General features: G+C 42.1%; 1 protein-coding gene across 1 annotated transcript; it reads right to left on the reverse strand.

The window, feature by feature from the left end:
- Positions 1–7,301: 7,301 nt before the first annotated feature.
- Positions 7,302–121,525, reverse strand: LOC140693521 (uncharacterized). Its single transcript, XM_072957341.1, has 15 exons — positions 121,252–121,525; positions 116,579–116,797; positions 92,736–92,796; positions 92,480–92,573; positions 92,082–92,202; positions 55,847–56,418; positions 40,290–40,377; positions 33,870–34,056; positions 33,174–33,317; positions 31,825–31,982; positions 31,271–31,391; positions 24,935–25,134; positions 24,505–24,631; positions 20,716–20,786; positions 7,302–7,547 (listed from the first exon to the last, which is right to left on the reverse strand). Exons 2-6 carry the CDS (start codon positions 116,599–116,601, stop codon positions 56,094–56,096), a joined length of 624 nt encoding a protein of 207 aa, XP_072813442.1. The 5' UTR covers positions 116,602–116,797; positions 121,252–121,525; the 3' UTR covers positions 7,302–7,547; positions 20,716–20,786; positions 24,505–24,631; positions 24,935–25,134; positions 31,271–31,391; positions 31,825–31,982; positions 33,174–33,317; positions 33,870–34,056; positions 40,290–40,377; positions 55,847–56,093.
- Between the last annotated feature and the right edge of the window lie 22,393 nt (positions 121,526–143,918).

Raw genomic sequence — 143,918 nt, forward strand, 5'->3', positions numbered from 1 at the left:
CACATGCTCAGTTCTGAGAGAAAAGTGTGTGTGAAAGCCGTCCTTCACCTAGCTTGAAGGGAACACAAAGTTTCTTTTCAGTTGCCAACTCCACTCCATACATATATATGGGGAGGTACAAGCTACAACTGGGTTTTACAGTGAAAACGGCAGGCACTTCAAACCGGCACTAGGAAACAGACTGAGAAACCAGAGTAAGGGTTTCTCCTGCAACCCGTTCCCTTTGTGCTGGATGAACGAACGTCTCTCCACATGCTCAGTTCTGAGAGATAAGTGTGTGTGAAAGCCGTCCTTCACCTAGCTTGAAGGGAACACAAAGTTTCTTTTCAGTTGCCAACTCCACTCCATACATATATATGGGGAGGTACAAGCTCCAACTCGGTTTTACAGTGAAAACGGCAGGCACTTCAAACCGGCACTAGGAAACAGACTGAGAAACCAGAGTAAGGGTTTCTCCTGCAACCCGTTCCCTTTGTGCTGGATGAACGAACGTCTCTCCACATGCTCAGTTCTGAGAGATAAGTGTGTGTGAAAGCCGTCCTTCACCTAGCTTGAAGGGAACACAAAGTTTCTTTTCAGTTGCCAACTCCACTCCATACATATATATGGGGAGGTACAAGCTCCAACTCGGTTTTACAGTGAAAACGGCAGGTACTTCAAACCGGCACTAAGAAACCGACTGAGAAACCAGAGTAAGGGTTTCTCCTGCAACCCGTTCCCTTTGTGCTGGATGAACGAACGTCTCTCCACATGCTCAGTTCTGAGAGATAAGTGTGTGTGAAAGCCGTCCTTCACCTAGCTTGAAGGGAACACAAAGTTTCTTTTCAGTTGCCAACTCCACTCCATACATATATATGGGGAGGTACAAGCTCCAACTCGGTTTTACAGTGAAAACGGCAGGCACTTCAAACCGGCACTAGGAAACAGACTGAGAAACCAGAGTAAGGGTTTCTCCTGCAACCCGTTCCCTTTGTGCTGGATGAACGAAAGTCTCTCCACATGCTCAGTTCTGAGAGATAAGTGTGTGTGAAAGCCGTCCTTCACCTAGCTTGAAGGGAACACAAAGTTTCTTTTCAGTTGCCAACTCCACTCCATACATATATATGGGGAGGTACAAGCTCCAACTCGGTTTTACAGTGAAAACGGCAGGCACTTCAAACCGGCACTAGGAAACAGACTGAGAAACCAGAGTAAGGGTTTCTCCTGCAACCCGTTCCCTTTGTGCTGGATGAACGAACGTCTCTCCACATGCTCAGTTCTGAGAGATAAGTGTGTGTGAAAGCCGTCCTTCACCTAGCTTGAAGGGAACACAAAGTTTCTTTTCAGTTGCCAACTCCACTCCATACATATATATGGGGAGGTACAAGCTCCAACTCGGTTTTACAGTGAAAACGGCAGGCACTTCAAACCGGCACTAGGAAACAGACTGAGAAACCAGAGTAAGGGTTTCTCCTGCAACCCGTTCCCTCTGTGCTGGATGAACGAACGTCTCTCCACATGCTCAGTTCTGAGAGATAAGTGTGTATGAAAGCCGTCCTTCACCTAGCTTGAAGGGAACACAAAGTTTCTTTTCAGTAGCAAACTCAACTCCATACATACTTATGGGGAAGTACAAGCTCCAACTCGGTTTTATAGTGAAAACGGCAGGCACTTCAAACAGGCACTAGGAAACAGACTGAGAATCCCGAGTAAAGGTTTCTCCTGCAACCCGTTCCCTTTGTGCTGGATGAACGAACGTCTCTCCACATGCTCAGTTCTGAGAGAAAAGTGTGTGTGAAAGCCGTCCTTCACCTAGCTTGAAGGGAACACAAAGTTTCTTTTCAGTTGCCAACTCCACTCCATACATATATATGGGGAGGTACAAGCTACAACTGGGTTTTACAGTGAAAACGGCAGGCACTTCAAACCGGCACTAGGAAACAGACTGAGAAACCAGAGTAAGGGTTTCTCCTGCAACCCGTTCCCTTTGTGCTGGATGAACGAACGTCTCTCCACATGCTCAGTTCTGAGAGATAAGTGTGTGTGAAAGCCGTCCTTCACCTAGCTTGAAGGGAACACAAAGTTTCTTTTCAGTTGCCAACTCCACTCCATACATATATATGGGGAGGTACAAGCTCCAACTCGGTTTTACAGTGAAAACGGCAGGCACTTCAAACCGGCACTAGGAAACAGACTGAGAAACCAGAGTAAGGGTTTCTCCTGCAACCCGTTCCCTTTGTGCTGGATGAACGAACGTCTCTCCACATGCTCAGTTCTGAGAGATAAGTGTGTGTGAAAGCCGTCCTTCACCTAGCTTGAAGGGAACACAAAGTTTCTTTTCAGTTGCCAACTCCACTCCATACATATATATGGGGAGGTACAAGCTCCAACTCGGTTTTACAGTGAAAACGGCAGGTACTTCAAACCGGCACTAAGAAACCGACTGAGAAACCAGAGTAAGGGTTTCTCCTGCAACCCGTTCCCTTTGTGCTGGATGAACGAACGTCTCTCCACATGCTCAGTTCTGAGAGATAAGTGTGTGTGAAAGCCGTCCTTCACCTAGCTTGAAGGGAACACAAAGTTTCTTTTCAGTTGCCAACTCCACTCCATACATATATATGGGGAGGTACAAGCTCCAACTCGGTTTTACAGTGAAAACGGCAGGCACTTCAAACCGGCACTAGGAAACAGACTGAGAAACCAGAGTAAGGGTTTCTCCTGCAACCCGTTCCCTTTGTGCTGGATGAACGAAAGTCTCTCCACATGCTCAGTTCTGAGAGATAAGTGTGTGTGAAAGCCGTCCTTCACCTAGCTTGAAGGGAACACAAAGTTTCTTTTCAGTTGCCAACTCCACTCCATACATATATATGGGGAGGTACAAGCTCCAACTCGGTTTTACAGTGAAAACGGCAGGCACTTCAAACCGGCACTAGGAAACAGACTGAGAAACCAGAGTAAGGGTTTCTCCTGCAACCCGTTCCCTTTGTGCTGGATGAACGAACGTCTCTCCACATGCTCAGTTCTGAGAGATAAGTGTGTGTGAAAGCCGTCCTTCACCTAGCTTGAAGGGAACACAAAGTTTCTTTTCAGTTGCCAACTCCACTCCATACATATATATGGGGAGGTACAAGCTCCAACTCGGTTTTACAGTGAAAACGGCAGGCACTTCAAACCGGCACTAGGAAACAGACTGTGAAACCAGAGTAAGGGTTTCTCCTGCAACCCGTTCCCTTTGTGCTGGATGAACGAACGTCTCTCCACATGCTCAGTTCTGAGAGATAAGTGTGTGTGAAAGCCGTCCTTCACCTAGCTTGAAGGGAACACAAAGTTTCTTTTCAGTTGCCAACTCCACTCCATACATATATATGGGGAGGTACAAGCTCCAACTCGGTTTTACAGTGAAAAAGGCAGGCACTTCAAACCGGCACTAGGAAACAGACTGAGAAACCAGAGTAAGGGTTTCTCCTGCAACCCGTTCCCTCTGTGCTGGATAAACGAACATCTCTCCACATGCTCAGTTCTGAGAGATAAGTGTGTGTGAAAGCCGTCCTTCACCTAGCTTGAAGGGAACACAAAGTTTCTTTTCAGTTGCCAACTCCTCTCCATACATATATATGGGGAGGTACAAGCTCCAACTCGGTTTTACAGTGAAAACGGCAGGCACATCAAACCGGCACTAGGAAACAGACTGAGAAACCAGAGTAAGGGTTTCTCCTGCAACCCGTTCCCTTTGTGCTGGATGAACGAACGTCTCTCCACATGCTCTGTTCTGAGAGATAAGTGTGTGTGAAAGCCGTCCTTCACCTAGCTTGAAGGGAACACAAAGTTTCTTTTCAGTTGCCAACTCCACTCCATACATATATATGGGGAGGTACAAGCTCCAACTCGGTCTGTTTCCTAGTGCCGGTTTGAAGTGCCTGCCGTTTTCACTGTAAAACCGAGTTGGAGCTTGTACCTCCCCATATATATGTATGGAGTGGAGTTGGCAACTGAAAAGAAACTTTGTGTTCCCTTCAAGCTAGGTGAAGGACGGCTTTCACACACACTTATCTCTCAGAACTGAGCATGTGGAGAGACGTTCGTTCATCCAGCACAAAGGGAACGGGTTGCAGGAGAAACCCTTACTCTGGTTTCTCAGTCTGTTTCCTAGTGCCGGTTTGAAGTGCCTGCCGTTTTCACTGTAAAACCGAGTTGGAGCTTGTACCTCCCCATATATATGTATGGAGTGGAGTTGGCAACTGAAAAGAAACTTTGTGTTCCCTTCAAGCTAGGTGAAGTACGGCTTTCACACACACTTATCTCTCAGAACTGAGCATGTGGAGAGACGTTCGTTCATCCAGCACAAAGGGAACGGGTTGCAGGAGAAACCCTTACTCTGGTTTCTCAGTCTGTTTCCTAGTGCCGGTTTGAAGTGCCTGCCGTTTTCACTGTAAATCCGAGTTGGAGCTTGTACCTCCCCATATATACGTATGGAGTGGAGATTGCATCTGAAAAGAAACTTTGTGTTCCCTTCAAGCTAGGTGAAGGACGGCTTTCACACACACTTATCTCTCAGAACTGAGCATGTGGAGAGACGTTCGTTCATCCAGCACAAATGGAACGGGTTGCAGGAGAAACCCTTACTCTGGATTCTCAGTCTGTTTCCTAGTGCCGGTTTGAAGTGCCTGCCGTTTTCACTGTAAAACCGAGTTGGAGCTTGTACCTCCCCATATGTATGTATGGACCATATGCCGACACAAAAGAAGAGATTGTAGTTAATATAAAGTGGCTGAAATCAATGTCCGGAAGACCTAGCTAATTTTCCTAAATGTCCCAACTTAACTAACCACAGAACTGCCGCATCAAGAATGGGGCAAATAGCACCTTGTGAATTTTTTTTAATAAATAAATAATGATCCACTTCCTACCACCGTCAATTATGATAAGACTGAGTATAAGTTCTTACAACAAATAGTGTAGAAATCATAATTTCTACTTGATTCAAACCACTTCTTCTATAAAATTTGAATCTTTTTTCTTCAGACGGATTTGTGCCATTTGACCTAGTGATAAAATTTTCAACTTGCTTTTATTAAAAATATTCACCATAGTGAGAGTTTATTATATCAACTATTCCTTTATGGGAAACCCTTGTGCCTTGTCACTCTGTTTCATAATATTTCCTGTGGAAAATTCAATCCTTCATTCAGGAAAAGTCTGAGCAATATTTCTCATGGAAATCCATCCTAAACTGCAACCCAAGAAATGAAATTGACACTGAGCAGCCCGTGAAGCCGGCAGACACATGCAGTGCACTGTTGTGTTCCCGCCTCGTATTTCTGTAACCAGCAGGGAAATTTTTATCTCAAGAAATAGACATAAACAATTTTCAGGACCTGAGCACACAGTTTCCCTTTCAGGGTTTAGTGGGCTTCCATTTAATTCTATGAGAAATGTTTAAAACAACAGGACAACAGCTGAGATAGGGTTTAAAATAACTTTTATTTCAGTGAAAATAAAGCCAACTGACTGTTATCATTTTTACTTTATTTGATCTCACTCTCTTACTTTACCTTCCCAACCTCTTCCACAAAATGATGGTGAACATCCCCTCCTGGGTCAGAAATCTAAGTAGAAATTACCAATTACATTGAGGTGTGCTTTGTTGTTTTATTTTTCAAAACAACCAAGTTTCATTCATATGATTTAATAATTAAGATCAGAAACAAAGTCTACTCAATAAATGGTAGACAACACATGTCGTCATAGCTGCTCATCAGGTTTGGCCCCACGTTACACACTTTTACATGGACATGTGCCATGTGCTGTCATGGGAAACGGTGAGTGGGGACAGGGCCTCTGCTCTCACAGGGCACACAGCCTGGTTGGGCAGGCGGTGTTCAATCATTGCCCTTTTGTCTTTAATATACTTACAAATTATGGGAAATGCTATTTAAAAAGAACAAAATGAGTCACTGAAAGTGAAAAATACAAGGACAGTATTTAGGCTGAGGGAAGACAGGGAATCTCTTTGAAGATCTGACACTCCACTGAGACCCAAAGGACAACTCTGGCACTGAAGGTGAAGGGCAGGGACACACTGATAAAGGGCTGAAATCCAGAATATACCAAAATTTCTTTACACTCAACAAGAAGGATGAATAACCTGATTAAAAAATGAGCAAAATGCCTGAACACACACCTCATCAAAGAAGAAATCTGGATGCCAAAGAAGCCTTTGGAAAGATGCTCCACAGCACCTGTCATCAAGGGGATGCAGACTGAAACAGCGAGATACCACTGCACACCTGTCAGAACTGCCAAAATGCAGAACACTGACAGCACCTAATGCTGGTGAGGATGTGGAGCACCAGAAATTATAATGCATTGTTGGTGGGAATGAAAAATGGCCCAGGTACTTTGGAAGACGGTCTGGCAATTTTTTACAGAGCTAGACGTAATTCTAACATATGATCCGGCAACTGTGCTCCTTGGTGTTTACTCGATGAAATGGAAACTTATGTTCACACACAAATCTGCATACAGATGTTAATAGCAGCTTTATTCATACTCAACAGGATTCAGAAGCAACTAAGCTCTTCTTCAGTAGGTGAATGGATAAATAAACTGTGGTCCCGCCAGAAAATGGACTATTATTTGGTGCTAAAATGAAATGAGTTATCAAGGAATGAAAAGACATGGAGGAACCTTAAATGCATATTACCAAGTGAAAGAAGCCAATCTGGGAAGTTTCAGCAACTGTCTGATTCCAACTGTATGGTGTTCTGGGAAAGGGAAAAACACAGAGACTGAAAGATCAGTGGCTGCCAGAGGCTAGAGGGGAAAGAGCAATGAATGAGGTGCAGCACGGAGCATTTTAAGGTCACTAAGACACACGACTCTGTATGATGCTGTGATGGTGGATACATGTCATTGTACATCTGTCCAAACCCACAGAGTGCACAACACAATGTGTAAATCCTAGTGTCAACTATGGGCTATGGGTGATGATGACATGTCAGTGTAGGTTCACCCATTGTCACAAATGTACACTCTGGTGCAGGTGTCAATATTGAGGAGGCTGTGGGGGCAAACTGCAGTTCATACACCCAATCCAGCCCCAGCCACCGCTGTTAATAAAGCTCTATGGGTGTGTGGACTATCTGGTTGTTCTGGCATCTAAACAGTAGAGCTGAGCAGCTGCACCAGAGATCAGGAGGTTTTCAGACCCTGAAATATTTACCCCCAAGCCCTTGAAAGGAAAAGTCTGCTGAGCCCTGTTCTAAATGAATCAAGATTCACCCTGATGAGGCAGGACAGCAGGGCCCAAACCAGGCATGGTTAATGGGGCTGAAGCAATGTTTTAGTTCCAACACATTTGCTGAAGTCCTGCAAGTCCAGTGACAGACTGTAGCCAGGAAGCGTCTGCAGGAGGAGTCGGGAGCAGGCCTTCCCGCCAGGCTCCGGGATGCCGGGGGCCGCGTGCCGCACGGGGGCCACCCGCTTGAAGAAGGTGGACTTGCAGTGGAAGCCGATCAACTGTAGAGCTCGGAGAGGATGCTGCACGGCTGAATTTTCTCCTCGGAACGCTGAAGCACAGGGAGAAAAGCAACAAGCATCTGAATGAAACACGTAAGTGAAAAAAGACCCATAAAAATGGTTTTCCCTTAAAACAGAGACCCGATGACACAGGAAGGAAGAGGAAGGCTGACTTAGTGCACTGATGGGACCGGATGCAGAAACGCAGGGAAGCAGCACTGTGCAGACACTCCAGACCCCCTCTGGGCCCCACCTCTCCGCATTCCACCTGTCCCTTTACTAGAAAAGCCCGTATTCCCTGAAATAGAGGAATCTGCTACCTAAACATGGGACACAGAGAAGGGAAAGAGGAAAAGGAAGGGAAAGTAAAGGAACAACAGTTCATCTAGACCCTAGGGTCTGGGCGGGACTTTCACCAAACACACAACTTCTCAAAGCACAGAGCGCACAGGGAGAAGCTGACAGAGTGATTGCGACTTCTGCTCCTAAAGCACCCAGCTACCTGTCAGCACACGCTGCGCCCATTACTGAATCATTACAATCATCTCAGAAACAACTACTACCCCGGCTCACAGGCAAGGAAATCTGAAACTCGGGGAGGAATTATTATCATCCTGGACAAAGTCCCACAGCCCAGTAGTCTCAGAGCCTCCGGCAGACCCTGGGCTAAAATGCTCCTCATCACCACGGGCCCTGAGACTCAGGCTGAGGCCACGTCAGGTCTGCACGGGCCCAGAGCACAGTCTGTGGGACAGGGAATGCTCCCACTCGAAGTGCCAGGTCAAGGCCCTCAGGAACTTGTGTAATGAAACCAAATCCCCAAACTCATTTCCAACCCACTGCCCTGTCCGGGAGGACTGCTCGGCACAACTGCGCTGTCACCTGTGCACAGGCTGAGCAAGGGGCCCAGACAGTGATGTGACATCCCAGTGGAAGTGGCTCGGAGACCACTTCATCACAGGACAGATTCTCCCGGCTTCCAACGTTAACTCTCCATTCCATTTCCAACTGGAAAGTAAGTTTAGACTTGTTTTCCTCTCTTAGAAACAAAGAGAGCGGTAACATCAGAGGGAAACTCAAGACAGAGGAAGAGTCTCCTGGTCATTTGCAAGGATAGGCCGGGGAGGGAACAGAGACAGGGATCAGAAAGACCCGTGTTCCAGTCCAAAGTCTGCACGTCACTCGCTTTGACAGTTTCCTTTTTAATACAGGTGATAAAATCTAAATATGATTTTTGGGAAAACTAAATGAAATAACGTATTCCACTAGCATAGGTGTAAAATCCTCCATGAGTGTTCCAGAAATGGACGTGATCGTGGTTAGTTACTGTCTGCCAATTCTTGTGTTCTCAGCTCACATCACCCAACCAGAGATGTGCGAGAGATTGCCTCACCAGCCAGCAGCCTTCTCCAACTTGGAAACTTACAGTGTCCGAAGAGCAGGCAGTGTTGGATGCTTTGCGGCACTCTGGAGGTAGCACTCCAGTGATGACTTTAAAAAGCTGGGGAGAATTTAGGGGACCATACAGTTCAAATACAGAGTACTCATTCCATGTCTACAAATATTCATCTCTAGCCATGATGAGTAAGAGAGGAAATACATATTCAAACATACATCATTTTCCCACATAAGTGCATCAAAACAATTTGGAAAGAGTGTAACTTTCTTCTCTAGATCACACAGCGGGGATTACAAGGTTTGTACTGACAGCCCTACTTGTAAATCATCTGCAAACGTAACTGGGTCCACTATCAGTCATCATAATTTGAAGGGAATGTTAGAAAAGAAAAAAGCCAAGCTAATACTCTCCAATCTTTTGTTTGGTTACGATGTCACAGAGGAGATGGACAGCTCAATAAGGAACCACTCTGCCGTGATCACGGAGCCGGGGAGCGGGATGTGCGGCAAGATGTATGACGCAGCCGCAACTGTGCCCATGATTCTAGGCAGGTACCCAAAGTCACCTTGACAAGGTGTGAAACGTTTATGCCCACGTCCTCATAACCTGACATGTATTAAGGAGAAATGGAAACTTATAAACGGCCAATACCCTTGGTGGATACACCGTCCAAAGAGCAAAGTCACAGTTTGACAACTGGCCATCCCGGTACCTTGGGATTCATTCTTGAAGAACCTTAAAAACCACTCCTCTGCCCTCAAGAAGTGCTGCCTACTAGTCCTATCTTTGGCTCATGGATACCACATGTTGAAGTGAACTTCAATGTCTGCACAGATTTGACTGTCTTTCTCCAGGTTCACTTGTCCATTCTGAAGAGGCCTGAGCTAAGTCCAAATTCCTTAAGATTAATTCCCTCCAGTGACAACTCAACGAGCCTGTAATTACAAGCCAACTGAACAGGACTGTCCTCAGCGAAAAATGTCACCAACCCTTCACTGCTTTCTTAAACTCCTCTCCTGGTTAATTGCAACATACTAACACCACCCTCCACCAAGTTCCCCAACTATGTCAAATAGAAAGTAAGTTCCATAAAAGAGGAGACAACTCCATAGTCACCTTTGAATTCCTAGCATAAAGTAATGTCAATAAATAGAACTATGATTATGGCTTCTTTCCTTTAAAACCTTTCTGGTTATTTAAATGAGACCATGGAAGGGAGGTGTTTGAGTCCAGTATCTTGATCCAGAAGACTCTGGAGGCCTTTTTCAGAATGGCTGTCCACTGATTCATTCAAAACACACCTTCTCTTTCCGGGAGGAGCTGTGATTTTCTGCCATGGGTTTGTGGTCACTCTCATGCCAGAACAGCTTTAAACTAAATCCTTACTTTGGATATGTTATTTTTCCCGCTTCCAAAAAATTTTACTTTCCTTACTTCCTTGCCTTGAGGAATGCTTTTATTCTTTTCTTTCTAATTCAACCTTTTATAAAGCAGGATTCTCAGGATGTGTTTGGCCTTATATAAGAACAGCCATCCAACTCCCAGTGTGAGAGGACACAGGCTCACCTCCTGCCCTCCTGCCAGGGCAACTGAAACTCAGTTCAGGAGCCAACCGGCACCCCAGGGCTTCTAAGGCTCACGTATCTCCCAGAATCCCTGCTTTCTGGTTTGTCTTGGCTTCTGAGAATTTCCCCTCACTTTCTTGACAATTAGCTGTGCAGCTTGAAAGATGAGGAAGGAAGGTTTTATTTCTTAATCAGAATTTAAAGGAACTTATGTAATGAAGCTTTTCACGAGTTTCTAGAACCCTCCATTGCTGAGACAGAAAACACACAAGATATTTTCTAAATTTAGCTATCATGTGCATTTTTTCTTTGCTTTTGTTTTGTTAACTGCTAATAGACATTTTTTAATTAAAAAATAAAATAAGGTCCCAAATAAGATAGAAAATTGAAGGGGCAAACAAAATTAAAGAGCAAAGACAGAAAAATGATAAGTACTCTACAAAGTTAATAGAATAAATACACTATGGATCAGACCAGCAATTCTCAGTAACAGCTAATTGAAACCTGACCATGAGGTAAAACGTCTCTCCTGTCAGGAGATGACCAACAGAAAATAGAATTAAATCAACAACCTAAAATTCTAAGTCTGGCGAGGTATAGAAGTCTACCAGCTAAGTGTGTCTTCTTCTGGAAAAGAGGGAGACTCACCAGCTCTTTTCTGTGGAGCCTGAGCCCAGGGGAGGACAGTGAAGTGTGTTCTGTAAGTACCCAATTAGCAAAGTGAGTGATGAATAAAGAGATGTGAGCTTTGATGAGAGATGATACTACTATTCACTTGTCCTGTAAAGTATGTCTTCGCGTTCAGAGATCAATATCTCAGCAGGAAAATGCACAGCCCGGGACCAGACCACTTCTGTGATTGTGACACTGCACTTAGATGTCTCAAGGGCACCTCCAACTCCACCTGCAAAGAGCTAACTTCACGGTGTTCCTCCCATAGCCATCCTGCCCAGGGCCCTTGGTCGGGGGCAAGGTCTCCCTGCCTCTCCCAGCTCAGGCCAATCACTCACAGATGTGACAAGACCCCTCCTTCAGGGGCAAATTTCCTCAGTCAACGAGATCCACCACCCACACCTGTCCTACCAGGTACTCACTGGCACTCCCTCAGCACTGACTCTGTGCTGGGGACCATGCTGCACACTGTGCACACGTTATCTCACTGGATCTACACAGCAGTCCTGGGAGTTCGGTACATCACTGCTTCTATTGATTAGATAAATTGTTTCACTTCCTTGGGTGTGTCATCCAAAGTGACACGGCTACTGAGCCACAAACCTGGGACTGAAAATCACTTGAAAATTGAACACTGCTACACCTCGCAGCCACCCTACTCTGACTCATCACATCACCTCCTGCCGAGCCTTCTAAATGTTTCTAAGCATTCTACAAGACAAAAGTGATCTACGAGAGCATCGCACTAGCCTACTTAAAATCTGTCAATGACGGTCCACTGCTCTTAGGAGAAAGCCCCACCGGGCCTGAGCACAGCCCAACGGCCCGGCACCCGCTTTCCCTGCGCGGCCGCGCCGCCTCACCCACCACGCAGCTCTACACGTGCAGCGTCCAGGACAGGGATGCTGACTCCGTACAACCCGGGGCTCGTCTCACTCAAACAATGATCACCCTCTTCAGTGGTTACCTTCTTCAATACTGAATCTCAGAAAAATATTTTCTCTGGATGAATCAATATCTTTTTCCTTACAACTTCCCATCATTGATAATGAGCTCCCCCCAAAAGAGAGAAGACCTAATCCTCAGTCTCCTTATCTGTAAAGTGCAAATAACAGGGAAATATGAGAGGTTTTATTAGAAGTAATATTCATGTGAGGCTGAGGGACAATTCCCAACATACAGTAAGTACTCAATATGTGCTTACTTAATATTAATAAGAATAGATTACATTCCAGCAACCTTAAATCAATGCTTTATGGCTTTGTCTAAAAGACTACCGACAAACTGTTGGACGAACTGTTTTGAGCAGATCAGCACAAGTGTACTGGGCGAGGTAAGCGCTGACTCCAGTTACAGCTGCAACCAACCAGCACTACAGGGCGGGAGCAGTTTGCTCAAACTCTTACATGTTGCTTGAGCATTTAGTTGTAGTTATTGAATAAAGACAGGTATTATTTACTCAAAGCTCCTGAAACATAAATCTTCAAAGATTGATGCAAATTATGTTTCAAGTACAACACTCTCACTAGAAATTACTTGAAAATTATAGTCTTAGCTCCTCCGCACATCAAAACAGCATTTTCCTAATGTATCTGACTATGTACTCTGAAAGGATTGTTTAAAAGGAATTAAGATGAAGCCATCCTGAATAAGATCTCAGTATCATCTACACAAACCCCACCCAAAGGTCTCATTTCTCACTTCCACATAGGTGTTCAGATGGCTTAAGCTGGGTCTTGGTTTCTTATGACACGGGGGTGGGAAGAATTGTGGATAGATCAATGTAGCAAATATAAACCTAGTGTATTTGCTATGTAGGAATCCTAGAAATAAATAAATTGATATATATAGTCCCACCCTTATGAAGCTAAGCCGTTCCATTTACAACTGCATAAAAAATAAAATGAGAGATACATTTAACAAAAGTTTACAAGATTTGTACATTGAATATTTTGAAGTATCACCAAAAAAATTTTAAAATATCTTCATATATGGAAGGCATCCCATGATCATGCAATGGTAGAAAATATTGTTAAAAATGTTAAGACTTCCCAAAGTAATCTACATATTTAATGGAATCCCTATCAAAATTCCAGCTGACTTCTTTGCAAAAATTGAAAAACTGATCCCAAAATTCATATTGAAAGCAAGGGACCCAGGTCAGCCAAAACAATCTTGAAAAAGAAGAGCAAATTTGGAGGACTCACTCAAAGGTTACAGCAAATCTATAGCACTCAAGTCATTATGCTTCTGTCATAAGTTTGGATGCAGAAATCTATGAGACACAATAAAAAATCCTGGGGGGAAACTTACATTTACAGTCAGTTTTCCAGAAATGTGCCAACAACACTCCATTGAAAGTATAGTCTATCCAACAAATGGAGCAGAGACACCTGGGTATCTGAAGGCAAAAGAATGAATCTGGAATCTGGACCCCGTATTTTATATAACAAATATTAATTCAAAATGGATCACAGACAGAAACGTAAAAACTAAATATATGAACTTTCTAAAAGAAGACATAGTATGAATCTTTGTGGTCATAGGATAGGCTATGGCTTCCTAGATACAATACCAAGAGCACAAGTGATAAAACAAAATAGATAAAATGGACTTCATCAAATTAAAATCATTTGTTACAAAGGACAACATCAAGAGTGTGAAATGAAAGGGGAAAGGGGTAGCTCAAATGATAGAGTGCGTACTAAGGAAGAAAAACAAAATGAATAAATCTAATTACCTCCCCTATAAAGAAATTGTTTTAATGTTTAAAAAAATTAAAGTGAAATGACAATCTGCAGAATAGGAGAAAAATCTTGCAAAGCATATATCTAATAAGAGACTAGTATCCAGGATATAAAACAAATGCTTACAACTGAACAATACAAAGAAAATCGACCCAATTTTTTAATTTGCCAAGGATTTAAATAGATACACAATTGGCCAATAAGCATCTGAAAAGATGGTCAGCATCACTAGCGAAATCAAAATCAAAATGAGATCTCATTTTAAACTCACTAGGATGGTTATAATCAAAACATGGACAATAACAAGTGTCAATCAGGAGGCAGAGAAATGGATACCCTCAATATGCAGCCGTTGGAAAGGGGCAATGGTGCAGCTTCTTTGGAAGAGCCCGATGTTTCCTCAAAAGGTTAGAGTTATGTGGCTGAGCAATTCCACTCCTACATGTAGAGTCATCCTTCAGTGTCCTCGGGGGGTTGGTTTCAGGAACCCCCACCCTGGATACCATAATCCAAGGATGATCAAGTCCCTTTGCAATCAGCCATCTTGGTCCATGAAGTGGAAACTACAGATATGGTGGGCCAACTGTACAGCCAACAGAATGGAAATGTATTCTCACAAAAACTTGCACATCAATATTCATAGCAGTATCATTCAGAGTAGCTAAAAGTCACTAAAAATATCCATCCATCAATGAATGGATAAACAAAATTACCAAGAATAGTCCCACAAACTTTTGGTAATTGAATCTTTGACAAAGGAGGTGAGAACATACAATTGAGCAAAGACAGCCTCTTCAGCAAATGGTGCAGGGAAAACTGCACAGCTGCATGTAAATCAATGAAGTTAGACTACCCCCTCACAACATACAAAAAAATGAATTCAAAATGGCTTAAAGACTAAAAATTGTAGACAAGACACTATAAACCTCTTAGAAGAAGACATAGGCAAAACATCTGACATATATCTCAACAATATTTTCCAAGAGCAGTCTACTATAGCAATAGAAATACAAGCAAAAATATACAAGTGGGTTCTAATTAAACTTACAAGCTTTTGCACAGAAAAGAAAACAAAAATTAAAGCAAAAAGACAACCTATGGAGTGGGAGAAAATAGTTGCATTAAATGAAAGTGACAAGGGCTTAATTCCCAGAATATGTAAACAGCTTTTACACTTGATAAAAAAGAAAAACAAACAATTCAATCCAAAAATGGGCAGAAGACCTAAAGAAACATTTCTCCAATGAAGACATACAAATGGCCAATAGGCACATGAAAAAATGCTCAATATCATTATCAGAGAAATGCAAATCAAAACTGCAAACAAGTATCACCTTTCACCAGTCAGAATAGCCATCATTCAGAAGTTCATAGACACTAAATGCTGGAGAGGCTGTGGAGAATTGGGAACACTCCTACACTGTGGTGGGAATGCAGTTTGGTGGAGCCATTGTGGAAAACTGTATAGAGGTTCCTCAAAAGACAAAACCTTGGGGGCCCAGATGACACAGCAATCCCACTCCAGGGCATATATCCGAAAGGAAACGTAATTCAAAAAGACACTTTCACCCCAATGTTCACAGCAGCATTATTTACAATATCAAGACATGGAAACAACCTAAATGTCCACTGACAGACGACTGGATAAAGAGGTTGTAGTATATATGTCCAATAGACTACTATTCAGCAATAAAATAATAATAAAATAATGCCATTTGCAGCAATATGAATGGACCAGGAGAATGACATTCTAAGTGAAATAAGCCAGAAAGAGAAAGAAAAATACCATATGAGATCGCTCACATGTGGAATCTAAAACAAAAAAAAAAAACAAAAACAAAGGAACAAAAAGATAAACTTATCTACAGAACAGAAACAGACACAGAGACATAGAAACCAAACTATGGTTACCAGAGGGGAGAGGGTGTGGAATGAATAAATTGGGAGTTCAAGATTTGCAGATGCTGAGTATGTATACAATAAACAGCAAGTATATACTGTATAGCACAGGAGAATATATTTAATAACTTATAGTAACTTATGTTTAAAAAGGATATGAAAATGAATGCAGGTATGTTCCTATTTAACTGAAGTTTTGTGCTGTACACAAGAAACTGATGCAACACTATAAACTGACTAGACTTCAATGAAAATATTTTTAAATAGACCAAAAACGAAAAAAAAGGAAAAGGATATTATCAAACAAAAAGAATAATGTACTGATTCAGGCTACAATATGAATGAACTTTGAAAATTTATGCTAAAATAAGCCCGTCACAAAAGGGCAAATAGTGCCCTTTAAGGTGAACTGTATCTAAGCATTTATTGTACTACTCCTGTAAATTTTCCGGAGTTTTGAAGTCTATCAATACCAAAATAAAATGTATTATTCATTAAAAACTTAAAACCCTTCCTCACAGGAGGGCTTTAATTATTAAATGCAGAAAAGCATGTAAAACTCTTGGAACAACAATTTTCACGTCCACACACAGTCACTGCTGTCACTGCCACTCAGAGTGTGGTGCCAGCGCTGGTGAGATCTGCCTCCACTCGCTCCCCTGCAGAAAGGAGTGAAGGCCTGAGCTCTGACAGGCAGGGTGAGCGTGAACCTGAGTCATACACAGCCACGTTCCAGACTCTGCGTTACCCAACTTTCTTATACAAACTGCAACATGTAATGTAAACACTCTAGAGGGATGTATCTTACAACACAGGGAATACAGACAATGTTTTACAGTAACTATAAATGGAGCATCTATTGTACACCTGAAACATATATTTTAAATCAGCTATGTCTTTATAAAAAATTAAAAAATAATTTAAAAATGTTATCCCTTTAATATTCAATTTGGTTTTTAATTAACTACTAAACAGCTTAGAATATATAAAAGCATTTAAGTGTGATGTTTGTTTACATATTTATTTACTTCAGCCTCCTGCTAAAAGAGAAATTAAACAATTTTTTAAACACAGCTTAACAACCATAACAACAAAAAGGCAAAACAGAGAGTGAAGAGAAAATGGAGATTCAATACTTAAATGAAACCAGGGGGAGGTAAACTCATAAAAATGGATTCGATGAAGTCAGGGCAAGTGTTAAAGGCCGACTAGAAATTCAGCTGTAAGATTCTTGGCAGCTAAAGCAAAAAGAAAAAGATGATGGGGCAGGTGGTAGAGCGTGTGCTTAGTGTGAACAGGGTCCTGGGTTCAAGCCCCAGGGCCTCCACTAACAGATAAATATACCTAATTACCTACCCCCCAAAAGAGCCCCAAAGAAAAGAAAAAGAGAAATTTCTTTCCAAAAAAATCCTGATATTAAATTTGGATTAAATACTTTAAAAATAAAAGGAAAATAGAAAAGATGAGTGACACTGTGAACAAAAACCCCAGCTGGGCTAACAAGCTAAGTCACAAATCTAAGTGTGATAAGTGTCGGTTTACTGATCTAAGTTTTGCTGGGCTAACTCGTAAATCTGAAGTTCAGTGTCAGTTTACTGGGCTAACAAGCTAACTCGTAAATCCAAGGTCAACAATTGTCAGTAACGTGATCTGTTCCAAATTGATAAGCTTCAGTGTACTGATTCCTTGCTTTTTGTTGTTCGAGCCTTATTGGCTAAAAGCCCCATACTTGTAATTAACCCTATAAAACCTCATGTGCACGTCTTGGATGTGCTCAGGGCTTGGGAACAGAAGCCCCTCTGAGCCCGCTGGCATAATAAATCTCAGTACTCCCACCCTCTGAGTGCTGCTTATTTCTTGGCTGGCCTGTTGTTTCCGTAACAACACAAGCGATAATGCCCGTGAGATAAATCTGCAATGGCTGCTGGCAGGTCCCCATGTCTCATGTGGGAAAATCTGAAACATATTTCTCACCACTCAGAGTCATCCTCAGCCCACCCCACATCTCCCGCTGTTAAATGCAGGAACACACGCAGGGCCCGGCCTTTGCTCTCTCTGTGTCATCACAGTGAGACAGGATGGAAGGGGGCAGAGCAAGCCATTCAAGAAAGACCACAGCAATTAACATCAAAATGGTGGAGAATTCAACCCCCAATAGGTCTTGAGGCTCAGGATGAAGAGATTTAACTTCTAGTAGATCCTGAGCTTCATTATACACCCATTGTAATAGTAACATGGTGAATAACACGGCCCCAGGCACCATGGCCGTCACAAGGCTAGCCACAAAAGGTCAAAGGGTGGAAAATGGCCAACTCCCTGGAATCCCAGCCCCTTGCCCTAAGGCTGGTCCTTCTACTTATTAGCATATGAAACCACGAAGCCCAAGAAAAGGAGCAACACAGAGCCACATCCCAGGAACCCCTCTCTCTACCTCTTCGGAGAAGGCCCACACTATTTCTGTGGAGTGTGTGCCTACTTTTAATCTGAGCATCAAACCCCCATACTTCGTGACGTTTCTCATGCCTGTCAATGTATCTCTCTGAATAAATCTACCTTTACTCAACACTGGCTTGTTCTTGAATTCTTTACTGCATGAAGCCAAGGAACAAAATCTGGTGGGGCACATCCCAGGGGCTCAACGGAAGCCTGGGACACAGCCCTTCTCATGCCCCACATATTTTTTCTTGTATCAACAGGACTGGGATGTGAAGTGAGGTCTGAGACCCCAGCTAAGGGACAGAAGCAGCCTCCAGGTCTCCAATTGGTGGGCAGCCTCTCCCCCATCAGGGGCCATGGGGTCTGCCTGGTTCTCTGTGTTTTTTTGTTGTGCTGACTCCCCAGTCAGAGAGATTTCTCCTTAGGCCTGGCTCCACAAAACCCTTCTCTCCAAAATACAAGCACATCATGTCACAATCCTCTTGTTCAACCATGAATTGTTCAGCCAACTTTTTCCTTCCCCAGTTAAGTACCTAAATGTCCTCCCTGCCATCCCACCACTTCTTTCTTTTTGAGAACTCTGCACTCCCCACACACCATCCTGAACGCAGGTGCCTTGCTGGCTGGGACCGAGATGTTTCAGTCTCAAACATCCTGAGTCCTTTCTCTTTCCACTTTCTAACTTAAAAAGGCCTTCCTGTGTCTCCCACCGCTCTGATTCTGAACGTCAAAAAATGCTCAGGTTACATTCACTCTGTGAATACCTCCCAGGTTTTGGCTAGGTTTCCTTCCCAAGATCTTCATTAAGGAGCTGCATCAAGAAGTTTAAAGGGGCTATTCTTACATTTGAGTGGAGGAGCCTGCAAGAAATTTAAATGGCTTTGAAGAGAGAGTTAACCAGGGACAGAGAGGTCGCAGGTCCTAGTCAACAGTGTCATGAGGCAAAATGTTCTTCAAAGGCTCAGAGTGGCTTCTGAACACGGAGTCGGCAGGGAGGAGGTGACAGGCAGTGAGTGGGGTGAGAGACACAGGGTACGGTCCCCCAGCAGGGGAAGAATTGGTTATTTTCTAGTTTTCCAATTTCTTACTACCTTTTTCTCTTATTGCCACATACCATTTCCTACGAATTAAGCATATCAATGTCAGTCATTTGGGCCACTTGGGAGAAGCTGCACGATGCCATTCACAGGGCTGGGACATGACAGCCACACCAGTCTAGGTTGAAAGACCAGTGGGGGTATTTCCATGGTAATCACGGGCATGCAGCAAACTCCCCAGCTTCAATGACCTCCTCTCAAAGTTGGCGCCAATAAAACTACCAAGCAAAATGCGTGATGATTCTGGCCAATGTCTGTTTATTAGTTAAGTGCCTGTGACACCTGCCACTTAATAGGGAATGAGTACGATCAACGAGGCCCTGTCTACCTGGCCACACGCGCCCTGCCTTCCTGCCTTGGTGCAGCAGCACAGCTTGTTTAGCTGAGATGAGCGCCCCCAGAGCAGCCCCGACGGGAAAGCTCCCAGCTCTGCACGGCCAGACGTGTTCCTTTCCTTCTCAGAGCTGATCACAATTTGCTGTCGTCTGTTTTTATGTTTATCCCTTTTGTAACTGCCTCTCCTCCGGAGATTTTGCTCAAGCAGCACAGGACCAGGTGTGTCTTGTGGCCTGCCGGATATTCTGGGCTGGGAAACAGCCGAGCCCACATCTGGCTCTGGTGCTGAACGGAGAGAGCAGAAGGCCCAGGAGCCCATGCTGAACCGAGGCCCCTGCACACAAAATTATGGTCTGACTTTGGGCAAATTACACAGTCTTTTTTACCCTGAGATTCCTCATCTGTCCATAAAAATAACTGCCCATGGCACACAGAGTTACAAGTATTAAAGGAAATCACCAAATTCACAAAGTAGCCAAGGGGCTACCAGTGCATCCTAAACAGACACATGCTGCCTTTAAGGCTCTGACACACACCAAGCGTGGTGGTCGAACAAAGTGTACACTGCTAAGTGTCAGTGTGTTAAGTGCTTCATGTGTGCTATAATAATCTTCAGAACTTACAACAAGCCCAGGAAGTAACGAATATTATCATGCCCATTTCACAGACTCACCATCAGTTTAAGAGAGGTTACATTCAAGTCCAAGGCGCTATGGTGAGTAAATGGCGATTTCAACCTGAATATGGGCCCAGGCCTGGGCTCCATCTCTGTCCCATCCACCTGACCACTGCCTATGAATTCCACCTGTCCAATACCCAAGTTGAAGCCAGCCAGCTCTTAAATGCAATGTGTGTCACCGTTTGTCAATGTTGGTTCATTACCATAAACAGTTCTCAGAAAGCACTTCAGAAAGGAAAGTTGGACTCACATACCTGCCCACAAAGAAGAAGAATTCTGCCTTGCCTTCTCCTGTAACGTGCAGAAACCCTTCCCATTCACCACCGAATCCTTTTGTATGCTTCCTCCGTGTTCATGTTTACACATGGCTTATTAAAGTAGAAGTTACCTGCAGTAATTCCATCTCGGTTCCATTCCAAGCTTCCAGATTATCCATAATCAGGGTAATACCATAATTTTCTGTGAATGAAAACACTACAAATTGAATGAAAATATTGCAACCATGTCACTAAACAAAGAATGCTGAAAACAAGTCATCAGCGGCTAACGCCACCCCCCAGTGAAGACAGGCCTGCAGCCATTCACAACGGTGCCCTCTGAGCAGACTCAGAATAAGAAAGGACAGATTACTGGCCCTAGATAGCTAGGTGCTTGTCTAAAGTATATATTCAGTCAGCCCAAATGTTGGCTTCCTCCCATATATTGAAAAGCATTAAATTCATGAACTTGAGATACCTGGCTTTCTTTAGATAACAAGCAATGTTTTATTGTTCTGACTACCTGGTCTTTGTTGTAAAGCTCCTATATAATCCTAGCTTCTCCCCTACTCTTGCGAGCAGTCCCTCAGAGTGTTCTGAGAGGCGGTCATCCTGGCTCGAGTCCTTCTGACAAATAAAACATAACTCTTAATATTCAGGCTGCACGTTTATTTCAATCAAGTCCCAGAATAGACACAACTCATCAATTGTGTAATGGGACACACTGGATCAGGAACCAAAAGAGTGTAGTAGTCCCTAAGAACTACGGCTCCCTCTTTCTTCCTGTCATTATACAATCCCACCAGAACTCATTACTTTGCTGTCTGCTCCTCTGGCAACCAAACTCAGAGAAGAGTCAACTCAGCAGAGCGTCCTGCTGGGGAGAACCCCTGCAGCAGCACTGCAGGCTGCCTGCCCTCCCGCACGCTCTGACGACTGCTAGTGTCCTCCGTGGAAACCAGGCCAACAGAGCTGTTCCCTACAGCTACAAAGTCCCAAATATTAAATAAAACCTTTCATTTTATACTATATGTTACATATATACCCATCTCTGAAAACAGCTTTGCCAGAAGCCCAAATCTTCAACATTAATCTGCAAAGGCAAATCAGGTCCCCAAGGGAAAACAAGTCTTAAGACGATGCTAAGACCTCCAAAGTCCTCTCCACGACCATAAACCAAACTGCCTGCAGGTCTGCAGCTGCAGGAGGCTACATGTCTGCTTTTAAAGCAACCCCTTCCTGCCCTCGGGTGCTACAATGCCCTTCTACGCCCTCCCATCTCAGGGTAAGAGCACCCACTGCAGAACCTTGCAGGGCAGCACTGACAGGACTGGACAATGAGGATCAGAGCTAAACTAAGCCTTCTGATGACACGAGTTGTCACTCGGTCACTTTACAGATGAAGATATATATAGAGAGAGGTGGGGTGTTATTGTTCAAAGTCACACAGATAAAAAGTGACAAAGTCTATAACTCTGCTCCTCCCTCTGGTGTGACGCCCCAACTGGGACAACCACAGGGTTCTTTCGTGCCTGCCTGACCAGTTCTTTCCTATCACTCATGACCCACCACAGGGTCTGAAATTAGCCTGCATTTGCAGCATCTTTTCCCTCCAGTTTCTCAGGAACAAGGCTGTTCGGGCCACTTTATGACTTCCAGGTCCCCGAAATCTCCGTGCTCAGGCTGCTCTTGCCTGTGCATCCGGCCCGCTGCTCAGAGGCTCTTCCTCCCCTGCAGGAGGACGTTTCTACTCTTCAAAGGGACACCCCCTTAGGGGATCCCTCCTCTCGCCCTCAGCTTGGCAGGTGTCCCAGGCCACATCGCGAGATGCCCCAATAGGACTGCATCTGCCCAGGTCTGCTAGTCAGACCAGCAGCCTCAGAGCCAGGGATTATGCCCAGGTCACACTGCAAACCTACTGCCCGCCTCACAGACCCCAGCCAGCAGGTCACCTGGAAGTCACAGCAAGTGCCCCACCCAATCCAGAAGCCTCTTCATTTCCCAGCACCACTGATGACTGGTTTCCAAACTTTGGTCAGTTTCGCACAAAACAACACCTTCTACTGTGTAGCGGGTGGTTTTTGCTTCTGCACCCCATTCTTACTGAAAACGTTAAGGGAAACCAAAAAGCCTCTTCTCAACCCTTTTCTGATGATACCCTCCCACCCACAATATACATATGCTCAAGAGATTTGGATCCACGTGATTTTGTTTCCCTTACGATAAGTGGCTCAAAACACTGCGGGATTATTTTTCCTTTGAGGGTATTAGGACTCAGTTTCTCGGCTTTAATCTGTTTTTGTCTTTGTCTTCTTTGTTCCTAGCAGTTGCCACCTCTTACTCCATTCAGCAGCCTCCCTCCCAACTTCTAGTCTAGGAAATCAGCTGTGATGAGGGGCACGGGGGCATTCACAGAAGATGCAACAAAGGCAAAAAGAGGCTATATAATTTGCCAAAGATATCACCTTCAACCCCCAACAGAGTGTGTCATGTCCCTGTGTTTAACTCTTATTCTAAGCAAGTTAACTTTTTGTAGATTATGTTTATAAAGATGAGAAATCAAAATACATACAAGGACACACATCAACTCTAAGATATTCATTAACTCCACTATTTTGTTTCTATTTATTTTATTTGTATTAAAAAATTAAGAACCCCTGCAACCAATATAGCAAAATGTTACTGGGTTTTAAATACAGAATATAGAGGGGTTAAGTGTGTCATTACTCATCCTTATATGTATGTTCACAAGATAAAATTATTTGAAAGTCTCTCTCCCCTCTCCCTACTCACTACTGGCTCTCACCTGAGATCCCAGACCACACATCTAACAACCTTTCACTTTACCCACAGCTGAACTCATCAGTTTTCCCCCAGAAATCCCTCTGCAGCTTTCCCTCCTCAGAACACAGCAGGACCATCATTTAACTCATTAATCCACCCAGAAACCTGGGCCTTACTCCATCCTACCTTCACAGACAGCTTTAAATCTTTCTTTTTACCATCTAAACATGCCTTCAATCTGTTCGCTTTTACCCACTATCCTACCGCTCAAGTGGAAGCCACCAACACTGCCCACCTGGACTCACGAGTCTCCCAAGTGGCCCCACAGCCACTCTCCCCTACTTGAGACAAATGGGATTGTGTCACTCCCATGCTTTTTGGGCTCTTTTCAGACCCACTGTTCATAGAAGAAACCCCAATTTCTTCACCTTGTGAAGGTGTTTGCCATGAAACTGTCAGCTCATGGAGGGCAGGGCACGCCCTCTCCCCTCAACCCCACTCTCTGGCAGAGCATCAGCTTGGGAGGACCCGCTGAGCTACATCAGCCTGTATCCTAAACCTGGTCTTGGGTTCTTAGCAAACTGCTTCACTTATCCATACATATCCAAGGTAGATAAGAAAGATTTTAGATGTTGAGCTAGACTATTCATTTGGGGATTTTGCACTGGCAACCTGCAAGTATATGTTCTAATGTTTGTGTCTTGTTAAAACCACACACAGATTAAAGGAGTATTTGTGGAATGTCTTCGGAGTAAAAGGGTTCTGTACTTTTACAGATTTTATGTTTTATAACATGAATAACCCGGACAGGGTCACAAATGGAACCGCCTCACAAGTGACAGAAGACAGGTGAGATGCATATAGCAACAGGTCACAAAGATGGTAAGAGCAAAGTTGTTTCTCCAAACCCCAAAAAAATTCCTCCAAGAACAGAAAACTCAGAATTTTGAAAGTAAAATACTATCATATAAGGAAAGAAAATAAATAATCCTCTTCATCAGGGTTTCAAGATCTGACTGCAGAGTTATTAGCAGGCTATACTGAATCCTAGCACAGAAAATTCAGATGGACTAGTGGTGAGTAAGTTCCAGGAAAACGGCAGTAATTCCTCCACTTGAAAGAGGACACACACTCACTTGTTCAAGGTGATTGCAAACAACATTCTGCAGAAATTCAGAATATTCAGGCACCGCTTCTAGATGGTGATGACACGGAAGGATGGCTTGGATGCATGCTTCTAACTGAGTCACCGGCATTCTTACACTGCAGGGGGAAACGGAGGCCCTCAGCCAAGAGCAGAGATGTTCCTGTCATGTATCCCAGGTCGTGCCTCGGGGACTCAGTGTCCTGTAGCAGTCCGGCCCCAGGCGAGGACCAGCAGCGTGGCCCACCCAAGCAGGAAGGGCACTGTGCTTGAGAAAGCCCACACCAGATGGGAGCAAGAGTGGCTGGTGGGGTTTTGTGAACCTATGAATGCTCATAGAAAAACACCTGCATACATTCAAGTGATACAATTAACAGTAGCATTCTTTTTAACAAAATTTCAAATGTCAGTGGTAATTTTACCATTCCTTTTCTCTTGTCCCCTGCACTCTGAGACAGGCTTAGGTTCTCTCACACTTGCAGCTCTGATGCAATAGTTGTGAAGTTATTTTACTTTACTGCAAGTGTCTTCGCTCCACGTGTCACTGTGACTGTCGTCTCTTAACACAGTCAGATATCTTCCTGGATCTCTCCATGAGTTCCTTGCTCCTGCTTCTCAGATCCTGAGATAAAGAACAGGTGAAGGCACATGACTGGAAAAGTCAATGTGGACTTGACCAAAGTCCTCAGTGACCCCCTAGGTGAGTGTTGACCACCCCTTAGCTTCGATTCTCAAAGTTCTGCCCAGGGTGACATCCAGACAGGAGGGAGTCCTGGGCCCAATTAAAAGCTGTGTGGCTTGGGTGCGGGGAAAGTTGCAGGAGCTAGTTCCATAGCCGGGACCCTCCACACCTCTGCTCCTCTCTCTCCCGAGGCCCCGCTGCCAAGTCCCCACGCTCCCTGATATTCTGTCCTTCTCTTCTACTCTACTTCAAGCGCTTTTCCTCTTCCTTTATTCCCTGATTATCTGCAGCTGGAGAGATTTTTCCATCACAAAATCTGAAAAAATTTCCTGCAGCTGAAAAAGAGGTGCCAGAGGTCAACGCGCATATGGTGGTTCCTGAATAGAGCCCCTGGTTAGGGGGACCCTCACCAACACTCACGGGACATCAGGTATGTTACAGGGTCGACCACCCCCAACAAGAGTTTGCTGTGACCCCAAGGCACGCACAGCATCCCTGCTCACTAAAGTGTAGTTGTAATCCGTTATTAAGAAGCAAAAATAAAAAAAATTTCTCATGTTTCTTACTAAAATTATTTATGAGTTAGAAAAAGAAATTGTAAAAGAAAAGAACAAATTTGACTCCATGTTAGATGTGTTCGTTTGGCTTTAAACCTGTACCTTGTTTTCTAGGCTCCGACTTGCTATCTCTGCACCTTTTGTGAAAAAAAGTTGCCTTTAGCCTGAAATATCCAGGACAGCCTATTCTCCGGGCTCTGATCTTTAAGGATATTAGCTCTTCTACACTTATGTACAGATGGCAAGTGGCAAAATAGATAATAACCTTTCTTTTATTTGGAGGTTTTACGGGGGCACCTTAATTTGACCCACCATGGACACCTGCAGGAACAAAGGATTCCAAGGACAAACAATTCGTACAGCGAGAAGTTTGCAACAACCAACCACATCCCCGCCGCTTTTTAGTATAAAAGGAGACTGAATTCTGCTTTGGGGAAGAGAGTTCTACTGGATATCAATATGCCATTTTCTGGGTCTGCCAGATTTTCAAATGAAGTCACTATTCCTTACTCCAACATCTCATCTCCCCATTTATTGGCCTGTCATGCAGCAAGCAGAACGAGTTTGGACTTGGTAACAAAATGACTGCATTAGAGGTAGTATGTCTCCACTGTTTCCTCATTTCCAGTATGTCACAACCTATCAATTTTATATGCTGTTTAACAACATGACAAAGACCTATTACAAGGAATTGATTCCACAGAAATAAAATTATTTCTACTCCCTCAAGACTTTTTTCTTTTCTATTTTATTTTGTTTTGCTTATTGAAAAGAAAATAAAAGTCAAATCATTTTATTTCATGTATTTTTATAGCTACATAATGTAAATACTACAAAAATATTTAAATTGCAATAAAACTTGTTAATATATTTGTATAATGATATATAAACAATCAATGCAGATTAGGAAAGGAGTAGATATTTACTAAAAATCTACTGCACATCCAGTCTTTTACAAGCATATCCTGGAATATAAGCTCTATTATCCAGGGGTCCCCCACCCCCATTCTCACTGCCGATTCCCTTAGTAATCAACTACCAAGGCACCAGCATAGAACCATGCGATCGCTATTTTAGGTATAAATGAATGAATTAGCTCATTCAATTCTAAAACAGAAACCTTAAAATAAATACTGAACTTATTTACAGATAAACAAATTTGGACACAAAAAAGTACAGTTTCTCCCCCAAGACACAAAGATAATAATTGGTAAAGGCAAGATTTGAACTAATCTGCCTGATTATAAAGCTAAGGTGGAAATCCCCTTCGACTGTGTAGGTCCAGCAGCACAGCCCATCACCCTATCTTTGTTCAGATCTGGCTTTAGACAGCCTGAGACAGCACCCCATTCCTATGGAACTCGAGGGGAAACGATAACAATAAGGATTTTATATTCAGTAGTTTCTTAGGTCTCAATTATATAAAGTGTCAGCAGGTCAGCAGAAAACTCTGGGAAATATGAGTGGGTCCAGAGCTTTTCGCTGATAAGAAACTCAATCTATCAGGACAGAGTGACCTTCCCATGAGTGGCCTCATGAACATAAACTAAAGGCAGCTGAAATGAAAACTAGCAAGAACATGGAAGTGAAGCAGGAAGGATCCCTACTATCCCCTGCCCAGTTGCCTCTTCACCCACGTGGACAAGATGGCAGAAGACCCAGGTTCTTGTCTAAGTTACAACATCATGGATTCTCACCCATTAAATGTTGCAACTCTATGCTGTCTTAAGTCCTTTACAACTAAAATATGATGACACCAATATCTCAGCGGAATGTCTATGTCTCCACTTTCTCTCTTCTATTAGGAGACTATATCTATGGCCACAAACAGAAATTCAATTAAAAACACCATGCACGAAGCCTGGTGAAAGTCTGTGTAAGAGACATTGTTCTCACTCTCTGTGAATGAAAACTCAGAAAAAGTGGACCTTCTCCCTCTGTAAGTGGGAGGTAGACTGATTTTGTGTGTGTGTGTGTTTGCACGCACATGTGTGTGTGTAAATCATATAAAATATATTCTGGGATTTGCACAGTTTTTTTTATGATACTATCATTTCATGAGGATGAGCCAACCTTTAAAGTAATTTGAATCTATTTTTCTGAGAGGCTCTTTTGGTGGAGGATGGGAAAGGGGAAAGGAAAGGAGGAAAGAAGTAAATGAAGCAAAGCTGTAAGAATACTGCTAGGGAAAGGCAAGACATTAATTTTGTTCCTACTTGCATCACACACAAATTAGGGACTGGCTTTCCCCCATGTCTTGTCAAGCACTGAGCTGCAGAAGAACAGGCGACAGCCCATTTCTCACTGAGCTTGTGACTGTATGTGACATCTTATAGACACAAATTATTTAACCTGATCAAACACTCTAGCAGCAGGATGTAATTCTCCTAATTTGAGAGACAAGAAAACAGGAAGTGAAAGACGGTATATAGCTTGACAAAAGTCAGAGGACAAGTAAACTAAAGAGGATGAATTCAAACTCAGATCTGAATGCAGAGTCTGATATTCCCACTCCCAGGGCTGGAAAATCCTTAACACAAGGTTCCCCAGCTCCTCTGCATTGTTCCTGGCACCAAGCATTTCCCATGGCGATGGTCTCCAATTCTCAGACACAGTGCTCTGTGCAGCCAATAACCTCCATTCGACCTTGATCATCTACCTGCCACGCCTACCAGGCTTCACCATACAGGCAGGAAAGCTGGATTTCAACTGCATACAAAGCCACCCTGGTTTAAGCTGGACTGTTTATCAGCTTTTCCAGCATAAAGGCAGCCATGAAAGTGCTCACAGTTTGTACATGAGCCACACTACCTCTCTCCATCTGTCTCCCCACCTATACTACTTAGCTATGACCATTTTGAGAATCTTGGAAACAAATTTTTAAAAACAGAAAAGAAAGGATTCTGTAACAAGTACTTAATACTTACAATTTTAAATGAGAAGTTACAAAGTGAGTATTTACAAACCGAATCTGCCTTCCTAGGTGTCAGTTTTAACAGTTAAAAAATATAATAGCAAAAATTTCTCACTTAAAAAATTAACAAAAACATCAACAATAATCTGGAAGAAACTCAAAAACAATGCCCATGTTGTACATGGAGAAAGTACAGGACTGTACTGAGGGGTAAAGTAAAAGTGTGAAAGTAGAGACATCAACCTTTTGTATGGAGGAAAGCAGTTTTAAAGATGTACGTTCTCGTAAAGATAATTCAAAATTACTAAAAAATCCCATGACAACACTTATCTTTTTTTTTTAACTTGAAAAAATTATATTAGAATTCTTCAGGAAAAATAAAGTCATAATACAAGCCAAGAAATTTAGGGATCGAAAAAAGAATCAAAAAATTCACACTGTAATATATTAAATAAATTTTTACAATATGTAAGATATAGTGCTAGAGTAAGAAAGTAAGATTGACAGAAATAAATCATGAGCTCAAAAAGAGACTCTAGTATACATAAGTATTTTTTACAGGTGGGATTTCAAATTAAAAAGCAAAGTATGAATTTAATAATTGTCTTGTTACAATCAGAGAATACCTGGAAAAAACAAATTCTATTCCCGTCAAAATGACCACAAGAAAAATTACAGAAAATGATGTAAATATTAGAAAGTACTAATAAGAGCAAATACAACTCTTTGCTCATATCAATTCAGCTTCTCCTCACTGTAACAAGTACCATTATCATCTCCATCTTAGAGATTGAAAAAACCTACAGAAGAAATTTATACCATTATAAGAAAGCATTTCTAAGAATAAAACCCAAAAAGAAGACATTTACTATCTTAAGATTATTTTGGGCCACAACAATAATGAACCTACTGAACAAAATGAAAGGCAAGAAATGACAAGTAAAAGCTCTCTGATACATGTTGATGAAGACAAGTGGTTAATGTTCATAATACACATTGAGCTGTCACAAAGCAGCAAGAAGCTCCCCCACTTAAATGTTTGCAAAGGACAAAAGGGATCATTCACTTTTTAAAAGTCAGATGGCTAATGAGTGAAAAATGCTCAAAACCTCACTGGTCATCAAGTGCAAACTAAAATAATGAAAATCATTTTGCTCGTCATATTGGCAAATATGTTTAAAAGATATTATAGCTAGTGTCCATCTTTGAGACAACAAACTGTGAGCGATCTTTTGGAGGATGACATGTCAATGGATATGTAAACTCTGAAAAACGTGTGTGCACACAGGCTGAACTCCACTTTTAGGAATCGTTACATTTAGAAAAAATCAGTTCAAAAAGATGTACTCATCAGAACATTTGCACAGCACTGTTTACAATGGTGGGAAGAAATGCTGAAGTGAAATCATATCCAGCGATAGAGAATTGGTTACATAAGTTATTCTACATCTTTTCATGCCCCACAGGAGAAGGAATTTCAAGATTCACTTGAAAGCATCCTGTGATGTATGAAGTTGTCACATCCAAGGACTAAATTTCCAGAAACCTTAGCTAAAGGAATACTCATACAAGATCACAGGAATGTTTGTACAAGAAGGATGCCAGTCAAACACCCTTTCTGACAGTGGAAAATGGAGAAAACTTAAGTGTTCACCATCAAGACAATGATGCGGTAAATCACGGAGAGCTGTGGGCACTAAAGTTGCAGCGTTTCAGCGTGGTCCAAGGCCTTGTCCACAGTACTCTCCCACGAAAGGTGTCGTTACACAAGAGACCAAACCTGCACATCAGGAGACCCCTTTACTCTATCTGAAAGGACCGGTTGAGTCTGGAGTGGGAGGAGGTCTATGATATATACGTTAGTGAATAAACCGAGCTACAGAAAACATATAGTATGGCCTTATTTTTCAATAAAGCATATATACACACACATATACATAGATTTCTCATATACGTGTATGTATGTGTGTATATATATATGACAAAGGCATAAAGGTCATGAAATATATACTCCACATTGTCAGCAGCTTTTACTCTCAGGAAAAAAGGGGAAGGGAAGTAGGGGACTTTCGGTACCACCACAGTTCTCTTTTCAGAATTTCAGTTAAGTATACTTGGAATTTAAAAGTTTACTTAAATACAAAGTAAAATGGACGATGCCTCCACAAAACAGAATGCTATACTGGTCATTAAAAATCATGTCAGGGGAGATAGAATATTGTAGAAAAATGTGTAATAAGCCGAATGGAAAATGGAGGTCTCCACACAGTAAACAGGCACACAGTGCTCACTGGTTTTTATGACAGAGCTGATACACACTGATGAAAAGAACAGAAAATAGATGTTAAAGTGTTAATTATTATCTTTGAGTACTGGGACCAGGATAGACCCTTTTGACTCTTTTTTCAGACTTTTATATTAAATACACATTATTTTTCATCTGAAAAATGCATTTTTAGATGTCTAGTACCACACATTGGAAAAAATACATGAGTAGTTACAGAAACAAATAACTAGGAGACACCGCAGCACCGTCACACAGTGTAGAAAGGGCGATCCTGAATAACACCACGCAGTTACATAAGGACCCACAAAGTGAGAGCACCTGCTGTAACAGGACGCGGCTCCCTTCCATTTGTCAGTTGTGTCTTCAGGGCTGAGGCATTTCTGAGCACGGCCAGTGTCAGTGCTGGTGTCTGGATGGATGCCACTGGAGGTGAGGGCACCTGCAAGCCGAGAGGAAGAACAGAAGTAATCCTCTGCTTTTTCTGTCTTGTTTCTTTGTTACTTTTAAAGAGAGGCGTAAATAAGATAAACTGAACCTTCCTTACTGAAATTTCACTAATGAAGCCATTTTTAAAGTGTTCACAACTTATATTCTGCCTATAACTGTCTTTTCAAAAAAGCCTCATATTTATTAAATGTTAATTAACTCAGTTAATTAACTACATGTTGAAACCTTTTAAAAAACATGAAATGCACTACGTGAAAGCACCACACATGCAGTGACTAGCTCAGCTGTCTTTACGGCAGTGCAGTCAGCCCCCACCATCCCGAGACCCTGAACTCCTGATGCTGGGAAGAGAGCACGCTGCTTCCTCAGATGGAGAGAAACGGTAAAAGCATTTTCTGAAATCTACAGCACTGACAAAACATAACTGCTTAATCCCAGGCTCCTTGGAGGCTGTCATTTTCCGTTTCTGGCCAACACCCGTCAATGAGCAGAACCACCCCATTCCCGAGTCATGGGACTCACGTGGGCAGCAGTTTTGGAGAAATTTCCAGTTATAGAATGTTAACCAACTATACATAAAACTCTGAAAAAGAAAAGATACAATACTCAGATTTTGGAAGACACTCAAAATATTCTCCTAAGTCTTAGTATTTGGAAAGGCTGGGCTTCTCCTAAGCCACTTATTTATTTCACAGCCAGTGAGCATCTCCCACAAACCCTGCTTCCCTGTGTGTGCTGGGAGCCTCAGGAACATTGATGCTGTCTATCTTATAAGTCACAAGGCAGAGGCGTGTGTCTCACGCCTGCAACTCTCACACAGGCTCAACTCCGAGCCTCAATTTGTGAACTTGGCCCCATTTTCTCACCTGTTTATTTGGTATCTGTTCTTCTGTAAGCTGCCTGAAGTGCTTCTTGGAACAAGTCAGAAGAATGAGTGGGTAGAGAAATGGACAGATGGACAGGTGAGAGATGGGCAGACAAACAGGGAGACTCCAAGAGAAGGGGAGCAAACAAAATTTCCTATGCAAAACCCTCTTCTAGTCAAGGAAGAAAACCATCACGAAGAAGTGTGAAGAGGCAGGTGGCTTAGGACTGTTTCCTGGATTCCATCAAAAGTCACACCACGTGATGAGAGGGTAGAAGTATAAATAATAAAAGAAAAAAAGCATGCATGTTTGAAAAATATATCTACATTATGTACTTTCTAAAGAATAGATTTATATCAGCAAGGCTCAATAACACAATCTTTGGGTATTTACAGAAGTGAGAATCCCATCTCCAATCCGCAAGACATCCCTTCGGAACACTGAGGGTCTACACGGTGCGATCATAAAGCCGTAACCGCAAAAGCTGTGCTATCCTGCACTTACGAGGAACGAGCAGCTGTGCTTGGCCTGCCCACGCGCGTCGTTTACAACCCACAGCACCTCTACGGGGGAGGGATGACTAGCGAGCCCTGTCTCTGCAGGAAAGAAAAAAGTCCGGGAGAGGCTAAGCCGACCTACAAGTTCTCCATTTCACAGGACTTGTCACTCCAGAGCAGGACTCGAACTCGGCCCACGTTTGTAACCACAGTACTACCGTAATTTATGTGCTTTTTGTGTGTATAATACATTTGTTTCTGGCATGAAAGTGTATTTAATAAATGATCGGTTGTCTTGTATATTTCATTAGCTCACAATCTTTATATTTTTGAATTGTACTCTTCCCCTGGAGAAATGAACGGAAAGAGCAGTGGTCAGAATGAGGTGGGGCTTCATTCTTTATCTGTTACCTCATCTCATCCAAGTCCCCAAGCAGGGAGAAGGAGCAAATGTTCTCTTCATCTTTTAAAGAGAGGGCTCCAGTGATGGTGATTTACTCAACTCCAAAACTAAGTCTGGGGGAAGGGCACATGCAGCAACGAGAGCAGTATCACCTGTAGGAAGGCAAAAAGAGCTCAGGGGATGGCTCAATGGGTCAGCCTGATTTAATTTCAATTGATAATTCAATAACACACTCTAAAAATACTAGCATGCAATGGATTTGCTCTTTCTTGACATCTAGCAAGTTTCCACAGCCGACATGTAACATTATCATGAACTAGTGAAAAGAAGAGTCCACAGACAAGGAAAATCAATGCCACAGGCAGGCTGAAACCCAGGCTGGAGGAAAGGAAGAGAAAGGGCATATTTAAGAAGAGGGGAAAGTCTGGGAAAAAGACATCATCACAAGGACTCTCAAGCGTCATCCAGCAATCATATAATCATTCTTTCAAGAGAGAGTTACTTAGGTCCTATTTTGTGCGAGATTTTACAAAGGGCAAAGAGAGACCACAGCGTCCATGGTGGCAGCAAGTTGCGGGGCTATAATACAATTCTAATCTTGGTACCTTGCACAATTGTCCTCAGTATAAAGGCAAAAATTAAAGTAAAATAATACTATGTAAACCATACACATTGCTGAAATAAATTAAAGAAGACCTAAATACCTGGAAAGACAAACCACGCAAATTCCTGGATCACATGACAATATTCTTGGGATGGCAGTGCTCCCCAGAGTGAAGCACACATACAACGTGGTCTTGATCACATTCCCAGCGGGCTCCTCAGCAATAACTGACTAGCTTCTGCTACAATTCATATGGGAATTCGAGGGTCTCAGTAACCAAAACGTACCTGAAAGAGTAGAACAAAGTGAGAGGACTTGTAATTCTCAATTTCAAACATTACAACTGTATCTACAAGTGAGATTAGAGGCCATTTTTAAGGTATTATTGTGTTTATCCTTATTTTCTAAATTCTGTACAACGAATATACCTGTTAGAATAAGAAAAATAAAAACTAAAGTATCTTTTAAAACATGCACACCGATTCATTCATTGGGGAAAATTATTTTAACTATAAAGAGGTAAACAAATATCTAGTGAAAAAGGACCACTTAAAAACAAGTCTGCATTTACAATTTTCATAAATTGAAAACTGAAAAGCACAAACACATCAAATTTCTAGGAAGACTGGTGAAACATATTAATAATTATTTTCAAAAATTCTAATTGCACAATGAAAACACAAGAAAGAGAAAATCGTGATTGACAGGAAACTGCGAACACGTGGAGAGCAAAGGCCTTGAAATCACTGTTCCTTTAACTCTGCTACTAGCTCAATAGGAGAGGAAATTCCTCACTGAGGGGACAGTGGAATCCCATGCATAAGATAGGATACACAGTACAAACTGCAGTAGTATCGGGAGTGAATATGTTAGAAGAATTCTGAAGTTACAACATTGCTGAAAAACTATAAAAACACTGACAGACAGATTAAAACACACAGTCATACATATTATATAGAAACATGAACTCTGCTCCCATGTTGCATAGAAATACAAACATATTTGTTCATTTATGGGCACTGATTACTTTATCCCAGGTAGAATATTTCAACTAAAACAAATAATCAATATTACACTCCTATTGTCAAATGTACTTGATAACTTACTCTGCTATGTAACCATATGTGTCTAAGATAGATCTAAAATTATTGAAAAAGAGCTTTGTATGGTTTCTTGAATTCTTCTCAAAATTCCAAGCTTAATTTTAAAATAGATCTGAGCAGTATTTCTATATGATCTTTTCCCTTGTGAAATGAACAACACAGTCTGTTGTCAAAATTCTGTCCTTACAATGATTCACGAGCACCATATCCTCACAAAACTGCTGGACAGCAAGTCACTATCCAGACACTGTGACCAAATAAATGAAACAGAAGGAAGACAGTGATCCTATTCTGGAGGGCTTATAGTCTGTGTCAACACTGGGGTTTTTACTTGATTGGTTTGATTGGGTAGCAAAATAAAATCAATCAAGTACTTTCTTTGAGCATTCTATAAGTCATGACTGTTTTTAGTGTCATTAGCAGGAAAGACTTAAGCATGACTTGGTTAGGTCAACTAGCAACAATCATCACTGGAGAGTGAGTAATAAAGAAGTTAACTGATAGCAATGCTTCTGCCTACATGAGACCTAAAATAAATCTACACTGATATCCGAAAGGAAAATAAGGAGATGAGGTCCCCAATGAGAAAACAAACTAACAAGAAATCAAAAAATGAAAGTCATTTTCATTAACGATTCCAGGCAGTAGTGGAGCATGGTGGTGAAGATCACAAATGCTGGGGACAAACATGAGGGTCTGAAATCCCACAGCACTAGGTAGATGTGACACTGATATTTCAGTGAAATTTTCTGCATCTCAGTCTCCTATCCATAGACTGGGGACAACAACTGCACCCATCTCCTATAACGGTCCTAAGAATTAAGTTATTTTATATATAAAAGCTTAAATAAAATACCTCAGAGTTTAAATAATACCCCAAAAGCACAAGAAACAAAGAAAACAGAGACAAATTGCAGTTCATCAAAATTTAAAACTTTGCTTCAAAGGGCACCATCCAGAAAGTGAAACAACAACACAGAGGAGAAAATTTTTTCAAATCACTTATCTGGCAAGGAATTTGTATCTCAAAATGAAGAAAAAAAAACCCTACAACTCAACAATAAAAAGGCAACTCAATTAAAAGGTTAATAAAGTATCTGAAAAGGTATTTTTCAAGGAAAATATACAAATGTCCATAAAACACAATGTAATGATGTTCAATAGCATTAGCTGTAAGGGAAATCAAGTCAAAACCACTAGGAGAAACCGCTTCACACTCACTACAATAGGGTATAATAAAAAAAAAAGCGTAACAAGCACTAAAGAGGACACAGAGGAAGCGGAGCACGCAGCCCTTGCTGGTGAGGATGTAACACAGCGTGGCCACTTTGGAAAACAGCCTGGCAGGGCCTCAGAGAGTTGAACATTTCGTTTCTGACTTACCCAGCAATTCTGCTCTCTGGGCACACACGTAAGAGAACTGAAAACAAATATCCACATAAATAATACCACATGAGTGTTCACGGCGACATTACTCATCACAGCCAAAAACAGAAACAACCCAAATGCGTATCACCTGATGAATGGGTAAACAGTGGGGCCCAGCCATAGAGTGGAATGTTATTCAGCAATAGCATAGCATAGAATAGTGACTAAGGCCACAACATGAGCAAATATTGAAAACGTTACTCAGTGTGAAAGAAGTCAGTCACAATAGACGTTTCCACTTATATGAAGTGACTCGATTTACATGAAATGTCCAGCACAGGCAAATCCACAGAGAGAAAAGTGGCTCCTTGGGGCTGGGGGAGGATGGGGAAGATGGGAATGTCTGTTTATGCATACAGGGCTTCCTGTTGGGGGGATGAAAATATTCTAAGATTGAATGGGATGCACAATTCTGGGCATAGAGTAAAAACCGATGTACATTTTAATGGGTGAATTGTATTAAAACTCTTAAGAACAAAAGGACCTTGGGCCAGTATCTTCCATAGTAAATGCAAATTGCTAACTTTTATTAGAGGAAAAAGAAACTGCTCTCAGCATGAAAGCAGGAGATCAGCAAATGTGAGTTAACCGAAATTGGACAAGAGCATTTCACTTGAAACAGTTGCTGAGTGTACACGAAATATTCAGAAATAGGAAAATCACCTTGACATCACGAGGAAGCATTCTGTTTCAAATACAGATCAAGGATTCGGCAAGCCCAGCTGCCAGAAATGACCAGAGAAGAAACCTGGTTTATAAAACTAGCACCAGAGACAACAAGGAATGGTGATGAGGAAAGCAGGCGGCAAATATCTGGAACAGTTCACTACAAATAATTTCTCCACCAAAAATTGAAAAATAAAATGAAAGTGATGAAATGCTCTGTTGACATCTCGAGAATGGGCTTCCTTCTGTGCTCGACTGTTCTGTAACCCCGATTGAGAGACTAAGGAGAATCAGCATGGCTCCTGGGGGTCCCCAAAGGACTGCCCACCAGCACGCTGACCACCATCACATCTGCCAGGTTTGAATTGCAGAGAAGAGACCAAGTTCTGAAAGGCACAGGAAATATTGACAAGGGAAGAAAACGCTGAGGTCTGTCCTGGGACAGAGGCCCTCTGAGCAGAGGCCAGAAGGCTGCAGGTGAACTGCAGTAGACCTGGGGCAGGAAGGGATCACGGGGGAGCATATCTCAATTCTCTTCTGTCTCTGCCTCCGGTAGGAGAGATAAAGCCTGCATCCTTCTCACCTGGAACTGTGGGTTCTGGCTGGAAGAAGTCTTACTGACAAGGAATGATTATTCAAGACTCTGTGGAAAAAGTCAAGAAATCGAGAGGGATTAGGGAGCCATCTCCATAAGCCTCTCAAATGCTCCCATATTTATAGGGTATAATCAAAGGAAAACTTCGTTAACAGTTGTGAGATAGTAAGGAGGAAATTCGGGAAAGACAGGATGAGGCAGAGATTGTAGAATACACAATGAGTACAAAGGATTAGTGTATCTTTAGGGAAGTCATGGGGTGAGGGGAACAAGATACATTTTTAGATATGTTCATTAAAAAGCAGACCACCAGACCAGCCAGGTCCTTGTTTTGGGGATAATACATTATCTAACAACACACAAGCCCAGCGTTTATAGCTGAGGGTCTCGGTCCTTGCTTTACAACCAGCAGAGTGCTATCTAAAACCTCAACTACACAAGCAAAGCATTGTCTCTGCTTTTTAAGGCAAGGCGTCTGGAGTGAGGATGCACAGGAACTTGCTTGTAAAGCAGTATCAAAGCATATTTTTTCTTCTTAAAATTCAGAGGCGACTGGGGTGTGTTACAATTTGTTAACCCAATCATCTGCTTCCACATGGAACCATTATGGAGGACACCCTAGGATGAAAATCCTGGATGTGGGTCTCTTCCTGCCATCTTCAGCCACTCTATCAGGGTCTAGGCACATCCGTGAATAACGATCCTACAGTACCACTCACTCTCTTAACTCCTGGTGATTGAAACTTAATTTTAGCTCTACACAACTTAACGTAGAAAAGTTTCAGCAATAAAAGATACAATATTCCATTTATATCTCATCATATTACTGATTTTCTGATTGCTCTAAGCTGCTTCTACTTGGTAAAGCACCTCATTCTGAAGCTGAATTCAGTAATTTCCATTGTGCATTTCTAGCCAGTTTGGGCTCGCTAACTTCTTTTGGTCAAATATCGATATACTTAATTGATTTCTTTGTTTATCAATTTCAACCAGGAGGAGAGGGAGTGTCACTCTTTTCCTCAGCCCACCCTCAACTCTTTTCCCATCAACTCAGGCCTCCTGAAAACAAAACAAAGTATTTTTTTCCCTTCTACTCTTTCCACAAACACAACAGGAAACATCAGCCTGGAGAAAGAATTCAACACAAATGTTAAAACAAAAATCTATAAACCTGAAACAATACCATCTCCGAATCATGATACACAATGACATGAGATTAAGTGTGTCAGGCACAAAGCATGAGGGAGCCTGACTACCTGATTTCTATTCTTCAAAGGAAGGAAGGTTTTCGTATTTTTTATTATCATTCTTGGTCATTGTTTCTGATTATGCCAAAAAATAATTTATGAAATATTTATGCACTGCAATAACTGATTTTTATTGTATCAATTTTAGAAGGCATTCAGAGGGGATAGGAAAACCCACCTCTGTAAAAAATGCAAAATTTCTTCCCCTGTAAAGAACACGTATACAAAATGCAACAGAGAATTCAAATTCTTGTGGAGAGGAGCAAAAGACACAGAATCAAATCAAAGTCATTACAATGAGTCAATTTAAAATTCACTGGACAAACATGCTCAATGCATACAAATAATTTTAAAGGCACACTGCAAACCATTCACTTAATGATCTGCAGGCTAGAGGAAGAATTTCACTCTTTAACAGACAACAGAAATCAATAGGGTGCCCCACCAAACAAAGAGCAGTGAACAATCAGGTTTTTAACAGTTCTGAGAAATCAGCATGTTCTAAAGATCAAAATCCAGAAATTTTAAACATTCATTCAAACCACAATGAAAAAAGCACTTAAAGAAAAAAAAAAAAAAGAAAGTAAGCACATAGATCATTGCAACAGAACAATGAGAATTTCTTGTACCGCTAGAAGAAAGAACAGGCTATAGCCTTTTACTTGAAAAGAGACTACTTTTAAAAATAACTGCTAAAACACATTTCATCATTCATGTTGCATTTAAAAATCTGAGGTACATGTATCTGATCAGAAAAGCAATTCTGAGTAATAGTATGTTACAATTCAGTGCCAGTTTGCTTTAGAAGAAAAGAGAAAAGTTACTGTTTCTAATTCTGCACAAAGTTTAAAGAACCTCCCTGCCTCTATCTCCTCCCATTTCCTAAGCTCATGCTCCCTAATCCTTCTGAAACAAGTATGAGAAAGTCTTATTCCCAATATGCCAAATGACAACTGAATATCAATTTATTAGTGTAAATATATGCCAACACCTTGAAATGGAGGAGAAAGGTATCAGAAGTCTATATGGAATTTCTTTCTACCTTCCTGAAATCACACACACCAACGTTCACACAGACACAGACACAGACACAGACACATACCCCCTGGATTACTGGGCACTTCACAAGCTTAGTACTTACAACTTGTAGAAGGTAACTTTGTAGTTACTTTAAAATACAAAACTGTCAGCTTTTGAAAGCCTTCATCATCTGCTAAACCATCTAAATATCAAAGAGACCCAATTAGCCTTCTCTGTAGAATGTAATTTCCCTTGATGGCAAAACAGTCTCTAAGAAGTACTGGATCAAAGATTCGTGTTTATCACAACCTATGATCGTTTTTAAGCACATTAACAGATTCAGAAATGTATGTCTCAAAAACATTTATTCCTATTGAAATAGAATCCGTGTTCAATTGTCTATACAGTGACTAGGTCCCATGATGGTGTTTAAGAGCTATTTTGTGTATAGCAATATTTACCTTCAAGTGCAGAAAAGGAGGGTGTGTATTACTCAGTTGTAGAGCACCTGCTTAGCATGCACAATGTCCTGGCTTCAGTCCCCAGTACCTCCAAAAAAAATAAATAAAAATAAGTGCATATTTAAAAATAAGAATAAAGTTATAAAAAATGCAGTCTAAAAACCACTGCAATCTAGGTGCTACAATTATACTAAAAAAACAAGTGTTTCTATCAAATATTAACTATATGCCAATCACAGAGACAACCAAAAGTCACACCTGAAGCATCACGTGTGATTCTCAGCAACCCTACTAAGTAGACACGGATGAGAAACCCGGCTCTGCGGATGAGGAGACGGAGCTCGGAGGAGCCGGGGACGCTGACTGTCCTGCTCCCCGTGACACCGCGTCAGCCCAGGGCAAGCGCTGACAGAGCTGCACTGAGGGGACACCCAGCTGCATGGAACCTTGGGGCACTGGGGAGTCCCAGAAAACACTAAAAACTTTTCAGTGAAAAACCAGCTAAAATATATTACACTGTGCTGCATCCTTTAAACAGGGAAAGTGACTGAGACCTTTTTGATGCCTCCGTGTCCTTTCTGCCATTATCAGTTACTTGCCCTCACAGTGCGACCAGTGATGATCTGGACCCCATATGAAGTGCACTCAGATGGAAGAGCTTTTAAAGCTGGTTTATGAAGTTTGTAAGACTGTCTATGACTCACAAAGGCGGTCATTCATCACTTCTCACCGGTGTGGACGTACCACCTGAAATCACTCCTTTCTGCTTTTTAAAATCCCTTCATCTACTCCAGACTTTTCAACAGCAAAGAAGTAGCTCAACCACAGACAGTGGACAGCTTTTCACCAAATGGACTCGAACAGCCCATCTGACAACCTGGAAGCCCTTGTCTTCTATTAAACCCACTTCCAGGTACTTCATCATTTTCTGATTGGTGGACTCGGCCTCTGACTGGCCTACTCAGAGAGCTCCCAACCTCACATCCAGGGGTGGGAGAGGACCATGCTGTTGGGGGAAATCAGTGAGGAAGCTGGACATCCTCCAGCCACGTCTGCACGGGTAGAAGTGCCTCAAAGTGCTCAGAAATTATACCGTCATCATCCCTGGGCTCCCATGGACTGGTTTCACATTAACCAAGCTCATGAGACACTGATGCAAGGAAACCAGAAACTTAAATTTTTAATGTAACAGAAGACGTGAATCTATGAACCAGACTGAAATATCAGAGTTCAACCATGAGTACATTTTCTCCTCCACGGCCCAATCACGGGCAGGCAGTCACATGGCAAGCATGGACAGAAACGGAGCAGGAAGGGTTTCTAGATTAATTCAATGGACTATATTTCTATTATACGAACAGATCTACTGCCCAGAAGTCAATTAACGCCAATCACGGTGCACTCTCCGTGGACAGCGGCCAAGAAATGACTATGAGCTCCTGTGTAACACTCCTTTCCCTGTCCTTTCTAGGCTAACTGATGCACAGAGGTATAAAGATTCAGGGATGTCGATAATGCTAAACACCCAAAGCCCATCTCTGGGAACCTCAAAACCAGACAGCCAGGGTTTAAATACCAGCTCTGCCAATTACTAGTTCTGTGATTTTGCCAACTTAATTACCCTCTGTGTGCCTCAATTTCCACACTGTAAAACTGGGATAACAATCAAACCTTCCTTACTCGCTTGTTGAGAAGATTGAAGGATTCATTTCTGGAAAATGCTCAGAAAAGAATGTAGCACATTTTGGGTGTTCAACAAATGTCAACTTAATATCAAATTGTTTTACAAGCGTCCCCTCTAATCATCTTATCTGTTTCCTGGCTAGCCTAAGTCCCAAATAAAATCCTTATTTCTCCTTTTACACACTCTTGGGGAGCACCCTTATGTTCCATCCAACCACCTGTTTAAACTGAGGGAGTGGATGTCTCCTAACCACTCCTCTGGGCCATGGAGGGTGCTTCTCCCTTCACACCCCTGGCCCCTGGCCCACAGCTAGCACTCATTACACTAACAGAGTGAGGTGTGAGTCCGGGGAGACAAGCAGGGCATGTGAAACCCTTCCTTTCACTCCAGTGTTGGTCACCATTGGGAAGCACGCGGGATGCTCAGCTCCATGTCAGGAAAGCCCTGTGCATGAAAGGGCAGGTCTTCTCAAGGGAAGGCTCGCTGTGGCCCAGAGCTACATGGGACAGGGTGAGTCTGTATTTCTGGGACACAGTATCATGCCACGCATTTTCCCACAGCCTTGAAGTTCATGGAGAACGTGGCTTCATCAGTAACAAAGAAGACATTTATTGCCTGTCTACTCTTTTGTGTCATCTCTCAGTAGGCTGCTGGAGACAACATATGTATAAGTATTGGATCTCCTTAAACCCCAAAATATATGAAGTAACAAATAATTCTGTGGCTTAACGTTGGTTTAGGGCGACTGTGTAACAGTTCTGACTCTGCTGATGCTAAATTATGGGTATAGGAACTATGGAACCTCCTCAAATATCTTTCATCATAAAACCATCTCTTCTTATTTTCCTGTTTCTTAGTAATTGCCAAAGACTCTCAAATGATGGCTTCACACAAAACAGCAGCTAAAGTTTAAGAGCCCTCTTGACATACACACTGTGGTAAACACTGAACATAATTTCTAATTCTCACAATTCTACAAATCAGATACGAATGTCCCCATCTCACAGACGAGGGAAAAACTCAAAACGAACTGACTCAGGCTCAAGTGGCTCAGTGGCAGCGCGTGCAGGCAAACCATATCAAAAACTACACCCCTTCGTATATGTACCAAATCTCCTACCACCAATTAACACACAGCGGCGGGGTCAAAACTCAGGGAACTCAATACACTTTTCACCTTTAAGGTCCTCCAGATGCCGCTTCTAGCTGTTTTATAAAATCCCGGCTCACTGGTTTCTAACACTAGAAGAAAAGCCCGATTTTGCTATTGTTTGCACAGCAAGTCTGAAATGTTCACAGTGAGATGACAGAATAAATCTAAGATATAAGCAGAATAACTTTTCCAGTTAGACAGACATAATGGACATTGGGCTATTCTGAAGCATTAAGTAAAGTAATCAAAATAAAATAACGTTGTTTAAGCCTCCTTTTACAAACAGGAAAGTTAAGACTGTAAATAGGTGCAACAGTGCCACCTATGGGTAAAATGACCTTCCAGGTTACCAGGAAAGATGCAACACAAAAATTGCCTGTAGGATCAGTAACGAGAATCAGATAAATAAAACTTATATAGCACATGCTGCACTTTGATTCGGGGGAAAGGAGGGATATTCAGTATTTAATCTGATATTGCTAATACTCCTGAATATAAACAGAAGATATAGGCTCATGGAAACTCATCTTAGAAGAGGAAAGAATCCAGTTCAGCCACTTCATTTTACAGGAGGGGAAACTGAGACATGGGATCTGTCCTCCTGGCAATCAGCAGCAAAGTTCTCCTATGCCTCATGTCTTGCACTGTAGCAAAAACCAACAGATCTGTACTAGGCCTATATTCATAAAATTCACGTTTGTATTTTTCCAACAGTAGGTTATCTAAGTATCTTGCAAAATACTAAAAGAGCCAGGATATCATACAATTTTGTTGCCATACAAAAACATTTATTTACATAATAAAACAGCATGAGCTTTATTCTCTCTATTAAAAAAGTGACATGTCAAATCAATGTTTTGATATTTTAAACCTGTTAAGAATGTAGAAAAAAATCAAAATTTTCTTTAATCACAAAATAGAGGAGTTTATTCCCTGAAAATGATCAATATGGATTTTACTAAACTTAACGGATCTGGTCAGAATCCCACGAATTTAAATGTCTGAGTGGATGGTTACACGGCAACATAAATTCTGATTTGTAACAATACATATTCTGTGTAAATAATCTTCAAGGTCATCTGATTAAGGCAATTTAACTAGTCCCTGTCTCACTAGAATGATACAGATTTCATTAAAACTTCATACTACACCAAAAAAAAAAATGAATCCTTGTTACTTTAAACCATATTCAAATATATCATACAAATACATATTGAATATGTATCAGAAATAAGCGACACTCTTTAGTATTCAGAGTTGATCCTTCTAAAATATCTGTCATTGTGACAGCACACTTTTATTAAGCACCTCTTGGGTTCTTTGTATACAAGGCATCTACCTCTCACAGTCAGACAAATTAAACGATATTACTCAAATTTCACAAATGAGGAAATGTACTTAAGCCATGAAAATAAAGTACATATTCATCAACAGGAAAGAAAAGAGTAAAGACTTTTCTTACAATATTCACTGACAATCTTTTCTTCCATATTAAAACTAGATAAAACCAATTCAGTCTTTGTAAGTATTTCTGTCAAAAAGGGCCACAAGAGAAAAACAAGCAACATCATTAGCAGTGGTTGGACTTTAAGAGCTCACTTCTCTTTTGCACTATAATTATTTTTAATGTTTTGTTTTTAGTGCTTACAGAGCACTAAAATAAAAAAAATAACTTTTTATGTAATTACCTGAGAATTAAAAATTTGTGAAAATGAACAATTTTAATTTCTGCCACTCTGTCTCAACTTCTCAATGGTGTCTCTCCTTTCAAGGCCTCATCAGTCTGAGGTCACTAAACTCGGCCGTTTATGGAGTCACAGGTGTTCGGGTAACCACTTAACGGGAGGCTGATAAGAGGAGCAATTAAGAATGCATTCTGTGCAGCCTGGGTTCCAGCACCGAGCTAGCCACAGCCTGCTGCGTGTAATTGGGACAAGCTGCTCCATCTCTCAATCCCTCAGCTGCAAAAAAGGAGACACTGATACCTACAATCAAACACCTGCTATGAATTAAAACATGAGGAAAACATTTTAGCCTTAGGTAGGTGTCCACTCACAGTGAGTTTGGTCATTATGATGATGAGGATGGCTGTTAACAAATTAAGCTAGACCAAACAGGAGAAATCCCCTTAAAGGAGAAACATTTTAAGTCAATGAGCATTTCTTTTTGGATGAATTGCAGAATATTCTAATGATTTTTTAATAAACCAAATTTTGTCCATTAATTATAGATTTACAGGTTCATGGACAAGTCTCCAGAAAAAGAATTAGAGGCCTCTTACCTCTGTAAACTAAGAAAGTAAATTTTAACAAAAATCACGGAGGAGATTATACCTCATTTGGGAGAGTAAGTGCTTAACATGCATGAGGCACTCAGTTCAGTCCCCATTAACTCCATTTAAAAACATGGTTTTTTAGGAAATGGAAAATTAAAGCAAAAAGATGGAGGAATACAGAATTTTTTAGAGACTCATCTCAGATTTAAGATGGGGAAGAAACCATCCATTTCTCAGAAGAAATCTTGAGGACTATGTAAACTGGATCTGAGATGTCTAGTCCTTTAACATTATTCAAGAATTCATATTACCAAGTCTTAAAATTACCTGATAACGCACAGTGGTGATACTGATCATAACAGCTTCCATCACGGATCGAGCTCCGGCTAGGACTGCTCTGTTCTGACATCTCTGCCCCTCAGGCCTCACCAGGCTGAGAGCACTAAATTCGGTCATTCAAGAGCATCTTTTGTAAGTCCTCCATTTGTGCTTCTGACTCTCCCCTCACCAGCTCCTCTGAGGGAAGCACTGTTATCATCTTTCCCACTCACAGATAAGGCCACTGAGGCACAGAGACTAAACTCGTTCCAGGTCACATTGGCATTAAAGGAATTCTGTATTTCTGCTGTTTGCTTTTGACAAAGGAATCTGAGATATCAATTCAAGGCAGAATGTTAAATAATCAAGTCTGTCAGGTCTTCACCTCAAAGAGCAGATAGTATAAATTCCTGATGTAGGATGAGGCTGCCGCCACAAACTGACTCAGCTTGAAATTAATATCCAAGATGAAGCAGCGGATACACGTAAATATTCACGATTGTCAAGTCTGCTCACGGGTCTGGGCCCTTCACTGCCTGAACGGGGGTGAAATCCCCACACGTGTCTGGGAGAGATGCACGGTGCTTCCCAGGCTCAAACAGGCTTCACGGGCTATTTCCTCCCACACACTGGCCTCAACGATTAAAAGCTCTCAAGGTTTTTACACCATGCAAAACAAAAAGACATTTCTGCAGATGGAGCACTTTCTTAGGCTTAAATCTTTTTTTGCCTACACTCACCCAGGGGGAAAAAAGAAACATGACTCTGCAAAGTCTCTGACCCTCACCACTCACAGGAGTAGAACAGCCACAGCAGAAGATGGCTCTTCACATTGCAGGATGAGAACAAAATAAAGATGCCCCAACAACAGGCACTCCCAGACACAGCGCTCAGCAGTCTTCTGCACAATCACGGTTGTGTAGCACCCATCACCTTCTATTTCCAGAACACTTCATCACCCCTAAAGAATCCGCCTATCACTAGCAGTCACTCCCTAATCCCCCTCCAACCAGCCCCTTCCAGCCATCACCTGCTCTCTGCCTCTGCATGTGCCTTTTCTGGGCATTTCAGATCACTGAAATCAACAATATTTGACCGTTTGTGTCTGCTTCCTTTCAATTAACAAGCTGTTATCAAGGCTTGTATATTTTGAAGTGGTATCAGCACCTCTTTCTTTTTTTTTTTTTTGAAAACGTTAAAGATTATTAGAAGGTGGTAAGCACTATCAAAAAGAGTAGAGTGGAGCATAAGTGATTGGGTTTCAAAGGGAAAAGTGTGGGTTGAACAGTCAGGGTGGACTTCCAAAAACAGGTGGCCTTTTTCATTTTCCTCTTTTTTTTTTCTTTTTTATTCACTCTTACGTGTGAATAATCTTCCACTACATGGAGATACTACATTCTGTTCATCCATTCAGCAGCTATGTATGGACGAGTTCCAGAAAACTGAGTGTAAGAGTTGACTAGCATGGATGGCATTTAAGCAAAGGGCAAAATGTGCTTTCAAAAAAAAGCCAACAAACAGAGGCACAAGGAAATTCAGTGCGTTTCTGAGCAAAGTGCTTGCTTGCTTCGGCAGGACTACCGTGCAGGACTGTGGCGGATATTGGCAGGAGTCACGGTGTGGGAGAAACATGAGAAGACTCCCCACTGCAAGTAGCTCAGACAATTCTCCTCCCTCATCCTGTATTGTTAGAGCAATGTTTCTAGGTTACTCTTATTTCAAGTAATAGCACTTTAACTGCACATCTGATCATCTCCATCAGACCACCTTTCCTCCAAGCAACAGAAAAGCATTCAATGACCTGAGCAGCTCCAGGACATAATGGTGATGGATTAGGGAGTCCTGCAGCATTCCAGCCTGCAGGCACAAACCCCACATGTGCCCTGGTGATGTCCAGAAAATAAAATGCATGGAAATATCTCACTGTTTTTACACGACATCTGCCCTCAATTTGCCCCAAAATCATGCTCGCAAAGCACTAATCAACCCTCTCAATACAAAAATAAAAAAGCTAAGAAGGCAAATTTAGGCTCTTTCATTGAAAACCAGCAACCATCACTGCCAGTATCTGAGCTGGAATGCTCCTGACTTTGAAAACCACTGCGCAGTTACTTTTCAAGCGTAAAACTCATATATGTATTCCATGTAGATGATATTGCAGTAGGATTTTTCTTTTCAAAATTTCCACTTGCAACATTAGCACAAGAAAGTTTATGTATAGGCTTTAAAAAATCAATTATCCTCCACTTTCTTAATTTTGAACTAATTATTATTTTATAAATGTGGCTATGCTGCGTATTATAAACCGTTTGATTTCTGAAAACAAGACCTTTATGACCTCACTATTTCAGAGAAAACTTTAACGATTCTTTGAGAGGTGGGGCCTGGGGCGCCCACTATCAGCTCTTTAAATACTGACAAGGATGTGCTATGAAGTAATGCAAAGGCTCTAACTCCACATTAGCTCAGAAAGCAAAGAAACTACACCAAAGACTTCCTTAAATATTTTATATATTTCTATTCTTTTGAATATTAAAGTAATTAAATGATATGATTTTTTTGAAAAAGACAACAGCTGTATTAAATTTCCTCTCACCAAGAAAGCAATCTTTATGAAGTAAAAAACCCCTATGGAAATCGAAATGACAGGACGTTTCTAGCTAAGTGAACATCCAGATCTGAACACAAACCTAAATCCGATCAGATCTCACTCGAAGGAGCTCTACAAAGTCCTGGGCAACCCTGGAAATTAGCTCTTTTTTTCCAAATGTTGGCTGAGCTAAGATCATCACACTAGGCAGGGAAGGAGAGAAGAGGAAAATCCACCTGGCGGCCTCCATCAGTTTTCTTCCAGCCACAAAATGCCTCTAGGTCGGCCCGCTAACAAGTCCCCCAATAAGGAAAGCCGGCATCCACACTGCCCCTGCCATCCCCAAGTAGCCCCGATGCCCATATCCCAGCCTGTGAATGGTCTTCTAATGATCCCCCAGTTGGTGGCACCCACCCCCTCTTCCCCGCTATACAAACACAGAGAGCCACGGCAGCCTTCCCAAATCACAAATTTGATTACATCAACCCCCACTTCAAACCCTTTAGAGGCTCCCTGTTAGAGTTCTAGCCCCACCCCAGACCCTGCTCGCCCATCCTCACCTAAGTACACAGGTCCCCAGTGACCACAGGGGCCCCTGACCTGCTCCTACTTCCCACTTGCTCCAGTCTCATTTTGACTGTTTCCCAAGGAAGCCTTCCCTCCCTCCAACCTCCACAATTTGTTCCTCTCTTCCTAGAACATTCTAGGCTAAGTCAACTTCTGACAATGCTAAGCTCTCAAGAATCAAATACATTTTGCTTACTAAAGTGGCTACACGCTCTCTCCCCTAGACTCACAGAAGTGCATGTGTAATGTATAAATGAATGACCGGTTGGGTCTCAAAGGGACAGACATACCTGCTCTCGCCCGTCCCGATCCTTCGGTCTGTAGAATATCAGAAGCAAAACCAGAAGTACCTTTCCTGAGGGTCACTTCTGTTGACACCCTTCACTGCCTACTGTGTCAGTTCTAGTAAAACTCAACTTCTTCCAAAGCCCTACATCCCGGACTCTCTCCAGTGTCCTCCCCAGCAGGGGCTCCCTCCACCCTGGACTGCACAGGGCACTCTCCCCGGGTGCCCACGCCAAAAGCCTCCAGGCCTCTGCCCGGGCTGCACCTGCGATCTGAGACACATTCTTGACTCCTTCTCCTGGCTGACTCTTACTCTGTCCTCACAACTGAATGTAGAGCCCATTTCTTCCAGGAATTCCTCTCCGATAATGTCCTTTAGGTCTTGTCTGGTCTCTATCTATAGCAGCAGTACATGGTGACCAACTGGGTGTTTGCCCGCTCCTTTGAGACCACGAACACTTGGGAACCACGTGGGAAGGAGTGAGAGATTACAAGACGGTTGAGGGAAGCAAAAAGCAGAAATCACAGTCCAAGTCCCAAATTCAAGGATACTTTCTCAGAAAAAAGTATAAACTATTTCACACGTGTGCAATTTGGCTACTATTTTTGTGGCTTGGGGACAGCAAGAACTTGGTGTTCTAGTCCAAAACCTAGGTTACATGCAAAGAAATGTATACATTCATATCCAAAGGAAACCAGAGCTGCTCAACAACAGTTTGCAGTTAGAACTGAAAGGAACTTTGATAAAGGCAATCTCTCTCTCTCTCTCTTCTTTCTTTTCTGGCATCATATAATTTTAGAAGTATTTGCGTGACTAACAGACGTCTACAGCCCGTGATTCTGCACTGAAGTGTTTGGGGCTGAGGAAGCCCAGATTAGATTCACTCTGTAAATGCAATCACACCAACACACTGATAGGTGCCGTGTGGTGAAACTGATGTTCCAAAGCAGGCAACCTTATTCGGTAAGAGAACTCTGAATAGAAAGGAAGAAATGCAATGTCCTATACTGAATTTCATTTGCTATATGGGCCATTAACTGATAGTATATCTTGACTAATGAAACCCAAAAATAAATTGTCAATGTCGGTTTTCTTCATCTGACCATTTTATGCTAACTTCGGATATTAAATCCTCACTCCATACGGAAGCTCAGGCCTATGCTGCAGCACAGTTACACCCCGTGGAAGAAAGCCGACCAAGGGAGAATTGGAGAGTTTCCCTTTAGAAGCTGCGAAGTGTGGTTTTACACCTGTATATCATTTGCAACCACATCATCGACAATGGAGTTAGACGTTACCTCTGTGGGGCGAAAAGCACTGCATGCTTCAGAACCATCAAAGAACGCTGAGCTTTGTGAAACAGTCCTGAGGCACTTAAATCATACTTTTTCTGAAAGTCTCCAAATCTGACCCACTTCACCATTCCAGGTATAACAGGGAAGTACTGGAAACAGTAGAGAGAACATGCCCTTGAAGTCTGACAAGGCTCTGCTTGAATCCTGCTACAGTATTTATCAACCGCTAAAAAAACCAATTCCTTAACCCCTCTGAGAAGGCTTCCCAATCCCCAAAAGGGGGCTGTCAGCGCCCACCTGGGAGTCATGGATGTGAATGAAACACGCAAGTAGGGCGGCCGACTGCTACCTGACACGGGGCCTGGCTAGTTTCGATCCGCTACCCTTCTGCCCCTTTAAACTTGCACTGATCCCCCTGGTAAGGATCAAGTCCCCGGAACAGACTGCCCGTATCTTCTGTGTATCCCTGGATACATGACTTACCCTTAGGAGGCCAGAAAAACAACTGCCTCCTCCCAAGTCACTAACAATATTCTTAAGAGTCTGGGTATTTTTAACTCTATTTTTCAGGGAGACTATTCCAGAACTTTCCAAGCACCATTCTCCAGGTTGGCTCCCCTCCCAGTGCCCATCCTTCTTACCTCAGATCCTCTGTCTGACTGCCTCCTGTTCATGGGAAAGCGAGTCCAGTAGGGTGGGGACTCCCTAGGCCTCCCTCCCTCCCTCACAGGTGACTGTGAATACCTTCTCCCCACTCCAACTCCAGCTTCTGAGGATTCTAACCTTCCGTATCCTGCAGCCTCTGCACCTTCCTAAGACGCACACGTGGCCAAGACTCTCCCTTTGGATTTCTTTCTGGCTGGCCCTGCTGACCCCCAGGCCCCTTAAGGATAAATGGGATTGCTCTGAAAATGATAAACGCCGCTGGCTGACACACCAAAGCTGCATGGTCTGGGCTTACCTCCAACCGAGGCACAGCCCTCCCCTCCCTCAGCCTCAGTCTGCAGCTCTCGAGATGATCTAATTCACATGCAAGGCTGTGAACACCAGCTAAGAATGACGACTCCCAACTTGTATCTCTAGTCCAGCTCCTTCACCTGAGCCCCAGTCTCATAGAGCCGAGTGCCTCTTTGAAGTCCTAACTTGGATGAAAAATGGCATCTTAAAAATGCCTCATGTCCACCATTTACTCTGGAATTCGATTCCTGGCAGGTACCTCCCAGACTCCCCATTTTAGTAACAGCCTCAGCACCCACCTAGTTGTCTCAGCTCACATTCAATTTCCACTGTTCCCTCCCCCCGGCCCTGTCCTGGAATCAGTCCTGTTATTTTCGCCAATAAGCTGATCTCAAGTGTGGTTTTGCAGGGACCATGGCCGGAAACACACAAGCTCACAGCATGGTTCACTAACAGTCCGCCGTAGGGTGCTCCCTGGAGGGGGAGGCATCTCCTGCCGCTGGTCACCTCAGAAGGCACTGGATTCTCACACAGGAGGCCCAGGAGAAGGGACTCAAGATTTTCCCGTGGTCTGAGCTTTGAAGGGCCCGAGGTCTGGGGGAGCTCCTAATTAGCAGACACACTTGCCAGTGAGCAGATGAGGATGGGGGAACCCACGCAAGGCTGTTATCACTCCAACTCCTGGGCTCTCGGGAGCCACGGGAAAGACCTGTGTCCAGTGTACAGCCCAGCCATCACAGATCCCAGCCTGCATTTGCCAACCCGCACAGCCTAGACTCCATCTACTTGCGACATTTACTTCTGTTCTGTTCCCCACCCAGAATGTGATGGACTCATTCAGATATTCTGGCCTGTCTCAAGCGAGACAGATTCAGTGAAAAATGAAGTGTCCACATTTGGACCAGAGCATGAAAGGAGAAACAAGGCCTCATGGTCAGCATGATGGTGGTGGCCAAACCCTTCCACCGGGTGAGATGAACCATGGTGAGGGTGAGAATCCAGGGTCCTAGGTCGGCCAAATCATCTTCCTTCACGGTTGTCTGGGGTGTTGGAGACTGACTACCACAAACTAACGACACGGCTGTCAGTGGTGGATGTCAGCTGCAACAGAAACGGATTCAACTCTTTACTGCCAACATGGGTTAAAAGTAAAGGCCGGGGCAGGGAGGTCTGCACGGCTGCTGAGGCAAACCACAGACCCAGCTCTGAATGCCCACTGGCTGGAGCAGAGAGGAAGCTACGGCCCTTTTAGCTGTCCCTGTGTCCAACAGATCCAGGTGAGCCAGCTACTTAGGAGAAGGTCATGTTGTCCTGATACCCAGAAAAACCAGCCTCGTAAAGGGAACAAATAGTGTCATGGATTTTAGACCCAATTCTGCCCCTTTATGAAGGCAAAGTAAAGTAAATGGCACGGGGAAGTTGAATGCAAAAAAAAAAAATTAAAGAACCAAACGGTGACCGCTTCCTCCAACAGCGTCCCCTGCAGCTGTCACCCCCGAGCCGGCCACTTCCTCACCAGTGACCGCCGGCCAGGAAGCGCCGTCACGCACGTCACACAGCGACAGCCAGGAACCGCGTGCTGAGCACGTTTGTGTAAAAGCAGGAATCGAGCAAAATGCTGCAGAGTTTGACCTTACAAGTTTAAATACTCCATGAAAAGAATCCCTGAGCAGCCGACTAAATCAATTCGCATCTTACTTCTTCAAAACAATCAAACAAATTTAATAAGGGCGCATTTGTCACCAAATAAAAGGAGGACCAAACAGGTTCCTCAAAGCAAGGATTTTAACAGGTATCTAACACCAGTGGGTAATGTGCTAACAAAGCAAATATTCCAAAACATTAGAAAATACAAAATGACTAGGATAATACATGGATCAAGACAGATATTAAGATTTTGCTTTTTAAAGCGATGGAGACAGTATGGAGGGCAATCTGGCTATTTCCAATGCAGGGTGTGCACAGCCCACATTTTCAGATGCAACAACATGCTCACTGGGCAGTACAAATGAAAAAGGAATAAAGAAAAAGGAAAAGAGGAACAAGAGAAAATTAGAAACACACAAGAACAAAAATGATTTTGACAGCATGTACAAGAATTTACGTGAGTGTGTGAGGCCAGGGACGAGGGAATGGTGAGACCCACCATCACCCCCTGCTCCAGGGAAAGCAGGGACCTAAGGGGAGCGGCGCTGCCAGGGGACCCCAACGTGGTCAGCGCCCCTAACCAAAATTCCACCTACAAGCTTCAAGGCAGCTTTTGAGCTACAAATTGTGGTCGCATTTCAGTCTGGACCGTTTTACTCACTTCCACCAAGAGTAGCAGGAGAGAATTAGGCTCTGCTCCTGTACCAAAGAATTGTTTAAATAATTAATGACTGTGGAATACTAAAAGCAACAATGGGGTAAAAGTGACTGGAGGAGAATGTGCTTGACCCGAGCTCACTGGCCGCGTTATCTCACTGACGTTCAGAAGCTGGCTGAGCCCTTATGGTACCAGAACAGACAGACCCAAAAGGAGGGAGGTTTAATGCGCTGCTGTATTTCGATACTGGGAGCCATGCCTGGTACACGAGGTTCTGGGTAAACAATGGGGACAGTGTCAACCACTGTGGGCTAATTACACATCCGGATACTCCGCCAAGTCCCAAGGGCAGACTTCAAAAGACAAAAACAATCTGGCATTCTCTGGTGGGGCTGCAGACTCAGAGACAAGCATTTGTTGAGCAAAAATATCACCAGTGCCTCCTATGACAAACGAGGAGGCACTGGCGTGGGGGCTGGGGCAGGGCTCCAGGCTTCCACTGCTCACTCACCAGTCTGTCCAGGGGGAGAAGTGGTCCCTGATTATGTTGCACTGATGCACCTACCTTGACTAATGCCTGGGGCCTCAGCAGGTGTTGACAGGAGAGGTGAACGGAGCCAGACTTGGTGTAGCACGGTGCTGGCAGCTATGCCCTCAGCAGTGCCCAGGCTCCTATACATGCCAGCTCATCTTAAGAAGCAGATGGGGAGTGCGGGCATGTAGATCACAGGGCCCTGAGAGGACAAGTACAGATCATGGCTACAGCATGCCTCTCCCCTTCCTTAAGTCATAGAGGTATGTCTGGGAGGAACAGAAAATTCATCCAGAGCCCGCTACATTATCTCTCGCAGGTGGGACTCGTGTCCCCTGTGCTTCTCACTCACAGGGCTGGTCTAGACATTCTTTTTATCAATTCTCTAGCATCTTCTCCTCCAACTTACCAACAACCAGAGAGTAGGATCTGATCTTAGCTAAGTTCAAGAGTCACAGAGCACTTCCTTCACAGCGGGCCCAGAAACATGTGCCAGGTTCTCCGACCGTCACCTGTGGGACCACCATGAGCCCTCTCCAGACTCAAGGACAGAGGCCGTAGGCCGGGGGAACACAGCTTCCCTCACTCTCCCCAGCAAAGGTTTCCACGTCTCGGAAAAGGCATCTCACCCTCTTCTGCCTGAGGGACAGCACAACAGATACACCGGGAAACAGAGCTGAAGTTGGGGGGGTAGGCAGCCCAGAAGAGCTCGTCTGTACTTCCGAGGCAATGTGGGGCCGTTGACTTAATCACAGGGAAAAAGTGAGAATGAACATTTCCCTGCTCTGTCCCATACACCGTGATACGCCTTTCCCTGCATAAGGAGTTCATTCGGAAGTCCCCGGCGGTGTTTCTGATGTCCTAACTTGGCATGGAGGCTGTCGGGCAAGAAGAGAGGGCCTGAGCAGAATAGGTGCTGGGCCTGGGAGGCAGGAGACACCGGCTCCAGCCCCAGCTCAACCAGCTCCTCGTTCCGCCTCTCGGGGTTCAGCATCTCATCTATAAGCAAAGGGATGAGACTGTCCCAGGACAGGCTGCCCAACAGAAATGAAATGAGAGCCATGTAAATAACGTTTTCCATTTGCCACGTTTAAAATGGTAAACAAAGAAACAAACCAACAAACAAAAAACAAATACTAGAAACTGATTTTAAGAACAGATCTTACTTAATCTACTGTATGTAAAATACTATCATTTTGACATGTAATCAATATAGGAAGTAAAGAGATAGTTTATATACTTTTACTAGACAAGCCTCAGTGTCTGATGTGCATTTGACCTAGAGCACATCTCAGCTCAGTCCAGCCTCCTCCCCAGTGCTCCTAGCATCAGTGGCTTTGGCTACTTTATTGGACAGCAACCCCAGGGGTCCCACCATGGTCATGGCTGTAAAGCGGGAGTAAGTGTCCACACTAACCCTAAAAGGATCTCTCTGAAACAAAGGCGGATTCACTTTGAAATGTCTGTAAACCGGCGGGCTGCATCTCCATCCCCCCTTGGCTACAAGACAGACTTCTTCCTTGCTGATCCCTTTCTGGATGTAGGGAAACAATCCTGCACAAAGCCAGGGTGGACTGGCCTCCAGGTAAACTTACCTGCTGTCTGTGTCCAGTCCCATGAAGTCCTCCTTCTCAAACGGGATGCAGGGGAGGGGGATCTTGTCCCCAGAATTCTTGGGGCCACCATCCAGCCACTTGGAATTGAGCAAGATGAAGAGTGACTCAGTGAAGTCCTCGATCCTCTTCTCCACCACCCTGCAGTCCTCTAAATTTGAAGGCAACGTCGGTGCGCGGCTGCTCGACTTCCTCCACATGCAGTACAAAGACAAAGAGCTGAGAGTCATTATCGAGGTGCCATACAGCTCCTCTGCACGTGGAGCTTCTCCAAGGCCTTGGCAGAGAGACAGTCGGTAATGGTGACAAGGCCCACGACCTTGCAGTGTTTCTGGAAGACGCTCCACCCATTCTCGGGCACATAGCGGTGCCTGTAGTGGATACAGAGTGTCCACTGGGAGCCACATGGGCTGATATGGCTCACCGAGGTGAGTAGCTGATAGATGCAAAAGAAATTCTCCTCTGAGATGATCTCCATGGTTTGGACTACAACGGGAAGAGTCTGGTGGTCCTCAGCACACTGCACGTAGTCAGGGATGCTCATGTTGCAGGCCCTGCCGAGACAGGAGAGGAGATCGAGGTACATACTCTGCTGTGTGCTATGGGCCCATCTGGGTTGCGGTGACCTGGTGTGTACCAGACAGAAGGCAAGGGAAGCCAAAGCAAATCCGGGGGTACAGTTTGTCCTCATAGTCTGCACATGGCTACTGTAGCTCGGATCACATTACCCAGCTTTTGGTCTAGGCTTCCTGCCTCTGCAGAGAAAGGTCATTTCTTATTTTCTATTTCCAAGCACCTAGCAAGGCCCTGATGCAAAGTCACTGCTCAAAAATGCTGAATAAAGAAATGAACAAAGGAAATGCTTCCCCAACCCCCTTCAGCAGAATATAAAGAGAAGGACCACAGTAGGATCAAAAGATCTGGATTCCTATTCAATTTATTTGAACCCCTTAGCTTCATAGTAATGGATAAGAAAACTTGCCTTGGGGTAGAGGGTACTGTTCATTGGTGGAGCACATGCTTAGCATGTACGAGGTCCTGGGTTCAAACCCCAGTACCTCATTTTAAAAAATCAAACAAATAAATACACCTAATTTCCCTCCTGAAAAAGTATTTTTTAATTCAAAAGTCAAAAAACACCTTGCAATTGACACAACATTGTAAACTTGACTATACATCAATTAAAAAAAATCCATGCCTTGCAAGAATATATCTGGATTACGGATGTTTGCAAATGTAAAATGCCTAGGGTACCACCTGCATAAAAAGTGGTGACTGTACAATTGTACTATCCCCCCTTTATGAGCTATTCTTCCTTTGGGGGAGTTATAACCTCTCAGAGCTAATTTTCTCAGTTTAAAAAATATAAATATTTCCTGGTTCTCAGTACTGCTGAAGAATCAGATAACCCTAAGAAAGCATCTGACCCACAGAATTTACTCAATAAATGTTTCTTGAATGAATGAATAAACAAGCAAAGTGAATGCTGCTCCCTGCCAAAGACCATCATAATGATACTTCCTGGGAATCCCAAGCCCACGTTCACCAGACTCTGCACTAACAATGTGGGTGACCTGGGCAGGCCTGTGTGCTTCTCTAAGCCCCAATTTAATCGTGGATAGAAATGAGGGCAATAACACAAACCTCAAATTGTTAGTGAGTCAGTAATGAATTGTACCCCAATATTGCAAGATGGAACCATTAAGGAAAACTGGGAAAAGAGTCCATAGGCTCTCTCCATATTATCTCTTACTACCACATGGGAATCTACATTACATCTCAAAATAAAAAGTCTAATTTTTTAAAGAGGTTTTCGAGGTTAGGTGAGCTCACTGTCTCAAATAAGGAACACACAGTACAAATAGGACAATGCCCAGCCCATGAGATACACTCAGTTAACATTCCCACTGAGCCCACTAGTCCCTCCAACTTCTAATGGTGTCCACTTCCAAGAGCCCATGTGACCATCCTTGTTCTAATTTTCTATTTGTAATTTTTTTCTTTTCATTAAATAGAAACACCCAATTCCATAGAATTCTTACCAGATATCATGATGGCAGCCCTTCAAAACCTGACCACAGAGATCATGATGGCAGCCCTTCTTGGTGAAACAATAAAATGAATAGCCATTTTCACAAGACCTCTGAGTAAATCTACTAGGGAACTTCATCCTGGACTGAGGAAGAGGACTGGGGAGGAGGGGGCATTCAGGGGCACAGAGAATCATGGGCCACCTGTCCCACGATGGACTTTAGACTCACCCTCACCCTTCAGGAACTACTAAATACACACAGACAGAGTGCTATGGACAAGATTTTTTTTTTTTAAACAAATCCCCGAATCCCTAGCAGGTCTTGTTTCTACCCATACACAAATGGCTTATTTGCATAATGTTTCACAAAAGCCTTAAAATATTATCACCCCAACTTGACACATCAAGAAACTGAGGTAGAGTAGTTTATCACATTCTACAAGATTAGAGAGAGGCCACGTCAGACACCGTATTTAAATCCAAGCCCCTGCTCCAGTGCTCACACTAGAAAGTGTGACATACTGCCCCTTTCCTGCCCTCTCCCTGCAATCAATCTCTGAAGAGTCTTTCCTGTGTCACCTGGAATCACAATCACATTCATTTTCCACAAAGAGCTATGTCACTCCTTGGAGGACTTTTCAAAATCTAAAGGGTTGGTTTGAGAGGAGAGATTTGCATTTTCTGTTTCTCAAAGGAAACATGGCTTTAAAAGAAACTGAAAAGTAGTTATCTAGTCTAAGCCCTCATTGTGCAGAGAAAGAACCGGAGGCTCAGAAGAGAAGAGGAAAGGGCCTTATTAACAAATATTGCCTCAGCGCAGCACCAAGCCAGACCTGGCACTTCTAGGGGAGGATCTGGAAGGCCCAGGAGAATGAGTGTTAGAAAACAGAAAGAGAAGAAGCATACAAGGCCCCGTCTCTTCACCACCATACCATGAATTTCCACCAAATTACCCAGAATGGGTGCAGCCAATATTAAATTTGTCAAAAGAGGTTATAGAATTCTCAACCATAGTGGAAATTCCAACATTTACTGTGCTTTTTTCCCAGTTCAAGCATCAATTCAGTGGGCACTCTGTACCAGGGACTACACGAGGCCTGGGGTTCTCCCAAATACAGATCTCTATTACCACGTGTGCAAACCACATTAAGGCCACCAGAAGAAAAGCGCCCACAGATAAGATGGAATTACTGAAACTGAAAGCAGCAAAAGAGCATATATTACTAGGAAAAACGGTGCTCCTAGTAATGGACTCATGGACATAGAAAGCAAACTGTGTTTAGCAGGCAGGAAAGGGGGGATTAACAGATACAAATTAGTAAATATAAAATAAATGACAAGGACCTGCTACATAACACAGGGAACTATATTCAATTTCTTGTAGTGATTTATACTAAAAACAATCTAAAACATATATATATACATATGCATATGTTTATAACTGAATCTCTGCTGTACACTTGAAACTAACATTGTAAATGAATACACTTAAATAAAAAATAATTTTAAAAAATAAGTAAAAATAAATGCAACGCCATTAAGAAAAAATAAAAGAACTCTCTAATCCCCTTAACTGTAGGTGGTCGAGAAATCTAGCTGCAAACACCAAGTCCACTGGATCACTCCAGCACTGGCTGTCACTCTTTCTGACCATCAGAGAGTCACTTGCTTCACTGAGGTTACTTTTCTCTTCTGTGAAAGGCTACAGTTGCAACTAACGATGTATAGAATCTCATCATTCACAAGCCCAAAAAGTAGTGAGGACTTCACATGGGCCAGGCTCTGGTCAGATGAAAAGATAGGGTCCCAGATATATTCATGGGTAGAAGAAGTTTATGCCATAAAGGTATAAATTCTTCCTGTTTTGATAGACAGATTCATTTCAATTCTGGTTAGAATTCCTACCCGATTTTTCTTGGAATATAACAAGTTAATTTATGGTCAGGAATAGCCAAGAAATTTCTTTAGAACCACCACTTGGGAGGGGTGGATAGGTCATTCATTTCCACTGCTCTTTCTGAAGTGATGAAAACGTTCTGGAATAATAATGCATGCACCACTGTGAATATGCAAAAAGCTGCTGAATTGTACCATTTAAATGGATGGAATTCATGGTGTGTGAACTATATCACAATAAAACTGTCCTATGAAAATTATTTCTTGACAATTATTTTTCAGTTTATACACTAGTCTGTCCCACAATTTAAGAAAAAAAAAAACCTAAACAAGCCAAACTATGCCAGGAGCACTTTAGGGCTGCAAAATGCCTGGGTCTCCATGGCCTCTGGTGGTGCTGTTCCTGTTAACACACACTAGCTGGGCTGGGCTAGTTAGGGACTGTAACTATCTTTTGAAAATCGAGGATCACTCCTTTCACCCTGGGAGAGGGAAGGAAGGAGGATGTCACAGCCTCATGCCTTCAGCACATTTTTAACAGAACCAAGCCCTGCTTTCACCACTGCAATCCCTCTCACTATAAAAACACGTGACATCAACAAGCACCGCCATCATAACACCTGAAAGTGTTCAAGGTACTTACCTGAGGCAGAAACATGGAGGGGGGAGACAGAACCTCGCTTAGCAGTGACGCTCCCTTATCCCGACTCCACCAGGAGAAGCTGGGCGTTAGAGCCGGAGGCTTTCAGCCCAGGTAGCAGCGCCCACGCCACAGAGCTGGTCCTCAGGGAGCGGGAAAGGGAGAGCAGGGCAGCCCCGGGGTCGCGGGGCAGGGAAAGCGGGGAGGGGGACGCGGGCTGCAGCCTCGCTCGGAGGACAGCCCCAGCCACAGTCCCAGGCGCCCGCCCCCGTCCGGGTCCGCAGACCCCGCCCGCCCGGGACACAGCCCGCCCAGGGGCGGGGACGGGCCGCCGGACGAGAAGAGCAAGCCCGGGAGGAGAGGACTAGCGGGAGGGAAAGGGGAAGGGGACGCCAGCCGCGGACTGAGGGGATCCCGGCTGGGTGAGAGATGGCAGGTGCACACCAGGCCCTGGACACTGTGGCCGGGACGCCGGGGCAGGTGGCGCTGGCAGAGGGGTCTGGCCTGAGCAATTCATCTGAACACGGGCTGACTAGCGCCCTTGGGGTCTGTGACAGGCGGACCGCCCTCCCGCAGCCGCCTGACCCCTTTCCCAGGAGCCCCCCACCTTGCACTTCCACAGTCAGAGGCCCCGACCCCAGGCAGGAACCAAAGGCCTACCGGGCGACGTAGTTGAGAAGCCTTTGGGCCCGATCCCCGGCTCGGATATGGAGCTCCCAACCAGCGGACCACTTGGCACTGACTGCGCATGCGCAGGAGGGCCAGCGATCCTCTCTGGGTTCTGTGAGAGAAGGTGGGACAGCGAGGGAGGGAGAAGATGGGAGCGGGTGGAGAGGACGGGAAAATTGGAGGGATACAGATGGACAGGATGAGCAGAGAGAAGGAAGGGATCTGGAGAAGGGAGGGTCTTAGAGGAGTTGGAGAAAAAAAGCTTTACCTCTGGGGCACCCCTAGGCGGCAGACCTGCCTCTGTACCCTTCTGTTACCCTTCAAGCCCCGCAGCTCAATTTTACCACCGTGATCCAACCCTCCGTCCGATGCTTCTGCAGAAACCCTAGGGAGATCACACCCGTTGCCCCCACGCGGAGCTGGGTTTTCTGTTGCTCTGAGAACCAAGCACCCGCAGGTGTTGTCGCTCAGAACTACCTTGGGAAGAGCACATATTCCCCTTTTACGCGCTGGGAAACAGGCAGGCAGGATCTCTGCCTTAGCTCCACTGTCCCAGGTGTTGGGCTGGCGGGGAGGGGGATGGTACAAGATCAGAGCCCCAGACAGAGCAGACTGCCTGAGTGTTGGTGCATAGTCCCCATCCCTCCTGGGTAAACCATACCCCACCCTAGTGGAAACAACAAGGGCTCACAGTAGTTCCCTGGGTGTGGGAGAGCTGTCCTCATGTGAAGGAAAAGTCCAGCTGGGCTAACAAGCTAAGTCACAAATCTAAGTGTGATAAGTGTCAGTTTACTGATCTAAGTTCTGCTGGGCTATCTCGTAAATCTGAAGTTTAGTGTCAGTTTATTGGCCTAACAACCTAACTCGTAATTCCAAGCTCAACAAGTGTCAGTAATGTGATCTGTTACAAATTGATAAGCTCCAGTGTACTTATTCCTTGCTTTTTGTTCTTTGAGCCTTATTGGCTAAGCCCCCTTACTTGTAACTAAGCCTTTAAAACCTCATGTGCACGTCTTGGAGGTACTCAAAACTTCGGAGCCGAAGCCCCTCTGAGCCCACCGGCATAATAATTCTGAGTACTCCAACACTCCGATTGGTTCTTTTGTCTTGGCTGGCCTGTTTCCATAACACTCAGCTCCAGTGCCCAGCTTTCTAGGTAGATAGGAGTGTTACCAAGTCGAAATTAATTCTCCTCAGTGCAGGACAGGCCAATAAGTTGGGAGACCAGATGTTGGGGCATGGAATAGCAAGTTTCTGTAGACCTAGATAGCAAACTAATGTCCTGGAAAACCATCTCCCCAAGTCACAATTCAGGCTCCTTTCCTATGTGCTTGGTTAGTGCAAACTTCTTAGTGTAGGAATTCCTTCTTGTTAGAATCCTTTCTTCTTGCAGCTATCTGCGTGGGTCAGATCCCTGTAATCCTCCAACAAAAGAAACGTTATTTTCTATTCTGCAATTTGCTATCTTTTAATGAATGAAAAAGTGTTAAATATCCTTAAAGGTCAGAGCCTTCAGAATAGGGTCTCCTGTTTATTTCAGGCTCTAGACAACATTGTTTTACAAGCAAGATGAAGCCTAGGTGACAGAGCATAGGGTTAAATTCAAAGGAACAAATCTAATATGGAGTCAGATTTGTTCTGTTATATTACCCGGCCAGATGCCACTTGAGGATTTAAACCCCTTTAAGTTAAAAATAACTAAAATTTTAAAGGAATTTACATACATAGGTGGGAATGTGCAAAGCATATCTGGAAAAGCACCCAAAGGATAGTAAACAGAGGCATCTCCAGAGAGGGCTGAAAGAACAGAGGATGAGGGAAAACATCTTTCACTTGTGTATTTTTGTTCTCTGAGTTTTTTTTAAACCATTTCCTTGTATTTCTTTTTCAGATAAAAGAAATGTGTAATGGAGCAAAGGAGTAATTAGCTTAGCAAATACAGCAGCCATGGAATCACTAGTCATCACTTTTGATTTAAGCCAGAAAGCATTTTTTGACTCTCTCCAATGTGCTCTGTCCTGTTTTAAGACTTCTAATAATATTATTATTATTATTATTATTATTATTATTATTATTATTATTACTATTACTACAACTACTACTACTATGACTATTACTATTATTACTATTATTTTATGAAATAATAACACGGTTTACCTCACCCCTGCCCATGGCTGGTGGAAAACCAACCGAGTTTTTCTTGAGTTGTTTTCCAAGGAGTAGAGATGAGTTTATAAACAGAACACATCTTCAGGGTAATACAGGCAGAGTGCTTTTCCAGCAGGCCAGAGAGCTATGAAGTGTTTTCAACAGAGGCGCCCAGAAGCTGAGAGAGAAAGCCTCCAGGACACTACAAAAAGCTGCCCAAACTGCCGTCTCCATGGTACTACTGAAATAGGAAAGAACAAATCTGACTTCATATTTGATCTGTTTCTTTGAATTTAACAAAGCCAAGTTAATATCCTCCGGTCTTTTCATGGGTTATGATGTCACAGAGGAAACGGACTGGTCAACAAGGAATCACTCTGCCGTGATCCCGGAGCCGGGGAAAGGGATGGGCTGCAAGATGTATGAAGCAGCCGCAACTGTGCCCGTGCTTCTAGGCAGGTATCCAAAATCGCCTCGACAAGGTGTCAAACATTTGTGCCCATGCCCTCATCAACAGACATGTATTAAAGACAAATGGAAACATATAAAAGGCCAATACCCTTGCTGGGTACACCGTCCAAAGAACAAAGTCTCAGTTTGACAAGTGGCCATCTCGGTTCCATGGGATTCATTCTTGGAGAACCTTAAAAACCACTCTTCTGTCCTCAAGAATTGCTGCATATTTGTCCTATCTTTGGCTCAGGGATGGAGCACGTTCAAGTGAACTTTAATGTCTGCACAGATTTGACTGTCTTTTTCCAGGTTCACTTGTCCATTCCAAAGAGGCTTGAGCTATGTCCATCTTCCGTAAGATCTATTCCCTCCAGTGACAGCTCATTGAGCCTGCAATTAAAAGCCAAGTGAACAAGACTGTCCTCAGCTAAAAAGTTCACCCACCCTTCACTGTTTTCTTAATCTCCTCTCCTGGCTAATTGCAACAGACTAACACCTCCCTTCACCAAGATACCCAACTATGTCATTTTTCTCCCCAAAGGGAAAATAAGGTCCATAAAAGAGGAGACAACTCCATAGTCACCTCTGAATTCTTAGCATATAGTAATGTCAATAAATACAACTCAGATTATTGTTAGTTTCCTTTAAAACCTTTCTGGTTATTTGAATGAGACCTTGGAAGAGAGGTGTTTGCTGTCCAGTATCTTGATCCACAAGACTCTGGAGGCCTTTTTCGGAATAGCTGTTCACTGATTCATTCAAAACACAACTTATCAATCAAGGAGTAGCTGTGGTTTTCTGCAAGGAGTTTGTGGTCACTCTCATGCCAGAACAGCTTTAAACTATATCCTTAATTTGGATTTGTTATTTTTCCCCTCTTCCACCAAAATTGACTTTTCTTACTTTCTTGTCTTGAGGAATTTTTTTTTCCTATTTCACCCTTTAGTAAAGCAAGATTCTCAGGATGGGCTTGGCCCATTTTAGATCACCCATCCAACTCCTAGTGTGAGAGGTCTGGGGCTCACCTGCTTCCCTCTTGTCAAGGCAACTGAAAATCAGTTCAGGAGCCAACCAGCACACCACGGCTTCTAACGCTCACGTATCTCTCAGAAACCCTGCTTTCTCGTTTGTCTTGGCTTCTGAGAATTTTCCCTCACTTTCTTGACAATGAGTTGTGCAGCTTGAAAGATGAGGAAGGAAGGTTTTATTTCTCAATCAGCGTTTTAAGGAACTTGTGTAATGAAGGTTTTCAGGAGTTTCTAGAACCCTCCATTGCCGAGACAGAAAACACACTAGACATTTTCTAAATTTAGTTCTCATGTGCATTTTTTCTTTGCTTTTTTTTTTTTAACTGCTAACAGACATTTTTTAATTAAAAAAAAAATAAGGCCCCAAAAAGAATAGAACACTGAAGGGGCAAACAAATTAACGGGCAAAGACAGAAAAATGATAACTACTCTACAAAGTTAATATAATACATACACTATGTATCAGATCAGCAATTCTCAGTAACAGCTAATTGAAACATGACCATGAGGTAAAATTTCTCTCCTGTCAGGACATGGCCAACAGAAAATACAATTAAACCAACAAACTAATATCCTAAGTCTGGCGAGGTACAGAAGGCTACAAGCTAAATGTGTCTTATTCTAGAAAAGAGGGAGTCTCACCAGCTCTTTTCTGTGGAGCCTGAGCCCACGGGAGGACGGTGAAGTGAGCTCTGTAAGTACACAATTAGCAAAGTGAGTGATGAATAAATAGACGTGAGCTTTGATGACAGGGATAATACTACTATTCGTTTGTCCTTTAAAGTATGACTTCACGTTCAGTGATCAATACTTCAGCGTCCTTAGGAGTTGAGATTTTAGGAAAATGCACAACCTGGGCCCAGATCTCCTCTTTAAGCTCGTGACACTGCAGTTAGTTGTCTCAAAGGCAGCTCCAACTCCACATGCAAAGAGTTGACTTCACGGTGTTCCTCCCATAGCCGTCCTTACCAGGGCCCCTGGTCGGGGGGTAAGGTCTCCCTGCGTCTCCCAACTCAGGCCCATCACTCACAGATGTGAATGGACCCCTCCTTCAGGGACCAGATATCCTCAGACTCCGAGTCCCACTACCCTCAACTGACCTACCAGATACTCACTGGCACTCACTCAGCACTGACTCTCTGCTGGAGACCACACTGCACACTGCACAGTGTATCTCACTGGATCTCCACAATAGTCCTGGGAATTGGGTACATCACTGCTTCAATTGATTAGATAAATTGTTTCACTTCCTTGCGTGCGTCATTCAAACTGACACGGCTACTAAGCCACAAGCCTGGGCCTGAAAACCACTTGAAAATTGGACACTGCTACACCTCGCAGCCACCCTACTCTGACTCATCACATCATCTCCTGCCAAGCCTTCTAAATGTTTCCAAACATTCTAGAAGACAAATATGAACTATGAGAGCACCCCACTCTCCTACTTAAAATCTGTCAATGATGGTTCACTCCCCTTAGGAGAAAGCCCAACCAGGCCTGAGCACAGCCTAAGGCCCCAGCATCCGCTTTCCCTGCACGGCCGCGCCGCCTCACCCACCACGCAGCTCTACACGTGCCGTGTCTAGGACAGGGATGCTGACTCCGCACAACCCAGGGCTTGTCTCACTCGAACAATGATCACCTTCTTCAGTGTTCATCTTCTTCATTGCTGACTCTCACAAAAATGTTTTCTCATAATGAATCAATATCTTTTTCCTTACAACTGCCCATCATTAATAATGAGCTCCTCCCAAAAGAGAGAAGACCTAATTCTCAGTCTCCTTATCTGTAAAGTGAGAATAACAAGGAAATATGTGAGGTTTCAAGAGAAATAATATTCATGTGAGGCTGAGGGACAATTCCATCATACAGTAAGCATTCAATATGTGCTTACTTAATATTAATAAGAATATATTGCATTCTAGCAACCTTCAATCAATGTTTTATGACTTTGTCCAACAGACTACTGACAAACTGTTGGACGAACCACTTTGAGCAGATCAGCACAAGCATACTGGGAGAGGTAAGTGCTGACTCCAGTTACAGCTGCAGCCACCCAGCACTACGGGGCGGGGGCAGTTTGCTCAAACTCTTACATGTTGCTTGAGCATTTAGTTCTCATTATAGAATAAAGACAGTTGTTCTTTAGTCAAAGCTCCTGAAACATAAATCTTCAAAGATTGATGCAAATTAGGTTTCAAGTACAACACTCTCACTAGAATTTATTTGAAAATTATAGTCTTAGCTACTCCGCACATCAAAAGGGCATAATCTTAATGTATCTGACTAAATACACTGAAAGGGTTGTTTAAAAGTAATTAAGAAGAAGCCATTCAGAATAAGCTCTCAGTATCATCTGCACAAAGACCCACCCAAGGGTCTCATTTCTCACTTCCACATAGGTGTTTTCAAGTAGCTTACCTTGGGTCTTGGTTTCTTATAACACGGGGCGGGGAATAGTTGTGGATAGATTTATGTAGCAAATATATACCAAGGGTATTTGTTGTGAAGGAATTCTACAAATAAGAAGATTGATACATAGTCCCACCCATAAGAAATTCAGCCTTTCCATTTACAACAGCATTAAAAATAAAGTGAGAGATACATTTAACAAAAATTTACAAGATTTGTACATTGAACTTTTTGAAGTATCACCAGAATAAATTTTAAAAGATCTACATATATGGAAGACATCCCATTTTCATGGAATGATTGACAATATTATTAAAAATGTTAAGAATCCTCAAAGTGAACTATATATTCAGTGGAATCCCTATCAAAATTCCAGCTGACTTCTTTGCAAAATTGAAAAACTGATCCCAAAATTCACATGGACGTGCAAGGGGCCCAGGACAGCAAAAACAACCTTGAAAAAGAAGAGTAAAGTTGGAGGACTCACTTTAAAGTGTACTAAAATGCTATAGTACTAAGTCAGTATGATACTGGCATAAGTTTGGATAAATAAGTCTAAGAGACACAATAAAAACCCACGGGGAAAAACTTACATTTACAGACACTTTTCCACTAGGGGGCCAAAAACACTCCATTGAAAGAATAGTCTATTCAACTAATGGTTCAGGGACAGCTGGGTATCTGCAGGCAAAAGAATCAATCTGGAATCTGAACACCCATATTTTATATAACAAATAAAATTAATTGAAAATAGATCACAGACAGAAATGTAAAAATTAAACCTATAAACTTTCTAAAAGAAGACACAGTATAAATCTTTGTGGGCCTAGGATAGGCTTTGGTTTCCTAGATACAAAACCAAGAGCACAAGTGATAGAAGGAAAAAGCAGATAAACTGGACTTCATCAAAACTAAAACCTTTTTCTTACAAAGGACAACATCAAGAAAGTGAAATGACAGGGGAAAAGGGTATCTCAAGTCAGAGAGTGCGTGCTTTGCAAAAAAATAAAATAAATCTTACATCAAACTACCTCCCTTGTAAAGAAATTGTTTTAATGTTTAAAAAAATATAGTTAAAGGACAATGTGCAGAATAGAAGAAAAATTTGGCAAAGCATGTATCTAATAAGAGAGTAGTATCCAGGATATATAACAAATGCTTACAACTGAACAATACAAAAAAATACACCCAATTTTTAAATTTACCACGAATTTAAATAGATATACAAATGGCCAATAATCATATGAAAAGATGCTCAGCATCACTAGGGAAGTCAAAAACAAAATGAGATCTCATTTTACACCCACTAGGATGGTTATAACCAAAACATGGACAATAACAAATGTCGTTCAGGAGGCAGAGAAACCTCATATGCGGCCAGGGGAAAGGAACAATGTTGCAGCTTCTTTGGAGAAGTCTGGTATTTCCTCAAAAGCTTAGAGTTATATGTCTCAGCAATTCCACTCCTACATATAGAGTCATCTCTCAATATCCTTGGGGGGTTGGTTTCAGGAACCCCACACCCTGGATACCATAATCCAAGGATGTTCGAGTCCCTTTACAATCAACCATCTGGATTCATGTAGTGGAAACTACAGATATGGCAGGGCAAATGTACAGCCAACAGAATGAAAACATATTCTCATAAAAAATTTCACATCAATATTCATAGCAGTATCATTCAGAGTAGCCAAAAGTTACTAACAATATCCATCCATCAATGAACGGATAAACAAAATTACCAAGAATAGGCCCACAAACTTTTGGTCATTGAAACTTTGACAAAGGAGGTGAGAACATACAATGGAGTAAAGACAGCCTCTTCAGCAAATGGTGTAGGGAAAACTTAACAGCTGCATGTAAATCATTGAAGTTAGACTACTCCCTCACAGAATATACAAAAATGAATACAAAATGTGTTAAAGACTTAAACATGTAGACAAGACACTATAAACCTCTTAGAAGCAACCATAGGCAAAACATCTGACATACATCTCAGCAATGTTTTCCTAGAGCAGTCTACTCAAGCAATAGAAAAACAACCAAAAATATACAAGAGGGATCTAATTAAACTTACAAGCTTTTGCACAGCTATGGAAACAGTAAGCAAAACAAAAAGACAACCAACCTATGGAATGGGAGAAAATATTTACAATAAATGAAACTGCTAGGGGCTTAATTCCCAGAATATGTAAACAGCTTTTACACTTAATAAGAAAGAAAAACAAACAATTCAATTCAAAAATTGGCAGAAGTCCTAAAGAAACATTTCTCCAATGAAGACGTACAAATGGCCAGTAGCCACATAAAAAAATATTCATTATCATTATCAGAGAAATGCAAATCAAAACTGCAATCAAGTATCACCTCTCACCAGTCAGAATAGCCATCATTCAGAAGTTCACTGACAATAAATACTGGAAAGTCTGCAGAGAATTGGGAACACACCTACACTGTGGTGGGGATACAGTTTGGTGGAGCCATTGTGGAAAAGTGTATAGATGTTCCTCTAAAGACATAAAATTGACCTCCCAGATGACCCAGCAATCCCACTCCTGGGCATATATCCAGAAGGAACCCTAATTGAAAAAGACACCTACACCCCAATGTACACAGCAGCACTATTTACAATATCAAGACATGGAAGCAACCGAAATGTCCACTGAGAGATGACTGGATAAAGAGGTTGTAGCATATTTGTCCAATAGACTACTATTCAGCCATAAAATAATAATAAAATAATGACATTGGCAGCAACATCAATGGACCTGGAGAATGTCATTCTAAGTGAAGTAAGCCAGAAAGAGAAAGGAAAATACCATATGAGATTGCTCACATGTGGACTCTAAAAAAAAAAAATAGAAAGAAACAAAAAAATAAACTTATCTACAGAACAGAAACAGACACAGAGACATAGAAACCAAACTATGGTTACCAGTGGGGAGAGGGTGTGGGAAGGAATAAACTGGGAGTTCAAGATTTGCAGATACTGAGTATGTAAAGAATAAACAGCAAGTTTATACTGTATAGCACAGGAGAATATATTTAATATCTTATAGTATCTTATGTTTAAAAAGAGGATGAAAATGAATACAGGTAGGTTCCTATTTAGCTGAAGTGTTGTGCTGTACACAAGAAACTAACACAAAATTATAAACTAACAAGACTTCAATGAAAATATTTTTAAATAGACCAAAAACGAAAACAAAGGAAAAGGATATTATCAAGCAAAAAGAATAAAGTACTGATTCAGGCTACAATTATGGATGAACCTTGAAACTTTATGCTAAAATAAGCCAGACACAGAAAGCCAAATAGTGCCCTTTAAAGTGAACTGTATCTAAGCGTTTATTGTACTACTCCTGTAAATTTTCCAGAGGTTTGAAATCTATCAATATCAAAATAAAATGTATTATGCATTAAAAACTTAAAACGCTTCCTCACAGGAGGGCTTTAATTATTAAATGCAGAAACGCATATAAAGCTCTTGGAAAAACAATTTGCACGTCCACACACAGTCACTGCTGTCACTGCCACTCAGAGGGTGGTGACAGCGCTGATGAGAGCTGCCTCCACTCGCTCCCCTGCAGAAAGGAGTGAAGGCCTGAGCTCTGACAGGCAGGGTGAGCGTGAACCTGAGTCATACACAGCCACGTTCCAGACTCTGCGTTACCCAACTTTCTTATACAAACTGCAACATGTAATGTAAACACGCTAGAGGGATGTATCTTACAACACAGGGAATACAGACAATGTTTTACAGTAACTATAAATGGAGCATCTATTGTACACCTGAAACTAATATCATATTTTAAATCAGCTATATTTTTATGAAAAATTAAAAAATATTTTTAAAATGCTATCACTTTAATATTCAATTCGGTTTTTAAGTTACTACTAAACAGCTCAGAATGTATAAAAGCATTTAATTGTGCTGTTTGCTTACATATTTATTTACATTCAGCCTCTTGCTAAAAGAGAATTTAAACAATTCTGTTAAACACAGCTTAACAACCATAACAACAAAAGGCAAAACGGAGAGTGAAGAGAAAATGGAGATTCAATACTTAAATGAAACCAGGGGGAAGTAAACTCATAAAAATGGATTCCATGAAGTCAGGGAAGGGGTTAAGGCTGACTAGAAATTCAGCTGTAGGATTCTTGGCAGCGAAACCAAAAAGAAAAGATGATGGGGCGGGTGGTAGAGCGTGTGCTTAGCGTGCACGGGGTCCTGGGATGAAGCCCCAGGGCTTCCACTAACAGGTAAATACATCTAATTAACTGCCCCCCTAAAAGATCACCAAAGAAAAGAAAAAGAGAAATTTCTTTCCCAAAGAACCCTGATATTAAATTTGGATTAAATATTAAAAAAAAGAAAAAAAGAAAAATTCAAAAGATAAGTGACACTGAAGGAAAACCACAGCTGGCCTAACAAGCTAAGTCACAAATCAAAGTGTGATAAGTGTCGGTTTCCTGATCTAAGTTTTGCTGGGCTACCTGGTAAATCTGAAGTTTAGTGTCAGTTTACTGGGCTAATAAGCTAACCCGAAAATCCAAGGTCAACAGTTGTCAGTAACGTGATCTCTTCCAAATTGATAAGCTTCAGTGTACTGATTCCTTGCTTTTTGTTGTTTGAGCCTTATTGGGTATTAGCCCCATACTTGTAATTAACCCTATAAAACCTCATGTGCACGTCTTGGAGGTGCTCAGAGCTTTGGAAAAGAAACCCCTCTGAGCCCGCCAGCGTAATATATCTCAGTACTCCAACCCTCTGTGTGATTCTTATTTCTTGGCTGGCCTTTTGTTTCCATAACAACACAAGCGATAATGCCCGTGAGATAAATCTGGGGAGGCTGCTGGTAAGTCGCCATGTCTCACGTGGGAAAATCTGAAACATCCTTCTCACCACTCAGAGTCATCATAAGCCCACACCACACCTCCTGCCGTTAAATGCAGGAGCACGGTTAGGGCCCGGCCTTTGCTGTCTTTGTGTCATCACAGTGAGACAGGATGGAAGGGGGAAGAGCACAGCCATTCAAGGAAGGCCGCAGCAATTGACATCAAAATGGTGAAGGATTCAACCCCCAATAGGCCTTGAGGCTCAGGATGAAGAGATTTAACTTCTAGCAGATCTTGAGCTTCAGTAAACATCCATTGTAATAGTAACCTGGTGAATAACATGCCCCAGGCACCATGGCAGTCCCAATGATAGCCACAAAAGGTCAAAGGGTGGGAAATGGCCAACTCCCTGGGAATCCTAGCCCCTTGCCCTAAGGCTGGTCCTTCTACTTATTAGCATATGAAACCACCAAGCCCAAGAAAACAAGCAACACAGCGCCACCTCGCGGTCACCACTCTCTGTCCCTCTTTGGAGAAGACAGACCTTCTGTCTGTGGGGTGTGTACCTACTTCTAATCTGTGCATGAAACCCCCACACCTCGTGACGTTTCTCTTGCATTTCAATGTATCTGTCTGAATATATATACCTTTACTCAACACTGGCTTGCTCTTGAATTCTTTACTGCATGAAGTCAAAGAACAAAATCTGGTGGGGCACATCCCAGGGGCTCAGCGAAAGCCTGGGACACAGCCCTTCTCATGCCCAACGTTTTTTATTCTTGTATCAACAGGACTGGGCTGTGAAGTGACGTCTGAGGCCCCAGCTAAGGGACAGAACCAGCTTCCAGGGTTCCAATTTGCGGGCAGCCTCTCCCCCAGCTTGGGCCTTGGGGTCTGCCCGGTTCTCTGTGTTTCTCTGTTGTGCTGACTCCCCAGCCATACAGCGTACTCCTAGGCCTGTCCCCACAAAACCCTTCTCTCCAAAATACAAGCACGTCATGTCACAATCCTCTTGTTCAACCAGGAAATGTTCAGCCCACTTTTTTCCTCCCCAATAAATTACCCAACTGTCCTCCCTCCCATCACATCACTTCTTTCTTTGTGAGAACTCTGCACTCGCCACACCCCATCATGAACACAGGTGTCTTGCTGGCTGTGACCGAGATGTTTCTTTCTCACACAGCAAGCGTCCTTTCACTTTCCCCTTGTTACCTTAAAAAAGCCTTTCCTGAGTCACCCACCCCTCTGATTATGAACTCACAATGTGCTGAAGTTGCAGTCACTATGTGCATACATCCCAGTTTTGGCTAGGTTTCCATCACAAGATCTTCATTAAGGAGCTGCATCAAGAAGTTATACAGGGTATTCTTACATCAGAGTGGAGGAACCTGCAAAAAATTTAAACGGCTTTGAAGAGAGTGTTAACCAGGGACAGAGATGTCGCGGGTCCTAGTCAAAAGTGTCATGAGGAAAAATGTTCTCCCAAGGCTCAGAGTGGCTTCTGAACACAGAATCCTCAGGGAGGAGGTGACAGGCAGTGATTAGGGTGGGTGATACAGGTTACGCTCCCCCAGCTGGGGAAGAATAGGTTTTTTTCTTGTTTTCCAAACAATTTCTTACTATCTTTTTCTCTTATTGCCACATACCATTTCCTACGAATTAAGCATATCAATGTCAGTCATTTGGGCCACTTGGGAGAAGCTACACGATGCCATTCACAGGGATGGGGCATGACAGCCACACCAGTCTAGGTTGAAAGACCAGTGGGGGTATTTGCAAGGTAATCACGGGCATGCAACAAACTCCCCAGCTTCAATGACCTCATCTCAAAGCTGGGGTCAATAAAACTACCAAGCAAATTGCGTGAAGATTATGGCCAATGTTTACTAGGTAAGTGCCCGTGAAAGCTGCCGCTTAATGGGGAATGAGTACGATCAATGAGGCCCTGTCTACCTGCCCACATGCGCCCTGCCTTCCTGCCTTGCTGCAACAGCAGAACTTGTTTAGCTGAGATGAACACCCCCAGAGCAGCCCAGACGGGAAAGCTCCCAGCTCTGCACGGCGAGACGTGTTCCTTTCCTTCTCAGAGCTGATCACAGTTTGCTGTCGTCTGTTTTTATGTTTATCCCTTTTGTAACTCCCTCTCCTCCGGAGTTTTTGCTCAAGCAGCACAGGGCCAGGTGTGTCTTGGGTCCTGCCGGATATTCTGGGCAGGGAAACAGCCAACTCCATATCTGGCTCTGGTGCTGAACGGAGAGAGCAGAAGGCCCAGGGGCCCATGCTGAACTGAGGCCCCTGCACCCAAAATTATGGTCTGACCTTGGGCAAATTACACAGTCTTCTTTACCCTGAGATTCCTCATCTGTCCATGAAAATAACTGCCCATGTCACACAGAGTTACAAGTATTAAAGGAAATCAACAAATTCACAACCTAGCCAAGGGGCTACAAGTGCATCCTCAACAGACAAATGCTGCCTTTACGGCTCTGACGCACGCTAAGCGGGGCGGCCCCACACAGTGAACACTGCTAAGTGCCAGGGTGTTAAATGCTTCATGTGTGCTATAATACTCTTTAGATCTTACAACAATCCCAGGAAGAAATGAATATTATCATGCCCATTTCACAGATTCACCAACAGGTTGAGAGTATGCATTCTATTCCAAGGCCCTATGGTGAAGAAATGGCAATTTAAACCGGAATCTGGGCCCAGGCCTTGGCTCCATCTCTCTCCCATCCACCTGACCACTTGCCTATGAATTCCACCTGTCCAATATAAAAGTTTGCAGCCGGCCATCTCTTAAAAGCAATGTGTGCCACCGTTTGTCAATGTTGTTTAATTACCATAAACTGTTCTCAGAAACCACTACAGTAAAGAAAGTTGGACTTAAGGAATTCTGCATTGCGTTCTCCTGCAATGTGCAGGATCCCTTTCCTACACCTCCAAATCCAAGTGTATGCTTCCTCCGTGTTTATGTTTGCACACGGCTTATTAAAGCAGAAGGTATCTGCAGTAATTCCATCTCGGTTGCTTTCCAAGTTTGCAGATTATCCATATTCGGTCTGTGAACGAAAATACTACAATGTGAATGAGAATACTGCAACCATGTCAGTAAACAAAGAATACTGATACCAAGTCATTAAAGGCTTCCGCCACTCCCCGGCGAGGACAGGCCTGCAGCCCAGCCACTGCAGCAACTCACAATGGTGCCCTCTGAGCAGACTCAGAATAAGAAAGGATGGGCTACTGGCCCGAGATAGCTAGGTGCTTGTCTAAAAAATGAATTCAGTGAGTCCTAATATTTGCTTCCTCCCATTCATACAAAATCACTAAATTCTTGAACTTGAGATACCTGGCTTTCTTTAGATAACAAGTAATCTTTTATTGTTCCAACAACCTGGTCTTTGTTGTAAAGCTCCTATATATCCTAGCTCTTCCTCAACCTCTTGGGAGCAGTCCCTCAGAGAGTTCTGAGAGACGGTCATCCTGGCTCGAGTCCTCCCGCCAAATGAAACATAACTCTTAACTTTTAGGCTGCACGTTTATTTCAGTCAACAGTTTTGGACACCATGAAGCACCACAGCAGATTTCTCTCCACCTGAACTCTCCAAGTAACCAGAGCCTTGGTACCAGCAGTGGCCCTTTGTGCTCATCCGCCTCCTCGGGGGGTCCAGATGAATTTGGCTGAGTCTCTCCTGGTTCTCAGATCTCACATATTGGTTGATGATCCTAAGTTTTATCTGGCGGTGTATCCAGGTACGTGGCCCTCCAGTTGAAAGAACCTGAGGTGAATTACCCACCCAGTGGAGACATCCCGAGTGGGTCCAAGTTGAAAGACACTGGGTTCAGGACTGAGTGGTTAGGTAAGAGGCTGGTCTAATGTTTTCCTCAATTTGGTTACCTCCATTGAATTTTTCAGGATAAAAGTAAAACTCTTATGAGGAAACTTTCAACTCCAAATTTTGGACCATCCTCCTGACTGGTAACAGCATTCTCGGGTGACAGGGAATCTTCCAGGAGTGGTAGACACAAAGACTTCATGCCACAGAATTGTCCCTGTGGGAAATCTTACTAGCAAATTTATTCTGAGAACCCGACCTTACAATGGGGAATAGAACTTTCAAAAAAAAAATAAAGAACAGAAAAGAAAAGAAAAAGAAATGACAGATTGCCAGTCTCCAAGTAAAACCCCAGCCAGATTTATGTACATACAAAACTTACAACATTAATCGGGAATAAGAAAAAAAAAACTCACTCTGGAAATAACCAGGCCTGATAAAAACATTTTTTGGCATTCTGAACTTATAAAAACAAAATCCCCTTTAGTGGGAACTTGGATTTCTCTTCCTGTGTCCTTGAAATGTAAACGTTTTATCTTTCTCTGGATGTTTTAAGTGTGTGCATGTAAGTATATATATGTTTAGTTTAGTTTTTAAAGGAAACCTTGGACTCTGCCATACAAAAGTTCAAGTATTGTGTACATACGGTGGCCACGCAAATAAATTGGGATTCTAAGCAATTCTTTGATTGTACCAATTTTCAGATATTTTGCCATCTTAAACTTTGTTGCATCAGCCTGGACCACGAAGGCTTTAAGCTTTTGGAGAGTAAACCTTTGAATTTTATTTAGGCAACACCCCGACTCTCATGTGGAAGGGCCTCTTCATCTTATTGGTTTAAAATCACTATATATATATATATATATATATATATATTTATTTATATATATATAAATTGATGGCCATATGATGGATTTTTTAATTTGGAAAAACTTTTTAATTGGTGAAAGTTTAAAGAGATCTCATTATAAACGGCTGTTTTATTGGTACCTATTAAAATAAAGTTTAAATGCAGAAAAATATATCTAATGGTTAACCTAAGAACTCAGATATAAAAATATAACTGGTTTGAAAAGCTACATTTTTGTTTTTCCTTTCTGATAAATGTTTCTAGAGATGCTAATAAAAACTTAGTATAATTAATGTTAATTAGGTTGAATAACTGGAAAAAGGATTGTAAAAATGTCAAAAAAACAGATAAGTGGCTTATCCCAAAAGGATAAATATTTTTATATGGTTATTTTGAATGAGATAAATAAAATGGACATTTTTGGATTTACATACAGGGTTTTGATACTACACTACGTAAAGTTAAAAAAAAAGGGCCAAAGAGTTCACCTACTCCCCCCCAACATTAAAGTTCAAACAAGTCCGTTTTATTTACCACAGTTTAAAATATATTTATATGTAGACTGAAATACTTGATCAAGGATTGGGACAACAGACCAATTAATGAAATTAAAAATCGAGAAGGGCCTAAGCTCTTTGGCTGAAACTTGGGCATCCTAGAGACTTCTATAAAATTATATACAATGTACACCCACAAAAAAAAGGTTTCTGTCACTCCTTCTAGAAATAAGAATTATTGATTAAACTTAATAAATATAAAAATTAAAGGTATAAGATTTAATAAAATTGAGATAAAAGTTTGTGAAATTGGTATATTTAGATGGTCTTTATATAAACCTTTTGCTTATGTTGTGGGATAGATATGTTTCAGTGGAAAAACGCTTCCCCTTCTTGGTATTATAAGGCTGGGCACATGTCTATCCCTCTGAAAATATTAATTGAACAAATTAAAGGAAACCAATATAGTTACTTGAGACGTCCAATATAACGTAAATCTAAAAAGTAATTTGAGTAGCTAAAAAAAAAAATATAGGTTTACCCTGGGTTTAACTTATAACTCAAGGAAAAGAGACCTTAATAAATGTCTTATGCAAGATTTGGAAGACAAAATAAAGAAAACCTTAGTTTTAAAACATGGAATTCTTTGTTTACAGCTCTTCTCACTGATACAAAAATGCCAATTAAGGAGATAAAATTGGGTCTGGGTGACAGAGCATTTATCTGGGGACCTGGAAGAGAGTGTCTTTGTCTTGCAGATCAGAAATATAAATACAACAAACAGTGACCTAGGACTGAGCCTAATTAGCTCAACGAAATAAAACTTGAGGCCATGAAATTTTTGGCATTTTAGAACTCAGAACTCTGACGGGTCCTTCAGACTTTGTGAGGAAATCTTAATTATCTGTTTCATAAATAGTAAGCCTTAGTGATTTGAGCAAGCAAATTCAGCTTACTCCAACTATTATTATAAATATAAGTAAGTTTTAAAGTGAAGCTATGAGATCTCTAGCTTTTGTCTGTTTATAAGCCTGCATACAGATTATAGAAGTGAGATATTTCTACTGCTAAAAAAAAAAATTTCGAAGTCAAAGAGCTCTGCTTAATTGATGTAAAAATATAAGAGCTTAAAAATTAAGTATTTTTAAAATAAAAACTTAACAAATTGACTTTCAGTGTCATGTGAATTGGAAAATATTCAATATTAAGGTAATATTTGATATTGTTTAGTTTAAGTATGTTCTAATAAATGTAGACATCTTTAAAATCATCCATCTTAACTATAATACCTTTACTGTACCTAGGTTTAATGAAAGTCAAATAAGATCCTGTTATATCTGTTGCAGATTTGTCAAAAAAAAAATAACAGTAATGTGCTGTGGTAAAATTTTAAGTAAATTAAATGCAAATGAGATGAGAGCTTTGGGTAAATATTTAAAATATATTTTTAAAATGTATGCTTAAAATAATCTCTAAATGTTTGATATCTTTAAATTCTAGAGTTGTGCTAAATTAAGTTAAATGACAAGATTTTATTAAATATCTATGCCATTTTCAGATAAAATAAGATTGAAATATGAATTACTTAACATTTAACTTCCTCTTACAGTGAAACTAAAGGTGTTTAGAAATATTAATAAATGGTTGGTGTCACACAGAAATAGTCTCTATTAGTAAGGGAATGATCTCAGTATCCTAGGAAAGTAATATAAATGCGTAAAGGAAGATGTAAGAATGGAATAATACTTTGTTAATGAAAAATAGTGACTTTCTCCTGAAGCTGGTTACCTCTGAATGGAAGACAAAATAAGGGACACACTAATATAAGTATAGAAAGCTGTGGAAGGCTTGTGGAAAAGGAACCCTGAGGAAAGTTTTGTACGTGGTCAGAATTGGCTAAGTTTAGAATCAAATTGGGCAACGTAAATGAATCTTAGAAGTTAGCTGGAACAAGATTAGATTTGGTTTTCTCTCTGTTAAGAGGAAAAAATTTTCTTAAAATATTAATCCACCTTCAGTAACAGATTGTAAAACTTCTTATACCACTTAGCTGATCTGTTCTGCCTTTACATTTGACATATTTTCTTGTTAATGAATTAGTACTACATTACAGTGATCTATATGTTTATCTGATCAAGTGTTCTGAAATCTTTCAAAAAGCTCCCCAAATATAAAATTCTAATTAATTAAATAAAAATTAATTTAATTAATTAAAATTCTTTTAATCTCCAGTTAAGTTTGGGATGCTACAGAAGGCCCCTGAAACATCCCAAAGAGAGATTTTTAACTATAAAGTTTCATTTGGCATTTTAAATAACATGGAATTGTCAAATGAATCATAAAACTTCTAAGGTTATATTGAATGAGAAATATTATTAATATAGGTATTGTAGAAATTATATGGACTCCCTAAAATTCTGGTTTATCTGAAATGTTACCAGTGATAATTATGGGTATAGTGAACAGGTTTCTTTATTGATTATAGTGTAACGGTGTTTAACCATGCTTTTAAATCTTTTGTCATTTATAGACAGTTAATTGTTTTCTTCTGATGGTTTTGCAAAATGCTTTCTCTTCAAGGAGATTTACTGATTTCTAATAAATTTCAAACTACAGCACTGAACTAAACTGGGTAAGACATTTTAAAGTTCTAATGAAAACTCTCATTAAAAGAATTAGTTACATGGGACTGATTAACCAGCTGAATATGGTTATAATTTTTGATATTGTTTGAAATACTACTGCCTTTTAACCTGTTTCCCAGACATAAAGAATCTCTTCTCCTTAAGCTAGTTATGGTTCACAGCAATTTGATAAATTATAACTATGTATACAGATTTGGAACAGTTATCTTTTCTCTCTATCTGATCCCTCAAAAGACTAAAAATACTTAGGTCCCCAGTGGCTCTATCAGACAAATTAGGGAGATCATCTCCTAAGAGATATAGGAGTATAAAGGTATTTTAAGGATTTTAAAGAGAAAAGAATTTACCTAAATCTGTAAGGCAAAAATCCATGAAAAGCCTTGACGTGGCTTTCTTGGCCTTAGAAAACCTTATTAACATTCTACCCTGAGACTCCGTATTAAAACTTCCAACACAGTCAATTTAAAAAGCCTATATGATCAAATAATCAGATTTAATTTGTAAAGAAATTAATCTTGATTTGGCTATATTTGAGAAAACTGAGGGTAACTTTAGAGAGAAAAAAATTATATTTTAGTCGATATTAAATTCTAGTTTTGTTAATTGAGGTCCATATTTACTAAGACACTTCCCAGATCATTCCTTGCTGTTATGTCACACTGCTGTACAGTTTAATTGAATTATGAAAAGAATACTCTAGGTTTGATTCTGAAGCTCAGTAATCTATCCTTGGGTAAAATTCCAATGCCCCATGACCTGCAGCCAGGGGATTATACATACTGCAACAGGCATGACTTAAAGAACTGTCTCCAACCTGAATGGAAAGACCCTTTTTCAGATACTCTTAACTAGACCATACACACCAAAGCTGAAGGAAACGGAGTCTCGGATTCATTTCCTATCTGAAACAGCCCCTGCAGTGCACTGGCCTATAGAGTGCTGCTCACCTTAAAACAATGCCCAAATGGAGAAAAAGCTTCCATACCAGGATGAGAAGAAGACGACATCTGAGCTAGACTGCTGACCCAAGACACCGGACCAGGACTGTATACCAATTACTTTGATAATTTCTCCAACCTTTGATTATGAACTACTCCAATTGTTAAGTTTATGATAAATTACCTATGTCTAGTACTTCTGTGTTACCTTGGTGGGTTTCCCTACTCCAAGGCTCTTACTAGATAGCCCTCAGAAACGTTATTCAAAAAAGAATTTATAGTTCTGTTTAGGCCACTGTTGATCTTACAAGGTGGGAGATTTCAACAGGCCAATTAATACCTGCTCTGACCCTGACCATAAATATGAACTTTCTCATAGGATCAAACTCAGAAACACAAGCAAAATTTTAACCCAAAAATACAACTTCTCGACTATTAAATTCTTACTCGTGACTTTATTAACGTTACTAGCTGTATTACTTATATCCTGTCTATTTTATAAAATTGTTGTCTGTTACATTTCCCAATGTGTAACTAGGCCCACAAGATGGATGATGGCTAAACATCTTGAAGAAACAGATAAAATTTATAACCCTGAATAAAATAAATATAATAGTGTGATTCTAGGTATGGGAATGAGCAAAGATGGGTAAACACTTCCTGGATCATAATAGAGTAGTAAGACAGGTGATCCAGAGAACTTTTAGTATCAACAGGGCCTGATAAAAAAAACTAACACCTTGAATGGCAACTCAGAAGATTCTTCACCTGAACTAGGAATGAGCCATCCTAGCACCGTGGGACAAAATTGGTCATGCAATGTCTCTCAAAATATTGGTCGAATTTAGGACCAAGGGGGAACACTGTGAATGAAAATACTACAATGTGCATGAAAATACTGCAACCATGTCAGTAAATAAAGAATGCTGAATCCAAATCATCAGCGGCTGCTGCCAACCCCCAGTGAGTTCATGCCTACAGCCCGGCCTCTCAGCCACTCACAGTGGTGCCCTCTGAGCAGACTCAGTGCAAGAAAGGACAGGATACTGGCCCTAGATAGCCAGGTGCTTGCCAAAGGAATGAATTCAATGACCCAAATGTTTGCTTCCCACCATACATAGAAAACCACTAAATACTTGAACTTGAGATATCTGGTTTTCTTTAGATAACAAGCAATATTTTATTGTTCCAATTACCTGATCTTTGTTGTAAAGATTCTATTTATCCTAGCTCCTCCACTACCTCTTGGGAGCAGTCCCTCAGAGTGATCTGAGAGGCTGTCATCCTGGCTCGAGTCCTCCAGCCAAATAAATCAAAGCCCTTAACATTTAGGCTGAACGTTTATTTCAATGACGTTCCAGAATAGACACAACTCATCAATTCTGTAATGGAACACACTGAATCAGGAACCAAAAGCGTGTTTTAGTCCAGAAAATCTCCAGGTTCCTATTTCTTCCTGTCATTATACAATCCCTCCAGAACTCATTACTTTGCTGTCTGCTCCTCTGGCAACCAAACTCAGAGAAGAGACAACTCAGCAGAGCGCCCTGCTGGGGAGAACACCCCGCAGAAGCACTGCAGGCTGCCTTCCCTCCCGCACGCTCTGCTGACCCTTGGTGTCCCCCGTGGAGACCAGGCCAACACAGCTCTTCCCAACAGCTGCAAAGTCGCACACGTTAAATAAATCATTTTATTTTATATGATATTTTACGTATATACCCACCTCTGAAAACAGCTTTGCCAGAAGCCCAAATCTTCAACATTAATCTGCAAAGGCAAATCAGGTCCCCAAGGGAAAACAAGTCTTAAGACGACGCTAAGGCCTCCAAAGTCCTCTCCACGACCATGAACCAAACTGCCTGCAGGTCTGCAGCTGCAGGAGGCTACATGTCTGCTTTTAAAGCAACCCCTTTCTGCCCTCGGGTGCTACAATGCCCTTTTATGCCCTCCCATCACAGGGCAAGAGCAGCCGCTGCAGAACCTTGCAGGGCAGCACTGACAGGACTGGACAAAGGGGATCAGAGCTAAACAAAGCATTCTGATGACACGAGCTTGTCACTGTGTCTCTTTACAGATGTAGATATATATAGAGAGAAGTGGGGTGATATTGCTCAAAGTCACACAGCTAATAAGTGGCAAAGTATATAACTCTGCTCCTCCCTCCTGTGTGACGCCCAACTGGGACAACCACAGGGTTCTCTCGTGGCTGCCTGAACAGTCTTTTCCTATCACTCATGACACACAATAGTGTCTGAACTTAGCCTGCATTTGCAGCATCTTTTCCCTCCAGTTTCTCAGGAACAAGGCTGTTCGGGCCTGTATGAATTCCGGCTTCCTGAAATCCCCGTGCTCAGGCTGGTCTTGCCTGTGCATCCGGCCCGCTGCTCAGAGGCTCTTCCTCCCCTGCAGGAGGACGTTTCTAATCTTCACAGGGACACAACCTCAGGGGAGCTCTCCTCTCGCCCTCAGCATGGCAGGTGTCCCAGGCCTCATCCCGAGCAGCCCCATTAGGACGGTGTCTGCCCAGCTCTGCTAGTCAGATCAGCAGCCTCAATGCCAGGGATTATACCCAGGTCACACTGCAAACCTACTGCCCGCCTCACAGCCCCCAGCCAGCAGGTCACCTGGAAGTCACAGCAAGTGCCCCACCCAATCCAGAAGTCTCTTCTTTTGCCAGCACCACTGATGAATGGTTTCCAACCTTCGGACAGTTTCGCACAAAACAGCACCTTCTACTGTGAAACGGGTGGTTTTTCTTCTGCGCCTCATCCTTACTGGAAACGTAAAAGGAAACCAAAAGGCCTTTTCTCAACCCTTTTCTGATGAAACCCTCCCACCCACAATACTCATATGCTCAAGAGCTTTGGATCCACATGATTTTCGTTCTCTTAGGCTAAGTGGCTCAAAAAACTAAGGGATTCTTTCTCCTTTGAGGGTATTAGCACTCAGTTTCTCGGCTTTAATCTGTTTTTGTCTCTCTCTTCAGTGACCCTAGCAGTTGCCACCTCTTACTCCCTTCAGCAGCCTCCCTCCCAACTTCAAGTCTAGGAAATCAGCTGTGATGAGGGGCATGGGGGCAGTCACAGAAGATGCAACTAAGGCACAGAGAGGCTACATAATTTGCCCAAGAAATCACCTTGAACCACCAACAGAGTGTGTCACGTCCCTCTGTTTAACTCTAATGCTAAGCAAGTTAACTTTTTGTAGATTATGTTTATAAACAGATGAGGTATGAAAATACATACAAGGACACACATCAACTCTAAGATATTCATTAACTCCACTATTTTGTTTCTATTTATTTTATTTCTATTAAAAAATTAAGAACCCCTGCAGTCCATATAGCAAAATGTTACTGGGTTTTAAATCCAGAATATACAGGGGTTGTGTCATTACTCATTCTTGTATGTATTTTCACAAGACAAAATGATTTGAAAGTCTCTCTCCCCGCCCCCTACTCACTACTGGCTCTCACCAGAGCTCCCAGACCACACATCTAACAGCCTTTCACTTTACCCACAGCTGAACTCATCAGTTTTCCCCCAGAACTCCCTCTGCTGCTTTCCCTCCTCAGAACACAGCAGGACCATTATTTAACTCATTAATCCACCCAGAAACCTGGGCCTTACTCCATCCTACCTTCACAGACAGCATTGATCCTTTCCTCTTTACCATCTAAACATGCCTTCAATCTGTTCGCTTTTACCCACTGACCGTCCCACCGCTCAATTGGAAGCCAACAACACTGCCCACCTGGACTCATGAGTCTCCCAGGTGGCCCCACAGCCACTCTCCCCTACTTGAGACAAATGTGATTGTGTCTCTCCCACGCTTTTGGACTCATTTCAGACCCACTGTTCTTAGAAGAAACTTCAATTTCTTCACCTGGTGAAGGTCCTTGCCATGAAACTGTCAGCTCAGTAAGGGCAGGACACACCCTCGTCCCTCGGCTCCACCATCTGGCAGAGCATCAGCTTGGGAGGATTGAGTTCTTAGCAAACTACTTCACTTATCCATACAAATCCATGGTAGATTAGAAAGATTTTAGATGTTAAGCTCGACTATTAATTTGGGGATTTTGCACTGGCAACCTGCAAGTATATATTCCAATTATTGTGTCTTCTTAAAACCATACCCAGATTAAAGGAGTATTTGTGGAATGTCTTCAGAGTAAAAGGGACTGTACTTTTACAGATTTTATGTTTTAAAATATGAACAACCCGGACAGGGTCAAAAATAGAACCGCCTCACAAGTGACAGAAGACAGGTGAGACGCATATAGCAACAGGTCACAAAGATGGTAAGAGCAAAATTGTTTCTCCAACCCCCAAAACATCCCTCCAAGAACTGAAAACTCAGAAATTTGAAAGTAAAATACTATCATATAAAGAAAGAAAATAAATAATCCTCTTCATCAGGGTTTCTAGATCTGACTGCAGAGTTATTAGCAGGCCATACTGAATCCTAGCACAGAAAAATCAGATGGACTAGTGGTGAGTAAGTTCCAGGAAAATGGCAGTAACTCCTCCACTTGAAAGAGGACACACACTCACTTGTTCAAGGTGATTGTAAACCACATTCTGCAGAAATTCAGAAGATTCAGGCACCGCTTCTAGATGGTGATGACACGGAAGGACGGCTTGGATGCATGCTTCTAACTGAGTCACCGGCATTCTTACACTGCAGGGGGAAATGGAGGCCCTCAGCCAAGAGCACAGTTGTTCCTGTCATGTATCCCAGGCCGTGCCTCGGGGACTCAGTGTACTGTAGCAGTCCGGCCCCAGGTGAGGACCCGCAGCGTGGCCCAAGCAAGCAGGAGGGGCACTGTGCTTGAGAAATCCCATCCCCCATGGGGGCAAGAGGGGCTGGTGGGGTTGTGTGAACCTATAAATGCTCATAGAAATACACCTGCATACATTGAAGTGATAAAATTAAAAGTAGCAGGCTATTTAACAAAATTTCAATTGTCAGTGTTAATTTTACCATTCCATTCCGCTTGTCCCCTGCACTCTGAGACAGGCTTAGGCTCTCTCACACATGCAGCTCTGATGCAATGGTTGTGAAGTTATTTTACTTTGCTGCAAGTGTCTTCGCTCCCAGTGTCACTGTGACTGTCGTCTCTTAACACAGTCAGATATCTTCCTGCATCTCTCCCTGAGTTCCTTGCTCCTGCTTCTCAGATCCTGAGATAAAGAACAGGTGAAGGCACATGACTGGAAAAGTCAATGTGGACTTGACCAAAGTCCTCAGTGACCCCCTAGGTGAGTGCTGCCCACCCCTTACCTTCGATTCTCAAGGTTCTGCCCAGGGTGACATCCAGCCAGGAGAGAGTCCTGGGCCCTATTAAAAGCTGTGTGGCTTGGGTGCAGGGAAAGCTGCAGGAGCTGGTTCTGTAGCCGGTCCCATCCACACCTCTGCTCCTCTCTCTCCCGAGGCAGCGCTGCCAAGCCCCCAGGCTCCCTGAGCTTCTGTCTTTCTCTTCTACTCTACTTCAAGCCCTTTTCCTCTTCCTTTACTCCCTGATTATCCCTAGCTGGAGTGATTTTTCTATCATAGAATCTGAAAAAATTTCCTGCAGCTGAAAAAGAGGTGCCAGAGGTCAACGCGCATATGGTGGTTCCTGAATAGAGCCCCTGGTTAGGGGGACCCTCACCAACACTCACGGGGCATCAGGCATGTTGCAGGGTCGACCACCACCAACAAGAGTTTGCTGTGACACCAAGGCACGCACAGCATCCCTGCTCACTAAATTGTAGTTGTAGTCCTTTATTAAGAAGCAAAAATAAAAAAATTGCTCATGTTTCTTACTAAAATTATTTATGAGGGAGAAAAAGAAATTGTAATAGAAAGAACAAATTTCACTCCATGTTAGATGTGTTCATTTGGCTTTAATCATGTACCTTGTTTTCTAGGCTCAGACTTGCTATCTCTGCACCTTTTGTAAAAGAAAGTTGCCTTTAGCCTGAAATATCCAGGAGGGCCTATTCTCCGGGCTCTGATCTTTAAGGATATTTGCTCTTCTACACTTATGTATAGATGGCAAGTTGTAAAATAGTGAATAACCTTTCTTTTTTTTTGGAGGTTTTACAGGGGCACCATAATTTGACCCACATGGACAGCTGCAGGAACAAAGGATTTCAAGGACAAACAATTCATACAGCAAGAAGTTTGCAACAACCAGCCACATCCCCGCCGCTTTTTAGTATAAAAGGAGACTGAATTCTGCCCTGGGGAAGAGAGTTCTACTGGATAACAATATGCCATTTTCTGGGTCTGCCAGCTTTACAAATAAAGTCTCTTTTCCTTACTCCAACATCTTATCTCCCGATTAATCGGCCTGTCATGCAGCAAGCAGAACGAGTTTGGACTTGGTAACAAATTGACTGCCTTAGAGGTAGTATGTCTCCACTGTTTCCTCATTTCCAGTATTTCACCACCTATCAATTTTCTATGCTTTCTAACAACATGAACAAAAAACCTATTACAAGGAATTGATTCCACAGAAATAAAATTATTTCTACTCCTTCTAAACTTTTTTCTTTTCTATTTTATTTTGTTTTGCTTATTGAAAAGAAAATAAATTCAAATCTTTTTATTTCACGTATTTTTATAACTAGATATTGTAAATACTACAAAGATATTTAAATTGCAATAAAAATTGTTCATATATTAGTATAAAGATATATACACAATCAATGCAGATTAGGAAAGGAGTAGATATTTACTAAAAATCCACTGCACATCCAGTCTTTTACAAGCATATCCTGGAATATAAGCTCTATTATCCAGGGTCCCCCACCCCCAATCTCACTGCGGAGTCCCTTAGTAATCAACTACCAAGGCACCAGCATAGAACCATGAGATCACTATTTTAGGTATAAATGAGAGTATTAGCTCATTCAATTCTAAAACAGAAACCTTAAAATAAATACTGAACTTACTTACAGATAAACAAATTTGGACACAAAAAAGTACAGTTTCTCCCCAAATTCACAAAGATAATAACTGGTAAAGGCAAGATTTGAACTCATCTGCCTTGAATATAAAGCTAAGTTGGAAATCCCCTTCAACTGTGGAGGACCAGCAGCACAGCCTGTCACCCTATCTTTGTTCAGATCTGGCTTTAGACAGCCTGAGACAGCACCCCTTCCTATGGAACTCGAGGGCAAACAATAACAATAAGGATTTTATATTCAGTAGTTTCTTAGGTCTCAATTATATAAAGTGTCAGCAGGTCAGCAGAAAACTCTGGGAAATATGAGTGGGTCCAGAGCTTTTTGCTGATAAGAAACTCAATCTATCAGGACAGAGTGACCTTCCCATGAGAGGCCTCATGGACATAAACTAAAGGCAACTGAGCAATGAAAACTAGCAAGAACATGGAACTCAAGCAAGAAGGATCCCTACCATCCCCTGCCCAGTTGCCTCTTCACCTTTGTGGACAAGACGGCAGAAGGTCCATGTTCTTGTCCAAGTTACAACATCATGGATTCTCACCCATATAATATTACGACTCTATGCTGTCTTAAGTCCTTTCCAACTAAAATATGATGACACCAATATCTCAGCGGAATGTCTATGTCTCCACTTTCTCTCTTCTATTAGGAGACTATATCTATGGCCACAAAGCCGAAATTCAATTAAAAACACCATGCACGAAGCCTGGTGAAAGTCTGTGTAAGAGACATTGTTCTCAAGCTCAGTGAGTGAAAACTCAGAAAAAGTGGTCCTTATCCCTCTGCAAGTGGAAGGTAGCCTGATTGTGTGTGTGTATGTGTGCACACGTGTGTGTGTAAATCAAATACAATGTATTGTGGGATGTGCACAGATTTTTTTTATGTTACTATCATTTCATGAGGATGAGCCAACCTTTAAAGTAATTTGAATCTACTATTCTGAGAGAGTCTCAGGATCTTTTGGTGGAGGATGGGAAAGGGGAAAGGAAAGGAGGAAAGAAGTAAATGAAGCAAAGCTGTAAGTATACTGCTAGGGAAAGGCAAGACATTAATTTTGTTCCTACTTGCATCACACACAAATTAGGGACTGGCTTTCCCACATGTCTTGTCAAGCACTGAGTTGCAGAAGAACAGGTGACAGCCCATTTCTCACTGAGCTTGTGACTGTACGTGGCATCTTATAGGCACTAATTACTTAACCTGATCAAACAATCTGGCAGCAGGCTGTAATTCTCCTATTTTGAGAGATAAGAAAACAGGAAGTGAAAGAGGGTATATAGCTTGACCAAAGTCAGAGGACAAGTAAACTAAAGAAGATGAATTCAAACTCAGATCTGAATGCAGAGTCTGATCTTCCCACTCCGAGGGCTGGAAATTCCTTAACACACAGGGTCCCCAGCTCCTCTGCTTTGTTCCTGGCACCAAGCATTTCCCATGGCGATATTCTCCAGTTCTCAGACACAGCGCTCTGTGCAGCCAAGAACCTCCATTCGACCTTGATCATCTACCTGTCACGCCCACCAGGCTTCACCAGGCAAGAAAGCTGGCTTTCAACTGCATACAAAGCCACCCGTTTTATCCTGGACTCTTCAGCGGCTTTTCCAGCGTAAACGCAGCCATGAAAGTGCTCACAGTTTGTACATGAGCCACACTACCTCTCTCCATCTCTGTCCCCACCTATACTACTTTGCTATGACCATTTTGAGAATCTTGGAAACAAATTTTTAAAAACAGAAAAGAAAGGATTCTGTAACAAGTACTTAATACTTACAATTTTAAATGAGAAGTTACAAAGTGAGTATTTACAAACCGAATCTGCCTTCCTAGGTGTCAGTTTTAACAGTTAAAATATACAATAGCAAAAAATTCTGACTTAAATAATTAACAAAAACATCAACAATAATCTGGAATAAACTCAAAAATAATGCCCATGTTGTACATGGTGGAAGTACAGGACTGTACTGTGGGGTAAAGTAAGAGGTGTGAAAGTAGAGACATCAACATTTTGTATGGAGGAAAGCAGTTTTGTAAAAATGTACGTTCTCCTAAAGATAATTCAAAAGTACTAAAAAATCCCACGAGAGCACTTCTTTTTTTTTTTAACTTGAAAAATTATATTAGAATTCTTCAGGAATAATAAAGTCATAATACTAACCAAGAAAATTTGGGATCGAAAAGAGAATCAAAAAATCGCACTGTCAGATATTAAATAAATGTTTACAATATGTAAGATATAGTGCTAGTGTAAGAAAGTAAGATTGATAAAAATAAACCATGAGCTCAAAAAGAGACTCTAGTGTACATAAGTATTCTTTACAGGTGGGATTTCAAGTTAAAAAGCAAAGTAGGAATTCAATAATTGTCTTGGGACAATCAGAGAATCCCCTGGAAAAAACAAATTCTATTCCAGTCATAATGACCGCAAGAAAAATTACAGAATGTGATGTGAATATTAGAAAGTACTAATAACAGCGAATATAATTCTTTGCTCATATTAATTCAACTTCTCTTCACTATAACAAGTACCATCATCATCTCCATCTTAGAGATTAAAAAAACCTACAGAAGAAATTTATACCATTATAAGAAAGTATTTCTAAGAATAATATCAGGAATAAAACCCAAAAAGAAGACATTTACAATCTTAAGATTATTTTGGGCCACAACAAAAATGAACCTACTGAACAAAATGAAAGGCAAAATATGACAAGGAAAAGCTCTCTGATACATGTTGATGAAGACAAGGGGTTAATGTTCATAATATACATAGAGCTGTCACAAAGCAACAAGAAGCTGCCTCACTTAAATGTGTGCAAAGGACAAAAGAGATCATTCACTTTTTAAAAGTCAGATGGCTAATGAGTGAAAAATGCTCAATACCTCACTGGTCATCAAGTGCAAATTAAAACAATGAAAAAGTACTTTTGCTCATCATATTGGCACATATTTTTAAAAGATATTCTAGCTAGTGTCCATCTTTGAGAGAACAAACTGTGAGCGATCTTTTGGAGGATGACATGTCAATGGATATGTAAACTCTGAAAAACGTGTGTACACACAGGCTGAACTCCACATTTTGGAATCGTTTCATTTAGAAAAATTCAGTTCAAAAAGATGTACTTATCAGAGCATTTACACAGCACTGTTTACAATGGTGAGAAGAAAAGCTGAAGTGAAATCATATCCAGCGATAGAGAATTGGTTACATAAGTTATTCTACATCTTTTCATGCCCCACAGGAGAAGGAATTTCTAGATTCACTTGAAAGGAGCCTGTGATTTATGTAGTTGTCACATCCAAGGACTAAATTTCCAGAAAACTTAACGAAAATAATACTCATACAAGATCACAGGAATGTTTGTATAAGAAGTATGCCAGTCAAACACCCTTTCTGACAGTGGAAAATGGAGAAAACTTAAGTGTCCACCATCAAGACAATGATGCGGTAAATCACGGTGAGCTGTGGGCACTAAAGTTCCGGTGTTTCGGCGTGGTCCAAGGCCTTGTCCACAGTACGCTCCCACGAAAGGTGTCCTTACACAAGAGACCAAACCTGCATATCAGGAAAACCCTCTACTCTATCTGAAAGGACCGGGTGAGTCTGGAGAGAGAGGACGTCTGTGATATATACCTGAGTGAATAAACCGAGCTGCAGAAAACATATAGTATGGCCTTATTTTTCAATAAAGCATATATACACACACATAGACATAGATTTCTCATATACGTGTATGTATGTGTTTATTTATATGACATAGGCATAAAGGTCATGAAATATATACTCCACATTGTCAGCAGTTTTTACTCTCAGGAAAAAAGGGGAAGGGATGTAGGGGACTTTCGGTACCACAACAGATCTCTTTTCAGAATTTCAGTTAAGTATACTTGGAATTTAAAAGTTTATTTAAGTCCAAAGTAAAATGGACGAGGACTCCACAAGACAGAATGCTATACTAGTCATTAAAAATCATGCCAGGGGAGATAGAATATTGTAGAAAAATGTGTAATAAGCCGAATGGAAAATGGAGGTCTCCACACAGTATACAGGCACACATTGCTCGCTGGTTTTTATGACAGAGGTAATACACACTGATGAAAAGAACAGAAAATAGATGTTAATGTGTTAATTATTATCTCTGAGTACTGGCACCAGGATAGATCCATTTGACCCTTTTTTCATACATTTATATTAAATACACACTATTTTTCATCTGAAAAATGCATTTTTAGATGTCTAGTACCACACATTGGAAAATTACACGAGTACTTACAGAAACAAATAACTAGGAGACACCGCAGCAGCGTCACAAAGTGTAGAAAGGGCGATCCTGAATAACACCGCGCAGTTACATAAGGACCCACAAAGTGAGAGCACCTGCTGTAACAGGGCGCGGCCCCCTTCCATTTGTCAGATGTGTCTTCAGGGCTGAGGCAGTTCTGAGCACGGCCAGTGTCAGTGCTGGTGTCTGGATGGATGCCACTGGAGGTGAGGGCACCTGCAAGCCGAGAGGAAGAACAGAAATCATCCTCTGCTTTTTCTGTCTTGTTTCTTTGTTACTTTTAAAGAGAGGCGGAAATAAGATAAACTGGATCTTTCCTACTGAAACTTCAGTAATGAAACCATTTTTAAAGTGATCACAACTTATATTCTGCCTATGACTGTCTTTTCAACAAAGCATCATATTTATAAAATGTTAATTAACTCAGTTAATTAACTCCCTGTTGAAACATTCTAGTAAAGAGCATGAACTGCAGTATGTAAAAGAACCACACCTGCAGTGACTAGCTCAGCTGTCTTGACGGCAGTGCAGTCAGCCCCCACCATCCCGTGGCCCTGAGCTCCTGATGCTGGTAAGAGAGCGCGCTGCTGCCTCAGATGGAAAGAAAAGGTGAAAGCATTTTCTGAAATCTACAGCACTGACAAAACATAACTGATAAATCCCAGGCTCCTTTGAGGCTGTCATTTTCCGTTTCTGGCCAACACCCGTCAATGAGCAGAACCACCCCATTCCCGAGTCATGGGACTCACGTGGGCAGAAGTTTTGGAGAAATTTCCAGGTATAGAATGTAAACCAACTATACATAAAACTCTGAAAAAGAAAAGATGCAATAATCTGATTTTGGAAGACACTAAAATATTCTCCTAAGCCTTAGTACTTGGAAAGGCTGGGCTTCTACTAAGCCACTTATTTATTTCACAGCCAATGAGCATCTCCCACAAACCCTGTTTCCCTGTGTCTGCTGGGAGCTTCAGGCACATTGATGTTGTCTATCTTATAAGTCACAAGGCAGAGGCGTGTGTCTCACGCTGGCAACTCTCACACAGGCTCAACTCCTAGCCTCACTGTATGAACTTGGCCCCATTTTCTCACCTGTTTATTTGGTACCTGTTCTTCTGTAAGCTGCCTGAAATGCTTATTGAAACAAGTCAGAAGAATGAGTGGGTAGAGAAATGGACAGATGGACAGGTGAGAGATGGGCAGAAAAACAGAGAGTCTCCAAGAGAAGGGGAGCAATCAAAATTACCTATGCAAAACCCTCTTCTAGTCAGGGAAGGAAACCACCACGGAGAAGTGTGAAGAGGCAGGTTGCTTAGGACTGTTTCCTGGATTCCATGAAAAGTCACACCAAGAGATGAGAGGGTAGAACTCTAAATAATAAAAGAAAAAATCATGCATGTTTGAAAAATATATCTACATTATGTACTTTCTAAAGAATAGAGTCAAATTAGCAAGGCCCAATAACACAATCCTTGGGTATATACAGAAGTGAGAATCCCATCTCCAATCTGCAAGGCATCCCTTTGGAGCACTGAGAGTCTACAGGGTGCAGTCATAAAGCCATCACCGCAAAAGCGATGCTATCCTGCACTTACGAGGAAAGAGCAGCTGTGCTCGGTCTGCCTACACGTGTCTTTTACACCCCTCAGCACCTCTACGGGGGAGGGACGCCTAGCGAGCCCCATCTCTGCAGGACAGAAAACAAGTCCAAGAGAGGCTAAGCTGACCTACCAATTCTCCATCTCACAGGACTTGTCACTCCAGACCAGGACTCGAACTCGGACCCACGTTTGTAACCACAGTACTACCGTATTTTATGTGCTTTTTGTGTGTATAATACATTTGTTTCTGGCATGAAAGGGTATTTAATAAATGATCGGTTGTCTTGTCTATCTCATTAGTTCACAATCTTTATATTTTTGAATTGTACTCTTCCCCTGGAGAAAGGAACGGAAAGAGCGGGGGTCAGAATGAGGTGGGGCTCCATTCTTTATCTGTTGCCTCATCTCATCCAAGTCCCCAAACAGGGAGAAAGAGCAAATGTTCTCTTCATCATTTAAAGAGAGGGCTCCAGTGACGGTGACTTACTCAACCCCAAAACCAAGTCTGGGGGAAGGGCACATGCAGCAACGAGAGCAGTATCACCTGTAGGAAGGCAAAAAGAGCTCAGGGGATGGCTCAATGGGTCAGCCTGATTTCATTTCAATCGATAATACAATAGCACACTCTAAAAAAACTAGAATGCAATGGATTTCCTCTTTCTTGACATCTAGCAAGTTTCCACATCTCACATGTAACATTATCACGAACTAGTGAAAGGAAGAGTCCACAGACAAGGAAAATCAATGCCACAGGCAGGCTGAAACACAGGCTGGAGGAAAGGAAGGGAAAGGGCATAGTAAAGAAGAGGGGAAATTCTGGGAAAAAGACATCATCACAAGGACTCTCAAGCATCATCCAGCAATCATATAATCATTCTTTCAAGAGAGAGTTACTTAGGTCCTATTTTGTGCAACATTGTACAGTGGGCGAAGCAAGAGCACAGCGTCCATGGTGGCAGCAAGCTGCGGAGCTCCAATACACTTCTGATCCCGGTACCTTGCACACTTGTCCTCAGTATAAAGGCAAAATATATAGTAAAATAATCCAATGTAAACTCTATGCAATGCTGAAAAAAATTAAAGAATACCTAAATACCTGGACAGACACACCACGCACATTCCTGAATCAAATGACAGCATTCTTGGGATGGCAGTGCTCCCCAGAGCGATCCATATATTCAACGTGGACTCGATCACAATCCCAGTGGGTTCCTCTGCAGAAACTGACTATCTGCTGCTACAATTCATATGGGAATTCGAGGATCTCAGTAACCAAACCGTACTTGAAATAGAAGAACAGTTTGAGAGGACTTGTAATTCTCAATTTCAAACCTTACAACTGTATCTCCAGGTGAGATTAGAGGCCATTTTTAAGTTATAATTGTGTTTATCCTTATTTTCTAAATTCTGTACAACGAATATACCTGTTAGAATAAGAAATTTAAAAAGTAAGGTATCTTTTAAAACATGCAAACCTATTCATTCATTGGGAAAAAAATATTTTGACTATAAAGAAGTAAACAAATATCTAGTGAAAAAGGACTATTTAAAAACAAGAGTGCATTTACATTTTTTGTAAATTGGAAACTGAAAAGCACAAACACATCAAGTTTCTACGGAGAGTGTTGCAACATATTAATTGTTATTTCCAAAATTCTAATTGAACAATGAAAACTCAAGAAAGAGAAAATCTTGATTGACAGCCAACTGCAAACACATGAAGAGCAAAGGCCTAGAAATCACAGTTCCTTTAACTCTGCTACTAACTCAATAGGAGAGGAAATTCCTCAGTGAGGGGACAGTGGAATCCCATGCATAAGACAGGATACACAGTACAAACTGCACTAGAATTGGGGGTGATTTCCATAGAAGAATTCTAAAGTTACAACATTGATGAAAAACTATAAAAACACTGACAGACAGATTAAAACACACAGTCATATATATTATATAAAAACATATGAAGTCTGCCCCCATGTTGCATAGAAATACAAACATATTTGTTCATTTATGGGCACTGATTACTTTATCCCAGGTAGAATATTTCAACTAAAATAGATAATCAATAATACACTCCTCTTGTCAAAACTAGTTGATAAGTTACTCTGCTATGTATGCATAATGTGTCTAAGATAGATTTAAAATTAGTGAAAAAGATATTTGTATGGTTTCTTGAACCCTTCTCAAAACACCAAGCTTAATTTTAAAATAAATCTGAGCAGTATTTCTATATGATCTTTTCCCTTGTGAAATGAACAACACAGTCTGTTGTCAAAATTCTTTCCTTACAATGATTCACGAGCACCGTATACTCACAAAACTGCTGGACAGCAAGGCACTATCCAGACACTGTGACAAATCAAATGAAACACAAGGAAGACAGTGACCCTATTCTGCAGGGCTTATAATCTGTTCCAACACCGGGTTTTTATTTGATTTGTTTGATTGGTTAGAAAAATAAAATCACTCAAGTACATTCTTCTTTGAGCATTATGTAAATCATGACTCTCTTTTTAGTGTCATGAGCAGGAAAGACTTGAGTATGAATTGATTAGATCAACTAGGCACAATCATCGCTGGAGCCTGTGTAATAAATAAGTACATGAGATCTAAAATAAACCTACACAGATCTCTGCAAGGAAAATGAAGAGGTGAGTTCCCCAATGAGAAAACAAACAATCAAGAAATCAAAAAAGGAAAACTTTTTCATTAATGATTCCAGGCAGTAGTGGAGCATGGTGGTGAAGATCACAAATGCTGGGGACAAACATGAGGGTCTGAAATCCCACAGCACTGGGTAGCTGTGACACTGATATTTAAGTGAAATTTTCTGCACCTCAGTCTCCTATCCATAGACTGGGGACAGCCACAGCACCCATCTCCTAGAACAGTCTTAAGAATTAAGTTATTTTTTATATAAAAGTTTAAATAAAATACCTCAGATTTTAAATATTACCCCAAAAGCTCAAGGAACAAAGAAAACAGTGATAAATTGGAGTTCATCAAATGTTAAAAATTTGCTTCAAAGGACACCATCCAGAAGGTGAAAAAACATCAGAGAGGAGAAAATTTTTTCAAATTATTTATCTGATTAAGTATTTGTATCTTCAAATAAAAGAAAAAACTCCTACAACTCAACAAGAAAAAGAGAACTCAATTAAAATGTGTATAAAGTATCTGAAAATGTATTTTTCAAAGAAAATATACAAATGGCCAATAAGCACAATCAAACGATGTTCAATATCATTAGCTGTAAAAGAAATCAAGTCAAAACCACTAGGAGAAACCGCTTCACACTTACTACAATAGGTTATAATAAAAAAAATGTGTAACAAGCACTAATGAAGACACAGAGGAAGCGGAGCGCGCAGCCCTTGCTTTTGAGGATGTAACACAGGGTGGCCACTTTAGAAAACAGCCTGGCAGGTCCTCAGAGAGTTGAACATTTGGTTTATGAATGACCCAGCATTTCTGCTCTCTGGTCACAAGTAAGAGAACTGAAAACAAATGTCCACATAAAAATTCCTACAGGAGTATTCACGGCGCCATTACTCTTCACAAACAAAAAGCAGACACAACACAAACGACTATCACCTGATGAATGGGTAAACAGTAGGGCCCAGATATACAGTAGAATATAATTCAGCAATAGCAAAGCATAGAGTACTGACCCAGGCCACAACCTGGAAATACATTGAAAAAGTTACTCAGTGTGAAAGAAGTCAGTCACAATAGACAGTTCCATTTACATGAAATAACTTGTTTTACATGAAATGTCCAGCACAGGCAAATCCATAGAGAGAGAACAATGGCTGCCTGGGGCTGGGGGAGGATGAGGAAGATGGGAATGACTGCTTGTGCATACAGGGCTTCCTGTTGGGGGATGAAAATATTCTAAGATTGACTGCGATGCACAATTCTGGGCTTTGAGTAAAAACCGCTGCACATTTTAATGGGTGAATTGTATTAAAACTGTTAAGGACAAAAGCACCTAGGGCCAGAACCTTCAAATAGTAAATGCAAATTGCTAACTTTTATTACAGGAAGAAGAAACTGCCCTCAGCATGAAAGCAGGAGATCGGCAAATATGGGTTAACAGAATTGGACAAGAGCATTTCACTTGAAAGAGTTGCTGAGTGTACACGAAATATTCAGAAATAGGAAAATCAGCTTGACATCACGAAGAAGCATTCTGCTTCAAATGCAGATCAAGGATTCGGCAAGCCCAGCTGCTAGAAATAACCAGAGAAGAAACCTGGTTCTTACAACAAGCACCAGAGCCAACAAGGAAATGGTGGTGAGGAAAGCAGGCAGCCAAAAATCTGGAACAGTTTGCTACAAATAATTTCTCCACTGAAAATTCAAAAATAAAATGAAAGTGATGCAATGCTGAGCTGGCCTCACGTTAAAGGGCTTCCTCTGCTGCTCGACAGTTCTGTAACCCCGAATGAGAGACTCAGGAGAATCAGCATGGCTCCTGGCAGTCCCCAAGTGACTGCCCTCCAGCACGTTTACCACCATCACATCTGCCAGGGTTGTATTGCAGAGAAGAGACCAACTTCTAAAAGGCACAGGAAATGTTTACCAGGGAAGAAAAGGCTGCTGTCAGTCCTGGGACAGAGGCAGTGTGAGCAGAGGCCAGAAGGCTGCAGGTGAACTGGAGCAGACCTGGGGCAGGAAGGGACCACGGAAGAGCAGATCTCAATTTTCTACTCTCTCTCCCTCGGGTAGGAGAGATAAAGCCTGCATCCTTCTCACCTGGAACTGTGGGTTCTGGCTGGCAGAAGTCTTACGTACAGGGAATGAATACTCAAGACTCTGTGGAAAAAGTCACGAAAGAGAGAGGGCGTAGGGACCCAACTCCACGAGCCTCTCAAATGATCCCATATTTATTGTGTATAATCAAAGGAAAACGTCATTAACAGTTGTGTGATAGTAAGCAGGAACTTGGGGAAAGAAGGATGAGACAGAGATTGTAGAATCCACCATGAGTACAAAGGCTTAGTGTATCTTTAGGTAAGTCATGGGGTGAGGGGAATAAGATACATTCTTTAGACATGTGAATTACAAAGCAGACCACCAGACCAGCTAGGTCCTTGCTTGGGGGATAATAGAGTATCTAACTGCACACAAGCCCAGCCTTTATAGCTGTGGGCCTGGGTCATTGCTTTGCGATGAGCAGAGTGCTATCTAAAACATCATCTACGCAAGCAAAGCATTATCTCTGCTTTTTAAGGCAAGGAGACAGGAGTGAGGATGCACAGGCACTTGCTTGCAAAGCAGTTACTAAGCATACGTTTTCTTCTTAAATTTGACAGGCGGCTGGGGTCTGTTACAATTTGTTAACCCAATCATGGGCTCCCACATGGAACCATTATGGAGGACACCCTAAGGTGACAAATCCTGGCTCTGGGTCTTTTCCTGCCAGCTTCAGCCACTCTAGCAGAGTCTAGGCACATTCCTGAATAATGATCATACAGAACCACCCACACTGTTAACTCCTGGTGCTTGAAACTTAATTTTAGCTCTACACAACTTAACGTAGAAAAGTTTCAGAAATAAAAGATATCATATTTACTTTATATCTCATCATAGGACTGATTTTTCTGATTGCTCTAAGCTGCTTCTTCTTGGTAAAGCACCTAATTCTGCAGGTGAATTCAGTACTTTCTTTGGGCATAACTAGCCAGTTTGGGCTCACTAACTTCTATTGGTCAAATACCGATACACTTAATTGATTTCATTGTTCATCAATTTCAGCTGGGAGCAGAGGGAGTGTCACTCTGTTCCTCAGCCCACCCTCAACCCTTATCATCAGCAACTCAGGCCTCCGGAAACCAAAAAAAGCTTTTGTTTCCCTTCTACAGTTTCAACAAACCCAACAGGATACATAAGCCTGGAGAAAGAATTCAACACAAATGTTAAAACAAAAATCAATAAACCTGAAGCAACTCCATCTCCGAATCATGATACACAATGACATGAGATTAAGTGTGTCAGGCCCAAAGCATGGGTGAGCCTGACCACCTGATTTCTATTCTTCAAAGGAAGGAAAGTTTTCCTATTTTTTATTATCACTCTGTCATTGTTTCTGATTAAGCCAAAAACTAGTTTATGAAATAATTAAGCATTGAAATAACAGATTTTTGTTGTATCAATTACAGAAGGCATTCAGAGGTGTTAGGAAAAACCACCTCTGTAAAAAATGCAAAATTTCTTCCACTGTGAAGAACACGTATACAAAATGCAACAGAGAATTCAAGCTCTTGTGGAGAGGAGCAAAAGCCACAGAATCAAAGCAAAGTCATTACTATGAGTCAACTCAAAATTCACTGGACAATCATGTTCAATGCATTCAATGAAATTTAAAGGCATACTGCAAACCATACACTTAATGATCTGCAGGCTAGAGGAAGAATTTCTCTCTTTAACAGACAAGAGTAATCAATAGGGTGCCCCACCAAACAAGGACCAAAGAACAATCAGGTTTTTAACAGTTCTGATATATCAGCATTTTCTAAAGATCAAAATCCAGAAATTTTAAACATTGATTCACACCACAATGAAACAAGCACTTAAAAAAAAAGAAAAGAAAATAAGCACATAGAACATGTACATAGATCAATGAGAATTTCTTGAGACGCTGGAAGAAACAGGCTATAGTCTTTTACTTGAGAAATAAAACTACTTTTAAAGATAAATGCTAAAACACATTTCATCATTCATGTTGCCTTGAAAAATCTGAGGCACTTGTATCTGATTAGAAAAGCAATTCTGAGTAATAGTGTGTTACAATTCAGAGCCAGTTTGCTTTAGAAGAAAAGAGAAAAGAAAAGCTACCGTTTCTCATATACTGCACAAAGTGTGAAGTGTCTCTCTGCCTCTTTCTCCTCCCGTTTTCTAAGCTCATGCTTCCCAACCCTTCTGAAACAAGTATGAGAACCTCTTATTCCCGCCAATATGCCAAATGACAAAAGAAAATCAATTTATTTGTGTAAGTATATGCTTAAACCTTGAACTGGAAGAGAAAGATATCAGAAGTCTATATGGAACTTATTTCTACATTCCTGAAATCACACACACAAACGTTCACACAGACACAGACACAGACACAGACACATACCCCCTGGATTACTGGGAAATTCACAAACTTAGGATTTCCATCTTCTAGAAGATAACTTTGTAGTTAGTTTAAAATACAAAACTGTCAGCTTTGGAAAGCCTTGATCACCTGCTAAACCATCCAAATATCAAAGAGACCCAATTAGCCTTCTCGGTAGAATGTAATTTCCCATGATGGCAAAACATACCCTAAAAAGTCCTGGATCTAAGTCTCGTGTTTATCACTAGCTATGATCGTTTTTAAGCACATTAACAGATTCAGAAACTTATGTCTCAACAGCATTTATTCTTATTGAAATAGTATACGTGTTCATTTGCCTATACAGAGACCAGGTCCCATGATGGAGTTTAAGAGCTATTTTGTGTATTGCAATATTTATTTTTAAGTGCAGAAAAGGAGGGTGGGTATTACTCAGTTGTAGAGCACCTGCATAGCATGCACAATGTCCTGGCTTCAGTCCCCAGTACCTCAAAAAAAAAATAAATAAAATAAGGGCATATTTAAAAATGAGTAAAGTTATAAAAAAATGCAGACTAAAAACCACTGCAATCTAGGAGACACAATTACAATAAAAAAAAACAAGTTTCTATTAATTATTGGCTATTTGCCAATCGCAGAGACAACCAGAAATCACACCTGATAACCATCACGTGTGATTCTCAGCAACCCTACTAAGTAGACACGGTTGGGAAACCAGGCTCTGCAGATGAGGAGACGGAGCTCAGAGGAGCCGGGGACGCTGACCGTCCTGCTTCCCGTGACACCACATCAGCCCAGGGCAAGCGCTGACGAAGCTGCAATGAGGGGACACCCAGCTGCATGGAACCTTGGGGCACTGGGGAGTCCCAGAAAACACTAAAAACTGTTCAGTGAAAAACCAGCTCAAATATAATACACTGTGCCACATTCTTTAAACAGGGAACATGAGTGAGACCTTTTTGATGCCTCCGTGTCCTTTCTGCCATCGTCAGTTACTTGCCCTCACAGCGTGACCAGTGATGAACTGGACCCCATATGAAGCGCACTCAGATGGCAGAGCATTTGAAGCTGTTTTATGAAGTTTGTAAGACTCTGTCTGTGCCTCACACAGGCGGTCATCCATCACTTCTCACCGGTGTGGATGTACCACCTGAAATCACTCCTTTCTGCTTTTTAAAATCCCTTCATCTACTCCAGACTTTTCAATAGCAAAGAAGCAGCTAAACCACAGACAGTGGACAGCTTTTCACCAAATTTCTTGAACAGCCCATCGGACTACCTGGAAGCCCTTTACTTTTATTAAACCCACTTCCAGGTACTTCATCATTTTCGGATTGATGGACTTGGCCTCTGACTGAGCTACTCAGAGAGCTCCCAGCCTCACATCCGTGAGAGGACCCTGCTGTTGGGAGAAATCAGTGAGAAAGGCGTACATCCCCCAGTCATGTCTGCATGGCTAGAAGTGCCACAACGTGCTAAAAATTTATACCATCATAACCCCTGGGCTCCCATGGACTGGTTTCACATTAACCAAACTCATGAGACACTGATGCAAGAAAACCAGAAATTTAACTTATTAACGTAACAGAAGATGTGAAACTATGAACCAGACTGCAATATCAGAGTTCAACCATGAGTATACGTTCTCCTCCACGGCCCAAACACGGGCAGGCAGTCACATGGCAAGTGTGGACAGAAGCAGAGCAGGAAGGATTTCTAGATGAATTCAATGGACTAAATTTCTGTTATAACAACAGATCTGCTGCCTGGAAAACAATTAATTCTAATCACGGTGCACTCTTCGTGGACAGTTGCCGAGACACGACTGTGAGCACCTGTGTAACTCTCCTTTCCCTGTCCTTTCTGGGCTAATTGATGCACAGACGTACAGAAATCGAGGGATGCAGATACATCTAAACACCCAAAGCCCATTCTGGGAGCCACAATACCATACAGCCAGGGTTAAAATACTTGCTCTGCCACTTACTAGTTCTGTGACCTTGGTCAACTTACCCTCTGTGTGCCTCAATTTCCACACTGTGAAACTGGGATAACAATCAAACCTTCCTTACTCGCTTGTTGAGAAGATTGAAGGATTCATTTCTGTAAAACGCTCAGAAAAGAATGTAGCACATTTTGGGTGCTCAACAAATGTCAAATTAATATTACAGTGGTTTACAAGTCTCCTTCCTAATCATCTTCTGTGTTTCCTGGCTAGACTAATACCCAAAGGAAATTCTTATTTCTCCTTTTATAAACTCATGGGATGAACCCTTCTGTTCCATCCCACCACCTGTTTAAACTGATGGAAGGGATACCTCCTCCCCACTCCTCTGGGCCATGCAGAGTGCTACTCCCTTCACAGCCCTGACCCCTGGTCCACAGCTAGCCCTCCTCACATTAACAGATTGAGTTGTGATTCCGGGGAGACAAGCAGGGCATGTGAAACCCTTCCTTTCCCTCCAGTGTTGACTACCCTAGGGAAGCACCCTGGATGCTCAGCTCCATTGCAGAACAGCCCTGTGCATGATGGGGCTCATTCTCTCAAGGGAAGGCTTGCTGTGGCCCAGAGATACCTGGGACAGGGTGAGTCTCTACTTCTGGGACACAGTATCATGACACTCATTTATCCACAGCCCTGAAGTTCATGGAGAACGTGGCTTCATCAGTAACAAAGAAGACATTTATCGCCTGCCTACTCTTTTGTGTCATCTCTCAGTTGGCTGCTGGAGACAACATGTGTATAAGTATTGGTTCCCCTTAGGCCCCAACATATATGAAGTAACAAAAATTTCTGTGGCTTAACGTTGGTCCAGGGCGACTGTGTAACAGTTCTGACTCTGCTGATGCTAAATTATGGGTGTAGGAATTATGGAACGTCCTCAAATATCTTTCATCATAAAATCAGCTTTTCTTATTTTCTTGTTTCTTTGTAATTACCAAAGACTATAAAATGATGGCTGCACACAAAACAGCAGCTAAAGTTTATGAGCTCTCTTGACATACCCACTGTGGTAAACATGTTACATAATTACTAATTCTCACAATTCTACAAAGCAGATATGAGTGTCCCCTTCTCACAGACGAGGGGAAAACTCAGAACGAGCTGACTCAGGATCACATGGTTCAGTGTCAGCACGTGCAGGCAAACCCAAGTCAAGAAACTACACCCCATCATATATGTACCAAATCAACTCCCACCAATTAACACACAGCGGCGGGGTCAATACTCAGGGAACTCAACACACCTTTCAGCTTTATGGTGCTCCAGAGGCAGCTTCTAGCTGTTTTATAATATCCCGGCTCACTGGTTTCTAACACTAGAAGAAAAGCCCGATTTTGCCATTGTTTGCACAGCAAGTCTGAAATGTTCACAGCGAGATAAAAGAATAAAACTATGATATAAGCAGAAAAAATTTTCCAGGTAGAAAGACATAATGGACGTTGTGCTATTCTGAAGCATTAAGCAAAGGAATCAAAATAAAATCACATTGTTTAAGCCTTATTTTACAAACAGAAAAATTAAGACTGTAAAAAGTTGCAACAGCGCCACCTATGGCTAAAAAGACCTTCCAGGTTGCCGGGAAACATGCAACACAAAAATTGACTGTAAGATGAGAAACGAGAATCAGATAACTAGAAGCTTATGTAGCATATACTGCACTTTGCTTCGGGGGGATGGAGGGGTATTCAGTATTTAATCTGATATTGCTAATACTCCTAAATATAAACAAAAGACATAGGCTCATGGAAGCTCATCTTAGAAGAGGAAAGAATCCAGTCCAGCCACTTCATTTTACACCAGGGGAGACTGAGACCTGAGATCTGTCCTCCTGGCAATCAGCAGCAAAGCTCTCCTAGGTCTCATGTCTTGCACTGTAGTAAAAACCAACAGAACTGTACTACGCCTATATTCATAAAAGTCACGTCTGTATTTTTCCAACAGTAGGTAATCTAAGTATCTTGCAAAATACTTCTCAAAGAGCCAGGAAATCATAGAAGGGTATTGAAATACAAAAACATTTATTTACATATTAAAACAGCATGAGCTTTATTATCTCTATTAAAAAAGTGACATGTCAAATCAAAATTTTGAAATTTTAAAACCTGAAAAGAGTGCAGAAAAAAATCAAAATTTTCTTTAGTCACAAAAGAGAGAAGCTTATTCCCTGATAATAATCAATGTGGATTTTTCTAAACTTAATGGTTCTGGTCAGAATCCCGAGAAATTAAATGTCTGATGGATGGTTACACGGCAACATGAATTCTGAGCTTACATTCTGTGTAAATAATCTTCAAGGTCGTCTGCTTAAGGCAATTTAAGTAGTCCCTGTCTCACTAGAATGACACAGATTTCATTAAAGCTTCATACTGCACTTAAAAAAAACAATCCTAGTTACTTTAAGCCATATTAATGTATATCATATATACACATATTGAATATGCATCAGAAATAAGCTACCCTTTTTAGTATTCAGAGTTGATACTTCTAAACTGTCAGTCACTGTGAAAGCACATTTTTATTAAGCACCTCTACGGTGCTTTGTATACAAGGCGTCCAGCTCTCACAGTCAGACAAGGTAAACCATATTACTCAAATTTCACAAATGACGAAATATACTTAAGCCATGTAAACAACTAAGATATTCATCATCAGGAAAGAAAAGAGTAAGGATTTTACTTACAATACTCACTGACAAAGTTTTCTTTCATACTAAGACTACATAAAACAAATTCAGTGTTTGGAAATTTTTCAGTAAATAAGCACCACTAGAAAAAACAAGTAACATCATTAGCAACAGTTGGACTTTCAAAGACCACTTCTCTCTTGCACAATAGTTATTTTAAATGTTTTGTTTTTAGTTCTCACAAAGCACTAAATTAAAAAACTATTTCCTTTACAGTCATTACCTGAGAATAAAACATTTGTGAAAATGTACAATTTTAATTTATGCCACTCTGCCTCTCATTCTCACTGGTGTCTCTCCTTTGAAGACCTCATCAGGCTGAGATAGCTAAAATCGGTCATTTATGGGCTCACAGGAGTTCGGGAAAACACTCAACGGGAAGCTGATTAGAGGAGCAATTGAGAATTCATCCTGTGCAGCCTGGATTCCAGCATCGAGCTAGCCACCGCCAGCTGCATGTCATTTGGGGCAAGCTGACCCATCTCTCAATCCCTCAGCTACAAAAAAGGAGACACTGATACCTACAATCAAACTCTTGCTATGAAGTAAAATATGAGCAAAGCATTTTAGCCTCAGTTAGGCGTCCACTCACAGCGAGTGTGGTCATTATGATGATGAGGATGGCTGTTAACAAATTAAGCTCGACCAAACAGGAGAAATCACCTTAAAGGAGAAACATTTTAAGTCCATGAGTATTTCCTTTTGGGTGGACTGTAGAATATTCTATAGATTTTTTTTTTAATAAACCAAATTTTGTCCATTAATTGTAGATTTACAGGTTCATGGACAAGTCTCCAGAAAAATAATTAGAGGCCTCTAACCTCTGAAAATTAAGATGTAAATTTAAAAAAAAATCAGGGAAGAGATTATACCTCATTTGGGAGAGTATGTGCTTAGCATGCATGAGGCCCTCAATTCAGTCCCCAGTAACTCCATCTAAAAACTTTGTTTTTTAAGAAATAGAGAATTAAAGCAAAAGGATGGAGGAATACGGAAATTTTTAGAGACTCATCTCAGATTTAAGATAGGGAAGAAACCATCCAATTCTCAGAAGAAATCTTGAGGACTATGTAAACTGGATCTGAGATGTCTAGTCTTTTAACATTATTCATGAAATCATATTACCAAGTCTTAAAACTACCTGATAACCCACAGTGGTGATACTGATCATAACAGCTACCATCACGTATCGAGCTCCGGCTAGGACTGCTCTGTTCTGACATCTCTACCCCTAAGGCCTCACCAGGCGGAGAGCACTAAATTCGGTCATTTATGAGCATCTCGTGTAAGTCCTCCATTTGTGCTTCTCACTCTCCCCTCACCAGCTCCTCTGAGGGAAGCACTGTTATCATCTTCCCCACCCGCAGATAAGGCCACTGAGGCACAGACACTAAACCCGTTCCAGGCCACATTGGAATTAAAGGACGTCTGTATTTCTGCTGTTTTGCTTTTGACAAAGGAATCTGAGATATCAATTCAAAGCATACTGTTAAATAATCAAGTCTGTCAGGTCTTCACCTCAAAGAGCAGATACTATAAATTCCTGATGTAGGATGAGGCTGCCGTCACAAACTGACTCAGCTTGAAATTAATATCCAAGATGAAGCAGCGGATACACGTAAATATTCACGATTGTCAAGTCTGCCCACGGGTCTGGGCCCTTCACTGCCTGAAAGGGGGTGAAATCCCCACCCGTGTCTGGGAGGGAAGCGCGGCTCTTCCCGGGCTCACCCAGGCTTCATAGGCTATTTACCCCCACAGACTAGCCTCAACGGTTAAAAGCTCTCAAGATTTTTACACCAGGCAAAACTGAAAGACATTTCTGTAGATGGAGCACTTTCTCAGGCTTAAATTTTTTTGCCTACACTCAGCCAGAGGGAGAAAAGAAACAGGACTCTACAAAGTCCTGACCCTCACCACTCACAGGAGTAGAATGACCACAGCAGAAGATGGCCCTTCACATTGCAGGATGTGAACAAAATAAAGATGCCCCAACAACAGGCACTCCCAGACACAGCGCTCAGCAGTCTTCTGCACAATCACAGTTGTGCAGCCCTCAACACCTTCTATTTCCAGAACACTTCATCAGCCCAAAAGAATCCCCCTATCACTAGCATTCACTCCGTAATCCCCCTCCACCCAGCCCCTTCCAACCATCACCTGCTCTCTGCCTCTGCATGTGCCTTTTCTGGGCTTTTCAGATCACTGAAATCAACAATATGTGGCCGTTTGTGTCTGCTTCCTTTCAATTAACATGCTGTTAGCAAGGCTTGTATATTTTGAAGTGGCATCAGCATCTCTTTATTTTTTATTTGTTTTGGAAACGTTAAAGATTATTAGAAGGTGGTAAGTACTATCAAAAAGAGTAGAGTGGAGCATAAGTGATTGTGTTTCAAAGGGAAAAGTGTGGGTTGAACAGTCAGGGTGGACTTCCCAAAACAGGTGGCATTTTTCATTTTCCTCTTTTTTTTTCTTTTTTATTCACTCTTACGTGTGAATAATGTTCCACTACATGGAGATACTACATTCTGTTCATCCATTCAGCAGCTATGTATGGACGAGGTCCAGAAGAATGAGTGTAAAGGGTGACTAGCATGGATGGCATTTAAGCAAAGGGCAAAATGTGTTTTCAAAAAAAAGCCAACAAACAGAGGCGCAAGGAAATTCAGTGCGTTTCTGAGCAAAGTGCTTGCTTGCTTCGGCAGGACTACCGTGCAGGGCTGGGGCGGATATTGGCAGGAATCACGGTGAGGGAGTCACCTGAGAAGACATCCCACTGCAAGCAGCTCAGCCAATCCTCCTCCCTCATCCTGTATTGTTAGAGCAATGTTTCTAGGTTACTCTTATTTCAATTAATAGCATTTAACTGCACGTCTGATCATCACCATCAGACCACATTACCTCCAAGTCACAGAAAATCATTCACTGACCGGAGCAGCACCAGGACATAATGGTGATGGATTAGGGAGTCCTGCAGCATTCCAGCCTGCAGGCACAAACCCCACATGTGCCCTGGTGATGTCCAGAAAATAAAATGCATGGAAATATCTCACTGCTGGAACACGACATCTGCCCTCAAATTGCCCGAAAATCATGCTGGCAAAGCACTACTCAACCTTCTCAGTACAAAAAAAAAAAAAGCTAAGAAGGCAAATTTAGGCTCTTCCATTGAAAACCAGCAGCCACCACTGCCAGTATTTGAGCTGGAATGCTCCTGACTTTGAAAACCACTGCACAGTTACATTTCAAACGTGAAACTCATATATATATACCACGTAGATGATATTGCAGTAGGATTTTTCTTTTCAAAATTTCCAGTTGCAAAATTAGCACAAGAAAGTTTATGTTTAGGCTTTAAAAAAAATCAATTATCCTCCATTTTCTTAATTTTGAACTTATTATTATTTTATAAATGGAGCTATGGTGCGTATTTAAAACCTTTTGATTTCTGAAAACAAGACGTTTATGACCTCACTATTTCAGAGCAAACTTTAACGATTCTTTGAGAGGTGGGGCCTGGGGTGCTCACTAACAGCTCTTTAAATACTGACAAGGATGTGCTATTAAGTAATACAAAGGCTCTAAGTCCACATTAGCTCAGAAAGCAAAGAAACCACACCAAAGACTTCCTTAAATATTTTATATATTCCTATTCTTTTGAATATTAAAGCTCTTAAAACATATGATTTTTTTTGAAAAAGACAACAGCTGTAATAATTTTCCTCTCACCAAGAAAGCAATCTTTATCAGGAATAAAAACCCCTATGGAAATCGAAATGACAGGACGTTTCTAGCTAAGTGAACATCCAGATCTGAACACAAACCTAAATCCTATCAGATCTCACTCGAAGGAGCTCTACAAAGGCCTGGGCAACCCTGGAGATTAGCTCTTTTGTTCCAAATGTTGGCTGAGCTAAGATAATCACACTAGGCATGGAAAGAGAGAAGAGGAATGTCCACCTGGCAGCCTCCATCAGTTTTCTTCCAGCCACAAGGTGCCTCTAGGGCAGCCCCGCTAACAAGTCCCCCATAAGAAAAGCCGGCATCCACACTGCCCCTGCCATCCCCAAGTAGCCCCGAAGCCCATATCCCAGCCTGTGAATGGTCTTCAAATGATCCCCCAGTTGGTGGCACCCTCCACCTCTTCCCCGCTACACACACACACAAAGCCACGACAGCCTTCCCAAAGCACAAATTTGATTACATCAACCCCACTTCAAACAGTTCAGAGGCTCCCTGGTAGAGTTCTAGCCCCACCCCAGACCCTGCTCGCCCAGCCTCATCTCAGTACATAGGTCCCCAGTGACCTCAGGAGCCCCCTGACCTGCTCCTACTTCCCACTTGCCTCCAGGTTCATTTTGACTGTTTCCCAAGGAAGCCTTCCCTCCCTCCAACCTCCACAATTTGTTCCTCTCTTCCTAGAACATTCTAGGCTAACTGACAACGCTAAGCTCTCAAGAAGCAAATACATTTTGCTTATTTATGTGGCTACACTCTCTCTCCCCTAGACTCACTGAAGTGCACGTGTTATGAATAAATGAATGACGGGTTGGATCTCAAAGGGACAGACATACCTGCTCTCACCCGTCCCGACCCTTTTGTCTGTAGTATATCAGAAGCAAAACCAGAACTACCTTCCCTGAGGGTCACTTCTGTTGACACCCTTCACTGCCTACTGTGTCAGTTCTAGTAAAACTCAACTTCTTCCAAAGCCCTACACCCCGGACTCTCTCCAGTGTCCTCCCCAGCAGGGGCTCCCTCCACCCTGGACCGCACAGGGCACTCTCCCCGGGTCCCCACGCCAAAAGCCTCCAGGCCTCTGCCCGGGCTGCCCCTGCGACCTGAGCCACATTCTTGACTCCTTCTCTTGGCTGACTCTTACTCTGTCCTCACAACTGAATGTACAGCCCATTTCTTCCAGGAAGTCCTCTCTGATAATGTCCTTTAAGTCTTGTCTGGGCTCTATCTATAGCAGCAGTACATGGTGACCAACTGGGTGTTTGCCCGCTCCTTTGAGACCACGAACACTTGGGAACCACGTGGGAAGGAGTGAGAGATTACAAGACAGGTGGGGGAATCAAAAAGCAGAAATCACAGCCCAAGTCCCAAATTCAAGGATACTTTCTCAGAAAACAGTATAAAATATTTCACACGTGTGCCATTTGGCTACTATTTTTGTGGCTTGTGGACAGCAAGAACTTGGTGTTCTAGCCCAAAACCCAGGTTACATGCAAAGAAATGTATATATTCTTATCCAAAGGAAACCAGAGCTGCTCAACAACAGTTTTCATTTAGAACTGAAAGGAAATTTGATAAAGGCAATCTCTCTCTCTTCTTTCTTTACTGGAATCATATAATTTTAGAAGTATTTGCGTGACTAACAGACGGCTACAGCCCGTGATTCTGCACTGAAGTGTTTGAGGCTGAGGAAGCCTAGATTACATTCACTCTGTAAATGCAATCACACCAACACACTGATAGGTGCCGTGAGTGGTGGAGCTGATGTTCCAAAGCAGGCAACATTATTCTGTAAGAGAACTCTAAATAGAAAGTAAGAAATGCAATGTCCTGTACTCAATTTCATTTGCTATATGGGCCATTAACTGATAGTATATCTTGACTAATGAAACCCAAAAATAAATTGTCAACTTCGATTTTCTTCATCTGACCGTTTTATGCTAACATCGGATATTAAACTCTCACTCCATATGGAAAGCTCAGGCCTATGCTGCAACACAGTTACATCCCGTGGAAGAAAGCCGACCAAGGGAGAACTGGAGAGTTTCCCTTCAGAAGCTGCAAAGTCTGGTTTTGCACCTGTACACCATTTGCAACCACGTCATCATCAAAGGAGTTAGACGTTACCTCTCTGGTACGAAAATCACTGCGTGCTTCAGAACCATCAAAGAATGCTGAGCTTTGTGAAACAGTCCAGAGGCGCTTAAATCATACTTTTTCTGAAAGGCTCCAAAACTGACCCACTTCACCATTCCAGGTATAACAGGGAAGTACTGGAAACAGTAGAGAGAACATGCCCTTGAATTCTGACAAGGCCCTGCTTGAATCCTGCTACAGCATTTACTAGTCGCTAAATGGACCAATTCTTTAACCCCTCTGAGAAGGCTTCCCAATCCCCAAAAGGGGGCTGCCACCGCCCACCTGGGAGGCATGGATGTGAATGAAACACGCAAGTAGGGCGGCCGACTGGTACCTGACACGGGGTCTGGCTAGTTTCCCTCCGCTGCCCTTCTCCCCCTTTAAACTTGCACTGTTCCCCCGGTAACGATCAAGCCCCCGGAACAGACTGCCCGTATCTTCTGTGTATCCCTGGATACATGCCTTACCCTTAGGAGGCCAGAAAAACAACTGCCTCCTCCCAAGTCACTAACAATGTTCTTAAGAGTCTGGGTATTTTTAACTCTATTTTTCAGGGAGACTATTCCAGAATTTTGCAAGCACCATTCTCCAGGTTGGCTCCCCTCCCAGTGCCCATCCCTTCTCACCTCAGATCCTCTGTCTGACTGCCTTCTGTTCATGGGAAAGCGAGTCCGGTAAGGTGGGGCTCCCTAGGCCTCCCTCCCTCCCTCACAGGTGATTGTGACTAACTTCTCCCCACTCCTCACTGCAACTCTAGCTTCTGAGGAGTCTACCCTCCCGTACCCTGCAGCCTCTGCACCTTCCCAAGACGCACACGTGGCCACGACCCTCCCTTCAGATTTCTTCCTGGCTGGCCCTGCCCAGCCCCTGGCCCCTTAAGGATAACTGGCATTGCTTTGAAAATGGCAAACGCCACTGACTGACACACCAGAGCTGTATGGTCTGGGCTTTCCTCCAACCAAGACACAGCCCTGCCCCCCTCAGTCTCAGTCTGCAGCTCTCGAGATGATCTAATTCACATGCAAGGCTGTGAACACCAGCTAAGAATGACGACTCCCAACGTGTATCTCTAGTCCGGCTCCTTCACCTGAGCCCCAGTCTCATAGAGCCGAGTGCCTCTTTGAAGTCCTAATTTGGATGACAAATGGCATCTTAAAAATGCCTCATGTCCACCATTTACTCTGGAATTCCATTCCTGTCAGGTATCTCCCAGACTCCCCATTTTAGTAACAGCCCCAGCACCCACCGAGGTGTCTGAGGTCACATTCAATTTCCACTGTTCCCTCCCCCAGGCCCTGCCCTGGAATCAGTCCTGTTATCTCCATCAATAAGCCCATCTCAAGTGTAGTTCTGTAGGGACCATGGCCGGAAACACACAAGCTCACAGCATGGTGCACTAACAGTCCTCTGTAGGGTGCTCCCTGGATGGGGAGGCATCTCCTGCCGCTGTTCACCTCAGAAGGCAGTGGATTCTCACACAGGAGGCCCAGGAGAAGGGACTCAAGGTTCTCCCATGGTCTGAGCTTTGAAGGGCCCGAGGTCTGGGGGAGCTCCTAATTAGCAGACACACTTGCCAATGAGCAGATGAGGATGGGGGAACCCACGCAAGGCTGTTATCACTTCAACTCATGGGCTCTCAGGAGCCATGGGAAAGGCCTGTGTCCAGTGTACAGCCCAGCCATCACAGATCCCAGCCTGCATTTGCCAACCTGGACAGCCTAGACTCCATCTACTTGCGACACTTACTTCTGTTCTGTTCCCCACCCAGAATGTGATGGACTCATTCAGATATTCTGGCCTGTCTCAAGCGAGACAAATTCAGTGAAAAATGAAGTGTCCACATTTGGACCAGAGCATGAAAGGAGAAACAAGGCCTCATGGTCAGCATGATGGTGGTGGCCAAACAATTCCACCAGGTGAGATGAACCAGGGTAGGGTTGAGAATCCAAGGTCCTGGGTTGGACAAATCATCTTCCTTCATTGTTGACTGGGGTGTTGGGGAATGACTACCACAAACTAACGACACGTTAGGGGGCCCACGTGGTGGGCGTCAGCTGCAACAGAAACGGATTCAGCTCTTTACTGCCAACATGGGTTAAAAGTAAAGGCCGAGGCAGGAAGGTCTGCACGGCTGCTGAGGCAAACCACAGACCCAGCTCTGAATGCCCACTGGCTGGAGCAGAGAGGAAGCTACGGCCCTTTTAGCAGTCCCTTTGCCCAACAGATCCAGGTAAGCCAGCTACTTAGGAGAAGGCCATGTTTTCCTGATACTCAGAAAAACCAGCCTCGTAAAGGGAAAAAATAGTGGCATGGATTTTAGACCCAATTCTGCCCATTTATGAAGGCAAAGTAAAGTAAATGGCACGGGGAAGTTGAATGCAAAAAAAAAAAAAATTAAAGAACCAAACGGTGACCGCTTCCTCCAACAGCGTCCCCTGCAGCTGTCACCTCCGTGGCGGCCACATCCTCACCAGTGACCGCCGGCCAGGAAGCGACGTCACGCACGTCACACAGCGACAGCCAGGAACCGCGTGCTGAGCACGTTTGTGTAAAAGCAGGAATCGAGCAAAATGCTGCAGAGTTTGACCTTACAAGTTTAAATACTCCATGAAAAGAATCCCTGAGCAGCCGACTAAATCAATTCACATCTTACTTCTTCAAAACAATGAAACAAATTTAATAAGGGCGCATTTGTCATCAAATAAAAGGAGGACCAAACATGTTCCTCAAAAGCAAGGATTTCAACAGGTATCAAACACCAGTGGGTGATGAGCTAACAAAGCAAATATTCCAAAAAATTAGAAAATAAAAAATGACTAAGATAATAGATGGATCAAAACAGCTGTTAAGTTGTTGCTTTTTAAAGCGATGGAGACTGTACGGAGGGCAATCTGGCTATTTCAAATGCAGGGTGTGCACAGCCCACATTTTCAGAAGCAACAACATGCTCACTGGGCAGTACAAGTGAAAAAGGAGTAAAGAAAAAGGAAAAGAGGAACAAGAGAAAATTAGAATCACACAAGAACAAAAATAATTTTGACTGCATGTACAAGAATTTATGTGAGTGTGTGAGGCCAGGGACGCGGGGATGGTGAGGCCCAACCTCACCTCCTGCTCAAGGGAAAGCAGGGGCCTGAGGGGAGCGGCGCTGCCGGGGGACCACAACGTGTTCAGCTCCCCTAACCAAAATTCGACCTACAAGTGACTAGGCAGCTTTTGAGCTACAAATTATTGTCGCATTTCAGTCTGGACCGTTTTACTCACTTCCACCAAGAGTAGCAGGAGAGAATGAGGCTCTGCTCCTGCACCAAAGCATTGTTTAAAAAATTAATGACTGTGGAATAGTAAAAGAAACAATGGAGTAAAAGTGACTGGAGGAGAATGTGCTTGACCCGAGCTCACTGGCCGCGTTATCTCAATGACGTTCAGATGCTGGCTGAGCCCTTATGGTACCAGAATAGACAGACCCACAAGGAGGCAGGTTTAATGCGCTGAACCACTGTGGGCTAAGTACACATCCGGCTACTCCGCCAAGTCCCAAGGGCAGACTTCAAAAGGCAAAAACAAGCTGGCATTCTCTGGTGGGTCTGCAGACTCAGAGACAAGCATTTGTTGAGCAAAAATGTCACCAGTGCCTCCTATGACAAAAGAAGTGGCACTGGCGTGGGGGCTGGGGCAGGGCTCCAGGCTTCCACTGCTCACTCACCAGTCTGTCCAGGGGGAGAAGGTGGTCCCTGCTTAGGTTTCGCTGATGCACCTACTTGACTAATGTCTGGGGCCTCAGCAGGAGTTGACAGATGAGGTGAACGGAGCGAGACTCTGTGTAGCACGGTGCTGGGAGCTATGCCCTCAGCAGTGCCCAGGCTCCTAAACATGCCAGCTCATCTCCAAGAAGCAGATGGGGAGTGCGGGCATGTAGATCACAGGGCCCTGTGAGGACAAGTACAGATCATGGCCACGACATGCCTCTCCTCTTCCTTAAGCCATAGAGGTATTTCTGGGGAGGAACAGAAAATTCATCCAGAGCCTGCTAGGTGGGCTCTCGCAGGTGGGACTAGTGTCCCCTGTGCTTCTCACTCACAGGGCTGGTCTAGACATTCTTTTTATTAATTCCCTAGCATCTTCTCCTCCAACTTACCAACAACCAGAAAGTAGGATCTGATCTTAGGTAAGTTCAAGAATCACAGAGCACCACCTCCAAAGCGGGCCCGGTAGCACATGCCAGGTCTTCTGACCGCCACCTGTGGGACCACCATGAGCCCTCTCCAGACTCAAGGACCGAGGCCGTAGGCCGGGGGGACACAGCTTCCCTCACTCACCCCAGCAAAGGGGGACCACGTCTCGGCAAAGGCATCTCACCCTCTTCAGCCCGAGGGAAAACATGATAGATATACGGGGAAACAGAGCAGAAGGTGGGGGGTAGGCAGCCCAGAAGAGCTCATCTGTACTTCCGAGGCAAAGTGGGGCCATTGACTTAATCACAGGGACAAAGTGGGAATGAACATTTCCCTGCTCTGTCCCATACACCGTGATACGCCTTTCCCTGCATAAGGAGTTCATTAGGAAGTCCCTGGCGGTGTTTCTGATGTCCTAACTTGGCATGGTGGCTGTCGGGCAGGAAGAGACGGCCTGAGCTGAAAAGGTGCTGGGCCTGGGAGGCAGGTGACAGCGGCTCCAGCCGCAGCTCAACCAGCGCCTCGTTCTGCCTCTCGGGGTTCAGCATCTCATCTATAAGTAAAGGGATGAGCATGTACCAGGACAGGCTGCGCAACAGAAATGAAATGAGAGCCATGTAAAGAAAGTTTCCCAGTTGCCACGTTTAAAATTTGAAACAAAGAAACAAACCAACAAACAAAAAACAAATACTAGAATGTGATTTTAAGAACAGATCTTACTTAATCTACTGTATGTAAAATACTATTATTTTGACATGTAATCAATATAGGAAGTAGAGAGATAGTTTATGTACTTTTACTAGACAAGCCTCAGCGTCTGATGTGCATTTGACCTACAGTACATCTCAGCTGAGTCCAGCCTCCTCCCCAGTGCTCCTAGCATCAGTGGCTTTGGCTACTTTATTGGACAGCAACTCCAGGGGTCCCACCATGTTCCTGGCTGTAAAGCGGGAGTAAGTGTCCACACTAACCCTAAAAGGATCTCTCTGAAATAAAGGCGGATTCACTTTGAAATGTCTGGAAACCGGCGGGCTGCACCTCCCTCCCCCCTTGGCTACAAGATTGACTTCTTCCTTGCTGATCCCTTTCTGGATGTAGGGAAGCAATCCAGCACACAGCCAAGGTGGACTGGCTTCCAGGTAAACTTACCTGCTGTCTGTGTCCAGTCCCATGAAGTCCTCCTTCTCAAACGGGATGCAGGGGAGGGGGATCTTGTCCCCAGAATTCTTGGGGCCACCATCCAGCCACTTGGACTTGAGCAAGATGAAGAGTGACTCAGTGAAGTCCTCGACCCTCTTCTCCACCACCCTGCAGTACTCTTAGATTGAAGGCAACGTCGGTGCGCGTCTGCTCAGCTACCTCCCCATGCTGCACAAAGACAAAAAGCTGAGAGTCATTAAGCGATGCGCCATACAGCTCCTCTGCATGTGGAGCTTCTCGAAGGCCTTGGCAGAGAAACATTCGGTAATGGTGACAAGGCCCACGACCTTGGGGTGTTTCTGGAAGACGCTCCACCGATTCTCGGGCACATAGCGGTGCCTGTAGTGGATACAGAGTGTCCACTGGGAGCCACATGGGCTGATATGGCTAACCGAGGTGAGTAGCTGATAGATGCAAAAGAAATTCTCCTCTGAGATGATCTCTATGGATTGGACCACAACGGGACGAGTCTGGTGGTCCTCAGCACACTGCACGTAGTCAGGGATGCTCATGTTGCAGGCCCTGCCGAGAGGGGAGAGGAGATCGAGGTACATTCTCTGCTGTGTGCTACGGGCCCATCTGGGTTGCGGTGACCTGGTGTGTACCAGCCAGAAGACAAGGGAAGCCAAAGCAAATCCAAGGGTACAGTTTGTCCTCAGAGTCTGCATATGGCTACTGTAGCTCGGATCACATTACCCAGCTTTTGGTCTAGGCTTCCTGCCTCTGCAGAGAAAGGTCATTTCTTATTTTCTATTTCCAAGCACCTAGCAAGGCCCTGATGCAAAGTCACTGCTCAAAAATGCTGAATAAAGAAATGAACAAAGGAAATGCTTCCCCAACCCCCTTCAGCAGAATATAAAGAGAAGGACGACAGTAGGATCAAAAGATCTGGATTCCTATTCAATTTATTTGAACTCCTAAGCTTCATAATAATGGATAAGAAAACTTGCCTTGGGGTAGAGGGTACTGTTCATTGGTGGAGCACATGCTTAGCATGTACGAGGTCCTGGGTTCAAACCCCAGTACCTCATTTTAAAAAATCAAACAAATAAATACACCTAATTTCCCTCCTGAAAAAGTATTTTTTAATTCAAAAGTCAAAAAACACCTTGCAATTGACACAACATTGTAAACTTGACTATACTTCAATTAAAAAAAAAGCCTTGCCTTACAAGAATATATCTGGATTACGGATGTTTGAAAATGTAAAATGCATAGGGTACCACCTGCATAAAAGGAGGTGACTGTACACATGTTCTATCCCTCCTTTATGAGTTATACTTCCTTTGGGGAGGTTATAACCTCTCAGAGCTAATTTTCTCAGATTAAAAAATATAAACATTTCCTGATTCTCAGTACTGCTGAAGAATCAGATAACTCTATGAAAGCATCTGACCCACAGAGTTTACTCAATAAATGTTTGTTGAATGAATGAATAAACAAGCAAAGTGAATGTTGCTCCCTGCCACAAACCATCATAATGGTACTGCCTGGAAATCCCAAGCCCACGTTCACCCGACTCTGCATTAACAATGTGGGTGACCTGGACAGGCCTGCGTGCTTCACGAAGCCCCAGTTTAATCGTGAATAGAAATAAGGGCAATAACACAAACCTCAAATTGTTAGTGAGTCAGTAATGAATTGTACCCCAACACTGCATGATGGAACCATTAAGAAAACTGGGCAAAGGGTCCATAGGCCCTCTCCATATAATCTCTTACTACCACATGGGAATCTACATTACATCTCAAAATTAAAAGTCTAATATTTTAAAGAGGTTATCGAGGTTAGGTGAGCTCACTGTCTCAAATAAGGAACACACAGTACAAATAGGACAATGCCCAGCCCATGAGATACACTCAGTTAACATTCCCACTGAGCCCACTAGTCCCTCCAACTTCAGAGCAAGAGGATGGGTCCTCGTGGCAACAGGCCACAGCACCTGAAGCTAACAAAGCTAATGGTGTCCACTTAAAAGAGCCCCTGTCACCACCCTTGTTCTAATTTTCTATTTGTAATTTTTTTCTTTTCATTAAATTGGAACTCCAAATTGCATAGAATTCTTACCAGATATCATGATGGCAGCCCTTCAAAACCTGACCACAGAGATCATGATGGCAGCCCTTCTTGGTGAAACAATAAAATGAAAAGCCATTTCCACAAGACCTCTGTGTAAATCTACTAGGGAACTTCATCCTGGACTGAGGAAGAGGACTGGGGAGTAGGGGGTAAACTGGGACACGGAGAAATATGGGCCACCTGTCCCACAATGGACTTTAGACTCACCCTCACCCTCCAGGAACTTCTAAATACACACAGACAGAGTGCTATGGACAAGAATTTTTTTAAACAAATCCCTGAATCCCTAGCAGATCTTGTTTCTACCGAGACACAAATGTCTTATTTGTATAATGTTTCACAGAAGCCTTAAAATATTATCACCCCAACTTGACACATCAAGAAACTGAGGTAGAGAAGTTTATCACATTCTACAAGATTAGAGAGAGGCCACGTCAGACACCGTATTTAAATCCAAGTCCCTGCTCCGTTGCTCACACTAGAAAGTGTCACATACTGCCTCTTTCCTGCCCTCTCCCTGCAATAAATCTCTGAAGAGTCTTTTCTGTGTCACCTGCAATCAAAATCACATCAATTTTTCACAAAGAGCTATGTCACTCCTTGGAGGACATACCACCTTGGAGGACATACCAAAATCTAAAGGGTTGGGTTGAGAGGAGATATTTGCATTTTCTGTTTCTCAAAGGAAACATGGCTTTAAAAGAAACTGAAAAGTATTTATCTAGTCTAAGCGCTCATTGTGCACAGAAAGAAACGGAGGCTCAGAGGAGAAGAGGAAAGGGCGTTATTAACAAATATTGCCTCAGCGCAGCACCAAGCCAGCCCTGGGCACTTCTGGGGGAGGATCTGGAAGGCCCAGGAAAATGAGTGTTAGAAAATAGACAGAGAAGAAGAATATAAGGTCCCGTCTCTACACCACCATACCATGAATTTCCACCAAATTACCCAGTATGGGTGCAGCCAATAGTAAGGTTGTCTAAACAGGTTATTGAAACCTGGAATTCTCAACCATAGTGGAAATTCCAGCATTTACTGTGCTTTTTTCCCAGTTCAATCATCAATTCAGTGGGCATTCTGTACCAGGGACTACACGAGACCTGGAGTTCTCCCAAATAAAGATCTCTATTACCACATGTGCAAACCACATAAAGGCAACCAGAAGAAAAGCGCCCACAGATAAGATGGAATTACTGAAACTGAAAGCAGCCAAAGAGCATATATTACTAGGAAAAATGGTGCTCCTATAAATGGACTCATGGACATAGAAAGCAAACTGTATTTAGCAGGCAGGAAAGGAGGGATTAACAGATACAAATTAGTAAATATAAAATAAATGACAAGGACCTGCTATATAACACAGGGAACTATATTCAATTTCTTGTAATGAGTTATACTAAAAACAATCTAAAACATATGTATATACATATGCATATGTTTATAACTGAATCTCTGCTGTACACCTGAAACTAACATTGTAAATTGACTACACTTAAATAAAAAATAATTTAAAAAATAAGTAAAAATAAAAGCAACGCCATTAAGAAAAAATAAAAGAACACTCTAATCCCCTTAGCTGTAGGTGGTGGAGAATTCTGGTTGTAAACACCAAGTCCACTGGATCACTCCAGCAATGGCTGTCACTCTTTCTGACCATCAGAGAGTCACTTGCTTCACTGAGGTTTCTTTTCTCTTCTGTGAAAGGCTACGGCTGCAACTAACGATGTATAGAATCTCATCATTCACAAGCCCAACAAGTAGTGAGGACTTCCCATGGGCCAGGCTCTGGACAGAGGAAAATATAGGGTCCAAAATATATTCATGGGTAGAAGAAGTTTGTGCCATAAAGACGTTAATTCTTCCTGTTTTGATAGACAGATTCATTGCAATTCTGATTAGAATTCCTACCAGATTTTTCTTGGAATGTAACAAGTGAATTTATGGTCAAGATTAGCCAAGAAATTTCTTTAGAACCACCACTGGGGAGGGGTGGATAGGTCATTAATTTCCACTGCTCTTTCTGAAGTGATAAAAACGTTCTGGAATAATAATGGTTGCACAACTGTGAATATGCTAAAAGCTGCTGAATTTTACCATTTAAATGGATGTACTTCATGGTGTGTGAACTATATCACAATAACGCTGTTATATGAAAAAATATTTCTTGACAAATATTTTTCTTTTTATACCACTAGTCTGTCCCACAATTTAAGAAAAACAAAAAACCAATACAAACCAAACTGTGCCAGGAGTTCTTTAGGACTGCAATATCCCTGGGTCTCCAAGGCCTCTGGTGATGCTGTTCCTGTTAACACACACTAGCTGGGCTGGGCTAGCTAGGGACTGTAACTATCTTTTTAAAATTGACTGTCACACGTTTCACCCTTGGAGAGGGAAGGAAGGAGGATATCACAGCTTCATGCCTTCAGCTCATTTTTAACAGAACCAAGCCCTGCTATCACCACTGTTAATCCCTCTCACTATAAAAACACGTGACATCAACAAGCACCGCCATCATAACACCTGAAAGTGTTCAAGATACTTACCTGCGGCAGAAACACTGAGGGAGGAGACAGAAGCTTGCTCAGCACTGATGCTCCCTTTTCCCGACTCCACCAGGTGAAGCTGGGCGCTACAGCCAGAGGCTCTCAGTCCGGGGAGCAGCACACACGCCACTGAGCTGGTCCTGAGGGAGGGTGAAAGGGAAAGGAGGGCAGCCCTAGGGGGGAGGGAAAGGGGGGGTGCGGGCTGCAGCCCCGCTCGGAGGCCAGCCCCAGCACCAGCATAAGCCGCCCGCTCCCGTCCAGGTCCGCAGACCACGCCCGCCCGGGAAACAGCCCGCCCATTGGTGGGGACGGGCAGGCGGCCGAGGAGAGGAAGCCCGGGAGGAGAGGACTCGCGGGCGGGAGAGGGGAAGGGGACGCCAGCCGTGGACTGAGGGGATCCCGGCTGCGTGAGAGGTGGCAGGCGCACACCTGGACCTGGACAGCTGTGGCCGGGGCGCCGGGGCAGGTGGTGCTGTCAGAAGGGTCTGGCCAGAGAAATTCAGCTGAACACGGGCTGACTGGCGCCCTTGGGGGCTGTGAAAGGCGGATCACCCTCCCGAAGCCGCCTGAACCCTTTCCCTGGAGCCCCCCACCTTGCACTTCCACAGCCAGAAGCCCCGGCCCCAGGCAGGAACCAAAGGCCTAACGGGCGACAGAGTTGAGAAGCATTTGGGGCCAATCCCCGGCTCGGACATGGAGCTTCGAACCAGGGGACCACCAGGCACCGACAGCGCATGCGCAGGAGGGACATGGATCCTCTCTGCATTCTGCGAGAGAAGGTGGGACAGCGAGGGAGGGAGAAGATGGGAGCGGGTGGAGAAGAGGGGAAAAGTGGAGGGATACAGATGGACAGGAAGAGCAGAGAAGGGATGGGTCTGGATAGGGGAGTGTCGTAGCGGAGTTGGAGAGAAAAAGCTTTACCTCTAGGGCACCCTGAGATGGCAGACCTACCTCTGTACCCTTCTGTAACCGTTCAAGTCCCGCAGCTCATGTTTTACCTCCCTGATCCAGCCCTCCATCAGATGCTTCTGCAGAAACACTACGGGGATCACACCCGTTGCCCCCATGCGGAGCTGGGTTTTCTGTTGCTCTGAGAACCAAGCACCCGCAGGTGTTGTCGCTCAGAACTTCCTTGGGAAGAGCACATATTCCCCTTTTACACGCTGGGAAACAGGCAGGAAGGATCACTGCCTTAGCTCCACTGTCCGAGGTGTTGGGCTGGCGGGGAGAGGTGTGGTACAAGATCAGAGCCCCAGACAGAGCAGACTGCCTGAGTGTTGGTGCATAGTCCTCATCCCTCCTGGGTAAACCATACCCCAACCTAGTGGAAACATCAAGGGCTCACAGTGGTTTCCTGGGGGTGGGAGAGCTGTCCTCATGTGAAGGAAAAGTCCAGCTGGGCTAACAAGCTAAGTCACAAATCTAAGTGTGATAAGTGTCGGTTTACTGATCTAAGTTCTGCTGGGCTATCTCGTAAATCTGAAGTTTAGTGTCAGTTTATTGGGCTAACAACCTAACTCGTAATTCCAAGCTCAACAAGTGTCAGTAATGTGAACTATTACAAATAGATAAGCTCCAGTGTACTGATTCCTTGCATTTTGTTCTTTGAGTCTTATTGGCTAATATCCCCTTACTTGTATTGAAGTCTTTAAAACCTCATGTGCACGTCTTGGAGGTGCTCAGAAATTCGGAGCAGAAGCCCCTCTGAGCCCGCCGGCATAAAAATTCTGAGTACTCCAGCACTCCGATTGGTGCTTGTTTCTTGGCTGGCCTGTTTCCATAACACTCAGCTCCAGTGCCCTGCTTTCTAGGTAGATAGGAGTGTTACCAAGTCCAAATTCATTCTCCTCAGTGCAGGACAGGCCAATAAGTTTGGAAACCAGATGTTGGGGCTTGGAATAGCAAGTTTCTGTAGACCTAGTTGGCAAACTAATGTTCTGGAAAACCATCTCCCCAAGTCACAATTCAGGCTCCTTTCCTACGCGCTTGGTTGTTGCAAACTTCTTAGTGTAGGAATTCCTTCTTGTTAGAATCCTTTGTTCTTACAGCTATCTGCGTGGGTCAGATCCCTGTAAATCTCCAACAAAACAAACGTTATTTTCTATTCTGCAATTTGCTATCTTTTAATGAATGAAAAAGTGTTAAATATCCTTAAAGGTCAGAGCTTCAGAATAAGCTCTCCTGTGTATTTCAGGCTCTAGGCAACAATTTTTTACAAGCAAGATGAAGCCTAGGAGACAGAGCATAGGGTTAAATTCAAAGGAACAGATCTAATATGGAGTCAGATTTGTTCTGTTCTATTACCCGGGCAGAAGCCACTTGAGGATTTAAATCTCTTTAAGTTAAAAATAACTAAAATTTTAAAGGAATTTACATACATAGGTGGGAATGTGCAAAGCATATCTGGAAAAGCACCCAAAAGATAATAAACAGTGGCATCTCCAGACAGGGCTGAAAGAACAGAGGATGAGGGAAAACTTCTTTCACTTGTGTATTTTTGTGCTCTGTTTGAGTTTTTTTTTTTTAACCTTTTGCTTGCATTTCTTTTTCAGTTAAAATAATGTGTAATGGAGCAAAGGAGTAACTAGCTTAGCAAATACAGCAGCCATGGAATCACTAAGTCATCACTTTTGATTTAAGTCAGAAAGCATTTATTGACTCTCTCCAATGTGCTCAGTCCTGTTTTAAGACTTCTTTTATTATAATAATAATAATAATAATAATAATAATAATAATTATTATTATTATTATTATACTATTATTATTTCTAGTACTATTACTATTACTATTATTACTACTATTTTATGAAATAATAACATGGTATACCTCACCCCTGCCCATGACTGGTGGAAAACCAACTGAGTTTTTCTTGTGTTGTTTTCCAAGGAGTAGAGATGAGTTTATAAACAGAATACATCTTCAGGGCAAAACAGGCAGTGTGCATTACCAGCAGGCCAGACAGCAATGAAGGGTTTTCAATTGAGGCGCAAAGAAGCTGAGAGAGAAAGCCTCCAGGACACTACAAAAAGCTGCCCAAACTGCCATCTCCATGGTACTACTGAAATAGGAAAGAACAAATCTGACTCCACATTTGATCTGTTTCTTTGACTTTAACAAAGCCAAGTTAATATGCTCCGGTCTTTTCATGGGTTATGATGTCACAGAGGAAACGGACAGGTCAACAAGGAACCACTCTGCCGTGATCACGGAGCCGGGGAATGGGATGGGTTGCAAGATGTATGAAGCAGCCGCAACTGTGCCCGTGCTTCTAGGCAGGTATCCAAAATCGCCTCGACAAGGTGTCAAACATTTGTGCCCACGTCCTCATCAACAGACATGTATTAAAGACAAATGGAAACATATAAAAGGCCAATACCCTTGCTGGGTACACCGTCCAAAGAACAAAGTCTCAGTTTGAGAACTGGCCATCTCGGTTCCATGGGATTCATTCTTGGAGAACCTTAAAAACCACTCTTCTGTCCTCAAGAATTGCTGCATATTTGTCCTATCTTTGGCTCAGGGATGCAGCACGTTCAAGTGAACTTTAATGTCTGCACAGATTTGACTGTCTTTCTCCAGGTTCATTTGTCCATTCCAATGAGGCCTGAGCTATGTCCATCCTCCGTAAGATCTATTCCCTCCAGTGACAGTTCATTGAGCCTGCAATTAAAAGCCAAGTGAACAAGACTGTCCTCAGCTAAAAATTTCACCCACCCTTCACTGTTTTCTTAATCTCCTCTCCTGGCTAATTGCAACAGACTAACACCTCCCTCCACCAAGATTACCAACTATGTCATTTTGTCTCCCCAAAGAGAAAGTAAGGTCCATAATAGAGGAGACAACTACATAGTCACCTCTGAATTCGTAGCATATAGAACTGTTAATAAAAAGATCTATGATTATGGCTTCTTTCCTTTAAAACCTTTCTGGTTATTTGAATGAGACCTTGGAAGGGAGGTGTTTGCTGTCCAGTATCTTGATCCACAAGACTCTGGAGGCCTTTTTCAGAATGGCTGTTCACTGATTCTTTCAAAACACAACTTATCAATCAAGGAGTATCTGGGCTTTTCTGCCAGTTGTTTGTGGTCACTCTAATGCCAGAACAACTTTAAATTATATCCTTACTTTGGATTTGTTATTTTTCCCCTCTTCCAACAAAATTGACTTTCCTTAATTTCTTGCCTTGAGGAATTTTTTTTTTCCTATTTCACCCTTTAGTAAACCAAGATCCTCAGGATGGGCTTGGCCCATAATATGATCCCCTATCCAACTCCTAGTGTCAGAGGCCTGGGGCTCACATCCTGCCCTCCTGTCAAGGCAACTGAAAATCAGTTCAGGATCAAACCAGCACCCCAGGGATTCTAAGGCTCGCTTATCTCCCAGAAACCCTGCTTTCTCATTTGTCTTGGCTTCTGAGAATTTTCCCTCACTTTCTTGACAATTTGTTGTGCAGCTTGAAAGATGAGGAAGGAAGGTTTTATTTCTTAATCAGCATTTTAAGGAACTTGTGTAATGAAAGTTTTCACGAGTTTCTAGAACCCTCCATTGCCGAGAAAGAAAACACACTAGACATTTTCTAAATTTAGCTCCCATGTGCATTTTTTCTTTGTTTTTGTTTTCTTAACTGTTAACAGACATTTTTTTAATTAAAAAAAAATAAGGCCCCAAAAAGGATAGAACACTGAAGGGGCAATCAAAATTAAAGGGCAAAGACAGAAAAATGATAACTACTCTACAAAGTTAATATAATACATACACTATGTATCAGATCAGCAATTCTCAGTAACAGCTAATTGAAAAATGACCATGAGGTAAAATTTCTCTCCTGTCAGGACATGGCCAACAGAAAATACAATTAAACCAACAAACTAATATCCTAAGTCTGGCGAGGTACAGAAGTCTACAAGCTAAATGTGTCTTCTTCTGGAAAAGAGGAAGACACACCAGCTCTTTTCTGTGGAGCCTGAGCCCACGGGAGGACGGTGAAGTGAGCTCTGTAAGTACCCAATTAGCAAACTGAGTGATGAATAAATAGACGTGAGCTTTGATGACAGAGGTGATACTACTATTCATTTGTCCTGTAAAGTATGACTTCCGTTCAGTGATCAATACTTCGGTGTCCTCAGGAGTTGACATTATTCGAAAATGCACAGCCTGGGCGCAGACCTCCACTTTCAGCTCGTGACACTGCACTTAGATGTCACAAGGGCACCTCCAACTCCACCTGCAAAGAGCTGACTTCACGGTGCTCCTCCCATAGCCGTCCTGCCCAGGGCCTCTGGTCGGGGGCTAAGTTCTCCGTGCCTCTCCCAACTCAGACCCATCACTCACAGATGTGAATGAACCCCTCCTTCAGGGCCCAGATATCCTCAGACACCGAGTCCCACCACCCACACCTGACCTACCAGATACTCACTGTCACTCACTCAGCACTGACTCTGTGCTGGGACCATGCTGCACACTGCAAACGTTATCTCACTGGATCTCCACAACAGTCCTGGGAATTGGGTACATCGCTGCTTCAATTGATTAGATAAATTGTTTCACTTCCTTGAGTGCGTCATTCAAACTGACACGGCTACTGAGCCACAAGCCTGGGCCTGAAAACCACTTGAAAATTGAACACTGCTACACCTCGCAGCCACCCTACTCTGACTCATCACATCACCTCCTGCCAAGCCTTCTAAATGTTTCCAAGCATTCTACAAGACAAAAGTGAACTACGAGAGCACCCCACTCTCCAACATAAAATCTGTCAATGATGGTCCGCTGCCCTTAGGAGAAAGCCCCACCAGGCCTGAGCACAGCCCAACGGCCCAGCATCCGCGTTCCCTGCGCGGCCACGCCGCCTCACCCAGTACGCAGATCTACACGTGCCTTCTCTAGGACAGGGATGCAGACTCCGCACAACCCAGGGCTTGTCTCACTTGAACAATGATCACCTTCTTCAGTGTTCATCTTCTTCTTTGCTGACCCTCAGAAAAATGTTTTCTCATGATGAATAAATATCTTTTTCCTTATAACTTCCCATCATTGATAATGAGCTCCCCCGAAAGAGAGAAGACCTAATTGTCAGTCTCCTTATCTGTAAAGTGAGATTAACAAGGAAATATGTGAGGTTTTATGAGAAATAATATTCATGTGAGGCTGAGGGACAATTCCATCATACAATAAGCACTCAATATGTGCTTAATTAATATTAATAAGAATATATTGCATTCCAGCAACCTTCAATCAATTTTTAATGACTTTGTCCAACAGACTACTGACAAACTGTTGGACGAACCACTTTGAGCAGATCAGCACAAGCGTACTGGGATAGGTAAGCGCTGACTCCAGTTGCAGCTGCAGCCACCCAGCACTACGGGGTGGGGGCAGTTTGCTCAAGCTCTTACATGTTGCTTGAGCATTTAGTTGTCGTTATTGATTAAAGACAGGTGGGGGTTCTTTAGTCAAAGCACCTGAAACATAAATCTTCAAAGATTGATGCAAATTAGGTTTCAAGAACAACACTCTCACTAGAAATTATTTGAAAATCATAGTCTTAGCTACTCCGCACATCAAAAGGGCATGTTCTTAATGTATCTGACTAAATACACCGGAAGGGTTGTTTAAAAGAAATTACGATGAAGCCATCCTGAATAAGCTCCAGTATCATCTGCACAAAGCCCCACCCAAGGGTCTCATTTCACATTTCCACATAGGTGTTCAGGTAGCTTAACTTGGGTCTTGGTTTCTTATAACACGGGGCGGGGAATAGTTGTGGATAGATTTAAGTAGCAAATATATAACTAGGGTAATTGCTGTTAAGGAATTCTAGAAATAAGAAGATTGATATATAGTCCCACCCATAAGAAACTCAGCATGTCCAATTACAGCAGCATTAAAAATAAAATGAGGGATACATTTAACAAAAGTTTACAAGATTTGTACATTGAACTTTTTGAAGTATCACCAAAATAAATTTTAAAAGATCTACATATATGGAAGACATCCCATTTCCATGGAATGATAGACAGTATTATTAAAAATATTAAGACTCCTCAAAATGATCTACATATACAGTGGAATCCCTATCAAAATTCCAGCTGACTTCTTTGCAAAAATTGAAAAACTGATCCCAAAATTAATATGGACGTGCAAGGGGCCCAGGATAGGCAAAACAACCTTGCAAAAGAAGAGTAAAGTTGGAGGACTCACTTTAAAAGGTACTAAAATGCTATAGTAATAAGTCAGTATGATGCTGGCATAAGTTTGGATAAATAAATCTATGAGACACAATAAAAACCCACGGGGAAAAACTTACATTTACAGACAGTTTTCCACTACGGGGCCAAAAACACCCCATTGAAAGAATAGTCTATTCAACAAATTGTGCAGGGACAGCTGGGTATCTGCAGGCAAAAGAATCAATCTGGAATCTGAACACCCATATTTTATATAACAAATAAAAATTAAAACAAAGTAGATCACAGACAGAAATGTAAAAATTAAACCTATAAACTTTCTAAAAGAAGACACAGTATAAATCTTTGTGGGCCTAGGATAGGCTTTGGTTTCCTGGATACAATACCAAGAGCACAAGTGATAGAAGAAAAAAGCAGATAAACTGGACTTCATCAAAATTAAAACCCTTTTCTTACAAAAGACATCATCAAGAAAGTCAAATGACAGGGGAAATGGGTATCTCAAGTCAGAGAGTGCGTGCTTAGCAAGAAAAATAAAATAAATCATTACATCTAACTACCTCCCCTGTAAAGAAATTGTTTTAATGTTTAAAAAAAATAAAGTGAAAGACAATGTGCAGAATAGAAGAACAATTTTGCAAAACATTTATCTAATAAGAGAGTAGCATCCAGGATATATAACGAATTCTTACAACTGAACAATACAATAAAACAGACCCAATTTTTAAATTTACCACAAATTTAGATACATATACAAATGGCCAATAAGCATATGAAAAGATGCTCAACATCACTAGACAAATCAAAATCAAAATGAGATCTCATTTTACACCCACTAGGATGGTTATTACCAAATCATGGACAATAACAAATGTCATTCAGGAGGCAGAGAAACCTCATATGCGGCCAGGGGAAAGGGACAATTGTGCAACATCTTTGGAGAAGTCTGGTATTTCCTCAAAAGCTTAGAGTTATATGGCTCAGCAATTCCACTCCTATATGTAGAGTCATCCCTCAATACCCTTGGGTGTTTGGTTTCAGGAACCCCACACCCTGGATACCATAATCCAAGGATGTTCGAGTCCCTTTACAATCAGCCATCTGGATCCATGTAGTGGAAACTACAGATATGGAGGGCCAACTGTACAACCAACAGAATGAAAACATATTCTCATAAAACTTTCACATCAATATTCATAGCAGTATCATTCAGAGTAGCCAAAAGTTACTAACAATATCCATCCATCAATGAACAGATAAACACATTTACCAAGAATAGGCCCACAAACTTTTGGTCATTGAAACTTTGACAAAGGAGGTGAGAACATACAATGGAGTAAAGACAGCCTCTTCAGCAAATGGTGCAGGGAAAACTGCACAGCTGCATGTAAATCAATGAAGTTAGACTACTCCCTCACAGCATACACAAAAATGAATTCAAAATGTGTTAAAGAATTAAACATGTAGACAAGACACTATAAACCTCTTAGAAGCAACCATAGGCAAAACATGTGACATACATCTCAGCAATGTTTTCCTAGAGCAGTCTACTCAAGCAATAGAAAAACAACCAAAAATATACAAGAGGGCTCTAATTAAACTTACAAACATTTGCACAGCTATGGAAACAGTAAGCAAAACAAAAAGACAACCAACCTATGGAATGGGAGAAAATATTTGCAATAAATGAAACTGCTAGGGGCTTAATTCCCAGAATATGTAAACAGCTTTTACACTTAATAAGAAAGAAAAACAAACAATTCAATTCAAAAATTGGCAGAAGTCCTAAAGAAACATTTCTCCAATGAAGACGCACAAATGGCCAGTAGGCACATGAAAAAATGTTCAATATCATTATCAGAGAAATGCAAATCAAAACTGCAATCAAATATCACCTCTCACCAGTCAGAATAGCCATCATTGAGAAGTTCACAGACAATAAATACTGGAGAGGCTGCGGAGAATTGGGAACCCTCCTACACTGTGGTGGGAATGCAGTTTGGTGGAGCCATTGTGGAAAAATTATAGAGGTTCATCAAAGACAAAACCTTGACCTCCCAGATGACCCAGCAATCCCACTCCTGGGCATATATCCAGAAGGAACCCTAATTCAAAAAGACACCTACACCCCAATGTTCACAGCAGCACTATTTACAATAGCAAGACATGGAAACAACCGAAATGTCCACTGACAGATGGCTGGATAAAGAGGTTGTAGCATATTTGTCCAATAGACTACTATTCAGCCATAAAATAATAATAAAATAATGCCATTTGCAGCAACATCAATGGACATGGAGAATGTCATTCTAAGTGAAGTAAGCCAGAAAGAGAAAGGAAAATACCACATGAGATTGCTGACATGTGGAATCAAAAAAAAAAAAAAGAAAGAAACAAAAAGATAAATTTCTCTACAGAACAGAAACAGACAGAGTCACAGGAACCAAACTGTGGTTACCAGAGGGGGGAGGGTGTGGGAAGGAATAAATTGGGAGTTCAAGATTTGCAGTTACTGAGTATGTAAAGAATAAACAGCAAGTTTATACTGTATAGCACAGGAGAATATATTTAATATCTTATAGTAACTTATGTTTAAAAACAGTATGAAAATGAATGCCGGTATGTTCCTTTTTAACTGAAGTCTTGTGCTGTAGACAAGAAACTGACACAACATTATAAACTGACTAGACTTCAATGAAAATATTTTTAAATAGACTAAAACCAAAAAAAATGGAAAAGGATATTATCAAACAAAAAGAATAAAGTACTGATTCAGGCTACAATATGGATGAACCTTGAAATTTTATGTTAAATAACCCAGACACAGAAAGCCAAATAGTGCCCTTTAAGGTGAACTGTATCTAAGCATTTATTGTACTACTCCTGTAAATTTTCCAGAGGTTTGAAATCTATCAATATCAAAATAAAATGTATTATGCATTAAAAACTTAAAACGCTTCCTCACAGGAGGGCTTTGATTATTAAATGCAGAAACGCATATAAAGCTCTTGGAAAAACAATTTGCACGTCCACACACAGTCACTGCTGTCACTGCCACTCAGAGGGTGGTGCCAGCGCTGATGACAGCTGCCTCCACTCGCTCCCCTGCAGAAAGGAGTGAAGTCCTGAGCTCTGCCATGCAGGGTGAGCGTGAACCTGAGTCATACACAGCCACGTTCCAGACTCTGCGTTACCCAACTTCCTTATACAAACTGCAACATGTAATGTAAACACGCTAGAGGGATGTATCTTACAACACAGGGAATACAGACAATGTTTTACAGTAACTATAAATGGAGCATCTATTGTACACCTGAAACTAATATCATATTTTAAATCAGCTATATCTCTATAAAAAATTAAAAAATATTTTTAAAATGTTATCACTTTAATATTCAAATCGGTTTTTAAGTAAATACTAAACAGCTTAGAATATATAAAAGCATTTAATTGTGCTGTTTGTTTGCATATTTACATTCAGCCTCTTGCTAAAAGAGAATTTAAACAATTTTTTTAAACACAGCTTAACAACCATAACAACAAAAAGGCAAAACGGAGAGTGAAGAGAAAATGGAGATTCAATACTTAAATGAAACCAGGGGGAGATAAGCTCATAAAAATGGATTCGATGAAGTCAGGGCAAGTGTTAAAGGCCGACTACAAATTCAGCTGTAAGATTCTTGGCAGCTAAAGCAAAAAGAATATGATGAAGGGGTGGGTGGTAGAGCATGTGCTTAGCGTGCACGGGGTCCTGGGTTCAAGCCCCAGGGCCTCCACTAACAGATAAATACATCTAATTACCTTCCCACCAAAAGAACCCCAAAGAAAAGAAAAAGAGAAATTTCTTTCCCAAAAAACCCTGATATTAAATTTGGGTTAAATACTTAAAAACAGATAAAAAGAAAAATAAAAAAGATAAGTGACACTGTGAAGGAAAACCCCAGCTGGGCTAACAAGCTAAGTCACAAATCTAAGTGTGATAATGTCGGTTTACTGATCTAAGTTTTGCTGAGCTACTTGGTAAACCTGAAGTTTAGTGTCAGTTTAATGGGCTAATAAGCTAACACGTAAATCCAAGGACAACAATTGTCAGTAACGGGATCTGTTCCAAATTGATAAGCTTCAGTGTACTGATTCCTTGCTTTTTGTTGTTTGAGCCTTATTGGCTAATAGCCCCATACTTGTAATTAACCCTATAAAACCTCATGTGCACGTCTTGGAGGTGCTCAGAGGTTTGGAAAAGAAGCCCCTCTGAGCGTGTCAGCATAATAAATCTCAGTACTACAACCCTGTGAGTTAATACTTGTTTCTTGGCTTGCCTGTTGTTTCTATAACAACACAAGCGACAATGCCCGTGAGATAAATCTGCGGAGGTTGCTGTCAGGTCCCCATGTCTCACGTAGGAAAATCTGAAATATTTTTCTCACCATTCAGGGTCATCATAAGCCCACCTCACACCTCCCGCAGTTAAATGCAAGAGCACAGGTAGGGCCAGACCTTTGCTGTCTCTGTGTCATCACAGTGAGACAGGATGGAAGGGGGAAGAGCACAGCCATTCAAGGAAGGCCACAGCAATTAACATCAAAATGTTAAAGGATTCAACCCCCAATAGGCCTTGAGGCTCAGGATGAAGAGATTTAACTTCTAGCAGATCTTGAGCTTCAGTAAACATCCATTGTATTAGTAACTTGGTCAATAACATGCCCCAGGCAACATGGCAGTCCCAATGATAGCCACAAAAGGTCAAAGGGTGGGAAATGGCCAACTCCCTGGGAATCCCAGCGCCTTACCCTAAGGCTGGTCCTTCTACTTATTAGCATATGAAACCACCAAGCCCAAGAAAACAAGCAACACAGTGCCACCTCGCGATCACCACTCTCTCTCCCTCTTTGGGGAAGGCCCTCAATCTGTGGAGTGTGTACCTACTTCTAATATGAGCATCAAACCCCCACACCTCGTGACGTTTCTCTTGCATTACAATGTATCTCTCTGAATAAATCTACCTTTACTCAACACTGGCTTGCTCTTGAATTCTTTACTGCATGAAGTTAAGGAACAAAATCTGGTGGGGTACATCCCAGGGGCTCAATGAAAGCCTGGGACACAGCCCTTCTCATGCCCAACGTTTTTTATTCTTGTATCAACAGGACTGGGCTGTGAAGGGAGGTCTGAGGCCACAGCTAAGGGACAGAAGCAGCCTCCAGGGCTCCAATTGGTGGGCAGTCTCTCCCCCAGCATGGGTCTTGGGGTCTGCCCGGTTCTCTGTGTTTCTCTGTTGTGCTCACTCCCCAGACATACAGCGTACTCCTAGGCTTGTCCCCACAAAACCCTTCTCTCCAAAATACAAGCACGTCATGTCACAATCCTCTTGTTCAACAAGGAAATGTTCAGCCCACTTTTTTTCCTCCCCAATAAAGTACCCAACTGTCCTCGCTCCCATCACACCACTATTTTTTGTGAGAACTCTGCACTCGCCACGCCCCATCCTGAACACAGGTGCCTTACTGGCTGTGATTGAGATGTTTCTTTCTCACACAGCCTGCGTCCTTTCACTTTCCCCTTGTTACCTTAAAAAAGCATTTCCTGAGTCACTCACCCCTCTGATTCTGAACTAACAAAGTGCTGAGTTTGCAGTCACTATATGCATACATCCCAGTTTTGGCTAGGTTTCCATCACAAGATCTTCATTAAGGAGCTGTATCAAGAAGTTTAAAGAGGCTATTCTTACATCTGAGTGGAGGAGCCTGCAAAAAGTTGAATGGCTTTGAAGAGAGAGTTAACTAGGGACAAAGAAGTTGCAGGTCCTAGTCAAAAGTGTCATGAGGCAAAATGTTCTCCCAAGGCTCAGTGTGGCTTATGAACACGGAGTCGGCGGGGAGGAGGTGACAGGCAGTGAGTAGGGTGAGTGATACGGGTTACGCTCCCCCAGCTGGGGAAGAAAAGGTTTTTTCCAGTTTTCCAAACAATTTCTTACTACCTTTTTCTATTATTGTCACATACTATTTCCAACGAATTAAGCATATCAATGTCAGTCATTTGGGCCACTTGGGAGAAGCTACACGATGCCATTCACAGGGCTGGGACATGACAGCCACACCAGTCTAGATTGAAAGAACAGTCGGGGTATTTGCAAGGTAATCACGGGCATGCAGCAAACTCCCCAGCTTCAATGACCTCATCTCAATGCTGGGGCCAAGAAAACTACCAAGCAAAGTGCGTGATGATTATGGCCAACATCTGTTTACTAGGTAAGTGCCCGTGAAAGCTGCCGCTTAATGAGGAATGAGTACGATCAACGAGGCCCTGTCTACCTGGCCACACGCGCCCTGCCTTCCTGCCTTGGTGCAGCAGCAGAACTTGTTTAGCTGAGATGAACACCCCCAGAGCAGCCTCGACGGGAAAGCTCCCAGCTCTGCACGGCGAGACGTGTTCCTTTCCTTCTCAGAGCTGATCACAATTTGCTGTCGTCTGTTTTTATGTTTATCCCTTTTGTAACTGTCTCTCCTTCGGAGTTTTTGCTCAAGCAGCACAGGGCCAGATGTGTCTTTCGGCCTGCCGGATATTCTTGGCAGGGAAACAGCCGACTCCATATCTGGCTCTGGTGCTGAACAGAGAGGGCAGAAGGCCCAGGGGGCCATGCTGAACCGAGGCCTCTGCACCCAAAACTATGGTCTGATTTTGGGCAAATTATACAGTCTTTTTACCATGAGATTCCTCATCTGTCCATGAAAATAACTGTCCATGGCACATAGAATTACAAGGATTTTAGGAAATCACCAAATTCATAACCTAGCCAAGGGGCTACAAGTGCATCCTCAACAGACAAATGCTGCCTTTACGGCTCTGACACATGCTAAGCGGGGCGGCCCCACACAGTGAACACTGCTAAGTGCCAGTGGGTTAAGTGCTTCATGTGTGCTATAATACTCTTTAGATCTTACAACAATCCCAGGGTGAAACGAATGTTATGCCCGTTTCACAGATTCACCAACAGGTTAAGAGATTTTGAATTCTATTTCAAGGCCCTATGGTGAAGAAATGGCAATTTAAACCGGAATCTGGCCCAGGCCTTGGCTCCATCTCTCTCCAATCCACCTGACCACTTGCCTTTGAATTCCACCTCTCCAATACACAAGTTTCAGCCGGCCAGCTCTTAAATGCAATTTGTGCAGTTTGTCAATGTTGGTTAATTACCATAAACTGTTCTCAGAAACCACTACAGTAAAGAAAGGTGGACGTAAGGAATTCTGCATTGCGTTCTCCTGCAATGTGCAGGATCCCTTTCCTACACCTCCAAATCCAAGTGTATGCTTCCTCCCTGTTTATGTTTGCACACGGCTTATTAAAGCAGAAGGTACCTGCAGTAATTCCATCTCGGTTGCTTTCCAAGGTTGCAGATTATCCATAATCAGTCTGTGAACGAAAATACTACAATGTGAATGAGAATACTGCAACCATGACAGTAAACAAAGAATACTGAAACCAAGTCATTAAAGGCTGCCGCCACCCCCCAGCTAGGACAGGCCTGCAGCCCAGCTGCTACAGCAACTCACAATGGTGTCGTCTGAGCAGACTCAGAATAAGAAAGGACAGGCTACTGGCCCGAGATAGCTAGGTGCTTGTCTAAAAAATGAATTCAGTGAGTCCAAATATTTGCTTCCTCTCACACATACAAAAGTACTAAATTCTTGAACTTGAGATACCTGGCTTTCTTTAGATAACAAGCAATCTTTTATTGTTCCAACAACCTGGTCTTTGTTGTAAAGCTCCTATTTATCCTAGCTCTGCCTCAACCTCTTGGGAGCAGTCCCTCAGAGAGTTCTGACAGGCTGTCATCCCGGCTCGAGTCCTCCCGCCAAATGAAACATAACTCTTAAATTTTAGGCTGCACATGTATTTCAGTCAACAGTTTTGGACACCATGAAGCACCACAGCAGATTTCTCTCCACCTGAACTCTCCAAGTAACCGGAACCTTGGTACCAGCAGTGGCCCTTTGTGCCCATCCACCTCCTCGGGGAGTCCAGATGAATTTGGGTGAGTCTCTCTTGGTTCTCGGATCTCACATATTGGTTGATGATCCTAAGTTTATCTGGCGGTGTATCCAGGTACGTGGCCCTCCAGTTGAAAGAACCTGAGGTGAATTACCCACCCAGTGGAGACATATTGGGTGGGGCCTGGTTGAAAGATAACAGGAAATATCCACCTTGAGGATATGTCCAAAGTGGGGCTGGTGGAAACATATGAGGAAAATACTCACCCAGTGGAGACATCCTGAGTGAGTCCAAGTTGAAAGACACTGAGTTCAGGACTGAGTGGTTAGGTAAGAGTCTGGTCTAATATTTTCCTCAATTTGGTTACCTACATTGAATTTTTCAGGATAAAAGTAAAACTCTTATGAGGAAACTTTCAACTCCAAAATTCGGACCATCCTCCTGGTTGGTAACAGCTTTCTCGGGTGACAGAGAATCTTCCAGGAGTGGTAGACACAAAGACTTCATGACACAGAGTTGTCCCTGTGGGAAATCTTACTAGCAAATTTATTCTGAGAACCCGACCTTACAATGGGGAATAGAACTTTCAAAAAAAAAATAAAGAACAGAAAAGAAAAGAAAAAGAAATGACAGATTGCCAGTCTCCAACTATTACCCCAGCCAGGTTTATGTACATACAAAATTTACAACATTAATTGGGAATAAGAAAAAAAAAACTCACTCTGAAAATAACTAACCAGGCCTGATAAAAACAATTTTGGCATTCTGAACTTATAAAAACAAAATCCCCTTTAGGGGTAACTTGGATTTCTCTTCCTGTGTCCTTGAAATGTAAATGTTTTATCTTTCTCTGGGTGTTTTAAGTGTGTGTATGTATGTATATGTATGTTTAGTTTATTTTTTAAAGGAAACCTTGGACTCCACCATACAAAAGTTTCAAGTATTGTGTACATATGGTGGCCACGCAAATAAATTGGGATTCTAAGCAATTCTTTGATAGTACCAATTTTCAGATATTTTGCCATCTTAAACTTTGTTGCATCAGCCTGGACCACAAAGGCTTTTAGCTTTTGGAGAGTAAACCTTTGAATTTTATTTAGGCAACACCCCGACTCTCATGTGGAAGGGCCTCTTCATCTTATTGGTTTAAAATCACTATATATATATTATATTTGTATATAAATTGACGGCCATATGATGGATTTTTTAATTTGGAAAACTTTTTAATTGGTGAAAGTTTAAAGAGATCTCATTATAAACAGTTGTTTTATGGTTTCTATTAAAATCAAGTTTAAATGTAGAAAAATATATCTACTGGTTAACCTAAGAACTTAGTTAAAAAATTAAAACTGGTTTGAAAAGCTACGTTTGTGTTTTTCCTTTCTAATAAATGTTTCTAGATATGCTAATAAAAACTTAGAATTATTAATGTTAATTAGGTTGAATAACTGGAAAAATGATTGTAAAAATGTCGAAAAAAAAATTAAGTGGCTTATCCCAAAAGGATAAATATTTTTATATGGTTATTTTGAATCAAATACATAAAATGGACATTTTTGGATTTACATACAGGGTTTTGATACTACACAACGTAAAGTTAAAAAAAAAAGGGCCAAAGAGTTCACCTACTCCCCCCCAAGACTAAAGTTCAAACAAGCCCATTTTACTTACCACAGTTTGAAATATATGTATATATAGACTGAAATACTTGATCAATAATTGGGATAACAGACCAATTAATGAAATTAAAAACTGAGAAGTGCCTAAGCTCTTTGGCTGAAACTTGGGCATCCTAGAGACTTCTATAAAATTATATACAATGCACACACACACAAAAAAAGGTTTCTGGCACTCCTTCTAGAAATAAGAATTATTGATTAAACTTAATAAATATAAAAATTAAAGGTATAAGATTTAATAAAATTGAGATAAAAGTTTGTGAAATTGGTATATTTAAATGGTCTTTATACAAAACTTTTGCTTATGTTGTGGGATACGTATGTTTAAGAGGAAAAACACTTCCCCTTCTTGGTATTATAAGGCTAGGCACATATCTGTCCCTCTGAAAATATTAATTGAACAAATTAAAATAAACCAATATAGTTACATAAGCCGTCCAATATAATGTAAAACTAAAAACTAATTTGAGTGGCTAATAAAAAAATACAGGTTTACCCTGGGTTTAACTTATAACACAAGGAAAAGAGATCTTACTAAATGCCTTATGCAAGTTTTGGAAGACATATTTAAGTAAGCCTTAATGTTTTAAAACATGGAATTCTTTGTTTACAGCTCTTCTCACTGATACAAAAATGCCATTTAAGGAGATAAAATACGGCATGGGTGAGAGAGCAGTTCTCTGGGGACCTGGAAGACAGTGTCTTTGTCTTGCACATCAGAAATATAAATATAACAAACAGTGACCTAGGACTGAGTCTAATTAGCTCAACGAAATAAACCTTAAGGCCAAGAAATTTTTGGCATATTAGAACTCAGAACTCTGAAGGGTCCTTCAGCCTTTGTGAAGATATTTTAACTGTCTGTTTCATAAAAAGTAAGCCTTAGTGATTTGAGCAAGCAAATTCAGCTTACTCCAACTATTATTATACCTATCTTATAAGTAAGTTTTAAAGTGAAGCTATGAGATCTCTAGCTTTTTTCTGATTATAAGCCTGTGTACACATTATAGAAGTGAGATATTTCTACTGCTAAAGAAAAAAAATTCAAAGTCATAGAGCTCTGCTTAATTGACGTAAAAATATAAGAGCTTAAACATTAAGTATTTTTAAAATAACAACTGAACAAATTGACTTTCAGCGTCATGTGAAATGGAAAATATTCAATATTAAGATAATATTTGATATTGTTTAGTTTAAGTATGTTCTAATTAATATAGACATCTTTAAAGTCATCAATATTATGTATAATACCTTTACTGTACCTAGGTTTAATGAAAGTCAAATAAGATCCTGTTATATCTGTTGCAGATTTGTCAAAAAAAAAAATAAAAGTAATGTGCTGTGGTAAAATTTTAATTAAATTAAATGCAAATGAGATGAGAGCTTTGGGTAAATATTTAAAATATATTTTTAAAATGTATGTTTAAGATAATCTCCAAGTGTTTGGTATCTTTAAATTCTAGTGGTGTGCTAAATTAAGTTAAATGACAAGATTTTATTAAATAGCTATGCCATTTTCAGATAAAATAACATTGAAATACGAATTACTTAACATTTGACTTCCTCTTACAGTGAAACTAAAGGTATATAGAAATATTAATAAATGGTTGGTGCCACACTGAAATAGTCTCTATTAGTAAGGGAATGATCTCAGTATCCTAGGAAAGTAATATAAATGCGTAAAGGAAGATGTAAGAATGGAATAATACTTTGTTAATGAAAAATAGTGACTTTCTCCTGAAGCTGGTTACCTCTGAATGGAAGACAAAATAAGGGACACACTAATATAAGTATAGAAAACTGTGGAAGGCTTGTGGAAAAGGAACCCTGAGGGAAGAGTTTTGTACATGGTCAGAATTGGCTAAGTTTAGAAACAAATTGGGCAACGTAAATGAATCTTAGAAGTTAGCTGGAACAAGATTAGATTTGGTTTTCTCTCTGTTAAGAGGAAAAAATTTTCTTAAAATATTAATCCACCTTCAGTAACAGATTGTAAAACTTCTTATACCACTTAGCTGATCTGTTCTGCCTTTACATTTGACATATTTTCTTGTTAATGAATTAGTACTACTTTACAGTGATCTATATGTTTATCTGATCAAGTGTTCTGAAATCTTTCACAAAGCTCCCCAAATATAAAATTCTAATTAATTAAATAAAAATTAATTTAATTAATTAAAATTCTTTTAATCTCCAGTTAAGTTTGGGATGCTACAGAAGGCCCCTGAAACATCCCAAAGAGAGATTTTTAACTATAAAGTTTCATTTGGCATTTTAAATAACATGGAATTGTCAAATGAATCATAAAACTTCTAAGGTTATATTGAATGAGAAATATTATTAATATAGGTATTGTAGAAATTACATGGACTCCCTAAAATTCTGGCATATCTGAAATGTTACCAGTGATAATTATGGGTATAGTGAACAGGTTTCTTTATTGATTATAGTGTAACGGTGTTTAACCATGCTTTTAAATTTTTGTCATTTATAGACAGTTAATTGTTTTCTTCTGATGGTTTTGCAAAATGCTTTCTCTTCAAGGAGATTTACTGATTTCTAATAAATTTCAAACTACAGCACTGAACTAAACTGGGTAAGAAATTTTAAAGTTCTAATGAAAACTCTCATTAAAAGAATTAGTTACATGGGACTGATTAACCTGCTGAATATGGTTATAATTTTTGATATTGTTTGAAATACTACTGGCTTTTAACCTGTTTCCCAGACGTAAAGAATCTCTTCTCCTTAAGCTAGTTATGGTTCACAGCAATTTGATAAATTATACCTATGTAATCACACTTGGAACACTTATCTTTTCTCTCTATCTGATCCCTCAAGAGACTAAAAACACTTAGGTCCCCAGTGGCTCTATCAAACAAATTAGGGAGATCATCTCCTAACAGATATAGGAGTATAAAGATATTTTAAGGATTTTAAAGAGAAAAGAATTTACCTAAATCTGTAAGGCAGAAACCCATGAAAAGCCTTGACGTGGCTTTCTTGGCCTTAGCAAACCTTAACATTCTACCCTGAGACTCCGTATTAAAACTTCCAACACAGCCAATTTAAAAAAGCCTATATGATCAAATAATCAGACTTAACTTGTAAAAAATTAATCTTGATTTGGCTATATTTGAGAAAACTGAGGGTAACTTAAGAGAGAAAATAAATTATATTTTAGTGGATATTAAATTCTAGTTTTGTTAATTGAGGTCCATATTTACTAAGACACTTCCCAGATCATTCCTTGCTGTTATGTCACATTACTCTACGGTTTAATTGAATTACGAAAAAGATACTCTAGGTTTGTTTCTGAAGCTCAGAAATCTATCCTTGGGTAAAGTTCCAATGCCCCATGACCTGCAGCCAGGGGTTATACATACTGCAACAGGCATGACTTAAAGAACTGTCTCCAACCTGAATGGAAGGACCCTTTTTCAGGTACTCTTTACCAGACCATACACACCAAAGCTGAAGGAAACGGAGTCTCCGATTCATTTCCTATCTGAAACATCCCCTGCACTGCACTGGCCTATCGAGAGCTGCTCCCCTGAAAACAATGCCCAAATGGAGAAAAAGCTACCAGACCAGGATGAGAAGAAGATGACATCTGAGCTAGACAGCTGACCCAAGACACCGGACCAGGACTGTATACCAATTACTTTGATAATTTCTCCAACCTTTGATTATGAACTACTCCACTTGTTAAGTTTATGATAAATTACCTATGTCTAGTACTTCTGTGTTACCTTGGTGGGTTTCCCTACTCCAAGGCTCTAACTAGATAGCCCTCAGAAACGTTATTCTAAAAAGAATTTATAGTTCTGTTTAGGCCACTGTTGATCTTACAAGGTGGGAGATTTCAACTGGCCAATTAATACCTGCTCTGACCCTGACCATAAATATGAACTTTCTCATAGGATCAAACTCAGAAACACAAGCAAAATTTTAACCCAAAAATACAACTTCTCGACTATTAAATTCTTACTCGTGACTTTATTAACGTTACTAGCTGTATTACTTATATCCTGTCTATTTTATAAAATTGTTGTCTGTTACAATTCCCAATGTGTAACTAGGCCCACAAGATTGATGATGGCTAAACATCTTGAAGAAACAGATAAAATTTATAACCCTGAATAAAATAAATATAATAGTGTGATTCTATTTATGGGAATGAGCAAAGATGGGTAAACACTTTCTGTATCATAATAGACTAGTAAGACAGGTGATCCAGAGAACTTTTAGTATCAACAGGGCCTGACAAAAAAAACTAACACCTTGAATGGCAACTCAGAAGATTCTTCACCTGAACTAGGAATGAGCCATCCTAGCACCGTGGGACAAAATTGGTCATGAAATTTCTCTCAAAATATTGGTCGAATTTAGGACCAAGTGGGAGCACTGTGAATGAAAATACTACAATGTGCATGAAAATACTGCAACCATGACAGTAAACAAAGAATGCTGAATCCGAGTCATCAGCGGCTGCTGCCAACCCCCAGCGAGTACATGCCTACAGCCCGGCCTCTCAGCCACTCACAGTGGTGCCCTCTGAGCAGTCTCAGAGTAAGAAAGGACAGGATACTGGCCCTAGATAGCCAGGGGATTGCCAAAGGAATGAATTCAATGACCCAAATGTTTGCTTCTCACCATACATAGAAAAGCAGTAAATACTTGAACTTGAGATATCTGGTTTTCTTTAGATAACAAGCAATGTTTTATTGTTCCAATTACCTGGTCTTTGTTGTAAGCTTCTATATATCCTAGCTCCTCCCCTACCTCTTGGGAGCAGTCCCTCAGAGTGATCTGAGAGGCTGTCATCCCGGCTCGAGTCCTGCAGCCAAATAAAACAAAGCCCTTAACATATAGGCTGAACGTTTATTTCAATGACGTTCCAGAATAGACACAACTCATCAATTCTGTAATGGAACACACTGAATCAGGAACCAAAGCGTGTTTTAGTCCGGAAAATCTCCGGGTTCCTATTTCTTCCTGTCATTATACAATCCCTCTAGAACTCATTAATTTGCTGTCTGCTCCTCTGGCAACAAAACTCGTAGAAGACTCAACTCAGCAGAGCGCCCTGCTGGGGAGAACACCCCGCAGAAGCACTGCAGGCTGCCTGCCCTCCTGCACGCTCTGCTGACCCTTGGTGTCCCCCGTGGAGACCAGGCCAACAGAGCTGTTCCTAACAGCTACAAATTCGCACTCGTTAAATAAATCATTTTATTTTATATGATATTTTACGTATATACCCATCTCTGAAAACAGCTTTGCAGAAACTCAAATCTTCAACATCAATCCCCAAAGGCAAATCCGGTCCCCAAAGGGAAACAAGACTTAAGACGACGCTAAGGCCTCCAATGTCCTCTCAAGGACCGTCAACCAAACTGCCTGCAGGTCTGCAGCTGCAGGCTGTTACATGTCTGCTTTTAAAGCAACCCCTTCCTGCCCTCGGGTATTACAGTGTCCCTCTACGCCCTCCTGTCTCAGAGTAAAAGCAGCCATTGCAGAACCTTGCAGGGAAGCACTGACAGGAGTCGACAAAGAGGATCAGAGCTAAGCTAATACTTCTGATGACACGACCTTGTCACTGTGTCACTTTACAGATGAAGATATATATAGAGAGAGGTGGGGTGATATTGCTCAAAGTCACACAGCTAATAAGTGGCAAAGTCTATAACTCTGCTCTTCCCTTCGGCGTGACGCCCCAGCTGGGACGCCCACAGGGTTGTCTCATGCCTGCCTGAACAATCCTCTCCTGTCACTCATAACCCACCACAGGGTCTGACCCTAGCCTGCC

Source organism: Vicugna pacos, unplaced genomic scaffold (assembly GCF_048564905.1).
Source record: "Vicugna pacos unplaced genomic scaffold, VicPac4 scaffold_19, whole genome shotgun sequence".
In the NCBI taxonomy this organism is placed as follows: domain Eukaryota; kingdom Metazoa; phylum Chordata; class Mammalia; order Artiodactyla; family Camelidae; genus Vicugna; species Vicugna pacos.

Excerpts from the sequence above, each read along its gene's own strand:
- LOC140693521 (XM_072957341.1), bottom strand. The coding sequence starts at position 116,601 with ATGGGACTGGACACAGACAGCAG. Across the intron at positions 92,797-116,578 it reads GGACTGGACACAGACAGCAG|AGTTTTATGTATAGTTGGTT; the intron begins GTAAGTTTACCT and ends TTTCTTTTTCAG. Across the intron at positions 92,574-92,735 it reads TCTCCAAAACTTCTGCCCAC|CAGCGCGCTCTCTTACCAGC; the intron begins GTGAGTCCCATG and ends CATCTGAGGCAG.